This window comes from Lonchura striata, chromosome 5 (assembly GCF_050655825.1).
Source record: "Lonchura striata isolate lonStrDom1 chromosome 5, ASM5065582v1, whole genome shotgun sequence".
In the NCBI taxonomy this organism is placed as follows: domain Eukaryota; kingdom Metazoa; phylum Chordata; class Aves; order Passeriformes; family Estrildidae; genus Lonchura; species Lonchura striata.
The window spans coordinates 11,838,604-11,982,122 of NC_140707.1; the positions used below are offsets into that span (position 1 = coordinate 11,838,604).

General features: G+C 41.3%; 3 protein-coding genes and 1 long non-coding RNA gene across 41 annotated transcripts; 2 read left to right on the forward strand and 2 right to left on the reverse strand.

Moving 5' to 3' along the window:
- Window positions 1-9,678: 9,678 nt before the first annotated feature.
- LOC144246511 (uncharacterized) lies at window positions 9,679-29,045 on the reverse strand. Of its 6 annotated transcripts, none has more exons than XR_014955333.1 (4): window positions 28,091-29,045; window positions 19,962-20,057; window positions 18,510-19,054; window positions 9,679-17,478 (listed from the first exon to the last, which is right to left on the reverse strand). It is a non-coding gene; the product is annotated as an uncharacterized LOC144246511 (long non-coding RNA). The 6 variants fall into 6 exon arrangements; XR_014955335.1 differs by having other exon boundaries at window positions 18,510-18,617; window positions 28,091-29,041; XR_014955334.1 differs by having other exon boundaries at window positions 9,679-18,617; window positions 28,091-29,040.
- On the forward strand, window positions 20,431-28,101 carry PTH (parathyroid hormone). 2 transcript variants are annotated; one of them, XM_085579709.1, is made up of 3 exons: window positions 20,431-22,977; window positions 24,135-24,225; window positions 24,963-28,101. In XM_085579709.1, the coding sequence occupies exons 2-3, from the start codon at window positions 24,140-24,142 to the stop codon at window positions 25,222-25,224; spliced, it is 348 nt and encodes a 115-aa protein (XP_085435835.1). In that variant the 5' UTR covers window positions 20,431-22,977; window positions 24,135-24,139; the 3' UTR covers window positions 25,225-28,101. The 2 variants fall into 2 exon arrangements, with proteins under 2 accessions (XP_085435835.1, XP_021383285.1); XM_021527610.4 differs by lacking the exon at window positions 20,431-22,977 and having other exon boundaries at window positions 23,395-24,225.
- Window positions 29,046-29,737: 692 nt separating the features above from the next.
- BTBD10 (BTB domain containing 10) lies at window positions 29,738-59,332 on the forward strand. 19 transcript variants are annotated; one of them, XM_085579723.1, is made up of 11 exons: window positions 29,738-29,794; window positions 30,432-30,466; window positions 36,381-36,482; window positions 37,149-37,307; window positions 50,756-50,949; window positions 51,638-51,923; window positions 53,531-53,633; window positions 54,354-54,474; window positions 55,455-55,652; window positions 56,227-56,337; window positions 58,275-59,332. In XM_085579723.1, exons 4-11 carry the CDS (start codon window positions 37,207-37,209, stop codon window positions 58,583-58,585), a joined length of 1,425 nt encoding a protein of 474 aa, XP_085435849.1. In that variant the 5' UTR covers window positions 29,738-29,794; window positions 30,432-30,466; window positions 36,381-36,482; window positions 37,149-37,206; the 3' UTR covers window positions 58,586-59,332. The 19 variants fall into 19 exon arrangements, with proteins under 19 accessions (XP_085435849.1, XP_085435847.1, XP_085435855.1 ...); XM_085579721.1 differs by lacking the exon at window positions 36,381-36,482 and having other exon boundaries at window positions 29,738-29,944; XM_085579729.1 differs by lacking the exon at window positions 36,381-36,482 and having other exon boundaries at window positions 29,738-29,944; window positions 37,178-37,307.
- A 284-nt stretch (window positions 59,333-59,616) lies between these two features.
- Window positions 59,617-107,593, reverse strand: BMAL1 (basic helix-loop-helix ARNT like 1). Of its 14 annotated transcripts, none has more exons than XM_085579715.1 (20): window positions 107,412-107,446; window positions 84,453-84,517; window positions 82,731-82,854; window positions 81,887-82,034; window positions 79,143-79,163; window positions 78,227-78,265; window positions 77,840-77,881; window positions 77,177-77,334; window positions 75,662-75,741; window positions 74,571-74,663; window positions 73,468-73,585; window positions 70,781-70,930; window positions 68,810-69,053; window positions 65,612-65,718; window positions 65,118-65,268; window positions 64,462-64,550; window positions 63,491-63,599; window positions 61,680-61,773; window positions 60,653-60,755; window positions 59,617-60,315 (listed from the first exon to the last, which is right to left on the reverse strand). In XM_085579715.1, the coding sequence occupies exons 4-20, from the start codon at window positions 82,024-82,026 to the stop codon at window positions 60,155-60,157; spliced, it is 1,899 nt and encodes a 632-aa protein (XP_085435841.1). In that variant the 5' UTR covers window positions 82,027-82,034; window positions 82,731-82,854; window positions 84,453-84,517; window positions 107,412-107,446; the 3' UTR covers window positions 59,617-60,154. The 14 variants fall into 14 exon arrangements, with proteins under 14 accessions (XP_085435841.1, XP_085435840.1, XP_085435836.1 ...); XM_085579714.1 differs by having other exon boundaries at window positions 68,810-69,056; XM_085579710.1 differs by lacking the exon at window positions 107,412-107,446 and adding an exon at window positions 107,296-107,339 and having other exon boundaries at window positions 68,810-69,056.
- Between the last annotated feature and the right edge of the window lie 35,926 nt (window positions 107,594-143,519).

Here is a 143,519-nt window from a genome sequence, read left to right on the forward strand (position 1 = left end):
AGATGGATGGTCTGGGAATGCCTTTGGGCTCACCAGGACAGATGTGAGGCTGCAGCACTCCTCAGCTTCCCTGTCTGTGCAGTCAGTGGGCAGGAACTCTGAGCTCCACCACAGAGCTGCACATCTTCAAGACTTCTGAAACAGTCTCCTTGGCTTTTCCCTCATGTGGTTTTTTTTTACATTTTCATTCCTATGTGTCAGTTCTTTCTAAAATTTTTGACTAATTTTGTTGTCCAGAACAGTTATGAAACCCTGTTTCTAGTCTCATGTACCCAAGATTGTACAAAGATATAAAGAGAAAGCCAGTGTTTATTCTTCTTCCCTCATTTAAACATGTGAGACCATCTTTTCAACATGATGGAACTTATTTTTAATCCTGCTCTAATGCAAAAGACTTTGAGATTCTGTTAGATGACTTCAGCTTCATGAGGCTGAAAAATGTGTGTTGGTTAGGGTTTTTTCATTTTAGCTTTCACCTATCATATGCAACATACAGTTTTTCCCATCTTCTCTTTCATGGAGCTCTTTAATCTCCTTTTGGGACAACGTGAAGTTGCTGTTTATCCCGGCCATCACAGTAATTCTTGAGTGCTCCATGTTGCCATTCAGTCAAAGGTGCTATTGCTTGTTGTTATTGTTATGCTATTATTGGGCAGGCTAATCTTGCTTATAATTCATGTTTAGGGCCACAGCTTATTTCTTCATCAAATGCATTTGGTTTTGAAGTTCTGCAAGGGTTTACTGTGTTGTAGGGCATTCATTTTAGAAGGGCTGCCTTGCTGGGTCTGGCTGTAATCACTTTTTTGTCAGTCCTGGTGCATTAGGAGCTTTTATGCAGCAAGCTGCTGGGTTTCATTAGTGCAGCCCTGCTCTTTAGTACTGAGTCAGCCTCACTTGGCAGCATTTCCCAGGTTACCCAAATAACCAACCCTCACAACTTCATTTACTCCAGTCTCTGGAATAATTTCACCACACCCATCAGCATCCTCTGTCCTTTCCTGAGCTGCTATCCTCAGTTCCTCTGGGATGTTATGTTATTTCAGAGCTGTGCCTGTCTGAATTTCGAAGATCCTTACATACTAGAGGCTGATTATTGCAGAGCTTTCTCCACAGTCCTGTGTTGTTTATAACCCTCTTCATTTGCAGGTCCTGAACCCTTTCTGATTGTGGTTTCCTCATGATGGGCAATATGGTGCTTTTGGGATTCAGGGCCTGTCCTTTCTACCCCTTCTTTCTACTGCCTAGGCAGTGGTGGAAGACTTGTTTTTGGATGCAATTTAAAGGTATAAAATCACAGCTGAATACTGAAGAGTTCATATTTCAAGTAATAAAATATTCATTTGTTCCCACTGACTGACATTTTAAAATGCATTAGAGAAGCATTTATACTGATTCCCCCATTTGTTAAAACTTAGGAAACTCCCATCTGGATCATATTTACTCTGATGTCTTCTTTTAAAACTTTGACAGTTATGTCTCACCTGAGTAAAATGAAAATGCTGTGTTTTGAAACGATTGTGATAGTGATAATTTGATTTGAAAGTATAAAAATTGTTGTTGGAATACCCCAGATGGCTGCTGATGTTAGACAAAGCACTACTGTCTTGAGAGAATCTTGTTCTTTGAGTGTGACAGATGCCTCAGAAAGTTGTTACTTGGAACACTTTGGTAAATATTAAAGAGATAATTTTATTGATAGAAATATCTTACAAAACACTGAAGAAAATTCATCACTGCAGAGTGGAGTTCTCTAAAACGAAAATATTTCTTTAGTAATTCTTAAGAAACAAAAGAAAAAGCTCAATAAAATAGCTGATCTAATTTTCTTGTAAAATCCATGAAGACCTTAGGAAAATGTCATGAGTCAGAATGTTTTTTCTTGCTAATGGTTGTGTGATACTCCTGTATTTCTGAGGGAAATACAAAGAAGTTGCTTGTAGGTGTGAGGAAGAAAACTTAGAGAGAAATTCTCAGTTTTGCCAGGTACAGAAGGAAGGTGTTCAAATGTAACTTTGCCACAGAGTGCTCTGGGGAGAACAATTGATACAGGAAGCCCTAAACAATAACAGAGCCCACAGAGTTGCTGGAACTTGTTTTTTAGGTTTTTCTAGTTGTTCTATGAGGATAAGACAGGTTTTGGTTTCCTCTGTGTTCAAGCCCTTCTGTGAGGGAAGAAGTGACAATGTTAGGGAGGACCCAGATCCTTGTTTTCCTGGCAGGCTTGAAATGTTAGAAAATAAGAGTAAGCTGACTACTTTTGCCAGGAAAAAAAAAAGATAAATATCAAAACTGAGTCAGAAAGGATCCTGTATGCCACATCCAAAGCTGTGTTGCAGAGTCTGAACTGAAGGTAACCCAAGATTCAACTGCAGATTTGGAATTTCACTAAGATTTGCTCACAGTGTGCTAGAACTCAGTTCTTTGCTTTCTGATGCCTGCAAGCCCATTTTCTTAATAAGAGCTGCAGACACAATTTCATAACTTGGAGGCTGATGGCATGTGACTTTTTGGTTCCCAAGACACATAAAGTGAAATTAAAAGTGAGCAGTTTTGCTCACAGATCCCTTTCTGCTGTGCCATGGCACTGATGCAAACAAGGCCACAGTCACAGATGTGTGTGTGCTCATGTTTATGTACAATCCCACTTGCCATCTCTGCTCATTAAATAGTAAAGAGTGAATACTCACTAGGAGACAAGTGAAAAAGCATGAAATTCTTCCCTGAGTGTGCTTGTTTGCTCACATTGCAGGAATGGGCTGGACTCCTCTAGGCTGAGAAAAGATCACAGGTTGAGGAGAGTGTACTTCATTGCAATGGCCAGGCACATACCTACTTGCAAATCTTTATCCTTTCTAGTATATTTGATTCCTTGGACTCAACAACATGAGGTTCATCTTTCAGTTTTACTGGTGGTCAAGCTGAGGTAAATTTCAGAAAATTTCATAGCTAAAGGCTAAGCAGCCTGGAAAAAAAAATATTCAGGCAGCTAAACTCACAGTTGCTGCTCTTCTTTCTAAGCCAAACTGAATCTGACTCTGTCCTACATACATATAAAAATATTATAGCATTAGGTTTATCTAAAGACTTCAGCAAATAGCCATTAATTCTGGAAAGCTGAATACATGGAAAGGCTGCAGCTGAAAGTCCTACAGCCTTGGAGAGAAGTTGCATTTAGAAGAAAGAATTTTGTGTAGCATACTTTTTCAAGAGTTATAGTAGTTTAAGGATTCTTTTGTAGAGATAATGGGGAATTTGAGCTGGTTCTGCTCTGTGGATCAAAACTGACCTTGTGTCCTCTCACACAAGAGATGTATTTTTTGTTTGCCTCAGTCTGAAAACATTTACTGTCTCCCAGCAAACAGTGACAGTGCTGGGCAGGTTTTGTTCACAGAGCAGAAAAGTAGCTGGAATGTCAGTTTTCTTTGATTCATTTTGCTCCATCCAATTTATCGTGGACAAGAAGTTATATACTTAATAAAGCCATCCACCATGATCATATTCATGATCAGCTACCCACAAGCAGAGCAAAGTGTACATGTGGGATTGTTACTGATGAAAAGCTCAATGTTTATGACTATCAAAGATGCTCTGGTACTATGTAGTGACACTAGAAAACAGAATCCACCAAAATGGATGCAGGAATATTTGTCAGAAGAATGCTAAACTAAAGTTCTGCTTCTCAGAGAAGCGATGAAGCTCATTCTTAGAAAGGAGGAAAGAAATGTCTTTCAATTCACAAAGCTGACTCAGAAAATGACTATGCATGTCATAAAGCATGTTCATACAACTCCTGACAGGGTTTACAGGCCTCAGCTCCTTCGTTCCCACTGCCTTCAAACCACATCATTATCCTAACAGCAGTTAACCACCAGAAACTGCCCCTGGCAACACGAGCCACGGTGCCCTGACCTAGAGGAAGGTGCACACACTTTGCACAATGTGATACCTCACGGCAAGGAGCTGGAGGAGCAGCTCCAGCTGAGGTTTGCTCATGAAGGCTTTCTGCCCATGTGTGGCAGAGGTGCCCAGACTCCAGGTTTGCTGCAATTTGAACCTGCAAGTCATTCATCCCCCTGTCTGTGTGAGCACTGTGCTTGCTCCACACCCGTGCCACAGGGAGGGGATTGCAGCTCTGTGCCTGCCAGAATGGAAAAAAAGTGCAAGGGCAGTGCACAGCCTTCTCCTGTCATTTCACTCTCACCTCTGCTCCCCTGCTCCCTGCCCTCTCCCTCTGCACAGTGGCTGGGTATAAGTGGTATCTGCCACTTCTTGTCAGCTTTACATGTAGAGAAAGCTATTGAGCCATTTCTGAAAGATGAATAAAATTTCTGTGATGGAGGATACTGCAATACATTGCATGCTAAAGACATTCCTGTTAAAAAAAATGAAAGTCTAATCTGTAATCCTAGTGAAGTTTTATAAAAAAAATACTTCTTAGTTAATTAGATCAGTAATTCTACAGATAAGACCATATGAGGAGTGGAAATGTTTCAATAGACTTGTACCTTCCATTTGATTTTTCTTTTTAAACAAAGAATTCAGATGCTCCAACATCAAAATCAATACTGAATATTAATATTGGAGCATAGATTTTCACAAATTTGTGTGCACCGATTTCCTGATGAGTTTGAATTCTGAAAGATGAAAAAGATTTGGTGTGTTGATTTGTGATGTCTTTTATCTTTGTGAGAAGCATACCTTTTTTTCTTGAACCAGAATTTTGTCTGGGACTTTGCTTGGAATGTTTTTACAATTCTACTATGTTGAGGTGATTTAGTGTTTTGAATTATTGCAGAGAAAACTCTAGAGGTTGAGCTTGATGCTCTTGATCCAGCTCAGGATATCCTACAATGATTCCAAGATTTTCTGTAGAGTGTTGATTGGAAAAGTGGCTAGTGGAGAGATCCTAGAGAACAGAAGCTGAATTATTCTTAATGTCAGGTCAGGCAGGAAAAAAATTCAATCCTAGAGCCATAGGGAACAAATATTCTTGAGCATTCTCTCTGTACAGCTTTAATCACCATCAGTGTCATGTTGAATAAGAAGAGCAGCTCCAGAGCCTGGATTTCTCATAAAGGAAACAACACTTCATACAGTATTTTCTAGAATCTCTCACAACCTCCAAATTTCAGCTTTCTTTTCTTTATTAACCAGGGTTAGCACAGACTGGAGTCTGTGTTGCTTTTGTCCAATGCATCTGTGTGTTAAAGGTAAAGGGCACAGTAAATGCCAGCTTTGTATAATTTACAGCTCTGATCTTGTGCTGCCTGAAAACAAATAGACTCTTTATGTGTGGGAACAGTGACAGCCACATCCTGGTCTTCATCATGAGCAATTGGGTGTTCCATTTTACCTAGGGCTGGAACAGCTGGTACGAACAGCAGCTTAAGCTCAAGGAATAGAAGAAAAGCAACAAAGAATGGTGTGTCTCAATAGGGCTTAGTCTAACATCAGCCTAGAAGGAAAGGAGCCAGATGAAACCTGCATAATTGTCTCTACAGGACTGAGAGGGGAAAAAAAATTAGGATGGATATTAAGTAACTACAAAAAGTAGGCAAAACTACTCACACTGTAAGAGTCAATTTAAATTTCAGACTTATCAGCAACACAGTTGCTCCAAAATCCTCCTGTTTCCTTGTAAAGCAAAATGCCCCTGTGTATGTCACAGCTACACGTGGCAGAGGAATTAGGAAGCAAATGGTGGGACCAGGAAAGTCTCTTTACTGGTGAAGGACACCTGGAAAGGAATGTGCACGAGTAAGGTGACTTGCTTGTTGGAGATAGAAAAGGGTTCAGAAGAATTCACATAATTTACAAATGATGTAAAAACTTGCCTCCTGCTCAAGCACAATGGACATGGTGAGAAATCTCCGAGACACATAAATCACCTCTATTTCTAGCATAATGCTTGCATCATGGGAAGAAGAATGTTGAGTAGAAATATGCACAAATCACACAGGGAATAGTGGGGTTTGTCCTTACAGTAAAATACTGAGCTTCACTGCTAAATCCCTTTACTTTTGTTTTCCAGTTTGTAATGCTGGATCAGACACTTGGAATTATGTTATTTAACCATGGAGATATTATTTGACAAATGCGTTAATTTTTAAAGAATTTTTTACCTTTTTACGAAGTATCGCGTGGCTTTAGTGCTGATTTTCCTAGTATTAAAATCCCTTAAGCCATCTGAGGGACATCAGTTATCTGAAACTCCCATATGGCACACTCATATCCATTCCAGCAAGTTTTTTCCTTGCTCTTTTGAAAATGCTGACAATTTTGACAGTGAGAGAAATGTTTAGCTATTCATTAATTTTGAAAGTTGTGACAAAAAGCTGTTTCATCTCAACCTGAGAGCACCATCTAGAGGTAAATAACATAAACTGTAGCATAAACCCTACTAATCCCTTAGATAATTACGTTTTCCTTCAAAATTCTTGGGGCTTTCAGAATTATCTTCAATATACTTTTAATAAGTTGTCCCATGATGACAAACAGTCTCAAGCAATTACAATGCTGTTTGAGATTTGCAATTAGCCAATTGCCTACAGCTATCCAGCCAGAGAAAGGGTCATTTCAGCGGGGTGGGTTCATCCACACCAGCTAGGATTTATTGGCTCAAGCCATACTGGCATCAATAAGGACATCTGAAAAGAGCTGTTTTTTCTTAGCTGCCAGGCCATGGTGAAGCTCGTGCCACCAGGCCTTCATCATGCTTCTTTTATTAAGCAGCTGGATTATTTAATTAAGCTTTAATTGCTTTTGTAGCTGCACCTAGCTGTGCAGAGATGTCTTAGATATACATTTTATGGCATTACTGCTTTATAAATTCAGTATTCCCACTGCTACTGATGCAGCAATTCTCAGTGGTTTTGAAGTTTCCTGTAAATCAGGGAGATGAATTATTGAGCCTCTGGTTTCCATTCTCTGGGATGTCAATATCCCATTTTTTGCCAGCACAAAGTAATGTAGTAATCCTAAGGTAAGAAAGGTCTTAATTTGATTATTAAGATACTTCTTACGCTTTGTACTTCTAGTGCTGCCTAAGTGTTTGCTAAGGAGGATAAATGGTCATGGATTTCTTTTTCTTTTAGGTTTTATGCCTGGAAATCATGTGACCTGCACACAGCACCTGCAGAGGATTGAAGATGTAGCTCAATACATGGCTAAACTGGATTTAACTTCCTGTGCTAGGAGCAAATGTCACCTGACAAAATGTCACAATGTGAACTTGATCCCACTCCTTGTAATTCTAGGAGAGAACAAAATTACCTTTGAATGTTGAAGGAGATTTGAGCCTTTTTGGGATGGCAGTAGAAATTTACTAGAAGGATAATTCTGGGTTTGAAGGATAATTTCAGGTCTAAGGATACCAAAAGATCACTGAAAGTGATCTCCAGTACAAGACAGATTGGAAGGGACTATTTCAAGAGCATGCAGTGACAGAACAAGGGGAAATGGCATCAGACTGGAAGAGAGTAGATACAGATTAGATATTACAAAGAAATTCCTTACTGGGAGAGTGGTGAGGCACTGGCACAGGCTGCCCAGAGAAGCTGGTGCTGTCTCACCCCTGGAAATGTCCAAGGCCAGGTTGGATGGGGCTCTGAGCAGCCTGGTCTAGTGGAAGGTGTCCCTGCCCATGGCAGACAGGAGAGAACTGGATGATCTTTAAGGTCCATTCCAACCCAGGACATTTTGTGATTTTCTAAGGATCAAATTATATCTTTGAGGATATATGTGTTTCTCCACAGGGAAGTCAAAAGTTTGTCATGGCTTAATCCCAGCTGGCAGCCCAGCCCCACACAGCTCCTTGCTCACTCCCACACCAGTTGGATTGGAGGGGAAAAATCAGAATGGTAAAAGCTACAAAACTCATGAACTGAGATAATGACAGTTTAATGAGGAAAGCAACAGCCGTGCACACAAGCAAAGCAAAATGGAATTAATTCCCTGCTTCCCAAGGGCAGGCAGGAGTTCAGCCTTCTCCAGGAGAGCAGGGCGCCATCACAGATAACGGTGGCTTGGGAAGATGAACACCATCACCCCAAATGTCCCCCTCTTCCTCATTCACTTCACACACTGAGCATGATGCCACATGGCCTGGAATGTCCCTTTGGTCAGCTGGGGTCACCTGTCCTGGCTGTGTCCCCTCCCTCCCTCCCAGGCACCCCCAGCTCCCTCACAGTGGAGCTCACAAAAAGCAGAGAAGCCTTGGCTCTGTGCAGCAGCAACAACAAAAACATCTCTGTGTGATCAGCCCTGTGCTCAGCACAAATCCAAACACAGCCCCACACCAGCCACTGCACAGAAAATGAACTCTACCCCAGCAGAAACCAGCAGAAAGATATGCAACTGAAATTTTATTCTCATTGGGAAACAAAAACTCAGGGTAGCTGTTTTCTGCCTGCCTTGGGGTTTAGAGGATGGTTTTTATACTGGAACTTAGAAGGAACTAAGAAGAAAGTGGGAAGAAATGCTTTAATATAGATCAGTGGCACTCAAGTCTTCTACGTTGGATCAAATTATATAGCTCAAGTCCTAAAAAAGTGGAGGAAAAACATTTTCAAAAGGTTGTCAATTGCATTACTTTAAAAGCATTAAAAGTTATATTTTCACAAAATCCATGTGAGAGTTCTGAATTAGGAATAGTTTGGCACAGTCTGTTTCCAGACTGAACGGATCTTTGGAGATTGCTGATTTCTGAGGTTAAGACTTCATTGCTGCACCAGAATACTGATGTAAGTACTATTACACTTACTGTGTAGAGTAAGGTACCTCTGTGAATCCCAAGCAGCAACATCTTGCTTATTACATCTGATTTATCTCAAATACTTACAAATTTTTTCATATAGTCCCAGTTTCTGCTGGTTTTTTTCTGTCCAGGAATCTGTCAGTCTTTGCTCTGCAGCTGATTAGAAATACTCCTATGCCCGATTCATGCAGCTCAATATTTGTGGTAGTGACCTAGCTGGGAGAAGAAGTCAACAGGAAGGTGGGAACATCCTAAAGCATTCTTTCTAAATCCATAGGAGTTCACCTGTCAACCCTTTCACCTGTCTGCCTTTGTTCAACCATGCTGGAATCTGTGATATTTAAATGATCCTGAGATTGTAGAAAGTCTCTGTCTCTCAGCCCCCCTGCCAAAGCAGAAGCCATAATTGGTCTGTGCTGGTTTCCAGGTTGTTTATTCTGTTTATCTCTCACATGTTCTGCTGCCCTGCCCAGCTCTGTCCTGCAGGGCAGCGTGTGGGGCTCTGCCCTCAGTGGGATGTGACAAACATTAAATACCAGAAACTCCCTGGGCTGCATTTACAATAACGTGCCAATATCTGTCATCTACGTTGGACAGTGTGTCCCCAGCCTGAACCAACAGAAAAATGCCAACACCACAGTGAAACATGGAGGGCATGAAGAAGGGGAAAAAGGACAAGGCACACCCAATTTCCTCCATCTTGTCCCCTTTGGACCCCTAATCTAGAATCCTAAAATTTTACTTTTGCACCCATGCCACACTTAATTATTACTTCTATCAAACACTCAGAGCTGGTAATTCATCCTGTAAGATTTAAAACTCTTTTCCATGGACAGAGATCACAGCCAGTGTCTCTGGGGGCTCTGTCCAGGGGGGTTCCTGACCCCTGCCAGGGTCCCAGACCCTCCAGGGCAGCCAGAAGGAAGCCCTGGATTCCCACACAACCACAGCTTGCTCACTTCATCAGAATTCCTGCAGGGTGAACTTGGTTTCTCTTTGTTATCACAGTGACTGTGGAAAGGTTCTGTCACACCTGGGCTGCACCAAAAGCAGTGTGGGCAGCAGGCTGAGAGAGGTGACCCCACCTGCAGGGCTGCATCCAGCCCTGGGGTCCCAGCACTGCAGGGACATGGAGCTGTTGGAGCCAGCCCAAAGAGCTCCAATATCACCGGCCAGGGGCTATGTACAAATCACAGATGGGACAGAACTGCTGAGGAACGCGTCTCGAGCTGTTTTATTTCCCAGCATCACTCTCATTACATGGCTATGACAATGGGAAGATGCCAGCAGCTCACATCCAGGTAGCAGACCAAGAACTTACTGTTACAACTCACTTAACAAGCTTTTTGACCAGTCACACAAAGCAAAAGCATATAGTAGTTGTATCCAATCACTGTAAGCACACGTACCTTTGGTTAAAACAATGCTTGCTTATTTCGAATACAATACTTGCTTGTAAGCCTCAAGATACAATGCGCAGAGCTCCATTATTAAGCTTAGACCTTCCTAATATCTCACCAGAGATACTTTTCTGCAACTTAGGAAGTTATTCTACCCAAGCGTTAATACACAGACCAGTGTTCTATTTGTCCTTTCTTTCTACTTCTTGTATAATTTTTCTGCTGACAAATCTTACAGCTACTGCTCAGCTCTAATCACCATCCTGCTGTCTCTGAGGCCTGCCTTTTGCAACGTGCCCAAAACCCTCTGATTTTAAGGAATTCCACATCCAAGGCTAGCAGAGAGATGGAGCATCTCTCCTATGAGGAAAGGCTGAGAGAATTGGGATTGTTCAGTCTAGAGAAGAGAAGGCTTTGGGGTGATCTCCTTACAGCCTGCCAGTACCTGAAGGCAGCCTGCAAGAAAGATGGGGAAAGAGTATCTACAGGACATAGGGGAATGGCTTCAAACTGAAAAAGGCCAGGTTTTGATTGGATATTAGGAAGAAATTCCTGTGAGGGTGGTGAGGCACTGGCACAGGTTGCCCAGAGAAGCTGGTGCTGCCCCATCCCTGGAAGTGTTCAGGGCCAGGTTGGATGGGGCACAGAGCAACCTGGGATAGTGGGAAGAGTCACTGTCCTTGGCTGGGCTCTTGGATTAGAGACCTTTAAAAGTCCCCTCCAACCCAATCCATCCATTCTATAATTCTATGTTATTTGAACAGCTAATTGTTCAGATTTTTTTTTTTTTTTCCTTAGGAATAGGGTTTTGGCTGTTTTCTTCTCACAAATGTGAGAGATTTGTTTCTCAATGACATTAATAAGGAATCCAATATTACTAGTTTCAGCAGCAGAAGCAAACCCATTTATTGTGCACCTGCTGGTCCCCTGTGCCCAGGAGAGGGGAGCAGTAATAGAAAATAATCACTCTAATATCTTGAGTTTTCAAGAATTGTAGAATATCCATGTAAAGCTGATGAGCAATTTCCTCTCAGGATTCTTACCATTCTTCCTAATTTCCCCAGCAAGTAAATCCTTATATTTGCTGGTAGCACATGGGACTCCTGTATGTTTTATTGTGGATGTCAGCAAAAGAAACAACCATAGAAAAGAAGATACCTAGGTCAAACACCAGTTAAACCCTAGGTTCCAGAACTTATAAGAGTTAGAGGGAGTCTCTTAGAAACCCATGGTCTCCCTAAAATGCCACCAGCTCCTCAGGGACACAATTTATAGACCTTTTATTAAATTTAAACTTGTGTGGTTTGGAACACAGTGAGTCCATTGATGTTGTCAATACACTCACATCAAATATCAGGATTTAATAAAAAACTTTCTTTGCCAAGGCTGAGCTTCCTGCTGTGCATCCCTGCCTCTACAGCATTAACAGAACTATCTTTACTAGGGAATGCCTGCTTGCCTCTCAAAACAGAAAGCTGGGAGCTGTGGCATTTGATCTGTAGGCCAGATCCTCCTTCTGAGATCACTGTCACAGAGAACATTTTCCAGCAAGAACGTTTGGCTTGTGGGAGCAGTGCTCTCAGAGAAACCTCACCTGAGAGTCTGTTTGAAACTGTACCAGTAAAAAACCCCAACAACCTGGCAGCCTTGTTTCAAGAACCACCCAGGAAAATTTGGTCCATTGAATTTACACTGGAGGCAGCCACTGCCACTGAACTCTTGGAAGAGTTGTCACAGTTGTTTTGGGTCAGCAAACTTAATTATTCAACATTTAAGGCACAGTGTGCATACACTGAGCAAAGAGAGAAGCATTGCAAAAGGCTGCTTCTCCTTGTTGCGTGTGAGATTTGCTGTGATAAATTCAAACTACACCTCCTCCCGCATGATCTTTTGTCTTTTGCTTTGTTTTTCTGGTTCTGAAACAGATATCTAGAAAAATCAATTAGATGTACAGATGTAATGATAAGATGAGGCAAGAAAAGTGCGTGGTAGGCAAAAAGTGACCTCTGTGATATCTCCACCTCAGCAGATCCACCCTTGATTGCAAATATTCATGGCTAATGGCATCATTTTAATTATAACGGAACACTTGTTTTTGAGATGCTGCAAATGCATCAGACTTTCAAAAGCTTTTGTATTTGAATGTTTTACCAGTGCTTGCTGAAACTCCTTGAGCTGCAATAATTTTCTATGAAACTTACTGAAGCCACCTTGCAGCCAAAGTAATATATGATAAAAATTCTGAATGAGGGAAACCACATTGATGAAAAAACTGTTTAAATGCACAAGTGTTCTTTACATAAATACTTTCACATAAATATTTTTCCATGTCTGGATTCCTTTTCTGATGAAAACAGAAAGTGAGGGGACAAAATCCTTTTGGGAAACTCATGCACTGGTGGATAACATCTCTTGACGTGATATTCATAGGAATACAGACATTTCTAAATCAGGTCATAATAAAGATCCATCTTCTCTATCTACCACTTATTAGCATGTTCAAATAATTCTGAGAGATGAGTGGTGCAGGAACTTCTTTGTTTATGTTGGTTATTCTTGCATTTTAATTACTCAGGCAACCAACATACTTAAATAAATCTTAGTGTTGTATAATACACCAGATCACCCAAAGATCCTTTTTCAAAGAGAGGTACAACCTGCTCACTGTCCCCTGGAACAGAGGCCATTTCTATTCAATATTTTGGTAGTGTAAACAAAACTAAATACTGAAGATCTTCTACCTACCTTACATAACTTTTTTCTTCCCCTAGTTAATGCATCACTTGGCTTATAATTAGGTGGGATTTGAAATGCCTAGTTCAGTTTCCTTTGTACAGCTAAAACTTTATTATTTTCAGTCAACGTCACTCTATGTATCTTTAAACATGGTATTTGCTTTATTTTCCCCCTTGCTTTTTTACTTTTCATTGGAAGCTGCTATGTAACTACCTCAGCCGAGAATCCTTTAAAAACAACAGTTGCTTCAGAGACATGGTGCAAACTGTGATCTGAGTTGTTTTCATGTCTTTCACACATTTTTTCCCTTTGCTTCAAGAAGGATAAGCCCAGAAACTGCAGGTCAAACATTTTCATTGCTTCTGTGCAATCACAGCTTGGGCTGGACTAGTGCAAGATATTCACCTTGCCATAGTAATGGCTGGGCAAGTACTGGCAGTAAAGAGCACTGCTGCTTGAGGTATGGGAGATTCTGACTAAGGAAAAAAGTGTTTCCCTCAAAGATAATTAACCAGGTTGCCCAGAGAGCTTCCAGAATTTATTTCTTTGCAGATTTTCAAGACCCAACTGAATAAAATATGCTGGGTCTGAATTAATTGTCAGCCCTGCTTTGAGCAGGCACTTGTGCTATAAGACATCTGAGTATTTAAGTGTTTCTGGAAACATGACATAGTTGAAAGACTCCTCTTTTAAAGATGTTACATGGACTGTGGTCTCCCCTAAACACTGATAAATCTGAAATGCCCTTTGCATTTTTTCATGGTCCGTACTCAAAAAAATAGAAATGTGAGATATTTCTGTGGAAATGCAAAATATTGACGTGATATCATCACCTAGTTAATCTAATGCTATTTACAATACAGAAGCTGAGCTAACACCTGTGTCTCACCATCACTGGAGAGCTAAGATGCAAGTAAATGCCTGTGACAAAGTATTTATCATACTTGTGCAGTGAGCTAATACAGAGAAGCGTTTTATTACATGGAGGTGGGATTGGCACCAGAAATAACAGCTGTCAGTGTGAGACTCTCCAGAAATCCCAAAAATTACAATCATTCCAATCAGTGTTCATAGTTTTGCGAAGTGCTTTTACATCATGCTTCAAAAGAGCAGAGTTACAAACTAAGCAGAACAGTATCTATTCATATTTCTTCAGAAATATGGTATGTAGTATGCCAGAGGGCTGATTATAAATTAGGAATAAAAATCCCAGAGAGAACCCCAACAGAGACAGATAAAATAGTGAAAGCTAATGGAGTGAAAATAAGTGTGTCTGGAGAGCACAAAGCATAGACACATATAAAGTGAAAACCTAGTAACACCAAGAAGCTTAAAAATCCATGCTGGCAAATTTTGTGTAACTCCTCTGTGAAGATCAATACAGGGAAGATAAGGTTGCAGCCCTGGCAGAGTGGGAAATCTGTGCCTCCTGCAGGTGCCAGATCCCTTGTGCCAAAGCTGGTGCATGTTACATAACAGAGCAGCAATAGGCTGGCAGCCCCGTGGCTGGAATGACACTTCTTACACCAAACCAGGTCAGCTTTTGGTCTCCACAACTTTCCATGATGCCATGGGAAGGTATCTCCACCCACAGGAGCGATGCAGGGACTCTTGGGTGGTATTTCCTATTATTGCAGGTAGATTTCAGCTTTGAGATTTGTGCACTAAGCTTTTCCTGCTTTTGTTTGATGAGAATTATCCCCAGCAAGAGACCTGTTGTGGCATTAGTGACAACACAGCTGTAGGACACCCTTTCCAGAAGGATTCTGCTCTCTGAGTACATCCTCGGTGTGATTAGGTCATATTTGAGCATGTCCACAGGTCTGTCATTGCAATGCACTGTCCTCTCCTTACATTAATCAGGGTGCTGGGCCACACTGATGGCTCAGCCTGAGGAGACAGGGACTGGACACACCTTTGTGAGCATTAAGGATTCCTGGGGTGTTCTCTTTGCAAGTACTTCCAACACACAGCTCCACTGTAGAAGGCCACAAGAGTTTTTAGAGAATTAGGATTTGATCCAAGAACAGCTTTTTCACTTGGCATATTCTAGGTCCAGTGGCTCCTTTAAGGACAGATTTCAAAGCTTCTGAATGAAATTTTCTTTTTAAATATATGATGCTTGTTAAATATTTATGATTTCCAGAGGAAAAAAAACACTTCCCTGGCTTCTCATGCAACCTTTAGTTCAAGGTCAGCCTTGCAAAAGTGCACCTTTCTTCTTGGATATTGCTCCCCCTCATATAACTCATATAACCATGTGCATTCAGCCTAATGCATCAAAAACATGCCTTTTTGACCCTACCCAGCTGCACTTTGGAGTCATAGTCTGACATTTCAGACCTGCTGCTCTTTTTAAATGTTCTTTCATAAATATCTGCAACCAATGCCCAAATCCTCAGACGCTGAAAATTAGCATTTGCTCCTCTGAGTTGATGTCAACCTAACAGCTGCTCCAGCAAGTGCTGAGTGTAAACCAGAGGGATGCACTAATTTTAAAGTGGTGTGCAAAGAACCCAATGTGCAGAGTGAATGAGGATGTTTAGAGAACAGAGTTATGTAATTCATCTATTTTGGGGATCAGCCATCCCCCAAGTTCTGGAAAAGGTAACTGGGTTGGGCTATTTATAGAGCCTGTTCCTGCAGTTACAGCATGGAACAACATTCAGCTCACGCCACCTTCTCTGTGCCCCAGGTGAATTTATACATCACAAATGTCTACAGGTCTCTCAGATACAAAGAGATTCAGGGCTCCAGGATGCACTCCCACCTCAGCATCTGTTGGCACATTAGCATGCCCTATTTCCTATCAGCTTCTGACCATGCCTTGGGTTTTCAGGTCATTTGTATTACAGACACACACAAAAATCCCTTTTAGGTTTCCTGATGTAGGAAAGAGGAGAAGGGACACTAATCTTGGGAAAACAGCAATTGCCTCAATTATTCTGCTCTGCAATTTCACAAGGCTGCTAGGGAAGTTGGCTTAGGATCCTTCCTTCACATGATTCTCTGTTTCTAAGATGCATTTGTAGGATCACTGCAAAAGTATGCAGCCCATTGTTACTGCTGCAGGATGATAATTGTTCAGAATTAATGAAAAACTACAATCTGTACTCAGAGTTCTCAATCTTGAAGTCATACAAAATTGCACAAATTGCAATAAGAGAAGGAACAGTTTATAGAAGGATTGTATAGGCTTGGACTGCTTCTTATGGATTCTGCTTTTTAGATGTAAATATTTGTGTATATATAGTAATTGTTTTCTTTAATGTTGAGAATGAGCCATTTGTTTAGGTAGTGGGCAGTGAGAAGAGGGCAGAGGAGACAACAGGAGGAAAGTTATCTGGGTAATGGTGAAAAGCCTGCTCCTAAGAGGGGTTTTCCCAGAAAAAAAATAATTCAAGGACTGGGTTCTATAGGAAAATGAAGTGATTGCTTGGGCAGAATTGGTAAATTCTTGCCCGCACTAGTCTATCCCATGAGACAGGAGGTCACAGAGTAAAAAAAGGAATAACAGAAAATGAGGGCAGAAATTCAGGGTTAGGTCCTCAATTGCTGATCATTCTAGTTTGTCAATTGTGCTCAAGCTACGCAAATTTTGATTTTTTTACCTAGTCCAAACTGCAACAATTAAAATGACAATGTGCAGTGCATGGAAGTAGTGATTTAGGCCCCTTATAAAAAGCAGAGAAAATTAGGATGAAGAGCCTAAATGTCATATGGAAGGAGACACAAACATATGAACAGATTTCTATGGAGGCTAAGCAAAGAAAAAAACAGTTAATGAAAAGCATTAAATTGAGATAGTCTGTATAGCATTCACATAAGGTGCTATATTTCTTGGTGAACTGGACTGTGAGAATTACTGTTAGATTTTTTCATGTTAGTACTGATATTTCAGGAGATGCTAGGGAAAAAAATAGATTTGAGAAAATTTCTGATCAGCATAGGAAGACTTAAAAAATATATAATGAAAATAATATGCATGGATTTTAAATGAGAAAAATATTAGTTCAGGAATTTGATTTTGACAAATATTAATAGTCCAGCCAATAATTTAGTGAAAAGGCTGTATTAGATAAAGCAGGAAAAATACAGAAAATGTGTTTTCCCTCTAGCAAATAATATAAATATATGTAAAAGTACATTAAGAGATTATCATGAAGAAACTTCAGGTGAACAAATATATCTATGGAGTTAATATATGATAAGAAGTTATCATTTAAAGGAGTTAATTTCTGGGACAAGGTCCTTAATATATAACCTAAAGCATTTTATTTGCTGTAATTTATAGCTCATATTTTTCACTCTTAGTATCACCATTATTAGATGGAATGCATCTCCTTGCATGTTTACACAGCACTTAGCATAGTATTTTCTTTCAAAACCCAAATGATGATTTATGCCAGTTCTGTATATTTATGAGTTTTTCAGCAAACTGTGGACTGAGATTTTTCAGGATAGTCACTGGATTGCAGGAAGGGTCTGAAATGTCATCCTTCTTTTGCAAATTGCATTTGTCATTCCCATGAGATTTCATCAGGCTCCAGACTACTTGCTTGGGTGCTATCTGCTCATCTGCAGTGGCTGCAAAAATAGGGGAATATGAACTTGAGCTATCTTTTCAGGAGAAAGGATAGAAAAATACATGGCTACCTGCATAAAACCTGCAGTCCTTCTCTGGTTTATCCTGTATCATCCTGAGTCTTTTATGCAGAGCTGGCACAATCATTCTTACACTGGTTTTGGTAGGTCAAATCTGACACTTGCAGTTACCTGCTGTTCGTAATATTTAACTATTCAAATCTTTTTTAGTAGATGTCCTAAATGTTTTTAAAAAGCTGATTTTATAGAATGTGCATGTATGTGATTGTGTGTGGAGATTTTTACTTAAGAATTGTTACAGATTTTTTACTTCCTGAATCCCAAAGTCTTGAGTGAAGTGCTTGAGACTGGCCAAGGAATGGGAGTGGATTTTAGGCTCATCCCTGTTCCAATATTAGATGCATTTCCCTCTGGGATTACTTGTGCTCCAAGAAGTGCTGTCCTTGTGTGGTTTGCCAGGGGTGCCATGGTGGTTTCAGGGATGACACAGAAGAACCTGAGCCCTCATTAGAGCTCCGAGTGCCCTGCATGGCACTGGAAGGGAACTCAGGCCTGCACAAAGCCCTCAGAGCCAGCAAGGGCCTCGAAATATTCTGGGCTATATTTGACTAAAGATGTGTGTGAGTATGCACGTGCATAATCCAGTTTGGTATTATCCCTAAAATCCAATGATCCAACAGCAGTTTTGAGTATTGTACCAGCTTCCTGTCTACTGGAAAAGGTCACAAAGTACTGTATTGTTCATTATAGCATTGAATTCAGCAGAGCGTTGGCAGCAGTGTTACAGTTTCATGAGGGCTAATATTTATTGATTACTGACTGTAAAATAACTTACCAGAACTCTAAAATCCAAATCAAAACCTAGACTTTCATCAACAATTCTATAAATGCTTACATATTTAGTGTGCAATTCACTAAGTGTAATTAAAAAATGTGCAAATATGTACTTGTTGAAGCTAACTAATTTTTTTTTTTTATTGTTCAGGATGCACAACAGCATCTTTGTTACTGACCAGTGAAATATGTAGAGACTCAAAGGTAGCTGTCCTTCATGGCTTCTCTTGACAACCATTTCAGCATTCCTCCAGGCTGCTCTGGGCTGCTTCACCAAGCTTCAGATTCTTCTCATGAGAGAGAGATGAGGTCAGCAGGAGCCTCCATCTGGTCTTCAAAAGAGCCATGTAATGCTATGTGACATTCTAGGCAGCCATCCTCCAGGGTGGCATGCAGAGAGCGAGCACTCGTGCATTCCTGATCCCACCAGCGAAGCCTGCCATGCCCATGAGAGGTCAATAGGGAAATTCTGTCATAGACTGGACATGGCTGAGTTACACTAAGGGCAAAAGGAAGTGTCCATTCATTGTATGTGTTCCATTTAAGTATTTAACTCTAGAAATAATCTGGGTCACAATTATCATGACAGTGTTCAGTCTATCTCCCCAGGTAAGCAAGTGAATTTAAAGTCAGGTGAGTGAGACTAGAATCTAATCTGTTCTCTCTCTGATCTTTCTCTCAGTGATGTTTCCATTTAATCCATCTTTGTCTAAATGTCCATAGCCTAGGAAAAAGGCATCATCAGGATATACTTTCATCAGAAAGTAAACAGGGATATTTGGGAATACTCTGATTTTCAAGTGAAAGATTTTATGTAATTGGAGAAAAGATATACTGGTAAGCAATTATATCCAAATGCACAGTTGCCAGTAGCTGCTAAAACCAAATTGCATGAAGACTGGACACAAACTAGAACTGTGATAGGTGATGTTTTGAGAAATCCTTGTGCTATTTTTTATCCAGTTGGAAACTGTCATGGGCTTGAAGCTTCATCTGGCTGCATGAACCCAAAACCCACCTGAAGATGCCCAACATTGCTTACATAAATTACCAGACGTGCTGCTGTGGTATTTGAAAAGCCACAAATCTTGTCAATCAAATAAAGTCCTAAGGAGTTTACTGACTGCCAGTTTGGCTTTTCATTGTGTCAAGACTCAAACATTCTTGGACACATTTAGAAAGTTGCCTCACCAATCATCCAGTGTGTCATCAATTACTTTTCTTCCCTGCTCGATGACCTACTAATATTCTTTAAGCTATAGTTGCAGTTATAAAGTATTTTATCTGGAAATACCCTCTGGAACAAACAGTATGGGAAAAGCCTGCTATTAGAAATAGCACTACAGGAATCTCACTGCAGCTCTGAAGCCTTAAATCTACAGAATGGAGAATTATGTAGGAATATTAATACACCAGATTACATAATTAATTTTTGAAAATGTGCTTTAGTCACTAAACAGTACAATTCTAGAAAGTTTTGTGTCCTTTAACCATATTGCAGTGATGTACCTCAGGATGGGTTTAATTTCAAGATGTGGTATAATATTTTCCTATGACAAAATGAATAGAATATGCAAAAAAAAGTTTTAAAATAATTCAGAATTTTTGCAATATCGTTGTTGTTCACCTACCTGGCTGTAAAATCTGTCTCATTGCTTTCCCCTTGTTTTCAGCCCTGAAGTCTGATTACATCCAATGGCACAAATTCAACGTCAGTGGCACAGCAGCTGCAAACAAAGCAACAGAGATTTCTTCATGCCCAATTGGTTCAGGTATCTGTACCATCTATAAGGGAAGGTCAGGGAAGGGTAGGTTGCTGGCTGATTAAGAAAATCTCTTGTTAGAGGAAAAGGCTGTGGTCAGCTCTTCCCTCCCACACTGTGGCTCCAGCACCTTTGGTTTTTTAGGCCTCTCCCTCATCCTTAGAAATGTCATGCCCCTGCCTGATGTCTGTAATGCCTTCTCCAAAGGCATTTGGAGAAGCCTTTCCTGTAATAAACTTTTGAGAATGTATTATTATATTGTCTCATTCCCATATAGCATTCTGTGAGTTTATCTGAAGGTAGAAGAGAACACCCTACTCAAGCTTAGGTCTAGCCTGAGAAAGTTTGCTGCTGCGCATGAAGAAATTGTTACACATGTGAACTAAAATCTTTTAAATATCTTTGTATTTCAGGCTAAAAAGGTGCTCATGCTCCCTTTGGAAACTCAGAATCTACTGTGTTTTTCCTCTTCTTACTCCAAGAGGAGCAAAAATTGTCTTCTATAGGTCAGGTCTCGTTTGTAGGCAAAAAGAATTCCTAAGAACCTGCAGATTTTTCATCCATCCTTTGCCTTTGTATTTATGTGCACAGTCCTATACATACAAAATATCATTAAATACCTTTCAATTGAAGAGATAATATCTTGATTTCCTATCTGTTGTTTCTTTTTTTGTGGTAATGCCTATAAATTTGAATAGTCTTGAGCCTCTTACTGAACAGCAGCTCAGCAGTTGTTAGCCCTGGTTTCCTGGGATCAGTTCAGTAGTGCTCTGAATTTTTAAAAGGATCCTTAAGATGGGGAAAAATTTGAATCTGAACATGAATCATCCTCTGACTGAAACATTAAAAGAGCTCAATACTATTTTCAGCTCCTCATTAAACACTGGATACACTGTGTCCAAACAAAAGTGCAAACAATTACAGTATGTGGTAAAAAAAGTACATTCATTTGGTCCATTATCTGTCATTCCCACTTTTGATATGCCAAGTTTGGCAAACAGGGATGACATTGGATAATTTATTAGCAGCTGTATTTTCAAATAATGTAATTTTTGGATATGAGAGAGAATAATCCAAATCAAGTAAGTTATTTTTTTCTGCATGTAAACCAATGCCCATTTTGAGCTGGCACGCAAAATTTCTTTAATTACCATCATAGGCTCTATTTGTTTACAAATAACGGGCACATACTGAATATTTTTATTTTTGTGTCTTCTCTCTCCTGAAATAAGCTGTATCTTTTTCAAGGCATCAAGGTATTAAGCCATCTTTGTTTGAAATTTCAGGTACGACCCATCACAACCATTGAATAAAAATGACACTTAATTTTCTAACACTTGTCCTTTACTTCAGCCTTTGCTGTCACATGCTAAAGGTTCTATATGAATGCCAGGCTTCTGTAAAAAAATTACCTTGAGAGATTCATTAAAGGTTTTGAATACATTACACTAAAATCTAAAAAAAGGGAGCTTTCCATTATCAACTGCATGGGGACTAAAATCCTTGCCTGTTATGCCATTCCACTGTACATTTAGTCACATCATACCTAGGAATATCCTTTTGTAATAGTTTAGTCATGTTTTAGCCTTCATGTTAATATCCTGGTGTTTCCAGGAGATCCAAATCTCCCAATAAAACATATTCCCATGAGCCCCTGTATGCTGCATATAAGGAAAGGATATTGCCAGCTGACAATAAAATGCTGTAAGTTGTCTTTACTCTGTTTTCCTGAACTTGTTCAAGTGAATTGCTTCATTAATTCTCAGTTTACTCACTAACCTATAGACTGAGGGAACCATGAGATCTCTAGAGCTTTTTGGAGTTTTTGGTTCTCCCCTCCCTTTCCCCACGTAATTCTACAACTCTTTATGAGATACAACAGAACTATAACATAAGCAAAAAGCATTCATGTAAAAGCAATAATGTCTTAAAAATTCTGGGTTACAATGTGCAGGTGCAAAATGTTTTTCATTTGTGGATGCTTGCTTGGGTTTTGGGGGAGAAATACACTGGAAGTCAGAAGAAGCATCTAACACAGGAAAAAATATCTTGCAGCAAAAATAATCTTTCTTCATGTATATGGGAAAATACTGCTGATTTACACATTTCACATCTTAGAAAGCAGGCAGAATTCTATATTTCTTTCACCAAATTTATAAAGTAATAGTTTTTATCTCAGCTGCTTCAAATGCCTTCATTCTGCTTAGTACATTTGGTATACTCAGTGCTATTCACAGATATAGGTAAAGCAGAGCAGTGAAGGTCTAACACCATTTCAGCAACTTTTCAGTGGCACCAACTTCTCATTAAAAACTTTATCATTCTTGGGGCCTCTGCTCCTTACTAGTAAATAAACTTTATATCTGATCTGGAGAGACTATTCTTATTTCCCACAAGTATTATAAGTATTATCTTTTTAGTAGTTTGTAAAAATATTTAGTTGCAATCTTTCACTTGTAGATCACTAACCTTACTGTCTCATTTAAGTTTTACCTGCCTGCATTTAACAACTCAAAGTTTTCTTTGCAAATCCTTCCAACAACTTCTGAGCTCACGTTATCTTGGGCAAAATTCTGAATTTAAAAGTCAAACTTCCTCACAGCTTCCCAGGACTGACTTTCTGTTGAGGCCTCTTTACCCTGTAAGTGAAATGTCAAATCAACGAAAGCATCTGAGGGTGGGTACATGAGGGTCAGGAGGGTGTGTGTGACAGTGACATCAACTGAGACAATAAAAGGGCTTCCAAGTTACTTAGAAGCTCTATTTTAAAGTTACATTTAAGGGGTCCACTAAACCAATTCAGTGGTCTTTAAATATACTTGACATCAAGAGACAGTCATCTGCTGACATACCCAAGCCAGAAATCTCTTAAACATTCTATCTGGTAAGTATACTCTTCTTTTTTCCAAGTTCTCTGGAAGACTTACTAGAATATTTTATCATTGATTCTTTACCCATTTTTGTGTTAGTTTCTTTTCAGACTATTAAAAAGTGAGTATTAGTAAGATCAAACTGTTCTGCTATCTAAACTAAATTTGTGACATTAAAAAGTCAGAGACAGTGAACGGGAAATATCTTAAAGTGAATTCAAGTCCTGAATTTATAATCTTGTGTTGGATGGACTGCCAGGACCTCACTGATATGGTCATGTAAGAGACCATGTTATAAATGCTTTTCTGACCTAGAGCAAAGCTGCAGAAACTATTGCAAAAAATGGCATTGTGGAGTTTTATATCTCTTTAGGTTTCAGTTACACTGTATCAAATTTCTTAAGTGGTAACAAAAAGATGCCTTTTTTGCCTGCCGATACTGAAAATCCAGACTAGAAACTGGTATTGGAACTGTGCTGTTTTGCCTGTTGTAGCATCATCAGTGGTAAATATTTTCTAAATATATTCCAAATGGCAGTTCTGCCAATGATGTAAAACTCAGAGGGGAAATGCAGGATTATCCCTGATAAAATGAGGGGCTTAATTCTGATTTTTCTTCTGCAACTCAGCAGGGACTGGGGTAACTCAGTAGAGTTATGCCTTTATGCAAAATTTTCAGGGAAAGTGTCACCCTCTTCATTCTAAAGAATACACGGAAGAAATAGAGAAATAGAGAAAGTTTTATTCTATAAAATTTTTCATTTGAATAGCTATACATAAGTATTTCACTGGACTTGAAGGCTCCAAATTCATAATGATGATGGTGATGACTATAACAATAATATTGGAAGACTGTGGTGCTTTTCACCCAATTATGCAAGAGATAGGTACCTAGATGATGATGATGATGATAATGATAATGATAATGCAGGGCAGATAAAGCTGACCAAAATTAATGGAGTTGCCCAGGAAGTACAATAAGTTGCTCACAAAATGAGTATTAGAAGTAAATCCTTCATTTGCATTCCTTGCTCTAACTTGTTTCACAAAAAAGATTTTTCAAAAACTCTTGTCTGAGTTTTTCAACTTTTTTCCTAATTTCAATTTGTTTGGAACAAACAGAAATAACTTGAATTACAGAGTTTACATGTATTCATTTCTATCTTTGTAGACAAAATGACTTCTATAAGAAACCTGGCCCAGGCTGCAATCATTTTATGTGCCATGTGCTTTTTTACAACCTCTGATGGAAGACCAATGGTGTAAGTATATTGTCTCACACTAAATGGCTTTTGCTGCTCCTGAGAATGTGGTGGTTTGTCTTTGCATATGTGTGTGAGTTCTGTCCCTCCTTTTGAACCCTTCGGCCAAGCTGGCCAAACTCTGTTCTCTGGAAATAGCTGTGGAGATCTCAGGCACTCTGTATATATATTTTTTGAAAATAGGCAGCTGAGTAGAGGGATATACATCATGTAAGTCTTCTCTTATTATTTAAGTTGGATAAGCTCCATGTCTTGGGGGTCTACACAAGTGAACATCTTTCGTGCTGAGAGAATCCAGCTGAAACTCACACTTAGGCACTAACATCTACCAGCTGAGACACAAATCCACAGGGAATCATGCTTCCTTAGCTTTAGTGATCACAGAAAACTACCACTGAATAAATGCTATGGATTCATTGATCACATATCTAACATTGTAAAAGTCCTAAGCTCCTCTACAATAGCTGAACTAAATTATAGAAGCAATATTGTCACAAAACTGAACTACTTCCCACTTGCGATGCCTTCTCACTGATACATCCATTACCAATAACAAATCACCACCCACCCTCCCTCTCTTCTCCAGATGTCATTCTATGCCCTACAGATCAGCCAGGCAGCTCCTACAGCTATGTACTGTGATTCCTTACAAAAGTTCCCAAAGCTGGGCCTTTGAGGCAAGGTCTGGAACCCAAGAAGGGCTCCCACGGGCCTGTCTTTGCTTTGCTTTGCTGCAGGAGAAGGTCGGTGAGCGAGATGCAGTTGATGCACAACCTGGGCGAGCACCGGCACGCGGTGGAGAGGCAGGACTGGCTGCAGATGAAGCTGCAGGACGTGCACAGCGCCCTGGAGGACGCTCGCACCCAGAGGCCTCGGAGCAAGGACGACGTCGTGCTGGGCCGGAGGCTGCTCCCGGAGCGCCTGCGGGCAGCAGGGCAGAAGAAATCCGTGGATCTGGACAAGGCTTACATGGATGTCCTCTTTAAAACAAAGCCCTAGGGAGAGCAGCCAGAGCGCTGTGTCTGTCCACGTGAGCACTGTCCGTGTAGCGTTGATCAAGTAGGGCATTTCATTCATATTTATTCCAGCTGCAGTAAGGATTAAAGGCTTTGTTCAAGGCTGTAGTCCCTCTGAGTGAGATATTTTACAAGCAAATTATAGAATGTATTTACAGTCTACCCAGGACCACTGCTGGGGGCATTTTGGCTGATGTATCTTATAAATTGCCAGCATGAAAGGAAAAAGAAACCCAGATCAGTAAGAAAGCTGGAAAACCATTTAAGGCCAGTTCTACAACTCTTACATGGGCAGTATTTGTGTGTAATCACCAGGCCTGCTTGTACTGTTAACCAGGAAGGAATAAATGCAGGGGAGACTGTCTCCAAAAAATGGCTTAGGGTTAAACTTTGTTTAACTTTGTACTAATGGAAATACATGAATTAAACCCACATCTATTTTCAGAAGAAGGCCTAAAATCAGATTAACATTAATTACACAGCAAAAGCTGCATGATAATAATTTAGGATTAAAGACTGCAAACAGAAAAAAAAATAGGATAGGAAAGCAAAGTTTAAGATTAAAGTACAAAGGGATAAAATTAAAACAAATTCTGAAGAATTTAACAAAAATACAGAAATGAAGGGAAGGTTTGATTGCCTTCCCCTCCTCCAAAAGATGAAACCCTGTAATTAACTGCAGAAACAGTGGGAGCAGAGATGGTAGAACATATGTAAGCATGGCCCTAACTATAGAGCTGGGAAATTATTCTACACCAGACAATTACAACTGAAACAAAAATCTTGTGATACATACTTTTTGTCCCTCATTTTTTCTATAAATTATTTGTCTTTGAACTTCTGTATGTTGTGCTAGGCCTCATGTGTAATTTATTTGTGAGACCAGTGGCTCTCATGAATAAAATTACTCATTTCCATACGCAATTTATTGTAGGATTGGCATCTTAGTTTTCCAGACCTCCAGAAGGAGAACCATTAACATGCAGAAATCAACCTGGGAGAGGATCCATTAACTGGAAGACATTCAATCTCCAAGCAGGACTCAGAAAGAATTGTATAGGGAAAAATTCAATTATAGCAATGATTTTAAAAAGCAGCAAATAGAAAATTACTTTGCGTGGTCTATGCACATATGTGCTCAGGAGCCTCAGTGCTTTCTGAGGATCAGAAGGTGTTCCCAGCAGGAATACTGGTGGGTGCCTCCACATTTGCCCCTGGCAGAGCTCCGACCCAGACGAATCGCTGCTCTAAGCCCAAGTGGCTGCATGGATGTGCTCATGCTGGCTCTTATTTGTTTGTTTGCTATCTGGCACGCCTTGGGGAGCCTCACAAACCCCTCCTGACTCACCACAAATAGAGATGCAACCTGCTGAGGGCTAGAGATGTGTTTGTAAGCAGAGACCTGCAGCCCATCCTCTCGGCCATCCTTGCAGCAATGCAAAGGGCCTGATGCTGGGAGCAGACGGCACAAGGGTTCTGTGCCAACTCTCTGGTTGTAGGATCGAGGCCTTAAGGTGCACTTTCTATTTATTCTTTAATCTGGCATCTGTGCTAACTTCAATAAATAAAACTGCATTTTTGTACCTTTGTCTCACTTATATATTACCAAATAAAGTGGACCAAAAGCTCTTGGACATTATGTTAAAGCATAAGAACTGACTGGCCTGTGACTGTTTGGATATAATTTAGCATTTGGGGTAAGCCTATTAAGCTATTTAATTTTATGACAGCAAAATAAGCCCAAAAGTAAAGATGAGAGTAATTTTTATTTTCCTTTCCATTCTTCCTGCATAGAAAATCACAATGGTGGGTAAACAAAAGGTATGTACCAAGAACAAACCTATTTATGTCCCCTTACAATAATGACACATGCAAAAACTGTATAATCTTCAAGTGCCAAAATCATAACTGTTTCATTTTGATCTAAACAAAAAATTCTATTCTCCAAACAACAATTCCTAATGTTCAGTTATTCAATAGATGAATTACGATTACACAAATATTTAAAATTTCAGTACACTTACAGTATGACTTTTCAGGACTAAAGACAACACAGTGGCAGATTAATTAGTGCTAGGTAATAGCCATTAAAAATAAGATGCAATATTAATATAATTACTAATTATCACTAATTATCCAGAAAGTAGATTTGTTATGGCTTTTCAGTTTAAACCCCTGATCAGTGTAGCAGCAGTTAAAACAGCAAAAGGTTTGGTGTGGGACAGAGGATGTTATCAAAAACATTTTAATACCAAAAAATGCAAAGACTTATCTTCAGCTGGACAAATGAGCAATTTTGGTCATCTCTCTTTCATAGATTGAGGGGACCAGAAAGAGCATGGTGAAAAATTATAGGGCCACTGAAACACTTACATATGATAATAAATCTCATCACAATAAACTGCAAAAACAGCAGTCAGAAAATAAACACAAGAGGCACAATAAAGGCATATCAAACAACCAGTCCAGATGTGGCCTCACTAGGGTCGAGGAGAGGGGAAGGAACACCTTGCTTTATAATCTGACAAAGGGATTTTTTGGCCTATCCTGTGCAGGTTCATATTGACTGTACACACCTTTTATAGAGTTCTCAGTGAAAATCAATCGTGTCTCTCACTGGTGACTTATTGAAAAAAAAAAAAAAACACCAATATCAATATTGATCCTCAGGGGAAGCTAAAAAATAGCATGAGAAAAAAAAAAAAACCACAAACTCAACAAGCTTGTGAAAATTTAGCAAAGCCAAAATCACAAGAAATCAAACAGAAACAAGACAGATTGTGAGCTCTGTAGGTAAAACCTGCTGGCTATTTGACTGATTTGGCTTTCCAAGATGCTCCTGACCTCACCTGGGGTAAATGCTGGTGTTTGGTGTTGCTTGGTTCTCCACTGGGCGTGTGGCATCTGACTCCTTGCCTTCTTTGCACATTCTGACAGCTTTTGTGCCAGCTGCTTGCCCCTCATTGTTCGGCTGCTGGCTTTCTAGAACTGTGTGGTTTGTCTCTCTGGCCATTGATAAAGGATAGAAAAGAGAATTCATTTAACAGATTTGTGGTTTGCTGTCTGTTGTAGCAAAGCTGCCAACCATTATGGGGTATTTGGACATAGCAAAGGCACAAGTCCTCGCTCTCTTGCCCCCTCTTCCCCTCCTGTCCCCAGTGTGCACAAGGATTTCTAAAGTCCTTTCACCTGGAATGGAAGTCAAACCCTGCTTGTATTTAATAATGATGCACGAGAGAATATTTTGGAAAAAAGACAAATGTTTTCTTTATATGTGAATCTATCTGGGGCTCACTATTGGGTTATTCTCCCTCCTCTGTGCCACGAGAGTGGGAAAGGTTTAGTGGCACCTTGTGACACTTCAGTTCACTGAGGGCGCCTGAGTTGCAGGACAGGATAGTTCTGCTGCGGTATTATGGAACGACAGCCACATCTACTAATTGTATTCCTAAACAGACTGCAGATTGCACAGACTCTGGATTTCCTCTAGGGCTCTACAGAGTTGTAATTCAAATCAGGAGTCAGTTTTAGGATGAAAACTGAGATACAAGAGACGTCACCTAAAATTTATCATATAGCAGCCGGCCCGTTATCATCCCCTCAGCGCAGCTCTTCAGGAGATCCCGGCTCCACGGAGATCTCCGCTTTTCAGGAGAAGCCCGGCTCTACAAGGGAGATCCCGGCTCCTGAAGGGAGATCCCAGATCACCAGAAAAAATCCCGGCTCTCCGGAGCGGATCCCGGCTCCACAGAGGAGATCCCGGCTCCCCGGGGCGGATCCCGGCTCCTCAGGCGGGATCCCGGCTCCTCAGGCGGGATCCCGGCTCCCCGGAGCGGATCCCGGCTCCTCAGGCGGGATCCCGGCTCCCCGGAGCGGATCCCGGCTCCTCAGGCGGGATCCCGGCTCCTCAGGCGGGATCCCGGCTCCTCAGGCGGGATCCCGGCTCCCCGGAGCGGATCCCGGCTCCCCGGAGCGGATCCCGGCTCCTCAGGCGGGATCCCGGCTCCTCAGGCGGGATCCCGGCTCCTCAGGCGGGATCCCGGCTCCCCGGAGCGGATCCCGGCTCTCCGGAGCGGATCCCGGCTCCTCAGGCGGGATCCCGGCTCCCCGGAGCGGATCCCGGCTCCCCCGTTCCCCGCGGCCGTCGGGCGGCGCTCGCTCTCCAGCACCGCCCGGACCCTCAGACCGGCCGGCCCCGCTCTCGGCGGGGGTTGCGCGGGCACGCCTCTCGTCTCCCGGTGCCTTGCCGCGCTCTCGGCTCCGCTAACTCCCTCCTCCCGCCGCGGTGCCTCCCCGCCGAGCTTCCACCCGCACGCTGCCGCTTCCCCGCCGAGCTTCCACCCGCCCGCTGCCGCTTCCCCGCCGAGCTTCCACCCGCCCGCCGCCCTCAGGGAGCCCGCGGCCGCTCCCAGGCAACGGCGTCCGCCCCGCCCCGCCAGTCTCGCGAGACGCGGGCGCTGCCGCCGCCTCCTCCGCGGCGCGGGGGCGGCTCTCGCGAGAGGCGGAGCCGGCCGGGCCTGCGGAGCGGCGGCGGAGCGGCCGCGCCGGAGCCGGTGAGCGCGGGCGGCCGCGGGCGGCGGGCGGGCCTCTGGCACCCTTCACCCGGCATCCCGGCGCTGCTCCCCCTGCTGCGGAGCCGCTGGGGTCGGACGGGGTCGCCGGAGATCCGCCGGGCGGAGCGGGTGGCAGCGGAGCGCGCCCAGGTGGGTCGGGAATGGCTCCGGGGCTCCCGCCGGCTGCCCGCGGTGTTCGCAGCCCAGAGCCCCGCAGACTGCTGTGTCCGTGCCTCGGAGCTCTGTGTGAGAGCAGGCTGGAGATCCTGGAGAGTCAGGCTGCCATTCCTGCTTTTCCTCTCGCGTCGTTTGTTGGGAGCACCTGCAGCCGCCGTGAGGCCTGTACAGAAACACTGGTGTTTCTGTCAATTCCTCAGAGTCACTTACCCACTCAAATGCTTTCATAATGAGTTCAGTGTCTCTCTAATTATTTTCCCCCCATGTTGCCGTATTTCATTTGTGGAAAATATCAGCTGTTTATATGATAAATCTGTCATAGTACAATTACTTGTTGCAGTAGGCTGTCGTTAGATTTTTTCTTTATGTTCGCTTCTGTCTGTAGCTGCCGTGTCTGCATCTTCTTCCTCTTGATCTCTGGTCCCATTCAGTGTGTCACTTTAGAACCCTTTTCTTTCAGAATTTGGATCGAGCTCCATCACAGACCTCTCCCAGGTTTGTTCCTGTCACTTGTCCGGCTTCTTTGTCCAAAGGAGTGGTTGAGCCTTGTGGCTTTTTGTTCTTTATTGTTGGCTGCCTCTTACAAATTCAAATACATGGTTAAAATCTGGCTTCTCAGTAGCCTTTTGACTGTTGACGCTGTTCTCATTACTTCTGTTTTCCTATATTCTTCATGGATCACCTTCAGTGTTTCATTTAAAGAGTACTTAGCTCTGTTGTTTTCAGCTTTGTTGATCATTTTCCTGGAAGATGCTTTATTTTCTTTTTAGATTTGCCAGAGAAACCCAGTGTCCCAGAGAAACAATTCAGATTATCAACCTCACTATTCAGAGGTCATAACCTGATGATGCACACTTGTTATCTTTTTTCTGAGCTGAAACACGTGTCTCTGCATCATCTGGAGTCGGATACCTGGGATTTCTATAGCATGAGCACAAGTACAGTCAAAAGGAACTGGATCATTTTTCCATTTTTTTTTATCCATTGCCCTGTAGCTAAGGAAGACTGTTGCACTGAATTTGGCAGGTCTGCCAGTGTGTCTTGGACTGAGTCTCTTGCAAAACATCAGATATTTTATTTTCTTTTCCTATTAAGACCCAGATTGCCAAAAGCCTTGAGTATTACCTCTGGATTTGTACCATTTCTGTCTCCAAACCTCACCATGCATCCTGCTTGTGCTTGTCGTTGCCCCCTGTGCAGATGGTTGCTGTTTGCTCTGGGAAGTGTTTTCAGCATGTTTGTGTGTTAATGCCAGGGAACCTGGAGGTTAAGAAAGACAGCAAGCTAAACAGCTTTCACGTCCCACATTAAATTCCTTCTTGAAGCCCACTTTTCCTTTTAGGCACAATTGCATTTGAAAACGGTGAACAGCTGATGTGTGGATGACATTGTATGTTAAATTAGTAACAGATGTCATCACTGTTGGGTTTTCTGTCACTATGTTATAAACTCTGTGTTTTTGCAGCTTGTGTGCTTCAGGCTGGGGCTGCATTGTCCTGTGTTCATACACAAAAATCAGAACCTCATTCTGTGTCAATTCCTTTCAGCACAGCTTTCCTTTAGCAATGTTGCTTAAACCTTGGCCTGGTGCTGTTGCTTGTCAATGAAAGCATGTACCTCTTTAAAATATGTATAAAAGCTAATTTAGACTTAATTTCAGGCGTGAAAAACTGTGTGTATGAATTGTCTTCTTCACTGAGATGTGTTGTCACTGTTGGGTACAGTCATGGGTGCAGACCTTGCTTGTTCCTTCAGGAAATCCTTGCTGCTCTGTCATCCCTGGTGTGCTGGAGCCCTGTGCCTGCCTCTCTCTGTGTGTTGGAGGCCACCAGGGCTGGGGCCAGTGGCAGTGGCAAGGAGTTGGGCTCTGCTCCCTCTTCCTGCACTGAGAGCCACGATTCTGCTTTTGGAGGGAGAAGTTGCTCCATTCACTGGCTTTTTACAGGTGGAGCTGGACAGGTTTCACACAATGAGCCCTAACTGAGGGGGAGTTGGGAGTCACCTGCCTCTTGTTTTTTAGGCTTCCAATGTCAAATAGCTCTTCTATGATTGTGTTCCCTTTAGGAATTAAAAAGTTAAAGCTTGCAGGCTAGTCACTAGATATCTGTTGTTTGTGCTGCTGTAGATAGGAATACCATCAGCTTCCTGTGACTGCTCAGGTTTTTTTTTTCCTGTTTTTTCCCCACCTGCTCATTAAGAAGAGCTTCAATCCTGACCTGCTGTGTTAATGTTGAGCCTGTATTGCAGAGGATGTCTCTGAGCTGTGCTTTAATCAGTGTCAGTTTGATAACATTTCGGTGATGATGATTTATAAAGCTATTTTATGTGGCTGAATTGTGACTGATGTCTGCGCTAGTTTGCAAGAAACTCACTTGACAGGTATGGATTTCCATGGTATGTGGTGTTTGCATTATGAGCATGTGTCCTTTGAACTGTATTTCTTAATTAGGATGTAATGTCACCATGCTTGCATTCCTGGTAAATCTGACTTGGATGTTGCTTTCTCTTGCTGCTGCTTTTGTGCTTTGACGACTAGAGGCAGTGAAGCAGACTGTCACCCCTTACAGAAAGTCTAAATATTCAATCTGACTCTTGAGGTTTCTTTGTCTCAGCTAATGCCAGGTTTTGTCCTTGCTGGCGACTTGTGTGTTGGAGCTTCCCAATTATCCTGGGTTGCCTTTCCAGTGCACTCTGCTGAGGGAGCAGGTTAGAGCAGAGGAACTTCTGAAACCTGTCCTGCTTTTGGAAATGCTTCTGACCAAAGCTCAGAGCTGAGTTGAAGCCTGAAGTGTTACATGCTATTTGAATGTTGTCCTCAGTACTGACAGCAGGAGCCATCAGATCTTTGTTCTACCTGATGAACTGGTGGCCAGAAGATATATTGGCCCTCTGCCTCAAAATTACAGGGTATGGTAATCATCATTTTTAGTAAGACTCCAGATTTTTGCAGCCTGCAGGTATTCTCAGCAATTAAAGTGTGACTAGCTGGCTTGAAATGCATTGATGTTGGTTTTGATTAGCTTTACTTCTTTGCTGAAAGATATCCAGAGAGCATTTTATAACCCCTGCTGGCCTGCAGTGCCTTGAAAAATGCAAGTCCTGCATCTCATGGAACTGGTTGTCCACTTCTGTCCAGCACTTGATGTTGTCTGAATCTTGCTTGATCTGTTCAGCAACCTTTATGCATTCCATGTGGTCATGGCACAGAACTGAATATGCTTTAAGTATTATTTAAAATAATCTGTCCAACATCTATCACAAATTGGTGTTTGATGCATCCTTTCATGAGCTCCTTAAGTAGTCTGTAAACACATTAATTACTGTGTTTTGCAATGTCTGGGGTGGCTCTACCACATTGACTTTTAACTTCTCAAACCCACTGGGTCTTTACAATTCCTTTGTATTGCAGTTGCCTACAACTTTCATAAATTAGTGATGATTCTGGCTTCAAGTTGATGTTAGCAAATCTGAAGTGTTGTAGCTGTCTCTGATGAAAGCTTTGAAAATTAAGGTCTGCTTCCTGATTTCCTGTTATTCCCTGTGTTAATTCTCTGGAGTATTTGCTTTCTGCAGAAGGGTATGAAATCATGCTTTACACCTGGAAAATTACTAATTAGCTAATCAGAATGTCAACCACTTTGGCCAATATGCCAGTGTTGTGTATTCTGCTGAGGGTATTTGGATTTGATTCTTTATTTCATGTGCTCCCAGTGCCTTTTCACCTTCAGCAGCATTTCAGATGTGGTTCCTTATTTTCATGGAAGGCTTAGAATAGTATTTGGGGCCAGGTACACTTGCAGGAATGTATTTTTTTGTTTTGTTTGTTTGTTTTTTGTTTTTTTCTAGTACACAAGGTCAGAATGTTCCTCAAAACGTGCTTTGTTTATTGCCTGCACTGTGAATCCATGCAAAAAAAAAAAAAAAAAAAAACCAAAACCAAACCACAACTGAAACATTATTTTCTGCTGCAGGAAAAAGTGGGTTTGCAGAAGTGCTTAAAAATTAATCAGGATGACTGGTTAGTTACTTCACAGAGTTTATGCAACATTTTCTAATTGAAAAAATAAACTCTTTTTGACAGAGCAAAACAAAAGAGTTCTTTGTTTATAGTCTTTAGTCTAAAGGTATGTTAAAACTTAAAACTGAGAAGTAAATTTATTTATAATCTGCACAAAAGCACTATCAGTGGTGGTCAAGGAGAAAAATTTGGCTGTGTTACAGCAAATTGTTTTTTAGAGTAGTGGTAATTGTTAAGATCCAGTGGAGTGGAGAATGGAGGGAAGGCTGTCCATAGTGAGACATGCTTGGAACTAAACAAGAAGTTTCACAAGATGTAGCTTTGGACACTTGGGATTGTTTCCCTTCTTTTCATAGCTGTGCCCTGGTTCTGAGTTGAGTGCCAGGCTGGCACTTCATCAGTGACACTGCTGGGGTTTCCTATGAGCTGGGAGAAGGGAATGCTGTTGTTCATGGGAAGCAGTTCCATTTGTTTGTTTCTGTCCTTCTGTGGCATCCCTTGTTTTTGAGGGCTTCAGCGTGGAGCTGTAGAGCAAAGCACACGGAGGAGTTGATCCTGCTCTGAACAGGCTTTTTCCTTGAAGTGTGTGTGGACTGCATCTTCCTATTCAATTTTCATTATGAGAAAGATGGGGAGGAGGCAGAGAGTGTGAGACAATTCAAGGAAGTAGCTTTCAATTGGCATTTCAGCTGCAGTTCTCAGAAAAACAGCTGCTTTTGCACATCTTTTGAGTACAAAGGCTAAATTCAAATATTGGCCTCTATGCAAAGAATCAGAACTAGGTGCTGAGTGCCTCTTTGTCCTAAGGCATCTGCTTTGGTGTGTACCTGAGAGGTGAGGTGTCTATAAAGCTCTTAGGTGGTTTTAAAGGGAAGAGAGGGTTTGTGGGAAGAAAGGAAAGCTTGTAAAGAAAGTTGCGGTGCTCCATGAGCCCCGAGCTGCTGTGGTGCTTTGGCAAAGCCAGGAGTGGATGGAAGCAGGCCCCAGCAGGGGAGGGAGCTGGGGGTGGCACGGTGGGAGCTGTGGTGTCCCTGGGACACGCAGAGGTGGGAGCTGTGGTGTCCCTGGGACATTGGCAGAGGTGGGAGCTGTGGTGTCCCTGGGATATTGGCAGAGGTGGGAGCTGTGGTGTCCCTGGGACATTGGCAGAGGTGGGAGCTGTGGTGTCCCTGGGACACGCAGAGGTGGGAGCTGTGGTGTCCCTGGGACACTGGCAGAGGTGGGAGCTGTGGTGTCCCTGGGACACGCAGAGGTGGGAGCTGTGGTGTCCCTGGGACACTGGCAGAGGTGGGAGCTGTGGTGTCCCTGGGATATTGGCAGAGGTGGGAGCTGTGGTGTCCCTGGGATATTGGCAGAGGTGGGAGCTGTGGTGTCCCTGGGACACTGGCAGAGGTGGGAGCTGTGGTGTCCCTCGGACATTGCTGCTCCCACCTCTGTGTTCAGACGCTGGTGTTGCCACGAGCAGCAAGGCTCACTGTGTGCCTGGCTGGGGAGGAGAGGCTCAATCTAAAGTACACAGTTTGTTTCAACTCAGGATACAGAGTGTCTTTATTCTTGTATGGCTTGTGTGCCTGCTATTGCACCTCAGTTGGGAAGGACTGCTTCTGGATTTAGAAACCAGCCTTCCTTCTCCTAGTCTCCTTAATAATACTTTTTCTGTTCTAACACAAAAGGTTGTAGGGTTCTCCTTGTTTCTGAAAAATGTGTATAGATCCTACAGCCTTCTCTGTGTAATGTCCTCACACATTGACTGTGGTTTGCCAACCTGACTATCCAGGTAATACACAATGAAATGCTTATCAGGACTTTTTTTTTTTTTTTTTTTTTTTTAATGAGAAAGCTGAGTATTTCCTGTAATTTTAAATAAAATGTTTTTTTCTTTTTTCTGACTCTATGTGGACACCTGACCATAAGACTCTTCCAATCAAAGTGCATTTCATTATAGAAACTATAACAGGAAAAAGACCCAACCCTGTGGTGGAGACTGTATACTTGTATTAAACCTGTTTGCCTGGGTAAAACTGAACATGAAAGCAAAACTTGGATGCAACCAACATTTTTAAGAAGCTTGTTCTCTTCTTCCCCTGTAATAAGAACTTTTGGGTCTAAATTTAGCTAGGAGAATCTAAATTTGCCAGGAGAGCTATTCCATTTTCCATGACTTAAAGGACAGTTTATTTGAGAAGTAACTATGTTTTAAAGCGGTCTCAGTTGCTTTGGGACTCACTTCCACATAGGGTAAGTTTGACTGAATGTAATACAAGTCTATTAAGAGCAGGTTGAGGTAGAGAGACAATGTTTCTACAATATGTAGCTTAGAGTTGCAAAGAAGCATAATAGACTTCCCATTACTTGGAAGGTTTATCTGTCTGTAATTCAAATTTTTTCCAGATGTTGTGCAGTCATCAGCTGCTCACTTGTGGCTGCTTTATGGTTTTTGTAACCAGATCATGCTGAATTGTCCAACCCTGTTGCTACAAGTGTCACTTAGAGGTATGATTGACCACCAGTCTTTGGAGATTGGCTGTCTGTTGACAGTCCCACAGGGGTTTGAGCTGTGAGAGAATTCTAAAGGGAGTTCAACATGGCATCAGACCCTATGTAAGGAAGGGTAGTTATTGTATCTATTTTTATTATGGTTTTGTGACTTCTCTGCAAAAGTCATTGAAACTGGACCACATTGAGTGTTTCTAAGGATTGCTGTTGATTCCATGTTGTAGTGAGGACTCAGATATAAATGTTAATTCTGTTTTCCTCTTGGTCAGCCATTCAATTTGTAAAACTGTTGGTCTCTGTTCTTCACTTGGGATCCTCCTTTTAATTAACTTTATACATTTGAAAGAAAATCATGATATGTTTGTCTTGTGTTTTATAACCAGTGACTTTTCTGTTTGGACACAGTGAATTTAACTGTTGCAAAATTTAATTTGCCTGCCAGCATTTATGGAACTATATTTTTTATAACAAAATACTCTTTTTAGTGCAGGTATCGGGAAAATGTGTAAAATACTATTGTCATGCAATTTCTGCTTCAGCATATCCTGTTTTTCTGTAATCTGCATTTAAAAAATCAAAACCTAACAACACTAAATTCTGCATGTCTGACTTTTTTTTCCTGTGTGGCATTACTTAAAGGTAAACACTGCTCTCTTAATGTAGGTTGTGAGTGCTGCATGTGTGCTTTTCAGAGCAGTAGTGTGAGGAAGCTGGCAGTGGAATGGCAGGACGGCCTCATCCTTATGACAGTAACTCCAGTGATCCAGAGAATTGGGATCGGAAATTGCATAATAGACCTCGTAAACTTTGTAAACATTCAAGGTAGGTGCTGTGTCCCATCTATTGCATCTCAAAAACTACACTCAAAGTCCATCCTAAAGGCTACTGTATCTGGTTGTGGCAAGTCCTGTCATAAACGTTGTAATTCTTCTTCAAAGGAATGCTTCTTAATTATTTTAAAAGATGTTTTCTGACCTGATTTGTCAGCTTCCCCTATCTGTGCTTAGATTTGTTTTGCCATGGGTTGCATTTTAGTCCTTTTTTAAAAAAGGAAAAAAAAAAGCCAACAAAAAAACCAAACCTGACTGCCTTGTGTGCATATCAAAACACCAACTGAGTGATTAAATATAGGATTTTTTGGGGATGCTTGCTAGGAGTTACATCCCTAAGATATGTGCAGCTAGTCCATGGTGAGAACTAATAGTTGCTTGCATGCCAGTATCACTCTCTGTCGCACTTTCTTTGTTAAGCTGTGTGTCATATCTTGCTTTTGCTTGCGTCCCTCACAGTAAGAATGTTTTTTTAAAATGCTTCTTGATTTGACAAAATGATGAAATTAATTCGTGTTTTTCAAGTGTACAGTGTTCAAAAATGAACTAAGCAAAGCACTTAGTCACCTTGCAAATGTATGAGAAGAAACATATTGCTGGAAAGATATTTAAGCATCCAAATAAGTGTGTATCTTTCTAGTACTTTGCCCTTTTAGAAGTGCTAAATATAACTGAAACATCTCTGTAAATGAACTAAAATTGTTAGTTATTCAAGCTACTGGCAAGATGATAGGGAAAGAGCTAAGGAGCATATTCAATACCAGCAACTCACTTCACATTTTACTTATATAGGTGCAAAACTGGACTCAAGTGTTGTCCAAAGTATTCTCTAGGCAATTAATACAGTGGGTTATTTTCCTGCCATGAATTCTTGAATGATTGTGAGAAATTCAAGAGGGCAGGACAAAAGAATGCAGCAGTAATTAAAAGGTTCATGGGGAGGCCCATGTAATTAGAGGCCTGTGATGTAAATAATGGAGTGGTTAAGGCAGACCCGAGGAGGGTGGCTGGTGCTGCAGGTCAGGGTAGGTTTGAGGGTGTAGCTTTATGCAGCTGATGTTTTTATTCAGGATAGGTTTGTGGGGTGTAGCTTTATGCAGCTGATGTTTTTATTCAGGATAGGTTTGGGGGTGTAGCTTTATGCAGCTGATGTTTTTATTCAGGATAGGTTTGGGGGTGTAGCTTTATGCAGCTGATGTTTTTATTCAGGATAGGTTTGTGGGGTGTAGCTTTATGCAGCTGATGTTTTTATTCAGGATAGGTTTGGGGGTGTAGCTTTATGCAGCTGATGTTTTTATTCAGGATAGGTTTGTGGGGTGTAGCTTTATGCAGCTGATGTTTTTATTCAGGATAGGTTTGGGGGTGTAGCTTTATGCAGCTGATGCTTTTATTCAGGGTCGGTTTGTAGGGTGTATATTTATGCAGCTGATGCTTTTATTCGGGGTAGGTTTGGGGGTGTAGCTTTATGCAGCTGATGTTTTTATTCAGGGTAGGTTTGGGGGTGTAGCTTTATGCAGCTGATGTTTTTATTCAGGTGCTGGTGTCTGGGGGGCAGCTGATGCTGCTCTGTTTTTAGGATTCCAGTGTGGCACAGTGGGTAGGACAGGGCTTTGTGTGGGAGTGAGGGCTGGGCAGTTCCTGCTGAGCCCAGTCCAGGTGGTTCAGCTCTGAACCTCCCATGACCAGGGGTCTGGAATAGAACCTAAAACTGATAGGGGTGATGGGGCTGTTAGGAACTGAAAAGGGCTCGTTAGCAGCTGTGGTCTGAGGGGTCTGACACCTGCAAACACCCGAATTCAGCAGGGAGCCAAGGACACAGGCCTGGTTTGTCTCCTGCCAAGGACACAGCCGTGTTTGTCAGCTGTCAAGGACATGGCACTGCCACCACAGGGAGAGTGAGGAGCACAAGTCTCCAGCAATGTCATGTGGTTGGGAGGGCTCTTGGGTGGGCAGTGGAGTTACTGCAAGTCTGGTGTCAGCAGTTCAGAATTGCCTCTAATCAACATCTGCCCTGAAGGTCCAGAAGCTTACCGAGTATCTCCTGAGACAGGGAGAACCCAAAGGTTGAAGAATGACTTCTGGATTAGTCACAGAAATTATTGTGATGAGCTGTAGTCAGCAGGCAAGTTTGAAATAAAGTATGTTAGCTGGAAGCTGGAGCTGGGTAAGTCCAACCCAGAGGAACAGGACACATGTCTGACCGTGTGTTGTCTGGGGTGGATTATCTATGCTGGGGAAATGTTTCAATAAAAAGCTGTGCAGCTTTCTGCAAAGATTATTTGATGCAGAGAGGAGTTAGCTCAAGGAAATCCATGGCCTGTGCTTTTCAGAAAAGCTGCTGTTGATAATTTCATGCAATCTGAATTCAAGGGTCACACGTCAAAAGGTAGGAAATCTATGCCTCAAAGATAATTGCAGCTATTGGACATATTTCTGGCAAAACACAATTTGTTTCCAATGCTGAACAGCATTTTTATGGAAACTGTATGCTAGCAATATAGTACTCAAGTTAACATCAGATCATTTAAATTCTTTTCCCCCAAATAAAGTGTTTTTGGAAATTTTTGAGAATGAGATTCTAAATAATAGTTTGCTGTTGTAATGGAATAAGGGATAAATAAGGATAAATATTTTGTTACCTTATTCCTTTGAGATACTGGATTACTTCAGAGAATCTAATTACTGGAAAATGGGGTACTTTATTCAAAAGCCTGAACAAAATAATTGGATTTTGTGTGGCTGAATATGGACATATTAATATTGTTTCTAACTTGACACTTTTTCCTCCAGACAAGTGCAAGTCTATGTGAAAAATACAGTATGAGGGGAAAAATGCATTTGGAAGCATAAGTTGTAATAATATAACTAGAATTTTTATGTTAAAAGGTTTGAGTACTCCAGTCTTGTCTTACCCAAAATACACCTTGTTATAATTGAGAAAGAGAATATTTCTGGTTTGGAAAGCATGATGGTGAAATAAGAGCTTTGTAACAAATAATCTCAACAAAGGAGTAATGCAGGAGATAGATTCTTAGCTTGTCATTTCTTGGTGCTTTGGAGTATTTAATCCTCCGGCCTTAACATTCTTAAAATAGCTTAGATAATTTTCTTGACTCATAGAAAACATAATCTAGGGCTTTGAGCAGCCCTGTGTGTAGGGCTTGTACGGCAGCAAGGAAAGCCATGGGTCTGTTTGGGGCTGAGGACATGGGGCAGAACTGGCCAGAGGGGAATAGATTGAATCCTTGTACAGATTAGCATTATATCCTGTTCTTTCTGGTTTAGGGAGTGTCCAGTTTTATAAATCTGCCAAGTTGTACTGTTTTCTCTTCTCCTTTTTCTTACTTGTACCAAGATGGGCAATGGAAGGGAAAACTCAGAAGGGAGAGATGTGGAAAATAAGGACTAAAAATATAATGTGTATGACCCCTGGTATAAATCTGCAGAGCCTGTCAGGATTAATTTATATGGTGTTAAAGATGACTAAATAATCATACAAACAGTCTTGTTAGTCTAAGCTATTACAGAAAATTCTTGCAGATGCTTTTTATTTAAGTACCTGAATAAGAGGAAGAACATGTTCAGGAACCATATGTTCAGTGGTGAAGGTTTAAATAAATGGTTTCTGCATTCATATTTTCATTATTAGGTGTTGCTGTTCTGTACTTTTTATTCAATTTTTCATCAGTTATTAGGTTTTTAAACTAGTTTCCTTAGTTATTAGTTTTAAATTACGTATCATTTCTCCATAGTGTTGGAATTTTGGTTGTTATTGGAAAACGTTAATTCTCTTGCACTGAGTGCTTTTTCTAGAGTTGTGGTGAAAAACCTTTGGCTTAAATTTGCCTCTTCAAGATTTGTCTTGGATTTTTCTAAGTCTGCTTCTGTTTTAGTCCCTTTTGACAGTTTCTTATTTGTTCATTCTGTTTAGATATTATTAGATCCAAAGTCTTGCCTGCACTACTGCATTTATGAACAAAATGCGACTCTGCTTTGATTCTGTTGCCATGACTCTTGGATCTTTGAAAATCTTCAGTTGCTTTTTAAATCTCATCCATAGATGAGAAGTTGTTGTGCAGATGCTAAATGCTGGGATTTTTTTCCCCCCAGTATTGTTTCTGCCTGCTGGGAGGATGCATTCATGGGTAGTGAGTGGAAGGACCACACATCTCAGTATTTTGTAAAGTACATGAAACATACATGAACAGAAGAGTTCCTTTCTCATCTGTGGAAGAATATAAAATTGTATATTCTCTTTTCCACTGTGGGGCAGGTCTTATATCTCTTCCTGTGATTTCTGCAGTTGAACATTTTGCAGCATGGGGCAGCCCTGCACAAGGCACGGCATGAAAATAATGAGCCCCTGATTTACCAGGGGCTCAGGTCATACTGTGCATCCCCTGCTTTCAGTCACTGCAAACATGCCTAATTGCAGCCTGGCACTGCCAGATCAAAATCTCCTCATCTAGGCTTTGTAGGCACCAGGTTGGAAAGCCCTCAGGAGAAACTGAGGAAGAGCTGGTGGTGGAATCCAGAAAAATGGGCTGCACTCAGTGATAACTTCCAAAAACAGCAGTTTGTTACTCTTCTGCAAGATACCCGGTGTATAGTGAGTGATCTTAGAGTTGTGAGGACTGAGGTTTTGATTTCCTTTTTGACATCCTTCATGTCTGCAATGACAGCTTATTGACACTGCTGAGAAGGGAAACATAGCAACTTCCAGGGCAAAAGCACACGCCACATCCTCCTGAACCTCTTCAGCACCCAAATTGCCTTTCCCAAATGTTACTGGATACTATTTGTGGTGCACTTTGGCACATTTAATTGGAACACAAAGCACTGTAGAAGTGAGTATACTCAAAACTAGAATTTTTATGGACAACTCTTGTTTGTACTTCTGAGAATGGAAACTGTAATGGCTACATAGTTTGTGTTTGGTCTTAGTTCTTTTGAATTTGAACTTCTAAAACTATTTTTTAATAAATGGAGACCCTTTCCAATTCTAAGGAGGATAATATTACTGTGAGTTTTAGTTTGATTTTTATTCAACATCCATGTTGAAAATGCAGCAGAAATTGGTATATAAATAAAGGCAACCAACGTTCTTTTATGAAAGTCTTGTGTTTGGGAGCTTGGTAGAAGTCATAAGGTGTGAATGTGTTCCCTCCTAAAGGTTAAGTCCTTGCTGCTTTAAGAAATCCCTTTGGCAACTGAACACTCTACTCATGAGATCCTTTCCTGAAATGGAACTGCATTACTAAGAAGTACATTACTCACGGCTGAGAGAACCCACTGAATACCAGAATTATGTGAATATTAAAGAATTTTGAGGGTGGAAAGTGTTGACAGAGTTTCTGCTTTGAGCTGAAGGAAGGTCCTGTGGCAGCCCCCAAATTAAGCCATGAGAATTCTTTCTGAGGGCTTCCTCACATGGAGCCCCAAGTCAAGGGTGGCTTTTGGATTGTGTCTCTGTAAGATTTTGATGGGTGCGTGTCCTGTCCTGAGAGATGGTTTCCTGGGATTCGGGATCCAATGCATCCATGGCATGTTTTTTCTACCTGATGTAGGAGTAAAGAAGAAAACACATCCTAATTCTGCTGTGGAAAAGAGACTCCATTTAGGGAATCAGGGTACTTTCTCTTGCTGCTGAGGGGCTGTTCTATTAGAGGCAAAAGGTGCCTGAGAGAGGTTTTTCCAGCATGCTTTTCATGCAGCTTATTATAGCTATGTCTTCTTTGGCTTATATTGAAGGGAAGAAAGGGCTTACAAGGTTGATGGTTATTCTTCCCCTGCAGCATGGGGAGGGTGCTTGTGTGAACCATCACAAGATCCTAAAACCAGGAGAAAATTCACTGGTTTGGGTAATTGAAATTGTACGAGCAGAAATTTTCCTTCCCTGTGTAAAGAGCTGACTCTTCAGCCTGGAGTGCCGGTGTTCTCCTGCCTTTCTGATCACAAGTCTCTTGTTTTTCCTACTGACTTCCCTCTTTATTACAGTAGTCATTTGCTGAACAATCCTCCTCATTTCTTCAGCTTGCATCATGTTTGCATTTTCACCCTGCAACATCTTGATTGTTATTTATTATAGGACTTACTTTTAAGCTATTCCTCCAGTGTATTGTGACTCTTTAAAACAGTCTGCAGACATTCTAAAAAGAATCATTTAAAGAAAGCTGTCTCAGAGTGCCTAGTAATCCTCCCACCAAAAAACCTTTAGAAAATGTTACCGACTCAATTTGCTTTGTTTCTTCCGCTTGGTGGGCTCGCCTTGATGATCTATTGATGTGAAAATGCACTGATTAATGTAATTATAAACTAACAATGTTTAAGTTATTACAAAGAAAAGTAATTTTTCCCTAGCTTAAACTTGATGGAAAAGGGGTGCGTGTAGTTAAAAAATAGAGGCTTTGCTGTCTTGTTCTGAAAAGGCTCTTGCTGTACCTGCTTATGAAATCAGTGTCAGGTGCATTCATTTTAAATTAATCCAGGCAGACGTCATGGGAGCTAGTCAGACCATGCCCTTGTGAAAAATGCCAATCACTTGGTTTTTAAAATTTTAAAAGTTTAATAATAATAAAATGGTTATAAAAATAGTAATACAATTAGAGTAATATAATTTAGAGTTAGGACAATTGCAAGACAATAAAAAGCAAAGAATTACGGATGTCCGGATGCTCTTGGACACTAGGTCACGAAAAGCATCCCTTGTGAACAAAGGAATAACCTTAAAAGCAATAGCCTGTTGCATATTCATATATCTCATATATGATGCATAAATTCCTTGCAAATTAAGAACTTTTCTGTTTTTTGTCAACTTATCCCCCTTAATCCTGGTTCCTCCATAAAGACAGAGAAGGTGGAAGAATGTTTGTCTTTTCTGATAAGGAGGCAGTAGCTCTTTATGGGCCCCAAATCACTGTCATCTCTGTGTGAAGAGTTTCTTGATTATCTCATCTCTTGCTTGAGCTAGTAAAAAATTCTACATTGCAGAGTTGTTATGTTGTGACCTAAAACTGCATTTAACACACTACTTAAGAGAATTACTACCGCATAACTTTCTAACATTACACATATAATACTCACTGTAACATTTGCGAAAAGCTAATCATAAAATCCGCATTTTTCACAATCTGAAACTCGCTTGGCTTTGCTGGCGGGGCTGATCGCGAGGGCAGCGGCGGTAACGTTGTCCCGGCGGTGCCGCAGCCGGAGCCGGGCGGTAACGTTAACGTTGTCCCGGCGGTGCCGCAGCCCGGCGGTAACGGTAACGTTGTCCCGGCGGAGCCGCAGCCGGAGCCGGGTGGTAACGTTGTCCCGGCGGAGCCGCAGCCCGGCGGCGGTAACGGTAACGTTGTCCCGGCGGTGCCGGAGCCGCAGCCGGGCGGTAACGGTAACGTTGTCCCGGCGGAGCCGGAGCCGGAGCCGCAGCCGGGCGGTAACGGTAACGTTGTCCCGGCGGAGCCGGAGCCGGGCGGGGCCCAATGGCGGCGGCCCGCGGAGCTGCGGGGTCACACTGCCCGGCAGCCGCGCAGCGCGCTCGGCTGAGTCAGGCTCCGCCAGCAGCCGCCGCGCTCCGCGCACTGCAGAGCCGCGGGCGCGTATCCTGAACGGGGAGGATGATGGAGGGAAAGGTAAAGCTCGCTGACGGTGCCGTGAACTACTGAAGAAACGATGGAAATATCAAATATGCTGAACTTAAGTAATGCCCGAGGATGCTGATCTGGGTTTCAAAGCTGCCTTTTTGGAAGGAACGGAATTCCTTTGTGCTCTGATTCCGAAATTGTTCCCGTGCTTCTGTGTTTCCTCCCTGATAGACACGAGAGGAAGGTGCGTATTTGTTAACGGGAATAACGTTTCGGCATTATTCAGGAGAAGAATGAGGAAAAGGCGAAGAACTGTCCTTTGTGTGCACAGGTCAATTGAAATGTCTGCTGCTGACAAAGAACAGGCTTCAGGGGGAGGAAGAGGGACATAAGCGCTGTCGTTGTATAAGTCCTGGCAGGATGAGCAGAAGGGATTTCTTCTAAAGCCTCGGAGCGTGGCAGCTGTAACTTAGTGCATAGATAAAGCTCTATAGCTTGATTCTACAAGTGTTGATGATGGGAATCACCCTAGGAAAGGGTGGATCTAAGTTTATATTTTAAGGTCAGTTAATATAAGTTTTAGAAGATAGATGAGGGAGGAAGGGTAAAAATCTTGGTTAATTTTCCACTGCTGTGTTATTTTCATTTATTTAAGGTTTCAGGGTGGGTTTGGGAGCAATAAGTATATTGGTTAAGCACTATAATTCTGTGTAGACATGAGCTGGTTGTATAAAACAAGTATATTTATTGGCAGTATTCGGTAGGATGCCCATGGAGTTTTTATGTTGGAATACATGCTAATTGTTTTGGCAGTAGGATTAATTCAGTCTAATGACTTCTTCTAATAATTAGTAATATATTCAAAGCAATCTGTTGTTATGTATAAAGACAAACTGAAGCTCTCCTTCCACAGATGACTCCAAAGCATCATTAAGTTGAAGAGCATTTACATTTTTTAAAAACAGCTCTTCCCTTAACTACAAAAATAGGAAGCATTACCAGTATGACAAGTTGCCATTTTGATGGTACTTTTTTCCCTCCTTCACATCATATTAAATAGATTTTCTTAAATAAAACCTTGAGCTTATTTGGTTTTCTTTATGAGGCAACTGCTTTTAAAGAAAATGCCTCATTCTCTTACAAAGACAGAGCTTCCTTGATCCCTGTCTGAGGGGGAAAATAATTTCTATGTCTGACTTAAAGTTCTTGAATGGGTGTAGTGCACATGTTCCAGTGTTTCTTTGAAACCAGGGAAAAATGAGTATTGAATTTGTGAATATTGCCAAAATACATGAATATTCATGCTTGTTTGGTTGTTTTGGTTTGGGTTTATTGGGGGGAGTGGGGGGGGGGGGGGGGGGTGGGAAGATGTTTCTTTTTTTCCCCTGTAGGAAAGTAATTGATAAAGCAAGATGTTCTTCCCTTTCATAAACTTCGGGTACTAGGTGGCCTTGCATATATGGGGTGTTTTCCAGCTTTAGTGAATGAAGGGACGAGGATTTAAATGGCGTTTTCTTGGTTCTTTTTCCTCTCTTACACTTTTAAATTAAATGCAATGTGTCCTTCAGCACACAGGAGAAAATTCTGCCTGGTGATGTGCCTTTTGGCTTCCACAGCCCAGAATGCAGCTGGTGGTCATCAGCTGAGGAATCCATTGAAAGCTGACTTTGCAAACACTTTTTTTCAGGGTGAGATGGTCCTTGTAGCTTCAGATCTCTTTCTTGGAGGCTTGAAGTAAGGCTCTGTGGAGGCTCCACTGGGTGCTGTGGCTGAGATTTCAGTGAATACAGCATGGCAGCCATGGCTTCCTGGCACTTGCAACTTGCAGCGCTCCACTTCTGCTGAAGGAATCCTGGTGGTGTATCTGGTCTGCTTGGTGCTTCTGTGGAATTCCTGTTTGCCTGTTCTTCAAGTGGGGCAGCTCTGCTTTGGTCAATCCCATGTCCACTGGTGTAGATTGGTAGGAAGCTGCAACAGCATGGCTGTGGAACTCCCAGTGAATGCCAGTGTGTCTTGCTTTCCTAACTGGGGCCATGTTTGTACTTTGTCCCTCACATTGCTGGTGAGCAGCGAAGGCTTTGTGTGCTCCCTGCAGAAACAACCTCCTGGCCCCTCTGGCTTTATGTTACCAGGGGAGAAGAGGACGTGACCAAGTCTTTCTATCAAATAAATCAAAATTACTTGGTAGCTCTGATGTCTTCCTTTTTCTTTGAACACTTGCAACTTCTTCTAAAGCCTCTTTACAAGAAAATAAAAGTCACGGGTCTTCTTTTGTATGTACTGGCCACAAATGAGTTCCTTTTTCAGCAGCTCAGGGACACAACTTTCCTAGTCAGGTGTCACAGGGTAAAGCTGATGCCTGTCTCTTCTGACATGCTGAGCTCCACCTCTGTATTTTCTCTTTGTTCAGATTTAAGCTCCTGTTAGTTTTCTTATTCACTGTAGAGCAAAGTTGTACTTAAGGAGTAGCATTGATATGAGTGCTCATACTGTTGAACACATGGAACTTCAAGTTTGTCAGCTACACATCCAACAGATCAAAGAACTATTTTTGTGAATTGTGACTCAACAGTGATGAGATTTAAGACTGACGTTTTAGATGGCTGTTACTAAGATGAATGAAGATTCATGATTCAGCCAGTTGCTTTCTCAAACCATACTGCTTGAATTCTCAAAAATCTTGCAATTTTGGCTTACGTCTTGTGACTAATAGATGATGCGTTGGTCTCACAGTTATCATCAATCTGTACATTAAAGGAGGAAAGTACAACATAGGAGTAAGCAAATGAGTGCTGTGGCCAGCTGCAATTTGAACAGCCCTTTGAAATTATTTACTAATCTGTCTGTTTCAGAAATAGTTGATTTACTATTCAAGGATCGTGTCCTCCTCCAGCTGGCAGGCTCTGCCTCTCTCCAGTGTGGTGTGCTGAGCTGAATGGATGACCCCAGCTCGGCAGGGATGGCTGTGGCTGGCAGCAGGAGCAGGATGGATAATGGCTGAGCACTGCCCCTCTCCTCCAGGCTTGCTGGCTGCTGGCAGCAAAGCAGAAGTGCCCCAGTTGCCATTCAGAGAGGGGCAGCTGTGCCTGCCCTGGCCCTTCCTTGGGACACGGCTCAGGAGGAAGCGTGGTGCCAGCTGAGTCAGTGTTGCTTCCTGTAGCACCTGTTCTTATCAGCTCCTGGAAGAGATTATTAACCAGGCTTTGCCCTGCTTCACTGGGAACTCTGAATCACTGCTTGGAGGGTAATGGGGCTTTTAAATGGTTTTCTGGATTAAGAATCACATTTTAATTGCCTTCTCTGTTAAAGAGGAATTCGTGTTTGCTCTGCCAAAATGTGTGATAAGCCTGCATCCCATTACAGTGGTTCAGTTTAATTTTCTAGCGTGTTTCCCTTATTTAAAGCAAATAGAGCTCTTTAGCTCCTGAGAAACAGTGAGTCATGCATTTTGATACTATAAAATGTGACACCTGCAAAACTCTGTTTTCTCTCAGCATGGCTGGAAATGTTATCAGGTCTAGGATCAAAGCTGTGCTTCAACAGAGGCCTGGTCACATGAGGCTTTATTGGGATTTGCAGAGATGTTTTGTCACCAGACTGCTATGTAGGTGTTTGAGTACTCCACACATACACACCCCCTTTTGTGGCACTCTTGATTACACCATAGCATGTAAATATAAATGCACAGATAAGATACAGAGGTTATTTAAAAAAAAAAAATCATAGCTTTTTGGAAGTTTAGTTGTAGTAGTAATGAATATTGTCATGTTTAAACTTGGGCTAGACTTTGGTTTTGAATTTGAGACTGTAATCCATATGTCTAATAATTTATGGTTGTATTTTTTATCTATTAAAGTTGTTACATCATGTAACCATGTAAACATGTAACATGGGATGTGTATATCTGTCTCAAAGGAAAGATGCAAAGGTTTTCCTAAATTGTTGATATTGTTTTCAGCTTTTTTGGAGGTTTGCAGATCTCACTCTTGCAAACTTTTGCACATTTCACTTTCAAAGTAAGGAATTTGCCTTTCTCTATTAAAGAGGTAAAACAAGTAAGGAGACTTGTTAGCTGTGCTGAAATGTTATAAATTTTAATACCTTCAGAACTGCATTGGAAGTCCTCAGGAAATTTCCTTTTAATGGAAGTGCTTCGATCATTATTTTTGGAGTGTATATCTGAGCATTTTCAGCCAGAAGCAAGGCTTGCAGTTCTTTTTCCCTTATTCAATAGACCTTTGGCTGACTCCACATCCCAAAGATGCAGTTCTTACTGCAGCATATTTTAAGCTTGGCAGGAAACAGGATTGCAGTAGATTCCCTCTGCACCAAACTTGTGCTTTGTCAACAGGAGATCCTGCCCTCATTCTGGCAGGGCAGGGAGAAGCTCGTGTGCTGTGGTGAGAGGTACATTTCTGATTCCTTGCCTTGTGCTAAACTCATCTCTCACAGCCTCTTTGTTCTCAGCTGAGCTCCTCTTATGAATCTCTGAAACCTGAAATTGCAACATCTCATGCTAGTAGAAAGCCTTGATTTTTTTTTTTTTTAATCATTACTTCTAAGCAACCTAAAAAGAGGATACTACTCAATCTGCTTGTCCAGTGAATGCTTTTCTGTTTGTTGTGCTTGTCTTAGTCAGGCCATCATTCTTACCTCTCTGTGTTCTCCTACATCACTCCTGCAGTCATTATTTCTGGTCTCTTGGTGGGAGTTATGGGATCTGCAGGTTGCAAGCAAGAGGGGCATTGATGTTCCTCTGGGAAATCATGACTCTACTTGGTTGGCAGACCTTGCAGCTGTGCAGGAGTCTGTCTGGGTAATCTCCTACCTGAGGCTTTGGGAATTTCCTCAGTTAAACCCATAAATAAGGAGTGTTCTCATACCCACACTTCAAAGGTAAACAGCAAAAAACTGCTTTAGGAATTCTGGTGGGGTGCAAGGGCACAGACATGTCTGTGCTGTCCAGACATAAATTTGTCTCTTTTAAAGAGTATAAATAGAAGATATAAGGATTTTTGGCAAATTCAACAATAGCTGTTCCACTTTGGTTTTTAATTTTTAGATAATTTCAGGGTGTTGTGAGATCTCAAAACTGACGAGTTTTGTTAGTTGGTTTAATAATTGCAAGATGTAATTGATATCTTGAGTTCAGTAATGTAACTTAATCACAGTCTAAAGCATCTTAAACTATTATATTAAATTTGCTGGTTTAGAACAAATATCCTACTTGTTATTGACAGTCTGGTAGGTCGTGGCTTTGATAGTATAGTCCATGTCTGGTTGTAGTGGCTTACTATTGTTCTTTTTAAGAATAAGTGAAAATTTAAAACAGAACGTGCAGAAACAAACTCTTGGCTGATGTGTCTTGATGTGTCCCCTCATTTAAGACTGACTACCTTTGCAAAGGGCAAATTGCAGGAAAAGTGTAGTCAGCCTGTGGCCTGAGGAGGTTTTGCCAAACTAGGTTGCATTGGGGAAAAAATAGATCCCTAACTTCTAATTTCATTCTTTGATGAGAACATTTAATTTAACAGTAAGAATTTAAAAAAAAAAAAAAAAAGCTTGTTTGTATCTGACCTACCCGTTCTGAAAGAGATTTGTATGAATGCATCTTCACAGGCAGGCTCAGCTGATCAGGTGCTCTCTGTAAATCACACAGCATCAAACAGGTAACTCCTGCTGCCTACTTAATGTTCCAAGTAATTGTAAATACAAACATGAGTGCAGCAAAGAAAATGGAGTTGGATAATCCTAATCTTGGGAACATCTCCAGGGAGTGTGAATGCCTTGAAAATGTAGATGTGTAATGTCTCTGAAACTTTGAAATGCTGAAGATGTCACTTATTTCTGCTTTCAGCACCTCATCCCGTGTTGCTAAAGGAATAGACTACACCAAAATGAGCCTCCATGGTGCCAGTGGTGGACACGAGAGATCGAGGGACAGGCGCAGATCCAGTGACAGATCTCGTGACTCATCCCACGAAAGAGCAGAATCTCAGCTCACTCCATGCATCAGGAATGTCACTTCACCAACAAGACAGTATCATTCTGGTGTGTGCAGATCTCTGCCATTTCAGGATTAAAATTGTCCGAATTTGAGTACTATTTTTTTAAAGGATATACAATAAAAAGTGTTATGTGTTGATGGCACAACATGCAGATCTCTTACATATTCCCTGGGCTAGGAATACCCTTCTTTGATAGGCTGCAACTTTTTTTTCCAGTCTGCAGTGTGTATTCCTATATGATGCTCTTATTTAGTTCAAATCACAAGAGCAATCTTAATTTTCATAAGATAATTGACTGAATACATTCGCTTTACTCAGTAGGGTCTAGGTATTTGGAAATTGAGGAAATGGGGATTTTTTTAAGTGACAAAATATGGTTTGTTTCTTTGAGCTGTAGCACCAACTGTGATGTTATGGCTCCTGTGCTGAATTCCTTTTTCAGTACTAGAGTAGTAAATTTTCTTTGTAAAGATTTTTGGGGAAGGTGAGGTGGATTTGATGTTTAGGTGATACAGACTTAGGTGTTTAGGTGATACAGACTTTGGAATCTTATAAATGGGCAATTACTTTTGAAGGTTTTTTCAACCAGAATAGATTTAACCAAAATAATTTGTACTTAACTTCTCAAATGGATGTGTTTTGTGCCCGGAAAGACACAAACTCCATAGGGCTCCTGTAAATCTCTAATTTCATTTCCTGTTTTTTCTCCCTCCACCTCGTCACCACCAAAGATCGCGAGAAGGATCACAGTTCATCCCGGCCCAGCAGCCCCCGGCCCCAGAAAACGTCCCCCAATGGTTCTGTGGTCAGCATGGGCACCAGCAGCAGGAACAGCAGCCAGTCCAGCTCAGATGGCAGCTGCAAGGCTGGTGGGGAAATGGTGTTTGTGTATGAAAATGGCAAAGAGGGAGCTCGGAATGTCAGAACTTCCGAGCGAGTAACGCTCATCGTGGACAACACCAGATTTGTTGTAGATCCTTCCATCTTCACTGCACAACCTAACACAATGTTGGGCAGGTCTGTATCTTTTTTGGTTTTGGTTTGTTTTCCTTAGCCCCCAACTGTTCCAGAGAGCCAATAATCCTTTGTGGATATTTAAACTGTTTGAATACCTGTTGGTCTCATATTGCTGCAGTTGATCTTGCTAATGTTAAATATTACCAGTCACAAATGTCCTTAAAAATCAAATGCAAGTTCTCTGGTTTTGCAGGGAAGCCAAGAGATGTCTCTTACCTAGATATGAGAGCTGATAAATAAATGATATTCCCATTTCTTTCTGTCTTCCTGGGCATTGCTTCTATGTTCAGTCTGCCTCACTCTTGCTCATTTTTAAAGCTAGGTGCTTCATATAACAAAGTGGCATAGTGAGTGTAGACAGTCCATTGCAAAACAAGGAGGAAAATCTTGGAAGAATTTATTTTGCTTAGTGGGCCTACCCTGACAATGTTCAAGGTCAGCCCATTTATCTTCTGAAATGTCAAATAATCAGTATAGCAGCCCTGAGCCACTCAGCAGGGAGGCTGAATGCTCAAAATGATCAACACTTGAATGCAAGTGCACAGTACGTGTGTAATGTTTTCTGTAGAAACCTATAATGAGCAACATATTTAACATGTTTGCTTGGTGGGAAGAGATTCAATACTTGACTTGCTCAAATTCTGGTTGGCTTTGCATTGTCCAAATGCAGAGGGCACCACTTAAAATCTTGCATCAAGAAAGAAAAGAAAGGTTTGCCTGTGTCACTTTGGATTTGACTTTTTCATTAAAATACAGCGATTTCTCAGCACACAAGGATATAATAATATTTCAAATACATGTATATAAATCTCTTCGCCACAGGACAGGTAATAAATGTGATTAAACTATTTCTGCTCTGTTTAAATCACTGCAGTGTGGGATAAATAGTACCTTGGATCCCTGTTTTGTGGAAAGCTGGGTGAGTCACAGAGAAGGCAAGAAATGCTTCTCTGTCTAAACTGTCAAAAGAAATCAGTGGAAGTAAGAATCAATAGAATTAAATAATAGATTTAAAGCACTTGCATATTATACAATACATGCATACATGTAAATATCCAGACAGACTGAAAGTGTGTATCAGCTGAAAAAAAGCAATGAAGGTTTCCTTTTCCATGCCCAGCCTTAGAGTAACTGATGCTGCCTAATGCACTGGATTTTTCGTGCATGTGTGATGCTGAGTTATTCTCCCTTTGGGATTGGTTCAAGGAACAAGCTTATTTTATCCTCTGCTAATTGAAAAGTAGGTTAATAAAGATATGGAAACACTGCTCTAACACGCAGGTTATTTATAAACCTACTTTCCCTCAATGTCAGCCCTCAGGACAGTAAGCAGGAGCAGCTTGGGAGGTAAAAGTAACTATAATAAGAATGTGTTATTTGCCTTAAGCCTGTATCCTGTTAGGCTGCGTTTTTCTAAATATTATTTCTTGTAGCGTGTCAGAAAAGGCACGTCAGGTCATGAAGTAAAAAGCATAATCCCAACTGAACAGAATGCACTGCTTTTCCCTGCAGTTTCTGTACAATTTATTGCATTTTATTTTTCTTATTTACAAACAAGAAAACCATAGTGAGGAATTCTAACCCAAATTACTTTCATTCTTGAGCAGGATGTTTGGATCAGGCAGAGAACACAACTTTACACGGCCCAATGAGAAAGGAGAGTATGAAGTTGCTGAAGGAATTGGTTCCACTGTGTTTCGTGCTATTCTGGTGAGTTTTTAGGGGCAAATACTGTTAGGACAAGCACTATCAAGAAGTAAAAGCTCTTGGTTTAATCCATCTTGCATATCTAGATTTTGAGGATGGCACAGATACTGTTCTTCATACTGTTAAGTAGAGGGAAGAAGATGCTTTTCCTAAACCCCCTTTTCCTAGACATGAACATGTGACAGTCAGGGAGAGAGAAAGTACTCACGAAAGAAACCAAAAATTACTGCTGCCAGCAATCAGGTCACCTTTTCCTATGCATTTAGTTCACCAAATTCAAGTATATTCTGCCCTTCTAGAGCTGAAATTAGGTGAGACAGAATACCGGAAGTGAACTTCACGCAGCTAACAGGAGTAAAGCAAACTTCAGTCTGAGATGGAAATGGCTCCTTATTTAATATCCACACAAGGAAGTAGAAGTGCTGGACTGCTTTGTCAGCAGCCTTGGAATGGGAAGAGCTCAGTGAAGTACAGATAAAAGACAGCAAAATTATCAGTATTAATAGTTGTTACTTAAATTACAATTTTAACCAGAACTCACTGCCCTGAATGCAGCTCTGAAAACTGATAAATTTGAGGACAGGAAGATTCACAAAGTTTAACATTTGTTGCTGTCTCCCATTTTGCAAGCTTTCTTTGTGGAAAAGGTATCATGAATGAAATTATGAAATGTTCCTGTTGGTGAAGGTTGTGCATTGTGTTTTTTCTTGGTGCATCCTGCAGGATTACTACAAGACTGGGGTGATACGCTGTCCTGATGGGATATCTATTCCTGAACTGAGGGAAGCATGTGACTATCTCTGTATCTCCTTTGAGTATAGTACTATAAAATGCAGAGATCTGAGTAAGTACAGAGTTTATTAAAATAATTTGAATTATAGAAATTGACTTAAGTGCATGTGTGTTAATTCTAAATCATGTCCTTTATTGAGATAAAGAAGATGGCTGGCACTACATGAATAAAATCCATCCCTTTTTATCTCTTATGTAATAAAGCCCTAAAACCAATGGATTTATGTTCTTTGCAAAATGTCTGATATTTCAGCATCTAATTCTGTGCTGTGGTTGCCCTGTGGAATACTTAGCTCTGTGGTTGCATTTCCAGAACAGATACAGTTACATTCAGTGGTACCTTTTTCTGCAGAGGACAGAGAGGATAATTTTTCATCTCCTTGCTTAGGAGAATGGGGCTGTCTCCCTGGTGGCAGTAGCACAGCTTTCCTGGTGGAGTGGGCTGCTCCAGAGTTCCCAGCACATGCTGTTCTCTGCAGCTCCCTCACTCCTGAGCACAGCCCAAGCCTTGGCCTGTGCCCTCTCCCTGTGTAGGGCCAGCCCATGGCATTCCTGCTGGGAATGCTGTGCAGCACCCCAGTGCCTTCCCTGGCAGGGCCACCCACCCTGCCCCATGCCCCAGCTCTCTGTCCTTCCAGGAATTTAGCAGCTCCTGCCCTCAGGGCTCTGAGAAGCTTTGGTTTTAAGCTGCTGCTTATGAAACATGGGTTGTGTGCTCTGCTCTCCCAGAAACTGGCTTCAATTATGCTTCTTTTAGGAAAATCAAGAGCAGCCTTGCACAGTTACCAAATATTTAGAAGTAGTAAAATGCAAAGGAGATCTCAAAGTCTGCCTAACATCCTGCAGTTAGTATCTGCAGGACAGGCTGGTAAATATTCAGACAAGGTCTGAATTTACATAAGCTCATAGACTAAGTGTCTTTACACCTGTCTGCAGTAATACTACCAGATAAACAGATCTACTCTTTCTTATTGCTGCCTTCATCTCTTTACCAAGCTCTCCAATGTGCCTATGCTTAAAATTTTCTTCTAGGTGCTCTCATGCATGAATTGTCAAATGATGGTGCTCGCAAGCAATTTGAGTTTTACCTGGAAGAAATGATTCTCCCATTGATGGTAGCCAGTGCCCAAAGTGGGGAGAGGGAGTGCCACATTGTTGTGCTGACAGATGATGATGTTGTTGACTGGGATGAAGAGTATCCCCCCCAAATGGGAGAGGAGTATTCACAAAGTAAGTTTATCCTCACTGTTCTTACCAAACCGTGGTATAGGTAGCAGTGAATGTGCTGATTTAAAGTTGTTGTACAGAAATAAATCTCTTAGTTTGAGTAGTTCTGCTTCATAATATTTTGTTTCACAGAAGCGTATGTTGCTTGTTATGCTCAAATGTAATTAAAAAGAGAAGCTAATTTTTATTATTAAGGTATTGTCAGCCAGTGAGGGGGAAGAAAATGCTAATAGAGCCTGAGGAGGGAAATGGGTAGGAGTCATATTTACCGTGGGAGAACAACTAGAGGTTTTTTTGGGGAAAAAAACAAGTGTTACTATTTTCGGAATATTATAGTTGTGTGGATTATGAGTTTCAGTACCTGTAAATGGATTGTACTTCCCTGCAAGATGTACACCCAACCCATTCCCCAGTGTCTTCAGCTGTTTTTCTCTAGATTTCTTGAGTTTCTCCTGCTCTTCTGAAATAAAAATACCAGAGTAAATCAAAACAGTGGAAAAGATAAACTTTGGCATTTTAAGGCTAGAAGGTTAATATTTCATACAGGGATTTTTTTCTCATTAAAATGTATTTTTAGTTATTTACAGCACAAAGTTGTATAGATTCTTCAAATACATTGAAAATAGAGACGTGGCCAAATCAGTTCTGAAGGAGAGGGGGCTCAAGAAGATCCGACTGGGCATCGAAGGTAAGGGAAGCATTGCTTGTGCTCTCCCTCTTTGGCCTCCAGGGTCTGCTGCACTGCTCTGCTGTATGGCTTTCTCTCTAGGTGGAAAAGCAAGGGGTCAGTGTTGTCTTTCCTGCTGAGGCTGGGTGACAGAATGGCCAGAGGGGGAATGGTACCCAGCTAGAAAACCTGACTATGGGCTCCAGATGGTGTCCAAGCTGTGTCTGGCTGCTGGGCTCTGTGCAGACAACTTAGGTGCTTTCTCCTGCCTTCATGACTTGCATCTCATGCCCTGTGCCCTTTAGTTTCCACACAAAATCTTCTCTGTGCTTTGTTTGAAGTAACAAGGCATTTGTACAGCTTTGGATATTGTGTTCTTGGGCTGTTATCCTTTCCAGGGTGTAAAATGAAAAATGTCATGTTAAGTGGCAGGCAGACGTTTTCTTTCAGGAAGTACAAAACTGTCCAGTGGACCAGTGAAGTGCAAAGAAATACTGATCTGAAATAAACATCATGTAAGTTAGGAAGCTGCTCTGTAATACCTCACTGAGTAACCTGATTTTTATCATGAATGTAAGAACTGGGTTTCATTGCATTACAGTTTTCTTGTGATTGCTGACCCAGATATTTTAGAATCCAGCCTTTATAATTAGCAGGATTTCTATCATTCACTCACCGAGTTGTCATAGTTACGCTTGTAATTTGCCAAGATAAAGCAAATGCTTTTAAGTGGTGAGCTCTAAAATAACTAATTTCAGCTGAACAAGGTGGCAGCCTTCTAGCTAAACAAGAACTGGCGCTGCCTGTAATGCTGGCTAATAGCAGTTTATTTCTGCTGGCATTTCTTGGTTTAACAAGGAACAGCTGTGGCACCGAACTGTGATGCTGCTGCCCTGCAGTAATGTGTAAAATGGACATCATTGTTGGGGCACAGGGAGAGGTGACTCGACTCCAGCACAACCATCTGCACTGGCAGTGCCAGGGGGAGCTGTGCTCTGTGTCCCAGCAGGGCTGATGTTGTGTGCTCTGTGCAGTCAGTGCTGATGTTGTGTGCTCCGTACAGTCAGTGCTGATGTTGCTGTACAGTCAGGGCTGATGTTGCTGTGCTCTGTACAGTCAGGGCTGATGTTGCTGTGCTCTGTAGGGCAGTGCTGATGTTGCTGTGCTCTGCAGTCAGGGCTGATGTTGCTGTGCTCTGTAGGGCAGTGCTGATGTTGCTGTGCTGTACAGTCAGGGCTGATGTTGCTGTGCTCTGCAGTCAGTGCTGATGTTGCTGTGCTCTCTGCAGTCAGGGCTGATGTTGCTGTGCTCTGTACAGTCAGGGCTGATGTTGCTGTACAGTCAGTGCTGATGTTGCTGTACAGTCAGGGCTGATGTTGCTGTGCTCTGTAGGGCAGTGCTGATGTTGCTGTGCTCTGTGCAGTCAGGGCTGATGTTGCTGTACAGTCAGGGCTGATGTTGCTGTGCTCTGTACAGTCAGGGCTGATGTTGCTGTGCTCTCTGCAGTCAGGGCTGATGTTGCTGTGCTCTGTAGGGCAGTGCTGATGTTGCTGTGCTCTCTGCAGTCAGGGCTGATGTTGCTGTGCTCTGTACAGTCAGTGCTGATGTTGCTGTGCTCTGTACAGTCAGTGCTGATGTTGTGTGCTCTGTACAGTCAGGGCTGATGTTGCTGTGCTCTCTGCAGTCAGGGCTGATGTTGCTGTGCTCTGTACAGTCAGGGCTGATGTTGCTGTGCTCTCTGCAGTCAGGGCTGATGTTGCTGTGCTCTGTACAGTCAGTGCTGATGTTGCTGTGCTCTGTACAGTCAGGGCTGATGTTGCTGTGCTCTCTGCAGTCAGGGCTGATGTTGCTGTGCTCTGTACAGTCAGTGCTGATGTTGCTGTGCTCTGCAGTCAGGGCTGATGTTGCTGTGCTCTCTGCAGTCAGTGCTGATGTTGCTGTGCTCCCGCCTCTGCCAGGTTACCCCACGTACAAGGAGAAGGTGAAGAAGCGGCCGGGCGGGAGGCCGGAGGTGATCTACAACTACGTGCAGCGGCCGTTCATCCGCATGTCGTGGGAGAAGGAGGAGGGGAAGAGCCGGCACGTCGACTTCCAGTGCGTGAAGAGCAAGTCCATCACCAACCTGGCGGCGGCAGCAGCAGACATCCCGCAGGACCAGCTGGTGGTGATGCACCCCACGCCGCAGGTGGACGAGCTGGACATCCTGCCCATGCACCCCGCCCCCAGCAGCAGCGAGCTGGAGGCCGAGGGCCAGAACCCCCCGCTCTGATGGCGCTGCCCCAGCACAAGCATGCTCCCAGTGACTGCTCCCAGCTCATACACACTGCAACGCCAGTCTCTCCATTGTGTTCCCGTGGTAGGATATTGCAGCAGGGACCTGGCACGGCCCCCGGGGATGCCTGGCTGCTCTGGGAGGAGTGCAGCTCGGGCTGCCGGGCTCGGTGACGTTCGTGTCTGTGTTTACCAGTAGGTTTGTGACGTGGGTGACTCGTGAGCTGGCCTGGCCCCGCTCCGCGGCCCCGCGGTGGCACGGGGTTAGGAAGCAGAGTGGGAATTGATAGTAGCACTTTACAAATGGTTGAGAAATGGAATTTGAAGCCATTTTTTATAAATGTATTGCACAATACTAACAAAGTGCTTCTATCAAAGGTATTAACTGTACATAGTTTTGCTCTGAATAGATTGACCCTTTTAAAGTTATTGTATATGGTTGAGCACAAAACTACTTACTCTTGGGTTTTTGGATTGAGGATGTGATTCAATGACCCATGTAACATCTTGTTCGAGTTCTTTAGTGAATTTTTTCACTTGTTTGCAGCGTGAGCCATGTTCAAAAATTGTGAACAACGGACAGGGGCTTTATCTTAAATTCTGCCTTACCTTAAGCTGTTCACAAATATTTATTTAATACATTTTTCTTAAGTGTCATGAAATAGGAAAATGCAAATGGTTCATTCTTCATTTATTAATGATTGTAAACAAGTTTTTCATGCAAATAAACTTTCCATTATTTTAATGGGCTTGAATTATCTGCAAATTATGAATTTTGCAATAAGTTGCTTTTCTTTCCTCAGGGGAAGAATGGTTAATATTAAGTGAAAAACAAGTATTTCTTTAAGATAATCAGCCTATTTCAACGCACCTACCTGTTGTGCTTTTCTTAGGCTAAACCTGGATCTAGGAGTAAATAACAGGAGCTTCTCTGGGAATACTGTCGTGACAAAATCGTGTAAGTGTAGGTAAGGCACTGGCTTTCCTCCCTTTTCCCCCAGGGCTAAAGAAATGATAAATACCAAGTGCTTCTAGCATGCACCTTCAGCAGGGTTTTATCAAATTTATTTATCAAAGTAAATGCTCCATCTTAGAACAAGGGAAACATTTATTTTAAAAATATTTAACTGTCTAATACATTACACTTTAACAATATTTATAGTAAAGGATTCTTACAAGAAAGAATAAACAGCTTTATGGTACAATTAGTATAAGAAATATCCACATGGGGACCGTTTTGCAGTGTAAAAACACACCATACATCTGAAATGGTCATTTGCATATAAAAGCTACCACTGATGCCAGTGAGTTGCACAGTGATTTAAAAAAAAATTCAAACAACAGAATCCAAAATATACAAGTATTGCAAGCTATACACAGCTAACCAAATCAACACAGAACACTGTAGCAGGTTATTCCACTTTGTCTGAAGTTACACACGGTAGGATGAGTTGCATTCTGACGCAGCTTTTATGAAGTTCCCACATAAAAGCCTCTCAGTCCCACGAGTTCCACAGACCGCAGAGCTCCAGCAGTAAATGCACTTGGCTGTTGGGGGCTGGGTGGTTTACAGGGGCCAGGGCAGGTCGCTGAAGTCCACGGGGCCGCCGAGCCCCGCGTCGGCCTCCAGCAGGCTCATGATGACGGCCATGGCCGCCTCGTCGTTGCTGGGGCTGCTGGAGCCCTGCTCCGTGTCGATCATGTCCATGCCGATGTGGGAGTTCTCCCCTGCAGGAACACAGCACGGCCAGCGCCTCAGGGGCTGCTCCTGCCACCCTGCTGCAGTGCCTCGCCTGGGGCACCCCTGCAGCTGGGTGGCAGAGGAGGGACACAACCCGAGGGCCAGAGTGCGCACACAGCACCCGGGAAAAGAGGCTTCCAGGCACTACCTAAGGACATTCCAGCATTAAGTTTATAAAATAGGCTGCCAGGTGCCTCTTTGGGCACACAGAGTGCCTTGTGCCTCAGATGGTGAAAGCAAATTACTGCTGAAACCAACCCTCTTGTTGCAGTGTGCATGTGTGTTCAGCTGGTACTGAGGGTGTTCACGTGCGAGTTCACTTACCCAGGATAGAGGAGTTGTCGGAATACGGGTATCCAGAATTATCCTGGATTTGCCCAGACAGCAGCCCAGCTGAAGAAATGTCTGGAGTGCCACCATTCAAGATCTTGAAAGACAAAACAGAAGCTCTAAAGCATGGTGCATTAAGTCTTAAACTGTCCTATACGGGAATTTTTAATATAGGGTAGATATATAACCCTGTGGTTTATAACAAATAATCTTCTAAATAAGGAGAAATATCAAGGGGGTGCTGAAAACACTCAATCCTCCACCTGCATTTTCCTTTATACCATGCCAGCAGCCCCTATTCTGTGGACATGTTGAATACTGTAGGGCAGAAGAAGAAAGAATAACTATTACCAGAATTGTAACTCTGTTCCAACCTGGAGTTTTATTTCAAGAACAAAGAGAGCTGAGAACAGACAGAAATATTTACTGTCTGTTCCAGGACAAGCAATTCTTACAAGCAAATTGTCATTTCTGAGAAAAAAAGGTTAAGAGTCTGAAGCAGTGCATAAGGATCTGGGTAAGTGTTCTTGCTTTGGATAAAACTTCCATAAGCATTTAGAGATTGCTGGAAGCAGCCAGGACAAGAGTTCAGGTAATGGCACCTGAGTGCTACTCAAGCAATCTCAGAGCAAGGCAGGTGCACAGTGTTGACTTGAAAACAACCTCTGAGCCCAGGCAAGCACCAGTTGTGCTGGCTTGTGCTCAGGAACACTGCTGGGATTCACTCAGGCACCGCCTGTGCTCAGTGCCAGCACTGCCAGCGTTCACCAGCACGGGCTGTCAGAGAGTTTTTGGAGGGTGGAGAGCCATGAGGAGAGCTGCTCCTTGCAGCTCTGCTGAAAACATCCAACCTAAAGGGCAGGTGAGTGTCAAACACTGCTGGAGTTTGGGACCTGCTGCTGGCTGCCCTTCAGGCACCACCTCAGTGCTTTGGCTCAGCCCCTTTTCCAATCCAGCAGCAGGAGCTGTTCCCTGAGCAGTCCCACATCCCCTGCCCCACCGTGGGGAAGCTTGTTCTTACCTTCTTCCCTCCTGGCGAGGATGTGTCGGGTGGGGGGGTGCTGGTGATGTTCAGGGGACTTGAGCCACAGCTGGAAGGTGATGATCCCCTTATCCTAAAACAGGCATTAAACAGGGCATACATTTACAAGCAACTCAGATACTTGGAGTTTTAAATGCTGACTTCAATATCAAGTCCCATAAGGTGCTAAAAGCATGAGGCTTCATTTTTGTAATCTCTCTTTTTCAGTGTTCCCTCACACCAGCAGGAGCAGCAATGCTGTTATTTGCAGCCAGACCATCAGTCCTGTGTAAATCCAGCCTGCTTGATCTGCAAGCTTTACCTTCTCCCTGTTTTTTTCCTGGACAGCCTTCACAGAGTCAGAAGGAAAAGGTCCTAAGGGGTCCCTAAGGGCTGCCAAGGAAAGCCTCATTTTTGAGTATTTTACTTCAATTTCCATCAGCTAAGAGTTCCAGCTGCCTCAGTCACAGTAACCCAGACTCCTCCAGTGAGCTCCTGCTGCAGAAGTCCACTGGACACTGGATTGTTTGTAACTGCTCAAAGCCACATTGTTCACTTCCATTTTCCACAGCTTGATCAAACATCATTAATAATGAATAATGTATTGACTACAGGACCAATGAATCTCCAGACTAATGGGAGGAGGGGTAGTTACAGAGAAAAGCAATGGAAATGGGATTCTTCTCCTTGGCAGAGTTCCCCTGGGAAAGCTGAACAGAAGGCAGCTTTGGAAAATAGTAACAGCTGCTGAAAAAGGACTGGAACTAACCCAGGGTCCGAACTGAAATGCAAACATGGGTGGCAACTGCACTACTACACTCACTTGGGCTAATTAAATGTTTTACAGCTACTAAAAGGGATGGTTAAGCTTAAAAGTAATGATTCAACCATGTTTTTCTTCTTCCCTCTTTCCCTTTTTTCCTATTCCTACAGAGAGGAATGAAGCCATTCCTGCTTCAGGCTGCAGCTGCCTGAAGTGAGGACAGAGGGAGTCTCTTGCCTGTAGCAGGAACAAAACTATGGGAAACAGACTGATTGTGTTCCTGGGCTGCAGCTCAGTCTGGTTAAATTGCTACCACCAAACATCTGCTGGGTGAGACCCCTTTTTTATAGGAAAAGGGAACACAGTTCCCAAGAGGAAATCAGTGGGGAACAGGGATTTTTAGCAAACAGAAATGAAGTGGTACCCATGGAAAGCAGCTGCTCACACAGGTGAGAGCACAAGAAGCAGCTGTGGATCCCCACAGTCCCTCAGTGACCCTGTGCTTGACCCAGCCCCACATCCTGACTGCCATGGGAAGGCCCCAGCATTGTGTCCTTGCTCCAGGTGCTGCAGGGGAACTGCAAAGCTCATCATGCACATCTAACAGTTCCTAAAGCATCTGAGCTTTAGGACTGCACAAAAACAAACATTGCTGTTTTGGCACACAGTCAATAGCTTCGGCATTTGGAGGTTGTGCCACTCACAGCCTCAAGGCACTGGGAAAAGAACAGTCTGGAATGGATTTGTTTCTAGGCAGCTGCTCTTTTAAACTCCTGTTTCTGGTAAAAAGGCCATCATCATCATCACCACTGCAAGGAAATGCCAGTATCAGTCTTTTGCAGCAGGAACCTGGAAGGCTGAACTTCCTGCCTTCCCTGTGGGGGCTGACTGCCTCAGGGATGCTGAACAGGAATCTGCAGCTGTCTCAGAAGTACAGTGGGATCATTCCTTATTCAGCTTGAATTAATTGCTCTTTCAGAGGAAATTAAGGAAGTCTAACTCCTCTTGAAGAACAGTAATAAAACAACTTCACACCATTTTCTCTCACCTGTGAATCTCCATGATTTCTTCAGCAATCATCCTCCCTATTTTACCTGCCCCAGCTCTCGTTCCACCTGGAATTCCAGGCACAGTGGGATGGCTCCTTTTGGGGCCACCTGAAATGAGCAGAAATGTTAAGTTCAGAGAAAAGCTTACAAACTTTCTCCACAGGGCAGCTGTGTTTAGGCTGTGAGTGGCTGCAGGATCTTCTGAACAGGATTTATTGACAGTTCCACCAACAGGTGAGTGACTTCAAATGGATGAAAACTCTGACTTGCACTGAGCTGTGCTGGGTTTCAGATGTCCCTCTGTGCTAGCAGGGACAGGACAGACCCCAGCTCTTAGAATCTGGCTGTTCTCTTTCAGAACTGAGCATCTGGTGCTACCTCTTGTCCAGAGCTGGTACAGCATGGCCTTGTCAGACCTGCCCTACTCTGTGCCCAAACAGGGTCTTCTCCAAACATGTTTGTTCTCTGCTTTGTGTGAAGAACTTGCCAGTGCATATTCCTTTCAATAAGTGATAAACCCAAGGTACCTAATGCCTGCAAATAAAACCCCTGCAGGTAACTGCAGGAATCTAAAAGTGAAGGGAAAGTGAGGTCTGACCAGTTAGGAGCTGTTACTGTAATGTGATTTCACACTTGCACAGCACTTGGGAGGTTGGAAAGAACACCTCCACTTGCACTCCCAAAGCACTCCACCTGGGAGGGGCACTTGGAAAGAGCCTGATATACTCCAAGCAGAGGCAGGAAAGAGGGCAGGAAAGGCCTTAGCATTGCTTATCCAGAATGGATAATGCTTCTGGAAATGCATTTTTAACAACAGCAACCCTTGGCAGGTGAGGCTCAGCCCCAAAGCTAAACCTCATTTTCCTTAGGATATTAACAAATCTCAGTGCAGAAGGGCAGCAAATGTGTGCAGGCAGGATGAGCTGCTCTCAGGGCAGGAGAGGCAGAGATTCCTGAGCACAGGAGTTACCTTCTCCAGCCTGGAGCACGCTGTCCATGCTGTGTGGGGACGCTGCCAGCTGGGGAAAGGTCGCATCCCCGCTGTCCAGGACCGTGGTGCTGTGGAGAGCAAGGATGAGAAAAATCAGGGACAGAAAACCCTACAGGTAGAAAACCCTAGCAGTGTTTAAAACCCAAGTTATGCTGCCAGAGTTTCAGCATGGAAGGCTTCAGGGTTTCAGCAGTGTCACCCCAGGGCTGGATAAACAACAGAAATCAACCACCCTGTTCCACCTCAAAGCGTGCAGTGCAGGACTCAACAACTTCTCAGCACAGAACTCCTCAACAGCAGCTATTCTGCTGAGAAGTCACCTCAAGAGAAAGGAAAAGGGGGGCAGGGGGGGGAAATGCCTGCCAAAGCAAAGAAATGCACATCCCTTAAGTTCCTACAAAGACCAAATCCCAGCTTTTCCCAAAGAAATAAAATATTTCCATTTTCTGCCAGCTTTAACAACCAGAAATTAAATTACTGCAATTTTTAAAATAAACCCCTTCTCCCTGGGGTGTTGTCTGGAGAAGACACCTGCTGTCAAACAGAAGGTGAGCTCATATGTAGGTCAAATCTCACATGAGAAAAGGGCAAAGCAATGGGCATTCCCAGGTGCCTGCTGAGGGAAAAGCACTTACGAAACGACTGTGTTTGTGGAGACAATGTATTCTACTTCTTTGGTCCAAGGGTTCATGAAACTGAACCAGCGACTCCGCAACGTAATAAAAGAGCCATCTTTTATTTTAAACTTGTAGCAGTTAGTTGTAATTTTTTCTCTTGTCTGCAAAACTGAAGACAGAGAGAAAGAAAGTAATTTGTGTTAAGCAGGCACCACAAGATAAGGAGAGCCCTTATTAGGGAAAACCCACTTAATTCCTCCCCACATCCCTCAGAAAAAATGCTAGTCCTCCCTCATCTCCCTCACCCATCCTGAACCTCAAATATTCCCTAGAAATCAATGCAAGTCTAAGATAATCACAATGTTTGGCACATACAGCACAATGCTCTTGACTACAGCATTTGCAAACAGCAAGACCCAAATCTTTTCAAGTCTGTTTGGTTTCCTTCATACACAACAACTGTTCCCAATATTTTGAACAAAATTTCTTTCCTGTATTATTAAGAGCCGTACCTTGTCTGTGACATTCTGCAAGATGTGCTATATCATCTTGATGAAAATATTCATAACACGAAGTACCTAGAAGTTCCTGGGGTAAGTATGCCAGGATGGCTGTTGCCCTGGGGAAGGAAGGGAGAGGAAGAAAATAAAGGAAAAAAAAAAATTAAATCTTTTCAAGCTGAAGTATCAGAGATTCTTAAAGCTCACACTAAGGCTGGATAAGGCTCAAGTAATGCAGAAAGGAATTTTCAGCTTAGAAGGTAAAAAAAATCCTTAAGAATACTATTTTTAATTCTCAGGTAATTAAAAAGGTACCTAACACCCAGAGCCCCCAGGTATTACATTTGACCTACCATCACTGAGGGGATGTAGGACTTTCTAAATAGCTTTGAAGATTTACTGTAATTTTGGGAATTTAAGCTACCTTGTAGCAGCCACAAAATAACATGAAATTTTCTTTCACAAAGTGTCGCTGCACAACAGACACCAAAGGATTGGAGAACTCAAGAGTGGGACAGAACAACACCACAGCAAAATCAACTCAGATTTTTACTTAGAAGAAAATTCTTAGAATTCTTAGAAGAATTTTCTTAGAAGAAAATTCTGTGTTTCTTAGAAGAAAATTACTGAGGGAGAAGTGAGGGTTCCTTGAAGAATCTGAAATAAGTGTCACAATTCCAAACCATTCCAATTCAAATTAAACATGAAGGGCAATAAAAAACAAACCCAAGTAGATCAACACCTTTAATCTCAAAAAAAATCCCAAATTAAAGATTATAAAATGTATAAATTAGTAAATATTAATAATTATGAATAAGAACAGAAGGAAAAAAGCTGAAGCACAAAATCTGTAGCATTTCAATGCGGGCCATTTTTGTATGTTCCCAAACACAAGAGAATTCAGCACCAGTTGAGGACACCTCAGATCCTCCTTGACAGGGAGATCAACACCCTTAGCCTTGAAGAAGAAAACAAGAATTCAAACTGACTTTTGTTAGGGTGAGCCTTATGCCAGGACACTCAAAACTCCAAGAAAACTCAAAGCAATCTCTAAAAGAACCACAAAGCAGTAAAACCTAGCCGGTCTTTAAAATGGAAGAGCTGGGAACCCAGTCAAGCTTATTCCAGTATTTTTCCAAGCACTGCTGTGGTGGGAATACCCCACACAGATGGGGAACCACCAGCATGAGCAGCTACAGGGAATTTGTCAACCCTTTTCTTTTCACAGCAGGATGAACAGGCGCTGTGGAAAGGAGAATCTGCACCAGATTACAGAGATCAACAGACTGAGTGCATTCAATATCTGACCATGTTCTATTATGCAAGGAAATTGTTTGTGTCCCTCTAGAATTTCATCCTGTATTTACTTCTTTCCTCAGCTTGCTTCTCCCACTTAACAAGACAGCTCTGAATCCTGAAGCTGTATCTGATGACATCTGTATAGATAATAAACTTAATTTTACTCTCAAATTCAGCATGCCGACCAATTAAAAGTCCTGAACAAGTAAGAGCAGAGATGATTCTCTTTAAAACTCTGCTCAGTGTAGCTGCCATTCCAACAGAGAACATTGTTAGGCAGTTCCCTGGCTGTGGCAGCCCAGCTAATTGCTACCTAATCCATAGCTGTGCTTCTCCAGGGACCATGAAATCCATGAAGACAGAGAGGGTCACAGAGTTTAGGAAGGTTTCCTTCCCGAGTTCCTTGGGCAAATGATGAATGAACAGTGCAAGTCTATATGAACAACACAAACTGACTTGGAAATAAATTGTTTTCAACTTTTACAGCTGCCTACATATTCTCTAGGAAAACCAAGGATCACTGGATGTCAGCTTCAGGCCTACAGATGAGGCTTTCTTCTAAATAATTCCCTTTCAAAGAGTCTTTTCAAGTAGCATAGGTATCCCAAGGACTGTAAACAACAGCTGGAAAGCAATTCAATAAAAGCATATGTGTTTAAATCCAATGGGTCAACACTTTCTGAGTCTCATTATTTTAGAAATGCCTTCAAACTACATCAGGGGAATAAGTCTGATCTTTTGAAAATAAAGATCAGACTTACTTGTCTATAAAGAAGGCAGAATGGCATTTTCTGAGCAACAGAAAGCTACGAATGCTCCCAGAGCGAGCACCAGCTCTGAGCACTCGGGAGTTGGAATTTTCAAAAGCTTTCTATCAAATTGAAACCAAAAACACCCAACCTAACCAAAAACCACAAACCCAACCACTCCACAACAGATAAGTAACATAAAAAAACCCATATTTTCTGCACTTCACTTCCTCCCATGACTATCCTCTACTTCCTCTCAAAGGCACTAAGGATCAGGTGAGTCTCCCCTGAAAGCAATTCCAGCAGACAGATGCTGTCAGAGTTTGGAGCTTGGGCTTTTCTGTGTCTCAAGCAGCTGAGCCAAAGCCACAGAGAAACTGGAACAGCCTCATCTGGGCAGTCTCAATGCCCCCTGACAAGGAAGGGAAGAAAACAACCCCTCTCCAACCAACCAACCAACCCAGGATAACCTCTCCATTAACATCCTTCAACCTCCTACTTTACCCTTGATGATCAGTAATTTTCAAAGAAGATTCAGGTCATATGTGCCTGCTACTGAAGAAACTCAAGCCCTTTCTTTTGGAAAAGGAAAGAATTAGCCTTTTAGATAATAAATTGACATTTGAAAGCAGATACCACATGGGCATAAGTTCTCAAACCGTTTCCAAGAGATAACCCTTATGAAAAGCTTTCCTTCTTACAGACACAAAGGGTCATAGAGAGAAGCATTAATCCAGCAGAACGTGTCCTAGTAAACAGTTATGTAAGTGTACATGCTAGCAAAGCCTGGCCCAGCCTCTGCAGTCTCTTAACTGCCTGCTGTTTGCAAGAGGTTTCAAGTAACAGAGGGAGCAGTTGGGGTCCAATTTCAAAACATTTTCTTCTGAAGATGACACACATACATAACCCCCTTAATGAATCGGCAGAAAGGATCCTGGTGTTATTCTGCCACCTCTTTGGAAGTTTGGAGGATTTTTTAAAAATTTAATCAGTCCCACTGAATTAATGCGTGGGACTGATGGTTGGCTTTGAGCTCCACCTCAAAAGCCAACTCAGTAAAAAAAGCTAAAAAGGGCAGCGATTTCTTTTTGCACTGCTGCAAGGCAAGCTGTTGGTGAGCTGGACAGTGACCTGGGGTGGGAGCTGCCAGGGGAATCCTCACCTCTGATCTACAAAGACGAACTTGCCGTCGATGGCGTGCCGGGACACGTATTCCGTGGGCTTCACGCGGATCTCGCCGTTGGCCGGCTGCGGGACCACGTGGGGATGGAGCCTCCCGATGGCAACCAGGCAGCTCAAATTGCAGCCCTCGTTATCTGGCTCGTTATCTTCATCCAGGCCCATCTTTGTTGGAGGCCAGCTTTTTAAGTAGCCTGTGCTATGAATAGTGCAAAAGCTTTTGCGGTCTGCTGTGAAAAGAAAACAAAAACAAAACAAAAACAAACCAAAAAAAAACAAACCAACAAAACCCAAGAAAGCAGTTAGGTCGTGGGTACAGCTTTGGAAAACTTAGCTCTGCCAATAATGCACATCCTCTCTCTCTTATGAAGGAAGTTTAGGATACTCTTCACTAAGGAGGGGCTGGGGGTGTTCAGCCTGGAGAAAAAAGGTTCAGGGGAGACCTGACCCCTCTCTGAGCTGCCTGACAGGAGGCTGGGGCGAGGTGGGGATTGACCTCTCCTCCCAGGCTACCGGTGACAGGATGAGAGGACACAGCCTGAAGCTGCATCAGGGGATGTTCGGGTTGGACATCAGGAGGAATTGCTTCACAGAAAGGATTGTTAAGCATTGGAAAGAGCTGCCCAGGGAGGGTGGAGTCTCTGGAGGTGTTCAAGAAGTGACACAACACCCAGTGCCACAGTATGGCTGGCCAGGGGGATGTTTGGTCAAAGGCTGGGACTCAATCTTGGAAACTTTTTCCACCCTTAATGACTCTGTGATTCTAAAGGATTTTTCAGCACTCCTGCTGTAATGCAGTTAATCTGAGATAATCCAATAAACAATTTATCTTGGCAAAACCACTGTTTATGCTGAAACATCACATGGCTCAGACCAATGTTGCTTACAGATAATTTTGAGCAGAAATTGCATCACATTGTATTATTTCAGCAAAAGATGCAAATAATACAAAGGAAGAAATTAGTAGATTAATAAATAAGCTGCCTCTTTCATCTTAACCTGAGGCTCCTACAAAACCCATGTTTGGCAGAACATACTCTGGGGTGTACAGGGGACAGCTGTACACAGGGGTGATGAAGATTTGCAGTGGCCAGTAAAAGTCAGTACCCAAAAGAATTTCCATTTCTCAGCACTGAGCAGGCCTGAAAACTCCAAGAAGATGACTTTCTTAGGCAGGTGGAGTAAAAGGCTTATGCCAGCTACACAAACTGGCTTCCTCAGCAGTGAGCACAAAAACAGGATCCAAGGCTGAAGCTGAGCCCGAACCTCACAGGGAGCTGGAGCAGCTGCCAGAGCCAAAGAATCCACCAAAATTATTCTGCTCTCTTGCCGTTCATCTTTTCACTTTAACTAACACCAAATATATCATTCACAGTACTCAAAGAAGAAGTCTTCACAAATTCTTTGAGAAGAAATCTTCTCAAAGAAGAAATCTGAGCTAAATACATATTCCAACACATCTACAATAATAGCCTGCAAAGGAGAAAATATTACCAGGACTGCTAAGGCTACAGGCAAACATTCCAGGTGTAGAAATGCCATGTTTCCAGTACTCAGAATGTACCAAACTCACAGATGAACTTAGAATTACACTCAATTTTTGAGGTGGAGATCCAGCCACACATCACTGGGCAGATGACAAGGAACAGCTCCCCTTTACTGGAGACATTGGCCAGGTGGTCAAGACTGAAATTGATCTGACCAATGTCTGAAGATGATGCAATAACCCCTCAGAGGTGTGGCACAAACTGCCTGAAAAAATTTCAAGAAAGCAGAGTGGAGTATTTGACTTTAAATGCTAATACAGGTGTGTAAGAGGTACTGGAGGAGGGGTGAGAGGGAGTTTGAAGAAGTAACAGACCTAGACACAGCTCAGAATATTAATAAAAAATTCATCCACTGCGAACGAGCGGCATTAAAAAATTATTCTTGGCAATAAAGGCATGATGGTTACCTTTCTTCTTGGAGCAGGTTGAAGGGAAATCCTTGTCCTCCACCTTGACAGAGGGCCTGTTGCACTTCATCCTGCAGAAGAAGGAGCGGCGCGCTCCGGAGCAGAGGCGCGAGGGCCCGGGCGTGATGTCCGTCTTCACTGGGAGCCCAGCTGGCAACAGCAGGGAGGGAGGGTCAGGAGCAGAGGGAACCACCCCACAGACCCCACCCCACACTGCTCCAACCTCACCAGGCCTTGCATCTCCTGCCTCTGAGCTTTTGGTGTGTATGACTGTGCAGGACCCAGCTGACCACACTGACACCTTGGGGTTTAGCTTTTTCTTTTTTCTTTTTTTTTGTTTTTCCATTTTGTGCTGCTTTGGTGTGTGGGTCTGGGTTTCATATAAGGGGATAGTAAGGTGTGGGTTTTCATATAAGGGGATAGTAAGGTGTGGGTTTCATATGAGGGGATGGTGAACTCTCTTCACAGAGCAGGGAGACACAATTCCTTCTCTAGCCAGGGACCCAAGCACAGCCAATCCAGATCTCAGGCCCAAGAGCACAGACAATGTGGACTGAAGAGAGAAAAAACAAGGGTGGGATTTCATGGGCTGGGGCTGTAATTGGACAGTGAACTCCAAAAATGTGAGATCTTGCGACCAAGCCCTCTTTTGCTTCCATTTTGGAGTCATCCGGGCAGAGCCATGACTGTGGCTGTGGTAACTGCCAGGGTATGGCTTTTGAAGGCTCTTCAATAAATATCCTTTTTATTCCCCTTAAGTCTGTCTAGCCTCTGTTCCAGCTGCTTAAGGCATCAATACCAACACTGCAACTTCTGACTCTGCTTTCTGCTGTTAGAACACTGAGGCCAGCTTGAGAACACGGGGTTCAGAGTGCAAAGATCAGCAAGAGATTGGACAAATCCACACAAGCCCTGTGATCAGCACTGCAATTTCTCTGAACTGATTAAAATTAGAGACATTACTTTTCCATAACCAGAGCAGAATTCCTTTAAAAGTCACTCAGGAGGCTCCTGACCCTTCAGACTGGCACTTTTCTATCACAACACCCTCCCAGAAAACACGTGTGCATGGAGAGCAGAAGAGCAGTGACAATCCAGGGAAGAGATGGAGAAAAAAAGGTAGCAGGGACCCACTCAGGAACTGCAAATCCCCAAGAATTCCAGTTATGACTCAGAAGTCTCTCCTGCCTTGCAGAAAGAAGTGTACATGAACATGCCCTAACAATAAATTCTGACCTTTATCATATTCTCATGGGGGATTCTTTTCTGTGGGAAAACCAACCAAAACACATCACTCTGAGCCACCAGCGGAGTGCTGGTTCCACCAGGGCTCTGGGAAGATATGAAATGCTCCCACAGCATGCAGCAGAAGCACAGGTATCAGCAAGGCCAATGCTCCAAGGGCTGGTGGAGGATTTAAATCACACAGCAACTTTTCCACAGCCTGCCATCCACTCCAACCATGTCTGCATGGGGATATGTAAAATCAAGCAGCTGTCAACATGAACAAAAACTTCTCAGGCCTTGTGGGCTTTTAGCATAAGGAGGAATTCCAGCAATTCCAGTATTTTAGTGAAAAGTGTGCCTCCCTTACAATTCCACTGGAGTGAGGTGATCTCCAGGAGGTCAGGCTGCCCTGCACCACATGCCCTCCAAACTGCTGCACCGTGGTGTGAGTACAAGCTGTGCTGAGTTACTCATGCCAAGACAAAAATAAATACGTGCATACATCCTCATACTCTTCACCAGTATGAGTTCTTGAAATTCTACCAATCCGTCTATCATAGCAGATGGGAAGACTGTAATTCATAGTATTTATTTTTGCCCTAACTTTATCAGAGCCATACAAAAAAAAAACCACCAAAAACCCAACAAAAAAAAACAGGAGGCAGCACTGGATATTCATGCTTGACAACCAATGAAGCCAGGAGCCAGAAAAAACTTCAGCTGATTCTGCTGAAGCCTCCAGGCTCCCTGCCCTCAAATGATCTCTTTCAACTTCAGTTTCTGAAGTTGAGCTGGTGGCTTCTGTGAGCTGAGATCCAGGAGATTTCTGCTCCTGACAAGCATGAGACTTAATGACCTGGAAATCTGCAGTTGTAGGATACCACCTTCCACTTAAGCAGTGCAGACTCCTCTTATAAGAGGGAATTAAACACCCACTCACCCCAAAAGCAGCAGACATTCAGAACTACTTTAAAATACCAAAGTAGAACAGAGCTAAGAGATGTGGCAAGAAATGATTGCAAAGTTAAAAACCTGCTGAGAGAAAGGCTGGGTCATTGATGGCAGAAAGCAATAAATAAGCAGATAAATAAAATGAATCCTCTATCTTGGCTGACAGCTAATGACTACCAAGATAACGAGTGTATTCTGACCATTTAGAATGATGGATTAGATCAAATGCTTCACATGTTCTAATGGAAAAAGTTTTGATGCCTGGAAGAGAGAGGGCAACTCACAGGTGAAGCCAGTTCCAGTAATGCCTCTGTGCCACAGTGCATGCCAAAACCAACCCGGAACACATTTTTTTTTTTCTCTTTTGTTTCTTACTGCCTTTAAGCTACAACTTCCTTGGCATGAGACAATCCAGACAGCATGCCCCCACACCCCCACCTGTGACATGAGGCAAAGCCCCAGCAGCAGTGACTCTAGGTGGCATTTTTCCCAAAGCTGGTAACACTCACTTTTTGCATCTATAAGTCTTTCTCGTGGCGCGGTGTCAGAAGAAGAGAGCTGCTCCTTCACTTTGGCAATGTCTTTAGGATGGAGATAATCAAATAAACTTTGACCAATCAAATCATTCTGTAGAGATTGAACATTCAGTCAAAAAGTAAAATAATGGCTCAGTATGATTTTTTTGTTTTAGCATGCAGTATGAACAATCCTTTTACACATAGGTGTAACCAAGGAATACCAAATATCCAGATCCAGCCACACTGCAGGGGGTTTGGACTGGATGACCTTTAAAGTGTCCCTTCCAAACAAACTATTTTATAATTCTATGATTTGATGGAAAGTTCTCTGTTCATTGAAGTTACGACTACATTATACAGTAATGTCTGTCACCATTTTCAATAAGAGTTTTGCAGAATTGGCATGCTCAATTTCCCCCCACCAAATATTCTGGTTTTTACTCAGTCTTACTTCTTCTACCACACATTTGAATGAAAAAACATCCTAATTGCAAATGTTCTCTTTCATTCTTTACATATGAATTTAGTATATACCTAACTAAAGGCTGGCTGAGGAAAACTTTTGAAGCTAATATAGGTTTAAATTTTACCAGGAGTGCAGATTACAGAAAGAATGAAGATTATTTACATGGTCCAAGTTAAGCTTTATGTTGAGCATATGTTAAAAACCTGGCTTTGGCATAGCTGCTTTCCAGTTTCCATCAGTAAGCATGCAAGCAAAACCAGAACAGGTTGACTGCTCAAAACTAAGTTGAAAAATCCATGTGATGCTACTGGAAGAACCCCAGACTGATGTTTCAATATTTGCTTGCACTCCCAATTAGGTAATGCTTTTGCAAGCCTTGAGGGTAAATCCTTGAGCAGAATGCATCAATCAGTGAATTAAATTTAGTTCCTTTTCACCTCCTTGCTTTGAATGGAAACCAGAAACAATATTCTCTAATGACATGGCAGAGAAAAGCTCTCTCTCTTTGCAACACCTCTCAACTTTCAGGACAGACTCTTCTCATAACCACCCCCTAGTTAAAGGCATAACCATCAAAAAAGCTCTTAAATCTTTTAAGACCTAATGTACTTAAAATGGAAAAGAGTACCTGACTGTAGTTGAGGATCTTGAAGACAGATTCTGAAACAAACAGTATCTTTCCTCTGTCACAGCCCACAACGAAAAGGAATCCATCTGCTGCCTAATCGGGGTGGGGGGAGGAAAGTCAAATCCCAAGTTATACATCCACATTGCATCATTATAACCTTTAAAAGCATTTTGTGTACAGTAGAATTTCTACACTAGGAGAGCTGTCTTAACATTTAGAGGTAACTGAGTCAACAGGAAAAAATGTGAAATTACAATGAAGAGGTTTTTTTGCATCTGCAAACATTTTTGGCATGATTCTGGGCATTGTGCCCAGAATGTAAAATAACTTTTATGAGAAGAAAGAATCCATGTCTTGTCCAATAATATTATGATTATGTTTAATAATGCCTTCAAATTAAAATGTTATTTTAACTGTACTTAAAAAAGCTCCTCTTTTAGAAACCAACCATAACCTGGATATTTATTTCTGTGCCTGGAGGCAACTAATTCCTATTTGCAAAGCCCTGTCTTTTAGTCACACACAAGCATGCAGGCATAGGCCCCAATTATGTATCTTCAGAGTTACAATGCTGCAGAAATTAAATTCTGCATATGCTGCATCTGGACACTGCAGTGCTTCAACAATTACACAGCCCTAGAAGAGCTTAACTACTGACTGATGAGAGAAGCTCTCCACACTATAAAAGCAGTATAACAGCAGGCAGCCAAACACACTAAGTCATGTTACATCAATGACCTCAATAAAAATGTGTTCATTGTATCACTGGACACTGAAAATCATGGCAGGGTAACCCAGAGCAGCATGTCTGCAAGAAAACAATTCATGTGATTTTGGTTTGTACATGTAATAACTGAAGATTCTGATAGTTCCCATCTAAATCCCCCTCTTCAATCTTTCTGCTTAAATTAAGAAATGCCAGTCGTCATTAAACTCACTGACTCTGTGAAGCAGGCTCCAGATTTATTAACTATCCTCCATAATCAAAACATTTATAAGCTGATACACAAGGTAGAAAAATACCAGTGGTGGGCTTTGGGAAGGCTACAGTCACAGATATTAATATCTCTTAATTAAAAGTTGGAACATACCCTGAGAATAAGATGTTTTAGTTCATCATCTGATAGAAAAGCAGGCTTGTAGTTTGCTTCTGTATATGGGTTTGTAGCACCTAAAGAAAACAAACAAACAAACAATTCCCATATCATTAACATTACACACTTAAATGAGCAATTTTCCTTTGGCGCCTTCTTAGACTGTTGTTCATTGCAGGAGTTCTTTAAACTGAACTTTTTTGGTTTTGTTTTACTATCGACATGAGCTCTGTTGGTATTAACTTAAAAAAGGATGAAGCTTTTTTTGCTAAGACACAAGTGCTGCATGAGGTAGAAATGCAAATTAAATGCCTCTAAGATATAAAAGTATCCCTTGACATATTATTGAACCCAAAGGCTGTCCTTGATTTATAGCCAAGTCTCAGAATTAGAAATTATAAAAATAAGATTTTAAAGAATAAAAACATTCAAGCTATTTCTTCTCCTTATAACTCAGTAAAACACGACAAGCTCATGTAAACAAATCATCACTTAGGAATTTACAAATCAATTCTCTCACTCCAAGCCAAAGATAAAACCCAGCATTACAATGACATCATCTTACAAAGCCAAAACCCCAAAACTGGCAACAAATGTGGCAGCTATTTACTAAGGAGTAACTCTTCTCATTCTATTCATAAAGGCAGAGGAGAATCAAATTAGTAACCACTGAAGTGTTATGAAGTATTAACCTCATCAAATTACAGTGGCAGGAAAGATAAGACTTCCCAAATGTAAGGCTAAATATGACTGAAGGCGTATTTATAATATTATTATTATCATATTATATTATCATATCTCCTAGAAATCATCAGAATCTTTTTTACTCTTAGCTGCATCCTTTTTTTTTTTTTTTTCGCAGTAGTGCATTTCTTGAAGGCTTAAAGCTTTTAACATCAGCACCAATTGTGCCCAAGCACTGATTCACTCCTGTGAAGCTTTAGGAACACACAGCAATTTTTCACAACCACAACCTCAACTCTTCCAAAGCTGTGTGTTTCCTTTCAAATGCTTGCAACAGAAACTCATCAAAAAGACCAAAAGTAAGTTTTCAAAGTACTCTCTAGTTTTTCCATGCAGAGCTAAAGGCACAAACACAAAACCTTAGAAGTCCTGTGGGAATATCATACCTAAAATCTAACCTCTCTAGCTAACAACTTGGTACATTGCCTGCTTAGAGCAGTGCTCAGTGCTGCACCAGAATTAACTGTGCACTGCCCTTAAGCCCTTTGTTCCCTCTCTCCAGCTGCCTTGGTGCTGTGGAGTCTGGCAGTAGTGACCAATAGGTCAGATGATGAAAAGTTATTATTTTCTCATCCCCAGACTCCCCCAGTAATGTCAGGGTATTTAGTGGACCATGGACTAGCAAGCTGTGAATGAACACCAAGCATCAGATGCTAAGAGAAGGGAGGAGTCCTCCTAGAATGAATTAACTTACTTCTTTTTGTCAAAAAAGGGAGAGGAAAGACATGGCTTTGGGGATATGCCACTTGGAATGGCCAGGCAACTCACCTCGAAGTGTTTTCATGTGCTGGACAGCCATCCTGAGCACGGTGAGCTTGTCCAGCTTGCGGGACATGGCGTTGCACGTGGGCACCAGCGAGGCCAGCTCGTCGATGAAACTGTTCATCTTGTCCCTGCGCCGCTTCTCGATCTGGCTGTGAGCCTCCCTGCACACACACACACAGAACAATGCCCAAAAACAACCTCCTCAGGGTGAGTGAGCTGCCCTGCCATCCTTCAGACACCCTTCAGGCATTTGATGGGAATTATTTGGGTTATAAGCAACAGGAAAAGTTGCAGCGCAAGCTTCTGGTTTGTCAGGAAAAACACCCAGTGTTGGTCAGGTTTATATTTTCCCATATTAAGATTCACTGCTAATGCTTTCACAACCCACTATTGAGTCTGAAAGAAGAAAGGTGAAGAATGTAACATTACCAGAAACATACTTGGCTTCAATTTCAACAGCAATGAGGTGACTAAAAGCAAGTTACTTATCAAATCAGCTGTTTCACTCTATGCAAACGTAATGAAAAATGTGAACAGTGCAAAGATATGGAACAATCAGAGGTCAAAGCTAGAAAAATATATTTTCAGAAGAAACACGCACAAATAATTCATACATGGCAAAAAGCAGGAGACACATCTTTTAAATATATTTGTTTAGAGCATTACCTTGCATTTTTTATCCTGCCTTGTTGGTCTGCATACTCCAATCTGTTGAGAAATGACATCACAAAGTTACAGTGTTGAAAGCACTCAGCCCAACTCTTTAACTGCATCTCACATCCTACTGATCCTCATTAAGATCAGTTTTTTAGAATTTGAATGTTTATATAACCGTTCTACAGCAAAGGTCAGTATTTGTAACATTGTGCCTCAGACTTGGGGGTGTTTTAGCTTGTCTGTTCTGTGTTGTTTAAACTAAGATTGTTTAGATTATTGCATCATCCCAGCAGAGCAATGAGTTGGGACCACAGTGGCACTGAGAACAGGCATCCACAGTCAGGATCCTGTGTAAGAACTGTGGAACTGAGATTTCAGTGACTGTATCAACAGTACCTTCCATGTTGGTCATCTTTATCTGTATCCATACCTTCCCTGCAGAAACAGAACAAAGCAACACATCACAAATTCAGCAGGACTGGCAGAACTGTTATCCCACTACATAAAGTCAGAATATTCCTGCCATCTCTAAATCACAAATACAAAAATGGGAGTATAAAACCAACAACCTGGAAGGATTAAGGAAGCTGTGTGGTTTTTGTAACATTAAGACATTTTCTTAAATTAGTTGTGTCTCCTCCAGAACTCACTAAATGGCACAGTTTGATGTGTTTGACAGTAAAACATGCTGCAGTTCAAAGATATCATCTGTTACAAAAATGTTTTTCAGTTAACTACAGAAGAGGGAAAAAACCCAGCCTTGTGCAAATGCCTGTATGTTCTATAGCTCAGTTTGCCTTATAGTAGTTGATTTTGGGGTAGAAAATGGTAATAACCTAAATTAACACACCACTGGAGATGGCCAATTGCAAGGAGAGAAAAGTCTGTGTGAAACACACCAGGCACACTGGAAATTAGTCCAACTTTCAGTGTAGATACATGGCTTGTTTTTGTTTCAACATGAAGAAAAGAAGGAGAGAGACATGAAGAATCGAAATAAACCCCCTCATTACATTTACTATTGTAGCCACATGTGCACAACTAAACAGGAGAGTGTAAGTTTTCATAGGTGTACTTGGTAAAAAAAGCTAAATGCTCATGACTACACATCTATTTTTAGACAAAATAATTAGGAAGAGAATGTTTTGGTTTATATAAATCTGTACAACTGTGCTCACATGGACATTCCTAGGCCGACTCATTCTGGTTTAATTTCTACCTGTGAATTTTAAGTCTATGGTAGAAAAAGACAGGGAAAAAACGCTGGGCATCTTTTTCAAGTGAAACCAATTACTAAAATATTTATACTTACTCAAAAGGAAAGCCATCGAGTCTGAAAAGAAAGAAAAATAAAGTACACCATATATAGGAAATAAGAACAATGTATTAGATTTTCTGCTGAAATTCTCAAGCTAATTCATATTCTATTTGAAATGAAAAGCACAATGAAAACAGGACAATAGCAGTGAGCATTTTCTAAAGAAACAAGCTTGTTCAAATTAATCTACTTTCTGAAAGAATAATTCTGCTTTTTAAGAAAAGAGAGCATAGTTCATTACACTTAATGTGAAAAACTAATAAAATAACTAACCTAAATTATGTTATGCAAATCATTGAGATATTGTTTCATCTTCAGAAAGGAAAGATCTGTGCTTTATGCATGTTGTCCTTGTGGTTAGATAAATGGGATTTCAGAGGACTCTAAGGCCAGAAATAAAACATAAAAATAAAGTATCCCAAGTTTCTCAGTTTTTGATTCTTGACCAGAAGGATAGATGCACATTTTGCTTTAGACTAAATCCCGAGCTGAACTTTATACAGACTTTATCATATCACAAGGAAATTAAACAGAATTCTACATGCAAACTAACTGCTGGCATCACTTCAATTCTGTAAAGTGACCTGAAATACCACAGAAATACCTCTTACCATGATAAGAGGCTATGTTTTATAAAAGTCTTATGAAAAAGCCTTCTCATCTCAGCCAATAACATACCAGTTATTCCTGTTCAACACTGGACACGAGCCTTCTTAAAAATAAACATGGTAGCCTTTCATCTAGGGTTCACTGCACTCTTAGATCAATTATCTTTGCAATTAGTTTTCCAATAATAGCATAATAATGCTAAATGTTTTCTCATCTCTTCTTCAGTCTGCACACCTGAGTTACTGTCTTCGCTCACAATTTAACAGCCCTTGTGACACCTTTAGCTCTGGGATGTTTGTGTTAAAAATCCCCCAGAAAGCCAAATCTAAAAGAGGTACAAGGTAAGTTATTAATGCAATAGGGTAGTTTGTTTTCTCATCATGTAATATTTCAATTGAAAGCATGACTCCCAAGAAAAGAAATTTACTGTTCATAGCCCTGTGCACGAAGCCTTGGACAACAGCACTTGACCAGCCCTTGCTGAAGTGACAGCAATAAGTTGGGCAGGGATTTTCCTGAAGGAGTTGCAGCACAAAGAACTAAAAAGCTGTTGTGGAGAGCTGAAATTGCAGCTGATGACTCCTCTTGCTTGTACTCAAGAGGTGATCAAAGAACCACCCTAAAATACTGGTTCTGCCTCCCTTACTCCCTGGTACAGGAAGCATCAAACTGGGCACTTGGATGATTTATGCAATAACATCATTAACAGGTAGCAGAAGTTGAGCAGTAGCACTTCTGAACATTTTCCCATACATACACATATAAGGAGGGATCAAAGTAGTCTCCCTTAAGTTCTGCTTTCCAAGAGGAACATTTAGTAGCCACCATTTACTTTGCAACACAAAATGAACTATGGTTTGACTACACTATATGTAGTGGTATGTAGTGTATGACTACAAAATAAACAAACTTATTTGACTAAGAATTCAAGGAAACAGAGTTTTCACACATTTTAAAAAATGCACACAAAATCTAAAGGGCAGAATTATACCCTACAAGAACAAGCTGTCTTTTGGAAAAGAGGCCTTGAGTAATGCTTCCTATCCAGAGGAATAAAAATGGAGAAATCCTTTCTAGAGAAGAGGAAGTTGGTAGGATTGAGGCTGTTCACTCAGTTTTGTAGCAATCAATTCAACTAGAGGGACACATGTGCTTTTCAGGGAGACGAAAGGAATTCAGAGAGGTATTTAAAGTTTCATGCCTAAGCTCTCCTAAAAAGAATCTAATTCTTAATCGTGATGCTCAGCATGGATTAAAAATTTTCCTCCTCGTAAAAAGAGCTGCCAACAATCCAAAGGCCCTCAGCAATAAAATCTGTGCTAAGTTACATAAAAATGGACTCTGTGGCTGGATGAATAATGGATGTGGCCACTCACAAGCTCCCCTGCAGCCACACTTTGTAAAGTTACAATGCAGAGGAGGCTTGCACAGGCACTTGCAGTAAGTAGGTGGCTCTTGCTGTTCCCAGTGCAGGAGACATTACAGGTCTGGGAGTTTGGCAAACTCTGCTGTTCCTTTCACTGCTCTAAAGCAGAGGTGGTGGGTTTCCTTCTACAGTTCAGAACCACTACAAGATTAAACCAGCTGATTAAAAGAAATACAGCTCTAATACCTCAAACCAGAGACTATTTAGGTTCATATTCAAATTAGAGACCAAAATAGCTTCATCAGATAAAGGTTGGCAGCACATTGATAGGAAGTGACTAAATAGGAAAAAATAGGTGAAGAAATTTGCTTCCACTTTTCAATAAATTTATTATCTTCCCCTTCTGTTAGTCAGTCATTATATTTCCTGTGTAAATGGTCAATACAACTAACCTTCACACAGTACACTTCATCAGTACTAATTCCATTCTCCCATCAGCCAGAAGTTTTTCTCCTCAGACTTACCCCATTTGACAGCCCTAAATTCTAGCTGCACTGAGATGACAGTTTTATTATTATTACTATTAAATAATGAACTTGGCTCTTAGTACATAGTAGCTCTCTTCTTTATTAAAACTTTTAAAGCAGGTTGTAAAAAAGAGGTTATTTAAAAACTGCTATAAATATTTCTATAGTCTTCCCCACTGTATTGTTGTGTTACCACCTCCTTTTAGCAGTGCTAAATCAAAAGAAATCCAACTTACTGATAATCAGTTGAGCTTCCCTTTCTTTTCCTATTACAGTCCATTCCTGAAGTGCTAAGGGAACTGGAGATCAAGTCAGCAGGGTCTGGTGACATAAAGTCACTAATTGTAGAAGATATGTCCATCCTTTGGTCTGCCATTGGACTGTCTAACATAAGGGAACACATAAAAAACAACCCCCAACCAGAAAAACACTGCATTAATATAAGCAGACACTTACATATTTTTAACCAAAACAGTTATCTCAAACTTAGCATTCTTAAAAAACTGCAACAATGCAACAATCAGTTTCTGGTTTTTCCTATTGCTATAAAAATAACAGGTAATTTCTCCCTTTCCAGTTACTGCTGTATGGAGTATTGCACACAAACCATGACCATTCTCAAAACACATTATGTAACACAATTGTTTTTAAAGATTTGTCAGAATGATCTTGAACTAAACCAGGCTTACTCTTATGTTACCTGACCAGCCAATTGTTTTTTCCTAACAGGAATAATTCTGACAGGGAACACTTGTTTTAGTGTGTCTCTGCATTTGAAGATAATACAAGAGCTCACAAGCTTTTAAAGTTCTATTTCCACTGAATTCAGAACATTTCCATAGAAATAAACACCTCTGCACAGAAGACTCCACAAAAAAAAATAATATAACCCAATGGTGGTCAAAGAAGTCTAGTTAAAGATATAAATTAATCTAATTGGCTTTTTAATCCTCTAGACTGCAAGTAATTCAAATCTTCACTATTTAATCCTCTAGACTGCAAATAAGTACACTGTTGGAAGAAAGTCTGTGAAAAGTTCCCTGCTAAATAGCATCAACTGTGAAAGAGAAGAGGTTTTACCTGAAGGCCTGTCTTGGAAGCCTAAATCCACCTGGGCAAAGATGATGATGCTCAGCCCAAAGCAGCTGAAAACCTTAGAACTCTTCCATGCCTCATGTTCTGTTGGTCAAATACTTTCAAAAACCTGAAAGGGAGGGAAATCCAGCAAGCTTACAAAACACTTTAAAAGCAATTGGTTTAGACACAGTTTACAAAAGCAATAGATGTCTCCAACTCAGGGATCAAATATCATTTCCTTGCAAAGTGTAGAAACTTCATCCATCCATCCAAAGGGTTAGCTGCTGGGATGTGCATCTCCAATAGACTAAGCTTTGGGCAGAAGCAACCTCTGGCACCACCTCCTTTTGGGCCCTTTTTACCATCCTCTGGTCTGCACAAACCCCCTCTGCTCACAATGATCACAAAATAACAATCACGAGCACATTTGCTGCCAGATGCTGCCAGAATGAGTTAAATTGCTGCCACAGAGCAAAGGACAGACTCACCCTTCAGTCCTGACTGCCTCAATCTAAGGGTGGTCCTTGGCTTACTGTTTTGTTTTCCACTGTAGCAGCAGTTGGCATCTTTGAAGGACAGGGGTTTAACATGGTTCTATTCTGCAGGCTTCAAGTTTTATACAAAATGCACATGCCATACTACAATTCAAGCCCTCAAATGTCTCTCCCAACTATACTACAAACATGTGGATGCCCTTCCCTTCCACACTGTTGTCACAAAACAAGTTTTTCAGCAAAACCTACTGGAATATTTAGAAACTGTTTGACATTTTCCTCCTGCAAGGAAACTTCCAAAATCCATTGGACACACAGTTTTCTGGTTGATCCACCTGTGAGCATCCTGCCTGCCTTCCCAACCTGTGACAGCAGTAGAACTTCCCAAGTACACAGAACAAGCAGCTCCCATGACACCCTCTGAAGTTTATGAGCCAAACATTCTGTCAACATGATCAGGCTGTTTTGTTCCTAACAACACTGTAACCAGTTCTGCTGAAGCATGTATGTAGACATGGGTTATTACCCCAAAAAAATCTACAGTTGCTTGTTATTATTTTCTTCAGCTCTGCCAGAACATCAAAATCAGAATTTCCAAAACTTAAATTATCTAAATTTGTGGTCCTGGCACTGTAAGGTCAGGCAAGTCATTGTCTTGGTACCACAAACTACTGAAGAAAGGAGCACCATTTGTTCCATCAGCAGAGCATCCAAATTGTTGCTGAGAGCTCACTGTCCATCTCACCCAACAACTTCTCTGTGTTCCTTTCCCAATAACCCAACTCCTTTTCCATTTTTGAGAATGTGTGGGCATACTGGTAGAGGCACATTAAGAGGCCAGCTGGCACCAGAACTGACCAGAGCTAAATCAGTACAAATTTTAGTCAAATTATGAAATGCTATTGAATTCATAACCACATTTGTTTTGCAGGGCTTTCATTCACACCCATAGCTATTTGTAGGTCAGACCCTACTGTCTCCCTATTTTCCCAGTTGTCTGCTTTGTCTCTCTTAGCCCCAGCAGCCCAACAGCTACAGACTCAATGGTGTTACTGTGGTGGATGAGGTTGCTGCATCTCAGTTCACCAGTAAAACCAGTCACTGGCCATTTCTCTGTGCTTGGTTCAGACCCAAACCCATTATCTTCAGTCTCAGTTGATGTGCAGAAATTAGTTATAGCTAAACTTAGTTTCTGAACACCTCTCTATGAGAGGGTGCTGGCTGAACTCACATTTTACTGCATTAGGTAACTCCATGGACCACCTATGATGACCTCAGACAGATGGCTGGGATGAGCTGGAATGAACAAAGAAAAAAGGGAGTGGAGGAAAAAGGGTTTGTAAGCTTACCACAGTCCTCTCTCAATCTTTAAGAATGCCTGCAACAGTCAGCATTTTAGCTTCAGAACCAGAACACCACACAAGTCACCATGCACTAATGCAAAAACTAAATTGTTGTTCATCTCAAACAAAAAATTCATATCAATTTTATAGAAAAGAATTAAATCAAGTATCCATTCAGCTCTGCTATTTTATACCTGTCTATATTTATAGTCTCAAAGCAGTTAAGTGTCTTGACCACTTGAGCAGAAAAAAAACTACATAAAGAGCAGAATTCTCAATTTAATTTTCAGTCAGCCCTTTCTCTACCATGTCCCAAATGCTCACCCAGTCCTAACAATCACAGTCCTACATTTTAGCATTACAGGAGTCAAGAACTATGCATGTCTCTTGAAATGAGTTTTAAAGTTAAGAAGATGTCAACTCAATGATCAGAGCAAAAATCAGCATGCCCCACTAAATAGTGAACAGTTTGGAGAAATGTTTTTTCACAAGGCTTTCTTAAAATTCTAGGAAATTGAGTATTTTCCATCTTTTCAGCCTCCATCTGCTGGATGTTCAATGCCTAACAAAAATCCTGAGGGAGAACACAAATGTTACCCATGTACGTAAGCCAAGTTTAAATCTTCCATATATGATGCCAAACTTGTTGCCAAAGTACTCTAAGGACCTCCTTGAAAAAAAATGCCATAGAGTCCACTTCCTGATTGAATTTTCCTGCAGAGGAGAATCAAATTACATTTTGTCACTGTATCCATGACAGTTTGTCTCTACAGCCTGTTTGGGACTACTTCCTTGGGATTTCCTTGAATTTCCTCTTCCTCTGATCCCCTGAAACAAGGCTAATGAGACAGCAAAAATAAATCTTACTGTTCATCCCTTAAAAAAAAGCGAGATGACACGTGAGCAGCTTAATCATGCAGCAAAGCTGATCACGAGTACACAAACACCTCTAAGCAAATCAAGGTCACAGCTAAAGTAGGTCACCTCCATGAGCCAAGCACCCACCCAGAGCCAGGACCTCTTTACACAAGCCCCATCAGCTCTGGTTCCCCCAGGCAAGAGGCAGCCACGTCCAAGGCACGCATGGATTTATTCTGAAAGAAATGCAATTCACAACTTTATGAATCACAAGTGTCTTGTATCTCCAAAGCACAATTTCGCAATGACGGAGGAAAACCGTGGTGTGGTTTCCTCAAGAAGTCATTGAAAAGATACTCATTGTCCCTATGGGTAATGACTGAACCAAAAACAACCCCAGAAAGGAAACCATCTACTTCCCTCCACAGCATTGCTGGAGTTAAGTGTCACAGCAGAAGCTGGTACAAAGCAGAAGAAGAGGTTCTTCATCTTCCCTAGCAGCAGTTTGCTGCTGCTGGAGGCTCCCAACACTCTTGCACTTGATGGGGGGGGGGGGGAGATTTCAGCTCAGCAGCACGAGGATGATTTCAAGATACAGACCAGTATCCATGGGCTCAATGCTGCAAATAACAAGCAGCCCTACATCAGAGCCTTTATTATGGAATACTCCACAGGAAACACAGGAAGATCTTTGAAGTAAAGCAGGGTGGCTTCCTTTGCCCTCAGTACTTAAGGAATACCTAAATCAGAATACTTCCTATCTTCCCAGTATATTGATACTGTTTGGTTTTAATGGCTCCCTAAAACCATTTGCAAGTACTCTACACTTCCAGAAGACAAAAGCCCTGTGGCTTCCTCTCACATGCAGGTGTATCTCACCACACTCTCTGGTGCAAAGAAGGGATTTTACCCTGATTTGTTTGTTGAGGTCACCCTTTTACTACCGAGTCCTCAGCATGCTCACCAGCCCTGGCTGCCTGTGATTCACATCTGAGTTTTGGAACTCCTCCTGACATCAGCAGCTCATGTTTGGACCCTGACCACACACCCAGAGCTGCTCCAGCCTCCTGTAGCCCCTCACAACGGGTAGGGTGATGTCCTGCTCTGTGGAGGGCAGAGGCACAGCCCTCAGCTGCCCAAGAGACCCCCTCTTCCAAAAGCTGCTCCCCATCTTTCCTAAGCAAAAAGCAGCAGGCTGGAGGGAAGCAGCCCATGAAGTTTTACCATCCACAAAGCTACAAGATAAGCAATTTTAACACGGAGGGGAAAATGCCTCCAATAAAAAGAAGAAAAACCCCACATGCAGTTTCTCAGTAGACCAATCTGTTCAGTTACACTCCCACACCAAAAGCATCTGATCATCAGCAGAGTTTCTGAGAAAAGGCAGAACAGGTCACATCATGGCATCTCCTCACAGCTTTCCAGACTCTCACAGTGGTGATGGAGACACACAACAATGCATTTTAGCTTGCTCACAAAACACTGAGACTTCCAGATCAAGAGGGATCTTGGGTTCCTGTCTCTCCTTGTTTATGAGGGAAAGTACCTACAATCTTTACTTCCAGCTACTTTAACAAAGGCTGTCTCATTGCCTCAAAACCAAGAATAAGTGCTAACTAAAATAACTTCCTCTTGCATGGGGGAGCTCAAAACTAGACCCAGAACACAGAAGTGTCTGAGCAGCACTCAGTAAATGGGAAGGATCACTTCCCCCAGCCTGCTGGCAGCACAACTCCTGATGCAATCCTGGAGGCTCTCGGCCTTCTTTGCTGCAAGGGCACCCTTGGTGGCTCATGAACCATCAATATCTTTTCTGCCAAGCTCTTTTCCAGCTGTTCAGTCCCTAATCTACTGAGACATGGGTTTTTTCCTCTCCAGGCTTTTCTATTTCTCTTTGCTAACTTCCTAAGCTTCTTTCTAAGATTTTTGGTGACCCTTTTCTCTGGTCTGTAGAGATCTCCCTGCTTGGTAGCACACTCATGTGATGTCTCAGACACTCCTCCCAGGTTTGCATTTGTCTGCAGCTCCAAGTATAAAGTTTCAGACAGTATGGAAAGGAAAACAGACTGGCTCTGGAAAGAGAACCCAATAGAATTAAACAACCTCCAAAAATCCTAGCTCATGCTCTTTCCTCAGTGAAGCAGACAAATATGTGTTTCGAGGTGGTGTAGTCACATGTAGCCTTGTGGATAGAAGGATCAACTTCAAAGCAGAAAAGGAAAAATGGATCAAAAGCAAAGCCAAGCCACGTCACCTCCAGGAATCAAACCTGTTTAGACCAGCTGTGCTATGCATGAAGTATTTCCCTCCTTAACAGGGGACTGGGATATACCTGCTCAAGGTCTAGCTTAAAATTCTACAGAACAGCCACTGGAGACACATCAGAACCAACATCTTGATTATCCAGCTGACCCTCAGCCACAGGAGATTCAATTTCTCCTCACATCTCATGAGTGTGTGCCTCTCTTCTCTACCTACCCACTGAATCCCAGCTGCAAAAGGGTTTCAACAAAGCTTGCCAGTTTGCAGCCATTACTGAAAGCTTGGTCTAGTATAAGCTCCTCGTTGGCCAAGATTAGACTCTCTGAGCTCTCATTCTTTGAAGCGAGCTTACGCTGCCCTGTTTGCATATTTCATTCTGGGCATTCTGGGCAGCCATCAAAAGGAAACATCACAAGGGAACTAATCAAGCCCTTGTGAAAAGGTGGTGATGCACACTCTTGGAAGTCAGTAGGAACACGCTGCTGTTACCAAAGGAATTTGGCCTGCTTCAATAATCAATCTGCCAGCACATGCACTCCTCAGGTTCCAAGAAACTGCTTCCACAGGGAAAACAGAAAGGGACCTGCCTTTCTTGGAAGGCCAGGCTTGAAGGGATTTACGAAACCTCTACACATGAAACAAACTGTAGCCTCTCTAAGGGCTGCTGAAACCAAGAAGTACTGGTCTTCACATCAGCAGATAGTGGGTATGCTTCCAGAGCTGCAGAATTCCTAAACTCAGCCCCAGCACACGGAATGAGACTGAACCAGCACTTCAGGTGTCTCCACTGAGAGCAGGAACCACTGAATTCTGCCTGAGAGCTCTGCACACTCTGGGTGTTACTGGGTGCCTCGTGACATTTCATGGACACACTGAGATCACCACAGATATTCTAGGAACACATGTTCATATTTCACCTCAAATGTCAACAGGGATACATTCAGAAGGGTTTTACCAGGAAAGTGTAGCTGCCTCACAACACCTGTAAGCTAACAGCTGATCTCCTACAAAGAGAAAAGAAAGTTAAATTCAGAATTACACCCAGGTCTATCTGTCAGTGAAAGATCCTCTCTCAATCAGCACACTCCTTTGGATGTCTCAGGATTTCAACAGGTCCTGTTGTTCTAAAACATCCAGATTGATTTCACTGGAAAGGGATACAACCATTATTCCATAAAATGGAATGAAAATCAGTTGTCCTGAGAAAGCCAGCTGCTTGTAGAAAAAGGACTGAGCCCAACGTCATAAGTGTTTTAATTATTTAAACTCAAGACATCCAAGCCAACATACTTTAAAACAATGCTTCAGAAATGTTGTTCAGCACAGCAACCCAGAATTTCTGTAATATAAGTTATGGAACAAAGTAACATTAAAAATAGGGGTCACTAATGTTAAATGTTGGTAAAGTAGGTTCACAAAGTCTATGTTAGGATGTGATATTTAATATTTATTTATTCCAATTCTTCAGAAATTTTGTATATGTGTGAGAAGAAACAGGGTATTGTATTTTCAAGACTGGGGAGAATGAGAATATTTAAATTAAAAGACAACAGAAACTTTAAGTTTTTGGGCCCGTTATTTCAATCTGCTCATTTGACATCAGAATCAATTGTTCTTTTAGTAATGATAGAGTTAAAAGAAACAGATGCAGGCTCAACAAAGGAAATCTACCCCCTCAATTACTACAATCTAAACTTAGCTGAAGTCCTGACTTTCCAAGCCAGGTCCAGCCTCTGATGTGTGAGGGACCTACTGTTCCACATCCAGTGGATGCAGTCCTTGCTCACTAACTCCAAGCAAGCCAAGGGATTTGGAGAGGATGGGAGGCAGAGCAGGGTGTGTGAAAGACAGGAAAATCCATCCTACCATGTGGGTAAATCAATTATCCAACATTAATGGGCTTCAAGGAAAAACCTGATCCAAGTTGATATCTTTAATAGTTTATGCACTTTCAGCATGCTTTGATCAGAAACACACATCCAAACCCACAAAACAACAAAAACCTGCTCAGCTGAGGAGGCAGTGGTTCTGTGAAGTCTCCCAAGTTGTACACATTACTTCTGATCTGTCAACAACAGAAGATGCACTGTAGAGTTGACTTCAAAGCCAAAATTTTTAGAAGATTAGAAATTTCTCTGTAAGAGGACTGTACACAACCTGGACTGACGTTTCTGGAGCAGGAGCAGCATACAAGATAACAAGTAGGTAAGCTACTTAACTCACTTCCCATGTTATACAAACAGTGGGAATTTACAATCAGTGCCTCTGTAACTCATGGCTGGGAATGGCTCTTTTTTGCACTTGCAGTGCAAAAGATGCAGCTTTTTGTTTCAAGATTTCATCCATCTTCTAAATTATGAGCACCAGTTTACAGCAGACAGATGTTTTAGATAGCTGTCTTAAAGACTTCAATTAGCCAAACAGAACAAGTATGTTTCATATTGTTTAAATGCACATCTTCTAATCTAGAGATGATGAATAAAGCCCAACTGTACACTTTAAGTACATGACTATATGACTGTGATATGATCTGGGCAAATTTAATTTCCTTATTGCAGCTCAGTGAAGCTCGTGGATCCTCACAACCCAGCAGATATTCTTCCTGTAGTTCATAATCTCAGAAGTTGTCTTTCAGTGGCAGGAAGGCAAAATCCTTTTGGAAGTTCAAAGATATGGGTCTTTAAAATGAAGCAGCAGCCTAGCAAAACACTTCCCCATTTATGCCAAAAGTAGAGTTTTACCCTGTGATCACTGGCTTGGCACACCATGGAACCCCTTCCAGGCTTCTTGCTCAAGCTCAGAACTACTGCGTGTACTTTAATACCTCGTGTTATAGGATCACTTGACTTCAACATTTCAAGTGAGCACAAGCTTTAACTCAAGTCACTCCTCTCACTGGTACAGCACTATCTTAGTCCTACAGCTTCCAGCCACCAAGTCCTTCTGGGCTTTTGTCAGGTCCTCGTTTTCTTCCCTCCTCTTACTGCAGCAATGTAGGCATCCAAACAAGACAATACATTCAAGCCATGGCATGAATAATACTACCCAAGTAATATTTTCTTTTTATGCATTATGGGAAGTTAGCCATTTTTCAGCTGAATAGATTGAACGACTACTCACTTCTTTTGGCCTCTGAAGTGCATCTATGAAGGTGAAAATCCTAGTTTTGAGTAGAACCACTTGGTCCAAATACTTTTAAAGATATTGCACAGAGCTGTTTTCCAGTCATATTAATACTACAACAAACCCAAACACATTTGGCATGTGCAAGACCTTTCATTCAGAGATCCATTGCCAAACTGCAGCTAAATACTTTATATCTTCAGGGAACAAAGCATTGGAACAAGAGGGCAAAAATATCACCAGAAGGAGAAAAGACAGGTGGTTCTATTTATAGCTGATACTTTCATTTCCAGTTTTTGCATATTCCCTCTGGTCCTGCTGGATTTCATTTCTGGCTAGAAGAAGCCACCCCTGCTCTCAGCACTCTGCCAGCCTGACAAAGCAAAGCCAAGAGGCTGTCACTTTCCCTTCCATCCTAAAGTAAGCCCTGGGAAAATGAAGAAGCTCTCACCCTGCCTGGAACTAAGCCTGGGGTATTCCTCGTTCTAGCTGCCTCTCCACCATTTCCTCTAGCTCACATATCCTCAACAGGATCATTTTTCTCCATTGGTTTGTTACAAGCTCTTTTTGGCATCACACAAAATCTGCTGTCAAATGCAAATGCATCACATCCATGTGAATGTCCACATTTCTTCCTTCACACTATCTTAGAGGCTCAACTTCATTTTTGTTCTCCCGCACTACCAGTGCTTTTTGGATAAGAGGCCATCACAGCTTTTTGTTAAGTGTACAAGTCAGAATCTGGTAAAAAAATCCAGAGAATGTACAATGATGGCATAGCTACTGTATACATTAAAGTTTGTGTGGAAACAGAAATTTGCAACTATAAAATTATTGACATATTTTCAGTTTTAAGAAAATCTCTCACCGTACATGCACCTGCAACTGGAGTCCCTCTGTTGATGGAACAATAAACACTGACATAAAAAACCTCAGCAGCTCCCTTCCCTGAAGTCACACTATTTGCCAGTTAAATCCAAATCAAACTAGTGAAACCCTGACACTGCAACAATTTAGCATTTTGTAAAGTGTTTTATGGAGTACACATAAAGAAACACACATCAGAAAAAGCTACACATGTCATTTTCAAGACTCAGTTAATGCTCCAGTGTGGGATATAGATTTGTAAGTAAACTGGCAAAAAGCTGATATGCCAAGAAACACTTATAATGTATTGTAATTAGGAAACAGTTGGCTTCTGATTGCAATGGTGTGAATTATAACATCTGTATTGTCTCACCCTTCACATGAGACTAAAAATGGAACAGAAGTTTTTAAAACACCTCTCAGTTTTCCCATCTCTGGGTCAGAAAAGTACATAATCCAACATTCCACAGGTAACACCACCACCCATACCTGAAATCCAGGTTTTTGAAGGAGGGATTTGCTGCTAAGGCTGAGAAAGGCAGCCTTTCCAAGCCATGACAGCTCATACTGGGGCATTATCCCATTCTGCCCTTCTCAGAGAGCCACATAAAGCACTTGGAAGCGCAGCCACAGAAAACACTGAGCAGGGCAAGCTCCCAAGGCCCCCCGGGCCAGCACTAATATTGACACAGCACATTAGGAGCAGAATTCCTGTAGCTGACAACTCCCTGTCCAGCCAGAGCAGTGCTTGGGACTGCTACAGATCAAGGCAAGGGGTGGCAGGACAGGGAAACCACAATGCCAACTCAAAGAGGTCCTTCAGCAGGACATTAAAGGTAAAGTTAGATGTCTCATTGCACCATACACTGAACATTTCAGTGAATGCTCTTGGCTTCTACTGCAGCATTAGCTACTTTTAATGCTTCCTTCTCTCTTCCTTGGATAAAATGGAATGTCTCTGCAATGTGACACATGTTCAAGGTGAGCCCCAAACACCCTACAACATGGACCTCGCTAAAGCCAGCATTTTGAGTGGTTTTGGTTTTGAGGCTTAGTAATTACAGCATTCAAAGTAAGACTTGATGGAGTAAATAGTGACAGTTTAGGGAAAAACCATCAGAATATGGCTTGGAAAAAGTTGTATTTGTCTAGCTCAGGATAAGCACAAGATACTGCTGTAAACCTCACAGCAAAGTGTCACAGGACAGCTGGTAGAACACCTTAGTGCCAAAGGGATGGCTTTACTTCCTTTTTTTAGTCTCTTGTCACTCTTCCCCCAGATTTCCCCTCCAGTACTTCAGCAGAGACTTTTATGAAGTCCTCAGAGCCTGCCTGCACAGTGTGTTGAATTCATTAGGCTGAACAATAACTTGAGAGAAAGCACAATCTTCTGGGGGCTCAGAAATCTCAAGTGCCTTGCTGAAAGGGCAGATGATACCCAGAAGCAGCTCAAAGCAAGGGGAGGAGATGTGCCAGAGAAGGGGAAGGGAAGAAATGTCCCATCCAACTACAGTAAGCAGTTTAAAATATCCCTGTTACAGCCTTTCTGCACTTTCAAGATATTTTCAGCACTCCCACAGGACTTGTTTTCAACACACAAATCCCTCCTTGGTTTGAGCAAGACAAGGTGTGCTGAAACCTTTCCACTGATCCACATTTGCACTGTGACATTTTCTCTGCTCTTTTGTGAATGGCAAGTTATTAATACACAGACACAGCAGAGGAGTATTCCCATCCACTCTGCAGTCACTACTGCAGTGGGAGTATAAGCTTTATTTTCTTGAGAAAGGCCTACAGCAATAGGACAGCCCTTTAGAGAAATGCCTGATACTACATATTCCTTTTTTGTGCCTCTGTACATTCACGCTGATGTTGAGAACCACCAAATTTCCAAACCTGTGACATTCAGCAGCCTGAGATACAGCTGGATACAAGCCTCAGACTTGTATTTTCCAGACAGGCTTTTAAATCCATGATTTCTAATTTAAATCAACAGTCTTTTACATTACAACTGAAACTGAAGAAATTTTAAAATTTCTGCTGTATTTGGAACAAAGACGCAAGTTCCCAAATCTAAATGGGATCCTTATTGCTATGCAGACATCTCAACCGTTACAAAAATTAAAAATAATAGAAATGCAAGTTGGGAAGAACAGTGTGTAATAGACAGACATATGCAAAAAAAAAAAAGCCAAGGGATAAAAATTCCTGCCAAGACCAAACATGGGCAACTGAGGAAGAAAACCTGTTCAGAAAAAAACCAACACAACAAACCACAGCCACCCAACCCCAAAAAAGGACTCTTCATAAAACAGAAGGCTGCATGCTTGATTTTTTTTTTAAACTATTTCTCATCCTTGACTCAAAGATCCATCTACACAACAACCTCCTTCCCCACCTAATCAAGAAGGGATGCAACACAGACCAAAAGGACATCTGACTAACAGTTTCTCCAACCCATTGTTTTAATTCCAAAAGAGAACATTCCACGACCTACGCAGTCTGATCCCAGTGGACCTAGGAAGGATCACTAGACAGTTCACATTCCTCCTCAAAAAAGCTTAAGTAGGTTTAGATGATTTTATTTCTGCAAGTAGCAGACTTGTGCCAAATATTAATAATGTAGTCCCTTAGTTACCACTTACAAATGCTCGTAATTATTTACAGCTTCTGAACAGAGGATGGCTTGGATATCATCCAACAAAGCCCCAGCAATTAAATTTATTAGAAAATGGAAAACTTTCTACTTTCACTCAGTAGAACAATAGAGGCAATGAGTTCTGCTTAAGGAACAATGAAATAAAGTGGTCCTCTTCAGCTTAGAAAACTGGCAGGACCAAGATCTACAAACTCATCCAGCATCATGGGAACATCAAACAAAGCTTGGTTGAAAGGCTCAAAACAACACAGCCCTTCACATGAGGTGGAAAGGCTGTGGAAACTCTCTGCCAGGTAACAGGAGGCCTAGAAACTCATGTAGTTTGCACAGAGAGGTAGGACCAGCTCATGGAAAGGAATTCTGCTGTGGGTTACCACCACATGTGGCCTGTGCAGCCCCTGAGCTCAAAATAACTCTAATCCTACTCTTCATCAGGAACAACTCACAGCCCTGCTGGAGACACGACTCTACAGCAACTTTACAACAGTCTCTCTTGCCTTCATTTGTTATCAGTACAAGAACATTATCTCCATTTTTAAGTATCCAGAGAAACTTCCATTTACAAGTACAATATACATGGCACCCTCACAGGGAAGTGTAAAATATACAACATCCTCAAAAAACCCTTCCAGGTCAACTCTGTTTCAACTCACCTGCAATTATCACCCTACCACCACTCAGCACCAGGTGGAACATTTGAACAGAATCAGTAGACATTACAAGTTTAGCAAAGCAGTTTATAAAAGCTTAGCTTATATAAAAAAAAAAAATCAAAACCAAAACAGTCTAACACAGGAAGCCAGGTTTATATGCTTGGTGTCTGCTTTCCTAAGTGGAATTTTAAATCCAGCTGAACTCCTCTGCAGCACCCAAAACCAACAGCACTGAGCAAGGAACCCCATAAAAGTCAGCAGGCACAAACCACCCAAAACAAACACCAGCATGGCAGAACTAAGCCTCACCTGCCCAGCGCTTCAGTCCATACACACTGCCCCACTCACCTCAAACCTCTCCTACCATGCCAGATCTTTCCTATCATTAAATAAAACTCTCAGTTACCTTTTTAAAAGAGGCCAAAGAGCCACTGAAGTGGGTGAACTGCTACGGATCATAGAATCATTAAGGTCGGAAAAGACCTCCGAGATCATCAAGCCCAACCTTTGACCTTTGATTACACACAGGGAAAAACCCAACCAGACAAACTTGCTTAGAACAGAAAAGAATCACATATTTCAAAGGAGCATGGACTAAACAATAGACACAAAGAGTTCTAGCTTTTTTTAAGAGTCCTACTTTTCTGAAATGCTCACTTCAATCTCATGTACTATTGTGCCCTGACTTTAATAGAGAAATACATACATCTTTTGTATTTATGTTTTCTTCAGTCACTCATCTGGTGCTCAGCTGAAATGCTTTTTAACCTGTTAAAGCCCCTTCAGCTCTCTTCAAAGGTTCTGTTTTCTCTTCTACATGCATTGAACTTATTTGTTGTCCCTAAATGTACAAACTTAAATTTATATTCTCTAAATTCTGAAGGAACTGACTAAACAATAAATATTTACCCTGAGCAACTAAACTGACAAATGTAAAGGCATCTTAATTATCTTCATGTTAAATCACTCTATCTTTGTTTTCCTGAATATGAGTATCAGCTCCTCAGGTTTCTGTCACACTTTTGTCTCCCTCCAGTATCATTGCTCAAAATTTCACCTTACAGCAAATCACTGGTATTAACATTCTGTCACTGGTACTGATGTTCTTATTCCAAAATAAAAAAGTGTTATATTTTCATCAATTTAATTATTTTAAGATTACAGACCAAAAGTAGTGTTTGCTTTGCATTTTAGTTCTACTGAACAAAACTCATGAGTATTACATTTTGTGTATGCTTTAGAGAATAACAACACGAGAACCCCCTGCAGTATTTTTAACATTTTGACTTGTTTTGCTGCAAGAGTCTCTGTAGTCCCCCTCTCTCTGCTCCAGGTCTCTCTGGCCCTCCCTGTGCTGCTCAGCCTGGTAAAAGCTGTATGTCCTTGCACTTCCTTCTACTCAAACACAGAGTACAGATAAGCAGGCAAGTTTTATCTCAACACTGATACCAGATTCATTCATATCTGTTCCCTTGTACAATCCTGCATTCTGCTCTTCTCTGCTGCAACAGGAGGCAATCTCATCTACTATTTTACAGGACACACTGATATGCTGTAATTCAGGTCAAAGTTTACTTTACAAAGATATCCTGGAAGAACTGATATGTTTTAAGAATGAATCCCTTACCACATTTTCTGTTCTGAAGCTTAGTTCTTCTTGCTCCTAACTTCCAACTTTTCTAGCCTGAATTTCACTAAGTCACCTATCTGCTATTAAACCTCATTTCATTTTCTCCTACCAAATAACATTTTCAACTCATTGCCTGAAGGATTAATTCAGTGAATTGCTTTTTCTTCCTTTAAGTGAGTTTGTGTTCCTTTCATCTGACACTTTATGTTTGCAAAACAGTTAATTCCTTGAACTCCTTTCAGTTTTCTATTCACACGTTACCAAGTCTGAGAAACCACTGAAGTCATGACATAATTAACATCCTACATAGATCAACCTACCTTTGAGTCCAGCTTGATAGCCTTGTTTACCAAGGCACAGATTCTTTTGTGCACCTCTCTAATGTTGCCCTGGGAACTGCCAGTCAATAAAGTCCTTCTACCCTCAGTCACTTCCTCTTGGAAGTGTGACGTACAGAACAGGACTCAGCTGCTAGTTAGAAAGGGCACATGTATTTCTCAAGCAAGCCAAGTGGAAATTGCCAGAATCAACGCTACTGACTAATCCTTACTCAGCTCACACACAGTAACTATGAATCAGATGGATAGTTTATTTAATACAGGGCTAGGTGGATTTTTACAGTGCAGCATACACTCCTCTTTGGGAGATCCAGAAGACAGAACTCACACTGTGTCATTAGTTGAGAAGTTGAAAATCTAACCTTTGAACCCTTTCTAACTGCAAGAGCTTTTAACCTCCTGGCTTCAGCATTCAGCTGGGTACTCCCATATAGCACTGGTGCTTACCTAACCCCACAGTGAACTGATCAGAGATACAAAATAGATGAAACCTAATCCTTTTAAGAAGTTGTTTTGTTTTTTTTTTTAAAGCTGCAAGTCTGAGTAATGACATTAAGGTGATTCAGAAGTCAGACTGTACCGGGGAGGGAAGAGATGATGAGCTCACCAGTGAGTGTCCATTCAACTTCCCTTGCAAACACACACCTCAATGTGGGAGCACACATGACAACTCTCAAAAGCAGATTACAGCACAAGTACCCACAAAGCCTCCAGGGTAATAGAAGCATTCAAGAAATACTCTGAAATGCATTTATTTTGTTTGTGAGCTGCTTTGGATAAATTTGCTCCTTTTATAGAAGGCTGTTTAATCATCACCCAAGTGAAATCCATCTCCCACCAACAGCAGCACAGTCAAAAGAACATGGATGAGTATTAGTCCAGTTAGGGTTAATAAACATTGCTCTGCATTTGGATGGCACATGGAACATCAAATCTAACTGCACTGAGATGACCGATGCCTACAGCCTGAACAGTGGGAATGTGAAAACGATGAAGATAAAAGCAGAGCACAACAGAAGGAGCCACCAGGAACAAAGTGACCAGCCCTTTGAAGGGTGGAAAACAAGGAAAAGCTCACATGTGGAAATGATTGGGATGAGTACACTTCTGGAAGGTTGTGTGGAAAATACAGAACTACACTATGAGGAATGATTGAAGAGAAACTCACCAGCTGCTGCCAAACAAAGGCTCGGCCAAATTCCGTCATAGGGAGGAGTTAAAGGGGATATACTGAGTTGTATTTGGAGGTGAAAATCTAACCCTTCACTGAAACATGCCAGCAGGTTTGCTAGAAAGGGCAATCAAAATTAGCTGTACCTATCCCTAATGCACCAAGGGTCTTCAAGGTGTTGAAAGGGCAGGGAAGTTTCTTTTTCTGCTTCCTGAAAGTCTTTGAAATTCACTTGCCAGCCACTCCTCCAGGCAAACCTGAGAACCTGCACCAATATTATTCTGTGACCTGGTTGCCAACACAGCATCACTCCAAAACATCGTCACCGCCACGAAACGCGCACGCACGCACCAAAGAGCAAACAAAGCGCTCACAGAACTGAGAGAAGGACAGAAAAGGACAGAAAGCCACACACAGGCAATTCCAAGGGTGAATTCTCGAGTGTTTGTGCCTGCAAATAAGGTCAGAGGCCAGCTAAGACACCAATTACCAGGCTTTCCAAAGTCACCAAACAAAATTCAACAGAAAAATGGAAAAATAGGTTTCATTGACAAATAACAGAAAGCAGTACTTTTCCAGACTTGTCAAGGGACACCACCATTCCAGTATGTTTGGGGCTACAGGAAAATAGCAAGCCACAGAAATATCCTAAAAGTAGAGGACGAGTCAGACGAGTGACCAAATATTTGTTTTAAAAAATAAGAAGTATGCACCCGAAATGTGTGCCAAAGTAGATTACACAAGTGTTACAGCACACCATGAATGAATCCATGGAGGCTTAAGCACTTGCCTGAGCAAATCCTGTTCTAAAAGGCACGTTCATTTTGTCTAAAAAGCAGTAAGAACTCTGCCACACTAATTTAAGCACTTAAAGAAACTTGAAGAATCTTAAAATGTTGAACAATGATCATCATATGCTAAACACTACCTAGGTCTCTAATGAGATACCAATAGGGCACTTTTTGCTCACTTTTTTATTACATGGAAGATTTTTTTTTGGTTCTGCTTCTTTCCAAGGTGTGCAACTATTTAGTCTCTATTAGTGTTCATATGTTCTAGGGAAAAAATAAGTCAATTCACTTTAAGTAGAAGGCATTAATTCTCCTGTTATCTGCTGAGTTAAACTTTGTCTCATGTTCCATTTATACTCCAAATAAAGTTCAAAATTTTTAGTAAATCTCTTTAATAAGGGCACATTACAGTCTTAAGAAAGTTTTTCATGCCACTGAAGATAAGAACAATTCTCCTGAACAGCTATTTGATAAGAACATCAAGAACAAACTATGGTGCCAATATTTCTCTGAATGGAAGCCTGGGTAGGCTTTCAAAAGCTTTGCTTCTTGAAAACAGAATATTTAAACCAACTGGCAGAAAGATGAGATCTATGCCAAGTTTGAAAATAATTCTTGAACAGCAATTCAGGGTTTTTTTTGTTTTGTTTTTTTGCTTTATTTTTTTAAAGGATCATGTCCCCTCCTCAAAGGCAGCAGAGGTATGCACACTTAATGGGGTTCAAACCATCTATTGTCTTGGAAAAAAAATCTCCTCCCCTCAGTCTCTTTCCTATACTCCATTTCCTCCAGACTTCCTGGCAAGTTTAACTGGAGCCATTGCTGAGTCTCTGCCAATTTTACATAAATTATCAGTTTGACAACAACTTGGCCACGTAAGTGTTCATCTCTAGCAAAGTCAGGTGACAGTGGTGAATGAGCTCCTGAGAGATTTGCATATCTGAAACACTTCTATATTTGTCCATCTGGAAACCCAGAGGCACATGGGCCAGCAAGGGGAAAGGGAAAAGAGTCAGAGGTCTGCCTGAGTTACTCTTCTTTGTTATAAAAGAGAATTTTTACAAAATGGCACAATAAATACTGAAAAGCTCTACTGTATAGCTCCAGAGATGAAAGTAAAAAGTTGCTTATTTTCTGGCTTCTGGGTTTCAGTGCCAAAGCCAGATTTTTTTAATCAAATTTTTATGCAGATTTATGAAAGAAATGACCCAACAGAGCTTAATCCAAAAATACTCTGTCACAAAGACTCTTCTTCCACATGAAGGTTGCAGTGTAACACATTTAAAACAGCACTCTTCACACTTCCTGCCTCTCCCACCTCTCCTTCAGGAATACTCACTTTGTGAGCTGTTTCCTAACCCACAAAAGCAGAAATGTTTATGAAGCCACAAGTTGCATGGCATCAGCAATCTCAAATCACTCTTTTGGGGCAAATACTCTGCTTTGAGAGCCAGCAGATTCCCAAACATAAGCAGGCCCAAACATAAATGCCACCATGGAGCAGAGGGACAGGATATACAGATGGAAATTCTCAGCCAGGAAGGGCTTGGAGCACTGATGGAGGCTACACTGTCCATGGCAACCCAGTTGCAATGATCATCAAAACTGCTGTCCAAACTCGTCCAGATGTCCTCAGATGATGCAAAGGACTCATGTCATTATAAACCAAACTGCTGGGCACTCAAAATAGGATTTTGTCCCGTCAAGGTACCAGAGCAGAGCCCTGATGATCCTGCCATGAACAGCGGCATGTTTCCCACATGTTCCTTGAAAATCTGCAAAAATCCATCTGTCAGACCAGAATTCTTGGGAGGAACACACAGAGAAAGGACAGTCAGAAAAACTGCATAATGGCATCAGCTGTATCCAATTGTTAAAATTTTCTCTGAAATGGGGAGTTGATAATCCCCACCAGGAATGGGAATTTTAGAAAGAGTTTCTCCAATAGTTGACTGCAGTAATCTTCTCCTCTGTTGGGCTTTTTCCCCCTCATCATCTTATTCTTGATAATGACAAAAACAGAGTAAGACAAATGAAGAGCCACTCCAGCTATGGAAATAAAGCAGGCATTTGCTATGGAAGAGTCTCATGGTCAAGTCAGATAAATGAGGACAGGAATTACCTCATTCAACAAATAATGCCAAGTACAGTCATTGAGATCGCATTATTGCCAGCTGAGATATCTTCAACAGACTGAACTAGATTTTAAAACGCTGTAATAGGGAAATACCCATCTTTCTTCAGACTGCCTCCTGGCCAGACAAGCTGACCAAGTTGCACATGTCTCAGATGGAGAAAAATGTATTTACATAAACGCCCTAAAATTTCTAACAGAAGTGAAACAGAAAATCCAACACGAACACAAACTAGCATAAACTCTTTATTTTTCTATTTAAAATAGGAATATCCAATTGCTGGCCTTGTATTTCTAAACTACAAATAACTTCCAGTACTTCTAGAATTTGGACCCAAACTGCATAGAGAGCACTTGAAAACATTTTTAAAAGATTGTTCTTTAATTACAGCACATTTCCAGCAATTCAAATGTTTTATGTGACAAGCTCGTCTAAGAAGTCACTGAACCTGACTTGACAGGTTTCTAAAATAAACTACAATATTGAGAGGCTGGTTTGGTCATTGCAGTGAAAATAAATTTTAAAATAAGAAAAAAATAAGAAACTCTATAAAAACAAGAAGAAAACAACACTATTTGTAATAGAAATTTCCAAGCCATATTAAATTTGGTATAGATTAAAACCACAGTAAAATGTTACTCTAAGACAGTAAATTTGCCTAATATTTTGGGGCTTTATCAGACTGATAAGGAAAAAAAGCTGTTCCAGGTATCAGAGCCTTGTAAGATCACAAACATATGTTAAGTTTCTGGATTTATGAAACTTGGGCCATGTCCTGACTGTAACACAAAAATATTATAAAGTATGTTGAGGGCACAGTGTTGATACTGACTTTTTTTTCCATTAGCTCATTGCATTAATTTCATCAATAAAAAAGCCAATTTGCAAATGCCAAGATTACATGAAATGCCTTGGCAAAAAAGCACATTGGGAAAGGGAACAGAGGAATAAATGGGCCTCCTGTTTCTTAGTCAACAATTCTAGAACTTCAAACTGGAAACTGCAACGTGGTCAAGACCAGGTTAAAAAAATATAAACCTCCAAAACAAACACCTGAATTTTTTGCAATCTATTCAAGACCACTCACTGATTCTATCCCTGAAAAATGACCAGGCCATTCAAGTCTATGGGCAAAATAAATATTATTTTCCAAGATTATATGAAAACTAATAAGCCAGTAGCGAAAGTACAGCAGAAAGCCCAAAACTCAAGGAGATTTAAAACACAATTATCAGAGGTCCTTGAGTGAAAGATAAAAATATCAGTGGCACTCAAACCAAAGCCAACTTGCTGCCACTCTCAATGACTACAATGCATATGCACAATATCAAAGTTTTGATATTTTAATAGATCATTTTGCTTCAAATTGGAACTGAAGTCTTAAATTTTGTAATGCTCCAAGAAAATCCACAGACAACAAAGAAATCCATTCATAACAAGTTAAGGAAAAGAAAACCCAACCAAACCAGTTCAAGGAAACTATAAAATAACTGTTTTGTCAGTTGAAACAGTTTTTTTTGTTGAAAAAACATTCTTACAAAAGAAAGAGGAAAGAAAGAGGAAAGAAAGAAGGAGAAAAAGAGTTAAAATAAAAGTTTATTAGCTTTATTTTCTCCTGTTTTTTCTAGGAAGTAACTTTTCCTTCTCACTTCACCTGATAAATATTCTGCAGTACAGCATTATTTAACAATTTCTACCAGTCTTTTTGATTTTGTCCATTTTGGTCAGGCAAATTATAAAAGGTAAAGGCACTTTAAGGAAGTTTCCAAGATAAAAACAACTTGAGATCAAGAATAATAGTAATTTCTCAGTTCTCTGGTGGTCTTTTTCATTCACCCTTGAAATCCTACATCAATCCCAAATGGATAAAAAAATGTTAGGGTTTTCTGAGTAGTCCTGTATCAAGAATACATCCAATCTTTAAAATACATGGATTCCATTCACTTATTTTTTAGCTGACACAGGAAGGAATTAAGGCAAAAGGCTGCAATTGAATGAGCACCTAAGAATTGCTATAAAGTACCTCCCTAGAAAAGTGATTTCAGAGACGTGGTGCCAAAAGATGCTGCCTAGGAATCACCAAACGTCCACTGCCCATGGGAAGATGGCTTTCCATCCCAGCCACACAGGGAACAACTGTTCAGCAATGTGTCTGCTGCCCTTCCCAGGTGCCACTGAACTGCCTTGCATCTGTGGAAAACAGAGCCCACCAACACCTGCAAGGAAAACCCAGCCAAAACCACCTCAAAACTACAACCATCTGCCTCAGCTGCTCGGACTCATGAATGGGCCCTTGAAAGTCAGCAGAAAACGTCAACACCTTGGGCCCCAAGAGACTGGCAGAGTTCTCCCCTCCAAACTGCTGCCAAGGAGATCTCCTGCTCTCTGAGTAGCCTACTGGCACCATTCCTGCACAAGGCCAACCTAGTAAACTCCAGCATAGCTCCAGCACAGGGCCACAAGCTGCTCTGACATCAGCAGCTGACCCAGAAGTGCGTCTGACACAGCAGACATTGAATAACAGCTTCTCAAATGGCAGCAGACTGAAAAGGTTACAAATTCTCCATGTGCTGCCTAAGAAATACCTTTTTGCAGCTGCAAAGGAGAAAGTGTGACCTGAACAGAGAGAGAGGAAAGATAAATCCTTGCAGGAATGGGTCCTCAAACAATCCTGTACTTTACTCATGAAGAACCCGTTATCAGGCAGTTCTTGAATCAAATCAAACTATAAACCAAGAATCTGAGCACAAGCTAAAATAAATTTTAAATAATACCAAACACAACAGAAACTATCAATCTTCTCTGGGGCAGAGACTGAAATGTCAGACTATTTTTTTAGGTAATTAATATTCCAAACTAACAAAGCCTGAAGATGCTGTTTTGATCTGCATTCTTCTGCAGAATGGATTAAAAAAGAAATTACATTTTCCAACATCTGGTGAAAGATCAGGTTTCCAAGGAGATGAAGTCTGGGCCTTGGATAAGTAGCCTTACTGCATATTTCCAACAAATTGAGATAAAAAAGGCAGGTGCCATAAGCAGTTAGTGGCAGTGAGTTACCTCAATACCCACCCTGTTCAATGTGAAACTCAATTTAATGCATCACAGGTTATCTGACAATGTTCAGAGCTATTAAATACAAATAAAACCAATTGGATAGTCACAACTGAGATTTCTTCCCCACACAAAAAAAAAAAATCCTCAAAACTTAAATAGGCTTTCTAAATAACCCAATACACCAACTCTTAGGGAGAAAAGCCTTCTGATTTTTAAAGTGCATAATTTTTCTGCTTCAATGTCTTCAGTTTCAACTATTTAACACCTGAGCATCAGTCTGGATTAGATCTGACTAAAGCTGGAACATATTTCCTACTGCGGTGCAAGACCACCACACCCATACGGATAGATACACACACCCCACAGGCAGGTCCTTTGCTTTGCTTCATCCATCATCAATCCACTGCCCAAAATCTACCTACAGTGTCTTAGAGACACTGAAAGCTCTTTCACCAGGTTTGAAAATGCCATCAACCACCTCATTTTCATCTTCAAGCACCTTCAAAACACAGACAGTCATTGCTGTGGGTTGATCAAGCAGAATGTTCAATAACCAAATCTCAAAAGTTGGTAACTGAGTTCCCAGTCAGCATCATCCAGTCAGCGACTGCCTTTATAAAAATCAATTATTTCAGGCTGAAGCTCTCAAAATATGATGACAGCCAAAAATTAAAGTTTCAAAACATGTTTACTGTATCAAAGTAAATAGAGAAAGCTTAAATATTGCATTCTGTAAACTTAGTGAGAACCAAAAAGCTACACAAGATTAAAAAGATGTATTTATTTTGGGCTTCTCTTTGCAGTCATTTGCTTATGATATGCCTTTATACAGTTTTTATTGAAGACAACTAACTTCCTAACACTTGGGGATACAAGCAGCTGCCTTTTATTACTTTTCTGCCCTTTTTTAGAAACAGAACTATAGATAAAACTGACGGTAAAGGTTAAGAATGAAAAGCTTGCAGGTTACAGAACTGAAAGTCGCTACAGGATGCACCAAATTTACTTTGTTTCACTTAACAATAACGTATTCCTTCAGGTTTCCCTGTAACTCCGGTCAAAGTATAACAACACAGGCAATAGGCCCCATGCTGAAAACAGCTTAAAATGTTACATTTGAGCACGGAAACAGCACTTCTGTACTCATGTAAACTAAATAACCTGCACATCTCCTGGTATTTCCAGCATCCTTGATATCCATTCCCTTGGAAAATCTGCCTTCCTCACCTGCAGCTCAAGGGCTGCAGCTCTCACAGGTCTCAGCTTTGCCATCAGTCCTGCACAGCTTCAAAGGACTGTGTGCAACCCCAAGCTCCACCAAATAAACCCAATAAATGCTCTCTCTTCTTACTCCTGGGTGCCCGAAACAATCTTTGAGAGCAGGTATCTGAAGGAGAAAAACAAATCTCCTTTAAAGTCCCCCTACAAACATCACTAATACATCATTCCTAATACATCCCTAGCAAGGGCCTCCAAACACAGTGAGTCTCTTGGGAGCACATGGTGACAGGAACGTGGCAGCAGCCCCTAATTCCAGCTCTGGCATTGTGGAATGCCAGCTCCAGCCACCTTAGCTTCCCCACACCCAAACCAGGCAGCTTCACGTTCTCTGTGGTGCTTCTCTCTTGTCTGCTCCCCCACAGAACTTCTTTTACAGAGCTTGATCCTTCACAGCCCCACACACCACAGCTGGTCTCCAAAGAGACAATAGAAATGCACAGCATGCAAGAGAATTTGGGATAAAACAGCATAAAACCCCAATGAAATGCTGTGGCTGTAGATTATTTTACACACTCAATTTCTACAAGCAGGGGTAAAAATCCAGGAATGGTCATGAGAAGCACAAACCCACAGAGGTCAGGAGGAGTAAAGCCTTTTTCCTTAATAAGCAGCTGTGGTTTAGAGTAACCAGAGAGAGGTCTGTAGTTCCTGATGCTTCAAAGAGCTATTTACATATTCCTGGAGGATACAAAACATACATTATGAAGAGGGCAGAGTTTAACCTCATCCTCCTGCAAGACCGTTTACAGAGACAGTTAGCTGGAATTAATACTTAATTGGAACAAAACTCTTTATTTCTTCCCTTACAGACTCAGCTGCAGCCTGTGTACTATCAGTCGCTCACATTTAATGAGCCCTTTTAATAAAAGAAAAGGTACTTTTAATATGAGCGTGTTAAAAAAAAGAAACATAATATTTTGAATGCTGAAGTTCCAGAATTTAAAAAAAAAAAAAATACACTTAAAGGCTGAATTTTGAAAAGAGATTAGAACACACTCTGCAGCTGACCCTTTCTACCTCACACACTAAGGAAATGCTATGAAATTCCAGCAAGCAAATTTACTTCCAAGGCAAGAAAACACACCCACTTGTTCCTTCACCGTTGTTTTTCAGGCACAAAAATCTTCCCAAAACTGTTATAATCGAGACACCGGAGTGACAGCAACCTCAGCAATTAAAAATGCAAAGAGATTCCCTTGCCTCCCCAAGCGCAAAATCCCCGATCTCGGGAAGGCGCCTCGGTGTTCCCGGTGTGTTCCGTTCCTCCCTTCCCCTCGCACACAGGTGTCGGCCAGGGCAGCGGAGGGGGATCGGGATGCGGGGATCCCGGGGCGAACAGCCCCGGCACGTCCCGGGACGCTCCGTGCGGCGCCAGCAGCCGCCGGCCGCGGGGCTGGCACCTGCCCGCGGGCGGGACCGAGCGGGGAATTCCCCAGCACCGCCATCCTCCTGGCGCTCACAGGGGCCGCCCCCATCCCGGAGCGGCCGGCCGAGACCCCGCTCGGGCAGGGGAAGCGCCACCGTCCCCTCCGTGAGGGCCGCCCGAGCCTCGCCACCCCTGAGGGCGACTCGCACCGGGCAGAGGGCACAGCCCGGCACGCCCCCGCCGCCGCGCCTGCCCTCCGCGGGACCCCGGCCCGGCTCTGACAGGGCTCCGGGCCCGCCCGCCCCGTCCCCGCGGTGCCGCCACACCGCCGGGCCAGCCCGCCCCGGGGCCGCTCCGTAACGGGGCCCCCGCCTCGCTCCCGGCTCCCGGCTCCGCAGCCCGGCACCGCCGCCGGGGGGTCCCGCCGCCGCCATCGCCCGGCCCGGGCCCCTCCCGGGACTCCCGCGGCCCCCGGGGGCGGCGGCTCCGCCGGGGCCGCGCTGCCCCTCACGCCCCCCGCCCGCCGCCCCTGGCGCTCACCGCGGCTCCGCGCGCCCCTCGCCGCGCCGCGCCCGGCCGAAGGGAGCGCGGGCGGGGGTCGCGGCCCCCCGGCAGCGCCGCACGCCCGGCGCAGGCAGCCCCCGTCCCTGACCTACTTTCCGCCTGGCTTGCCACCCGACGGCGCACCACTAACCTACTTTCCAGCCAATGGCACCCTCCCCCGGCCCCGCACCGGACGCGCCCGCCCGCCAACGGCAGAGCGGCTCCGCGCCCGCCTCGCCCAATGGGCGGCCGCCGAGCGGGCAACGCCCGCCCCCCCGAGCGCCGGCAAATCCCCGCGCGGCCCCGCGGCACCGGCCAATCGGAAGCGCGGCTCCGGGCTCTGGTCCCGCCCCCCGGCGGGGGGCGCCGCCGGGACCCGGATGTGGCGGTGGCGGCGGGGTCGGCGGGGTTCTCGGGGCGGGTGCGGCCGGGGCGGCGGGGAGGGCTCGGCTCGGCATCGCCCGCGCTGCTGCCCCCGCCGGCGCCGCCCGCGGTACCGCCCGCTGCCCGCCCCTCCGCCGGGGCTCGCCCGGGCCGCTGCGTCACCGCCGCGTGACGTCAGCCGCGGCCGTGACGTCACGCGCCGAGGTGTGAAGGTCATGGCGGCGCTGCCCCGGCGTGGCCGCCCTGCCCGCGCCTCGTCTCCTTCCGTCCCTCGGCGGCGGGGCCCGGGCGCAGCCCCGCACACCGCCCCGGGGCCTCGGGGAGCCCGTGCGGTGCTGGCATCTCCCGTCCGCTGAGAGTCCGCTTCTCTGCGCCGCGCTCACCGCCCCTTGGCCCGCCACCCGCCCTGCCAGAGGGCCGCTACCGTGTCCCTCAGCCCCCGTGTCCTTCAGCCCCCGTGTCCTTCAGTCCCCTGTCCTTCAGCCCCCTGTCCTTCAGCCTCCTGTCCTTCAGCCCCTGTCCTTCAGCCCCCCTGTCCCTCAGCCCCCGTGTCCTTCAGCTCCCCTGTCCCTCAGCCCCCTGTCCCTCAGCTCCCGTGTTCATCAGCCCCCGTGTTCATCGGCCCCCGTGTTCATCAGCCCCCGTGCCCTCAGCCCCCGTGTCCCTCAGCCCCCGTGTCCTTCAGCCCCCGTGTCCCTCAGCCCCCGTATCCCTCAGCCCCCGTGTTCATCGGCCCCCGTGTTCATCAGCCCCCGTGTCCTTCAGCCCCCTGTCCTTCAGCCTTCCTGTACATCAGCCACTGTGTCCTTCAGCCCCCGTGTCCCTCAGCCCCGTGTCCTTCAGCCTTGGTGTACATCAGCCACTGTGTCCTTCAGCCACTGTGTCCTTCAGCCGTGTCCCTCAGACACCGTGTCCTCTAGTCACTGTGTCCCTCAGCCACCCACCACAGTGTCCTTCAGCCACCATGTCCCTCAGCCACCATGTCCTCCAGCTGCCGAGTGCCATGCCTGTCCCTGCCACTGATGCTCCGGGTGCGATGTATGTCCTGGTCACTGATGCTGCGTCGCCTCCGGAGCTGCTCACAGCCTGTTCCATTCTGCGTGTGCACCAGGCCAGAGGTGCAATGTGGTAGAGCCATCCACTGCGCCATGTTCTGGTCTAAATTTAGACAGTCCACGCAGCAGCGTAGAGGGGATGTGTTGCAAGAACATAATCACAGCGGAGCTGCTTTCAAATGCATACATTTGCTAAATGGGATTGCGTGAGCGCTGCATCAGATTATCATTGCCACATCCTAATTGTGTTAACATTTCCTGTCCTGTGATGCCACGTCCCAGAGGTTTGGTTTACGTTTCCCAGGGTAACATCACCGGGGAAGTGTGGGTTGCAGCGGGGTTGGGGCACGGCGTGGGTTTGGTTGTCCCAATCCTCCATCGCTCAGCCCGGGACAGCATTAACAGCTCCTTTACTCCTAATTGAGTGGGGACTAAACACTGGCAGCAAGTGGCCCCTGCTGGATGCAAACTCTCTGTTCACATCAGGGTACTCCTATTCGGCAGAAACCCTCCAGAAGAGCGAGTTAAATGAAACACTACATCAGTAGGACGGAAATGTATACTGTGAACAGAGAGGAGAAGATGCATCCTCTTATTTCCAGCAAAATGGTGCTGTTTTGCTTTGTTTTAGTGCACAGAAGTTATGGAGGTGGAGAAGTCTCCTTGACTACTTCTTTCAACTCGGCCTTTGTAGTTTTGCTCATTGTTTCTACCCATCTGTAGAAATAATCTTCCTTATGGAGTCAATCGCGTAGTGTCTGTTTTAATGAGCCCAGTGCCTGCTGTAGGGAATGATGCCAAGAGTAATGATCTTTTGCTATTTCTGTAGGAGAGCAGCTTAGCAGGCCATATGTCAGATTTCCCAGTGAGAGATTGTTTGGAGTTGTTTTTACACCGTAGTTTCTATTCATGAGATATTAAAGAAAATAATAGCATCTGGTTAATCAAATTCCGAATTTCACCATATGATGATGTATATCAGTCTAGTTCTGTGACTTTCTTTGAAATAGATTGTCAGGTCAGTGCAGGCATTCTATCTGTAGGTGAATCAGGCATCTTATACCTTGAAATTCTAAAAATGAGGAGCTAAGAATTTGAAAATTGACAAGACCTGAGTTCAGCTCCTGACACCAAAAAAGTTTGCACCACTCTTCTACCACACGTTTCAGGAGACAAAAGGCAAACAGGAGAGGTGAGGCTTGACCAAAGGTGGAGCATTTTCTCCTTGCAAGGTACTTGAGGGAGCACATGAAGTAGAGCACCCCACAAATCGTGGGAGCTGCTGGGCAGACCAGCTCAGCTGTGTGCTCAGCTCAGGGCACTGTACACTGGTGTGTCTGATACAAGATCAGAAGCATTTCCTCATCTAGACAACTCTCACATGATTAATTTTCAGATTTTATGCTTTTTCTTTCTAAGAATGCAGTAAATTAGATCTTAGGCAGAACGTTAACTGCCTCCTTAGCTATGTTAATATGTTAATGGTTACATCATGTTTAAACACCAACATTTACACTCATGATTGGCTTACAATGACAATTTAAAAGCAGAAAGAGGGTGTGCTATGTGGCAATTGTACTGAAAATTGTTGTTTATTAATAGAATAGTGGAAAAAGTAGCTCATGTTCCAACTGATTACTGTATTCACATTTGAATGCTACAATAAAACTTTGCAGGTCTTAGGATTTTGACTTTGTGTCAAGAAGAGTGGCAGATACGATCGCCATTAAATGCAGCCTACCTAAGGTATGATAAGGCCATATCAGCAGTTTCACTTTAGAATCTGCAAGTGTTTAAATCTATAACTATTTCCCTGCAGAAAAAGGAATCTGGTTTCTCAACTGATAACCCAAAAACCGATAGTTTCTTTTCTGTTTGGATTTATTTTTTGGGGCAGGGGTTACCTTCAAGCAGTCTTGATATATCTCTGGAACACCTACAGATGTTCAGAAGTAACCAGCCAAATTAGTTCTTTGATGTATTAACTTTGTATTCTCTCAACCATGCTTCATGACCCCAGTACATGACACAGAGGACACAGATCTCTGAGTCTTTGGAGGGTGAAATTTTGTGAAATGGTTTGGAGATAGAAGAATTATATGTGTTTATTTTTTTAATGTTTTCCAAAACATGTGCAAGATAGGATATCTATTTTAGCACCTAGCTATGGATCCCACTGCTTTAGAGCATTTTAAGCAGATGCTGTTTGTTCATAGGTTTCCAGCCATGGAAATACTGATTAATACTGATTAATACTGATTAATTAACCTGTCCTACTCTTTTATCCAACCTTTCTCCATTTCTCTCTAGACATATAAGCTATGATCTTACCTACAGCAGGGCAAGTCAAAGCTCAGAGAAAATTATGGAGACTGAATTTGAATCTCTGGATTTCTTGTTCTGTCTGTACATTAAAAACCCCAGAGATTACTGAGCCCTATTTCTCACCCTGTTACACAGAGTTGGTGCCTTGCTTCAACCCAATTATGAGGGCAGAAAAAACTGCAAACAGTGGCTTGGATTGTTTGCAAACTGATGCAAAAAATCACACAGTGGTGACCTGTTGACTGTAGTCTGTCACAGCTCTTGTGTGGCTGGCTCAGACCTCTTCAAAATAAAGGTTTTATCAAAATAAGCTGTTGCAGACTCATTCTTTTCCCAGTTCATCAAAATGTTGAGTTAATACAAAATCTAAGCCAGGGGAAAATTGGGTTTTCCTGCTTTTGTTTGTATAAACACTTGCTGCTTTAAAGGGTGTCCCTCCTACCACAATGTTTCCACATTTGAGCATTAATTTCTTAAATATACAGCAATAAATGTTGACTTTTTAATGTGCCTGCTTCCTTCTGAGGTTTTTAAAATCCATTCTTCTTCCTCCTGGCCTTTATCATAATTTAAAGGACTAAAAGCTTGTTTCAGGCAAAAGGAGAAGATTCTAATCCAGCCCATTGATTTCAGCCCTGTGGTCTCTGAGAACACAAATTAATATTCAAAGACTCAGTGGGAATTCCCAGGAATTGGCAATGCACTGCCTGGAGCATAGCAGGAACAGGAAGAAGAATCTGAGGAGGTAAATCAGGCTAAAGCCAGGGAATTAAGAAATTCTAAGTACTTCTTTGCAATATATTTTTGATCTCTACAGAAGGTTCAGGACAAAGAATTTCTATCTCTACCTGGATTTGACCTCAATGAAGGTTAAAGCACTTCAGAGTTTTTACTTAATTAAAAATATATGGAATTGAGTGTGTATTTCAGGGTCTGGAAGTCTGAACTCGAACAAGACATGGTAAGCTGTAAATATCTTAAGAAAATTTTAGTGAATATAATATTTTAATTTGAAAATTCTGAAAGGCCACAGTCTTTTCAAATTACAGCTTTTTTGTTTTGGTTTGTGTGGTTTTTTTTTGGGTTTTTTTTTGTGTTTTTTTTTTTTTTCCCTGGGATTCTGTTAAAATGTTTCCTAGAATTTTATTTATCATTTTTGTTGATAAGAAATCAGTATTCATTCTTGGTGTAATTTTGAGTCAACACCATATTTATTGCTTGCATTTTTTAAATGCATCGTATACAAACCTAGAGTTAGCTGGTGTGAGATTCTTCCCTCCCTTCACAAAAAATAATGAAGAATTCCAGAAGCCATTTTGTTAGAAGGGGATTGGGCCAAAGACACACCTAAAAATTGCTGACAATGTTTCTTCAGGATTTACTAAGATTCAGGGTAGAGTTTTGCTGCCTTTTCTTTGTAGATGTCTTAAAATTTTCTAAGTCCCATTAAACACCAAAACTTTTGCTTTTGGTACTGGAATGTACAGAGAATGGATTTCAACCAGCTTTGATTTTCTTGTTCTAAAGGGTAAATAAGAAGCAGAAACAGTTGAACAGAAAAGTATAGCTGGGATTGTAAATGTCATTCAAAGAGTATTTTTTAAACTAAACAGTCACACATTGTATTAATTAAATAAGTATAGTATCCTCCCTTTTGCAGGTTGGAAAAACAGGCCTGGAGATTAATGAGTTGGTCAGGATTACACCCACATATTAAACCACAATTAGAACTGGAGCAACTCATGGCAGCCTTCTAAAGAGTTTAGGAGTCACTCAGCACCTCCACTTGGTTTTCCATACCAGTTACACAAAAAAATTTACTTTCACAAGGAAATTGTGAGGCTTAGGGCATATTTTGAAAAGAAGCTTTGCAAAGTATAAAGTTAGGGGCTTGATTCTCTTTTTTTTTGTTAGTGGTGGTAACTGTAATAGGAGCTTAACAAGTGGGAGGATGGATTTCCAGGTTGACAGTCTATAATAGGACAATGGGAAAGTGACTTGATTTTTTTCGGCATTTCATCTTGTAAATATACTAGACCTTATTCTGGAGTTTTTACTTTATTCTTACACAGTCAAAATTCAGCATTGGTTTCATGCTTGCAGTGAGCCTGCAAGCTCTCAGGGTTAAACACATGACACAGGTTGTTCTTCCTCTCAGCATTACCTCTTTCTGTCCAGGGTTCTAAGATTACAATTATTTCAAAGCCACAAGTGGCTGTAGACAGGAAAGAGGGAAAAAGCAATGAATCTTTCATGTTTGATGCTAAGCTACGACTTCTCCGTTGTCTATTAATTAAGCAATCTATTAATACTGCTTTGGTACATACTAATGTTAGACAAAAACCCATTTTGTTGCTAGAGAAAAAGCTGCTATTTAAAAACCAGAGCAAAAGCAAACTAATTCTGAGACTTATGAGTATATCAACCAGTAGGTGTGCCTGGAGTGTTGTAAATGGGAAAGGTGGGAGGACTCTGTCTTGTTATTAGTACATGTAAAAAGACAGGAAGTACTTAGGGAAGGTTTCCCTCTTGTTCTGAGTTCCAGGAAAGTTATTCAGCCAAACACATGAATCACAAAGCAGACTAGAAGGGAGTTTCTGTGTGGCATGAAAATAACAATCCTGGAGCCTGAGAAGTGAAACAGTTTGATGCTTTTGTTCCACTGCAGATTTTTCATGGAAAATAGCAACCCCACGAATATCTGACAATGAAATGCCTTAGTGCATGAAATGTGAGGTTTATATAAGAGAGAGTGTCTTACTCATCAGCTGCTCTATTTTAAGCCCTGCTCAGCATGAGGACTTTCATTCTGTGATCTATTTGGACGGCAGCTGGTACATTAGAGTTTTACGTTAGCTGACATCTTTAAAATCTAAAGAATACTTAACATAATTCTGTAAAACCTATTGTCATATTTGTTCTCAGTCACTCATATTTCGTCTTACTGTCTTGGTTTTCCCCATGGACATTTTCTGTCCATTTCACATTAAAAAATAGTCAATGTATCAACAGCATTAAAGGGGTGTTTTGTGGTGATGTGATAAAAAAAATATATACAGCATATGTCATAAAATGGATGTGCCATTTTGATGACTGCAAAAGGCAATGAAAAGGAATCCATAGTAACATATGTTTCAGATAAATTACAGCAACTAGCACAAATAACAGAAAAGATGGTATGTATTAATAATTATATTCAAAGATGAGCTACATGCATGATTTAAATTCACGTGGAAATATTTACAATGTGGAAGGATGAAGCGAATGCCAAGTTCCAACCTAATTCCAAAATCCAACAATTATCAAGTAGTTTGCCTCTTTCCGTAAAGTCCTAGGACTTTGTCTGTCTGTTCATGCAAAAAGATAAGTCTTTTCCAGCTTTGTGGATTTTAAGTCCCAGTCAGCTCTAAGCAAATGACAAAATAGTCCTGTGAGAAGCTAAAGAAATGCTTGGGGAAAAGACTGATGAGGAGAAAGGACAAAATAAGGCTCTGTTGTGGGGTGGCAGGCACTGGACCCTCGAGCACAGCATGCAGTGGGGCTCCCTTGTGATGTTTGTCCCTGAATCCCCGACCTGTGCACCCTCCCTTGGCTCCACCAGCCCCTGGACCCCGCTGCCATCACCTGCTCTGGAGGTGTGAACTGCAAACTGCACCTGGGATGCAATTTCCAGTTCACACTGGAATGTGAATGTCCCATGGATGTCCCATGGATGACTTCAGGTGCTGGAAGGGTGATTTGACTCTTCTCAGCAGAGAAAAACTTGCCTAGGAAAGGTGGAAAGCTGCTTTTCTTTGCACATTTTGTTTCCCACATGAGCAGCCTGGCATCCAGTGGGTTTTGTGTGTTTAGCCACTGAGAGATTTCCATTGCTTCTTGAAATCTTAAGCACCAATGTCACACTAAATGTATTCTCAACCAGACTGCTGCTACAATCCCTTGGGTTTGAAGGGAGGGATTTAACAAAGGAAAATAAGGGGACTTAACCTCCCCTTGTTCCCTACGAGTGGTGGCCAGGAGGTTCTGCACCATGGGAGTCCTTCAGCTCTTCTTTCAGCTGGACTTCATCCACCACTCGTTTCTCCTGCAGTTGCCCAAACAGTCTGAGTTTGAAGCAAAGCTACAAAGCTCGCTCCCACATCTGACACAGGCCCCACCCTCTCCACACCCACCCCATGGCTTCAGGAATCTGCTTATTAATTACGTGCACGTCACTGGGCGTGGCGTAAGTGGGAACTATTCTTGCACTACTTTGATATCAACGTGATGCTTATATTTCCATATGTAACCACAAAAATTAAAATTAGGGCCTTTACAGAACGATTTTGACTCATATAATGTACTATTCTATGCTTTGTGGGAAATTATTTTTTTTTAAAACTTCTGAAAAAAAACCCAGTAGTTCTCAGTGTGGTGAGCAAAAAGATGATCATCAAAGCGACCTCTTACATTGTTTATCTTAAATATGACACAGACCTATCCCCTCACCATGAACATGTGCTTGGAGACAAGAAGGGCATGAGAGGACTAGTCTGGACCACAGTCAGACTGTTCTTAAGTCAGTCCTGCTGATGTTTCTTGACAGTTTGATGCAGCAGCTTGATCATGGAGTCAGAGGGAGTGGAGGGAGCATGACTAAAACATTCATTGTTGCCAGATATATGAGGGGCTGCAAGGTGGTACAGTCCAAGCAGATGATTATACCTGGCTCTGAGTGCTACAGATTTCTGTAGGATATGTTAATCAGAACATTTTAATGACCAAAACAATGCAGTTTTTAAAATAAGAAATGCTGGTGGGCAGTTGTGCTTCTTGTCCAGTATTACTTCAGTGATTTTCACATAATACCAATGATAATTAAGATACTCTGCGCATGTACTTACCATGTTTATTTCCCTGTCCATTTTGTTGCTTCCTTGGATGTGCTTCCAGGTAGTTGTGTATTTAAAGGCTTTATGTCCTATGACCTGATGTTTGAAACAGAGATGGAGAAACGATGCATGAGATTACAGGGGAGTCTTAACAACTTAATGACAGAGAAACGTGCAACACCCAACAAAATAAAACCCTCTTCTGAGCTTTCTCACATTCTCCTCCAGCAGGCTCCTCGGCCAGAGAGCCCAGCCTTGGTGTGATACCTACAGTTCTCTTCCTTCTGGGGAAAGAAAATCCATTTTAAAATTCTTTCCTGCCTTCTCAGAAGGGCAATCCTTTTTGGTATGTGGTTTTCTACTGTTGTTTTACATTTGATCTTTTAATTAATTCAAACCCCAAGGCGGAAGTAGCAGCTTGGGGTAGACAATTATTTTAGGTTTCCTTCCATAATCGTTATGCTGTGTCATACTTAATTATGTCAATGGCATAAAACAAAGTAAAGCATTTGTTTTAATATTTTTAAAGCCTCTCAATATTCTCCACTGAAATACAAGATAAAAATGAAAATGATTGCTCTTTTTGCTGGTTCTGTTGTGGTACACCTAATTCTTTTTTCACATTATGTTTTTGTTTCTGATTTTAGGTACTAGCTTGATGTTCAGAGGGTAAAAGGCCAAAACACCACAAATAAAAATGTAAGTTAATCCGTAATTCTATTTATTGGCCAGTATGGAGATTTTGCATTAATAAAAAAACCATAGACTTCCATTACTTGGCCTGTATTCAGACATTTCTACCTATTGCATGTGGTATTTCTCATGAGTATTGAGTTCCCAAATATGACTAAAAAAAGAAATCAGACACTTATTGGAAATATAAAGGGTAGCCAAAATTCTCTTGGCACACTGGAAATGCATTCTGTGTATCTCATGTAACCTTGTGGAATCCATTTGGATTTTAATAATCTGTGGGTTTGTGTAATTAATGTGCCCTAACTCAGCATATCTGAAAAGGTATGCAAGGTAGCTCTGAAACTACAAATAAAATGACAAAGAAATTGCAAGAAAATATTGTCCAGATGGTATCTTATTTTTTTCATGGCATGAACCTGAACCTGAAAATTAAAATTTGCTTTAAAAATTAAATTTAAAACTTAGTGGGGACCTGAAAAACAATTGTGGCAAATGGGGAAAATAGATGGTGGCATGATGGGCAAATCATAGCTGTGAGAGACAGTAAGTTTGTATTTTGTTTGGCTACCAGTGACCCAGAATGTGTCACTTTTTGACCTACAATTAGTCCTGGAAGGCAGTCCTGGTTCTGCAGTTATCAGTGGGCTAAAGAAAAGGAAGTGGTCATGCAGTGAGGTCTGAGCAGTTTGTCCAATGGTGCCAAAGCCACAGGAGTGAGAAAGCTCCTGTTTGATTGTGCTGGCAAACTTTGGCTCTTTGGGTCACCCTGCACCCAGGTAATGTACATAGTGTACACATAGATTGTAGGGTTTCTTCCTATTATATTCATTATTATATCTTCCAAGTAGATGCATTTTGCTGAGACAAACTATTGAAGAGATTTTTTTTTTCTATTGTTGGTCATGTCTTGCTTATTAGTGCAAGGAATGCATGTGTTTTCCTTTTCATCCAAAGGTGTCTGGTTCTGAGCATGGTTGTGTTTGAGGTCTGGAGCTGTGGTTGGTTAAACAGAGTTTTGTGGCTTGGGCTGTCACAGGGAAGGTAGTTAAATATGCACACGGCTCATTGGTTTCATGAGCAAACACTGCTGATGGTTCTGGGTGCAGACTAACTCGGATGTCACTGGCCATGGGTTGCATAATCTCCATAACTGCAATCCATGAAAACCCTGCTTCTTCAAAGAGGCCTTTTTCAGTCTTTTCATGCATATTGTTACTCTTGCTATTCACATCGGAACCATTTTTACCTGGTACTTGTCTCTGCTTTTAAACTAGTTCAGAGCACTCAGTGCTTTAAAAACAAACCTTTAAAGGCATTTCCCTTCATTCCCCATGAGAAGCCATGCTAAATGCCATATGCTTTTAAGCAATTAAAAGGCTTTGTGATTCTGGTTTTTATGTTGTTAATGCAGGTGGTACAGATTCAATGGGCTTTCATGTGCAGCAAATTCATCATATATCTATTTTCTGTCTCTCAGCACCTCTGTGAGTTTGATGTTGGGTTCTGAGTAGCTCTTCATATTTCCATGGTTACAAGTAGTCACAAGGGTTCTGTTAACCCCCAAAGGTAGAGTGATTATGTCTCTTTTTTGTCATAAGAAGCATAAAATGAACAAATTAGACTATAGCTATGAAAAGATTGGTTAAAACTCTTAAATAAAAACTTAATTTTTCACTCACTCAAGAAGCGTTGGAGCCTTTTGCCACAATTATGGATAGGTTGAAACAGATTTTTGGAGTTCGCTTAAGTTAACAAAATGAATTAAGCATTCATATTCTAGCTTGTAGAGTTATGTGTTAAATTTCAACTTTTTACTTAAGAAATCCGTGCCAGAAATACAAAAGGGCATATGAAAATGCAAATTTCTGAGGCTTATTGTACAAAGAACAATGCCTCAGAATGCAAAGAACCCAGATAAAGAAGCTTTCCTGTCTTCAAGCCTATCAAGACTGACAGACACACACAGATAAGCACTGAAGGACCTAAAGGGCACGCACAGAGAGGAAGAGTTCAGAAGTTCAGCCATGAGGAAGACCATGATCTTCATCCTCAAGAGACCACCCTGTAGGACCACCATAACAAACCACGAATGCCTAGAAGGGTGTGGACCTATTTAGCATGAGAGGAGAGGGTAGGTAGAGCCAGGGGTTGAATATGCACAGAAAAGTTGTGTAATGTATTGCATATAGAACACCTTTGTGTTGCATGCAATAAAGTTCAGACTGAGGATAGGGGCACAAGTTTTTGGAGAGATATCCCACTTGTGTTGACAATACTTACTTACTGCATAACTACCCCAGGTTGTGGAATCTAGTTATTTATTCCACATATCCCTTCGATGTCACACCTTTTGCAAAAATGAGTTTTTACCTGAAAATCTGAAGGATCTTTTTTCTTTCCCTTTTAATTCTGGTTGGATTTACAACCCATTTTGAAGGCAGTGGGTTAGAGCGAACAATGCAGCTTCAGAGCTATGCTGTGATTAAATAATCAGCAATGACCATGAACCATCACTATGTGTGCTGCTGCTTATTGTTAAAAACAGAACAAGTGGAGGTAAGAAGCACTTCAGCTTGCTGAAGAGCACAGATGTAGTCACATCCACATCAGAATTTCAGATCTCAACTTGCTGCATTTCCTTCTGACAAAAGACTGACAGAAAGTCCCTTCTGACTTTCAGATCTCACCTCTTGTTAAAGCCTAGATTCTTCCCAGGAAATCAAGTGCAGAGAGCTGCACCTTCTGTGAGTGGAAAAGAGCTGCTAGAGACCCTTAATAGGAGAAGACAGCTGGAAGGAGCAGTGTTCTTTCTGAGGCTTTCCCAGACTGAAGCAGTAGCAGGGTTTTTTTCTGTGGAATAGACTCAGGTAGCTGTGTTTTGTTATGGTATCCTGTGCTGAAGAGCTCTAAATCTAAAGGAGGTTTCTGGATCTTCCCTGGACAGAACAGTTAGTGAGCTGCTGAGGGCAGGGAAGTGAGAGGGAGTGATAAAAGAACTGGAGAAAAGTCTCTAATAGGAAAAGAATATCTTGTCTACTGAAAAGGTTTTGTACAGTGATAGAAGCATTGTCTGGAACTGGAGAAAGGGTGACAGAAAGTTCTGCTAGGGAGAGAGACTGAGACTGTTACCACCTGTACAGTTATTGCTTCCATGCATACAGCAAAAGAATCTTCCTAATTGAAGAGGAGAAAATGCCTCCTTTTTCCTTTCTTTTTGGCAGGTTTCTTTTTAGCTGGTGGTACTACATTTGCCAAGTCTCCAAGCCAGTAGAGGTATAAGTTGATTTATGGTAAAGTAGCAGGTAACACAGTAAAATGATGTCTTAATAGTACAGCTGTAGGAGAAAGAAGCATATTATTGGGGGAAATGGACCAAAAAATACCTATTACATTCTATCTAGTCACTTGGAAGACAGAGAATAGTAAAACAGAACAGTCTTTATCCTCAAAGTGAATTCTGAATGTTAATGAATGTTCAGAATGGCAGAGGAGTGCATTGGAACACAAGTTATATTCAGACATAATGTGTCAGAGATGCTGAATGTTTTATTATACAGCAGACCTAAGCACTTCCAAGCAGAAACATGGTCCATGTATGAGTTACTGGGAAATGGAACAGAAAAGCCTCTGGAGTGGTGTTTGAGCTGGCTACTCCCCGTTGGTAGCTCACTGCTGTAGTTTTTAGGGTAGATGGTCAGGCCACGTGTGTGTCTTGGATGTTTTGGGTGCCAATGACTATCGCCCTGATTCTTCAGTTTTTCTAAAGCCTTCTGAGTTTACATTCTGTTAGAAAACTTTCCCACACAATTTCTATAAACAACCTATTGTTTTGCATTCCTTCATGGGGGTGGAGAAACTTAATGTACTAGTAGTTTGTCCAATGTCTTTGGAAAGTGGCCCATTCACTCTCCAATTCAATGTCACCTTTAGAAAAGTATAAAAGTTGGAGTCAGAAAATAAACCTTTTTCTTTACCTTGCAACTAGCAGGTGGCTTGTGTCGTTCTTTCCCGTGTCCTAGAGACAGATGACCACTTCACACATGTGTGAACCAGCAATTATGCAGAGCAAACACCAAGATCCTGCTTCCAGCCTGCCAGCCAGGCCAGCTGGGAGCCCATGGAGCAGGGTTTGTGGATCTGAACCTGCCTGGCAGGCTTGTGGCAGGAGGCCACAAGTGCCACCAAGCATCTAGAAAGGAGCATGGCAGCACAAAGAACAGGGTTTGCTGCTGAGAATTTTGACAGCACGTTTCAGATCCACCTGTGACTTTACCAGGTGAATCAGGCGCCAGGAGATGGCAGCTCTTGGATTTCAGGTTTTTCTTTCTGCCACATTTAAAGTTCTTAGGAGCTTGCTTGCTCCCAAAATATGTTTGTGCCTTTTTCAAGTAAGGGTTACATGTTTTAAAGTTGGTGGCTGCTGCTCCCTTCATCACAGAGTTTCCTCCTAGCAGTGCAGTCACAAAGAGATGAGAGTGTCCTCTCACTTTTTCTGTGCCTGTATTTGAAGTGAAACAGAGTGGTTTGGTTCAAACTCTTTGGGAGTGCATCTGTAAGAACATCAGTTCAGGATACTCAGAGTGTTCCAGGTAGTAATTGCCAAAGTAACAAAGTTAGAAAAGGAAGATATTAGGTAGATGCATAATTAGTGTGGAATCATTCTGGAATCCTGTTAATTGGCATGATAAATGCAAATTATATGTCAAACCAATTCTTCTGTCTCCAGAATAAGAAAATCACCCTTTTTGGAATTTCAATGGGAACTGAAGTAATTATAAACTTACTATCAGGAAACTAGAATATCCTAATATTTGGTTACAATATTCTAGTATTTTATAACACATTGTTATATCAGTGCTTCTAAAACTATTACTGACTGCAGTAGAACTTGTGTGTAGCTTGTGAATGTACATGTATAAATATACATTTTCCTCTCAGAGCAGTAGTTTTGCTATTTGCCTGGGAAAGATCCTTGACCCCTCTACTTGACAATTTCTTTTTAAGAAAAATTTTCCTTTCTAGACTATGCTGATCCTTTCCTGGGTTCTACAGACTTGGAGCTTTTGATTCTACCAGCACTTTGGGCTAAGCCTCTCTTAGGGACTGAAGAGCTGTTTTGTTGTTTATAAGCCTTTTAATAGAGTACTTGCATTACAAATGGAAGAAATTTTTTGTTTGGTGCCCAAAGAATATTTGTTTCTTCTAATCTCTCTTCACTTTTCCAGCTATTATTGTTTGGAAAGCAAACTTTTTAGTGGGCATCAGATGTTTATTTTATTGCAAAATCATGTTAAGGTTGTAAATTCAGCTGCAATCTTTGGATCACTGTATCACAAAAATGATCCCTTTGTAGGGTTACTTTCAGGGAATCAGGAGCAGAAAATAAGGAATTCTTTACTTCCAGAAAAAAAAATTTAAAATAAGAGCTTTCTTGTTATTCTGCAATGTTTTGTCAAGTTTCTTTTACTGTTGTTCACTCTGCAGAAATGTCCCAAAGATGCCTGAAGTGCTTATCCAAGACTTTCTTGTAGTTTGTTAAAGCAGATTCTGAGCTTCCCAGGACCCAACTGTGCAAAACAAGCTGCACACTCTGGTTCTGGTGGTGAAGGTGGAAAAGCTATCACAGAAGCCACAAGGGATGGTTTTGGCAAATTTTCTGAAGATTTTTGACTCATGAGGAGCATTTTCATATTTGCATGTTTGTACTTTTGGGTAGAAAGCCTAGAGTTTGTCAAATGTGTGCAAGAAGTATGTTAAAAGAAAGAACATGACAAGGCAGTATCATAGTGCTGGGATACAAGAAAACATCAAATTATATGAAACTTCAGATTTTTAACTCACCTAATCAGGAGATACCACTCAGATCTGAGCATGTCTCTCAAAACTATCTTACTATCTAGATATTTATAGCTGTTGCATTTAGTTTGGATTAAGAAAAAAAAATATTTAGCAATTATAAAGTAAAGCATTGATTAAGATCTTTCTACCAATGAAGTGAGAACAAAACCAAATTTGCATTTTATTTTATTGTGTAAATAAATGGCTTAATTTCTCTTGTGTTTGGAAATATCCTTTTTTATAAACACTTAACAGGTGACAGGTCAGAAAGCAGAGGAGTGATTTTAAGACAGCTCAGTGCATGTAAACGCCTCCTGTGGTCAGTCTGGCTGCTTTGGTGTTGCTGCACAATAATTGATTTTTTTTTTTTCTGGGTGTTTGCAGCATTTGCTGTATGTGCTGGCTGCACCAGGAGAGGGCAGGACTACACAGGTGTAGCCACTAACTCAGGCTCTGCTCTAGCAAAAGGTTTGCTCGCAGTTGTTATTTAATGTTCACCTAAAATCAGTTACTCGGCTACTCAGAAATTATGTCTTTTCTACCTGAGTGTTTCATTGCTGCTCTGCTGCCGAGGAATGTTGCTGAAGGAAAAAAAGTCTGTAAATACAGTTTATTTTACTTCTTTTTCCTCCATTCCCCCCCCCCCCCCCGCCCCCAACTATAGTCTGATTTATCATTTGATTCTATTTTTTCCTTTCTTCAGGTTTAGAATAAAATATCCTAAACCAAAGTGCCTATTTTTAATATCTACTGTAAAATATTAGCTGTATTAGGTGTAGAACAGATTAAAATCAGTGTTTCTCTTGAAAACCTGAATGACAGAATTAATTAAATTTTCTCTAGAGAACGTGGTTTGGAGACCACTCACTCAGAGAGATTTACATCAATCAATGTACTTTGGTTAAAATGGGCTGTTGATAAAGTGTGGTTTTTTCAGGACAAAAGCAAACTTCTTCCTCAGTGGTTTCCAGGTGAGTAAAGAGAAAGGGTGACAGAACCAGAGCAGGACTTGGGGAAGAGGAGAATGAGGGGGTAAAGGACAACTGAGCTGACAGTGACTTCACTATGTTTTTGATACAGTTTTTGCTTTATCATTGTAGGGTCTTTTACTAGCTTTCCTGTGTCTTGGATTTTTTTTTTGTTGTTTTTTGGGGTTTTTTTGGTGTGTTTGTTTGTTTAGGTTTTCGTTTTGTTTTGTTTTCCCACTAGGAATTATATAGAAAGAATCAAAGCATCTTAATATTTATGCTGCAATAAAAAAACTATTCATTCACTATCACTCATGATAAGTAGCTGTAAAAACCTTGTTTTATAATTAATCTATAAGTGTTGGGTTTGAGCCTTCTTTTGTTTATTTAAAAATGGCAGGAGTGTGCTTAAGCAAGTTCTTGAGATTTATGAAGTGTAATTGTCCCAATAGATCATCAAAATGAAATGGTTAAAATGGTGTCATCATAGTCTGGAGGTTAAGTGGGCAGAAGGATTTGGGGGGATGTTTAAATCACTCACAGTAAAAGCAAAACAATTTTTGCAGGCAGAAAATACCAATATTATTGCAGAAGTGCTGTTTTAGGAGCTGTAATCCATATTTACCTCTGTCTGAACTAAGAGAGGGTTGGTGTTTGTTTCAAGCTGTGGCTCTGGAATGCAATCTTTGCCATGAAGCACACTTTGTAGATCACACAGGACTCTCTCAGCCCAAGAGCTGTCTCTGCATCAAGCTGGCAGGCAGTTTGATCTCCCAGAATCTCTGTCCTCCAAGTGTTCTCAATTCAGACCCTGTCATCTGGGCTGTTGGACCAGTATTGTGTCATCTGCATGAGCAATTCTGACTGCCTTGCTGTTTTATTAGATACCATCTAATAATTTGGAGTTAGAGGTGTGCCATAATTCTCACGTATAAAATTATTGCTAGCATTGTGACTTACATCCTCCTAATATAAATTGATTTTTTTATGAGCTATGTGACCTCTGTTGTTGAAATTCACGTGATAAACTCATATAGCTATGCAGTATTTTTATACAAACCCCATTATAGAACATGTGTGGCTATGAAACACAAACCCACCACTTGTCTGATGGGAAATAATTCAGATATTTCATATATTGCAGGCACAGAATGCCCATTTTCCTGTAGAACTGTGCCTCAGGATCCAGCTCCTCATTCCAACAGTGTTATTATGTTGGAGACAAATCTTGAAAACCTGAACCAAGTGTGAACTGATGCAATTTCTGTTTGTGCATCTGCAAGCCAAACATTTTGAAAGGACATCCTCCCCTGGTTCTCAGCAGGAGAACTTGGCAACCCAAACCTCACTATTCCTATGCCCACATTCATTTTCACTTAACTCACTTGAACAAAAGCATCGAGCTGAAGTTGAAAAGTGCTTCTAATATTAACTCTGTTCCTTGGCAAATTCATCTGACAGAACTTCCAACTTCCTGTGTAACATTTTCAACAGGGAGTTGTGTTCTGAAGGCCAAAATAGCCCTGTACTAAAATCTGTATGTAAGGATCCAAATACATAGAGCATCTTGAGCTAATTTTTAGATGTTTGAAATGCAAATAAATACAAGCTTTACTTGTCAGTATGAACTTGCTGGATGATTTGGATCAACAGAGGAAGCCAAGGCTGTAGTTGCCTAAAAATATTGTTTTGAGAATTGAATCTGATGAATTTTTTAGTGTCTTATTGTCTACATACCACTTCACTTTTCTTAGTAAAAAAGCATAAGATTCAAGCTTCTCTTGGTTTTTAGTCTTCTTCAGTCATACTATAATTTTAGTAGCATAAAAGTAAATATTTTCATTCATGACTTCTCATATAAAATGCTTTTCTAATATAAATGGTTAGTGAATGGATAATTCTTGAAGCCATGAAGAATTATGGTAAATTTATTCAATTTACTCTCACCTGTAATCTGGAATATTCTACATTACCTGTTTGGAATTTTACCATTTTATGAACTGCCTTAAGCATTTCTTCTCATGTTCTCCTTTGTCAGGTAAATTGCCATGTAAACTGATAAAGTTTAGAGAAATTAACTTGCTGAGACCCTGTTTCTTTCAGAATTCTCAAGATTTGTACCATCATGAATTATAAAACTCATTGGTCTCTCCACTAGGGTAAAAACTTCATTACTAGACACTATTGGTTCCCTGGCCAATTTCCAGTCACTTCTTCCAAAATAGCCTGGAAATGTTTCTTGACTGAGTGGAAATTGCAGGGTTTATTCTCAAATACAGTGTTCATATTGAATGCTGCTTCGAACCTGATGTAGATTATATTTGGAGTGGATTTTTCTTTCTGAATCAGCACTCTCAAGAGCTGATTCAAATAAGTAGACAATAGACAGTAGCAGGGGTTGTCCATTATCACGTGAAAATGTCCATTATTTTCTTCTTTGGGAAGATAAGAGATTACATTGGTTCTGAAAATCCCATGAACCAGTATTTGAAGAATTAATTTGCTTTCAAGTTGTTCTTGTCTGAATTTTTGGGTAACTTCCTTGAGTCAGTTCTTCATCTTTGAAAGTACAGGCATTCAAACTAAGGGTAAAATAATAGAACCAAGTTGTGTTGTCATCTGATTGGGGTTGGCCAAACCCTAGAAATAATTATGCAATATTTTTTAGTTATTTAGATAATAGGAGTCTTTATTCCTGTATCTTGAAAACAAATAGATATCCTATTGCTAGTGGTCAATATGTTTGCATCTCCCTGTTTATGAACTTCTAGCATGTTTAAAATCAGAATTCTACCTACAAATTTCTGCTAATCTAATGCTATGAAGTATCTGTGTTACTCTGTAGCTAAACAAAGAATCTGTATCTACCCTATCTAGAAATGTTTCCTCTGAGACCTTCTTTTTATTTTTCTTTTTTTTTTCTTTTTTTTTTTTTTCCTTTCTGGCTTATTGAGTTTTACTTGAGTTGAATTTCTGAAGCTTTGGGTTAGATATAACTTGTTATATTGCTTCTTGAAGTGTTACATTTTTGATACGAGGTGGGAAATTATTTTTATTTTAATTTTGTGAACAGTTCTTAGCCTTGCATTTTCAAACAAGATGCCCTCTTCGGCTCCCAACTCCTTACGTGTTGCAAGGATAAAAAAGTTTAAATTAATTTTTTTTAAATTGAGTTTAAATTAGCTCAAAACTCCTTGGGTGCTGCACCTTCTGTCATCATCTGCTCATGACTATCTGTAATTCTGCCTACTGCACTTCACCTCTCACCATTTATGCTCAACCACAACATCTCTCCAGTTGGGATCAGATGTTCTGATCTCCAAGCTGGCATTGTTTCCATCCTGAGCTTGTATTCATGGCATGCATTTTTGAGGAGCAAGCTGCTTAGAGGTTTGCTGGTTTAAAACAGCTCTGGTTTCGTGGGTTTTAAAGTCAAAATTTAAAGTTTTTTGTAAGGAATGCTGATCCTATGGTGTTTGTTACAAAACAAAAGGAAATGATTGTGCCCAACTGGTAATGCCTTACCAGTTACAAAAAAAATAATTATCCAAGAGGTTATTTTGGAGTTGCCAGGTTAATGTGCATGGAGGAGGTGAAGCCCATGATGGAGAATTCTGTTGGTCTGCCATGGCAGAGGAAAGCAGTTAATTCTGTTTCCTTCTTCATTTAGCTTTTGTTTGCACTTTCTTCCACCTTGTCGAGTCCCCCTGTCTCATTGTTTGTGTCTTCATACTCCTCTGTTCTGCAGTGTTTCTCCATTTTTGGGCAGATCCATCAGCTTCTGCTGATGGATGGGATGAGACATCAACCAAAAATGGACCAATTCAGTTAAGCTGTACTTTCCATTTTTGTTGGAAAACAAGGTGAAACTTAGGTGGGCCAATTCTTTGACACTCTTTCTTCTGCTGCTGCTCCATCCAGAGCACTGCATGAAGCCAGTTAACACAACAGATAATAAAAACCAAAATGAACCTGGCAGGAGAGAAATGAGAGATTATAAGGAAGGTAGGGCCTTGTGATATTCCTGTTTTAGAGGAAAGGATTGGCAGCTTGACTAATTCCATTGTTTATTCATTGGAGAAGTAATTTACGACTGCAATCTGATTGATGTGCTCAATTTAGAACTGTATGCAAGTACTTGTAAATGAAATTTTGATTTCAATTTTTTAAAGCCATGAACTGTTGCTCTTTTTTGTAAGCAACAGACAGATCCTAAATCTTTTTTTATTTTAATCTAGTTGTTCCTGTGATTAAGATTTATGTTAGCTACTTACCAGCAGCATGTCTTATTTTGACCTCTGCCTACCTGAATGCTGGGGAGTTACTTTTGTATTCAAGCACTGAGTGGAAATAATGAAATTTATCTGGAATTGATACTGCATATTAATTTCTCAAGTGCTGAATGATTTTACACTGTCTTTACTGGGAAAAAATGGTAATACTCATAAATTTGTTCAGCTTCACTGTCTTAATGGTCCATTTTCAGAGTCATAAAATGAAATAAAATCTGATCTTTCTATTTTACACAGAGACAGCAGGTTCGAATTTAACTTCCCTCTAAGCTGTATAAAATGCTATTTTGGAGTTGAATGAAATTGTATAGAAAGTTTCTACCTTTCAAATCTAACTTACCTCATTAATTGTGGAGAGTTTTGCTCCTAAGTCACTGAATTTGTTCTGCAAATCCCATGAACCAGTATTTGAAGAATTAATAGTTTTATAAAACTGCTTTCAAGTTATTCTTGTCTGAATTTTGGGGTAACTCCCTTGAGTCAGTTCTTAATCTTTGAAAGTACAGGCATTCAGAAAATAATAGAACCAAGTTGTGTTGTCATCTGATTGGGGATGGCCAAACCCTAGAAATAGTTATGAAATATTTTTTAGTTATTCAGATAATTCCCTATGAATCATGCAGTTTGTATTTACTGTAATATTGAAGCATATTTTTGAAGGCTATGAATAAAATAAGAACTGAATGTCAGTTATATAGTATGTACACTATTTAATATATAAACCGTTTATCCTATCAAGAGTAAACAGCTTTTCTGAGTTTAATATTTTTTGAAAGATAAATAATTCCATTACTTTTTTATCATTAAATTTTCATCTGGATTCTGTAGCATTTTTATACCAAGTGTTATCTACTTTTAAAAAAGCCAAATGTAATAATTGCTGTAAGTATGGATTGTGTATTTTATGGATGTTGGATTCCAAACTGCAGAAGATGTTCCCTTGTCTCTGCTTTTCAGACTTATTCAAATATGATTTAAAAATTAATGACTTGCTTTTGTTTTTTGATGATTTTTATTTTAAAAGTTGATTAAGTAATATTTACGTTGTAATTTTTAAAGATTCTGTTTGTGATAATCAGAACAATGTGAATTCTTTTAACTCTTCAGGAATGTTCAATCTTTTCTAGTGTAGTGATTGGAGGCAAGTATTAAATTGCTTTAAATACTTTGTGAATGTAAGCATTTTATATGAAACTTTGTTATGCTGAAGGCTCTATGTTTACATTTCTTTTTAATATCTGATTTTATCTTAAGAAATATGGACAGCAGCTTCCTCATTGGATTTGTGAAATCAGAAGTTTCGTAGTCAGCCTCTACATCTGATTTTACTGCCAGATGCAGATCTTGAATATTGGCACACATATTCCTGATTAGTAATATTTACTGAAAAACAGTTCTATGGCACTATTTTAAAACATTGCACTAAAAGGGTATTATGCCAGCTTTTTAAAATGTAAATTTAAAAATATGAATAATAATAAAATTATTTAAGTTTTGCCATAATAGGTCTTGTGCTTGAAATCTGTTCATATCCTATGTTCCTTGGTTGCCTATTTTCAGTATTTCCAAATTGATTCCCTTCTCATCTAGATATATTTATCAGTGACTAATATGGTCACTACCAATGGGTACAGCTGGCATCACACGTACATGTCAGGAACTGTGGGAACAGGACAAGGTGAAATAACTTCAAACTGAAAGAAATGGGTTTAGATGAGACATTAGGAAGAATTTCTGCCCGTGAGGGTGGGCAGGCCCTGGCACAGGGTGCCCAGAGCAGCTGGGGCTGCCCCTGGATCCCTGGAAGTGCCCAAGGCCAGGTTGGACATTGGGGTTTGGAGCAACCTGGGACAGTGGAAAGTGTCCCTCTTCCTTTTCCTCTTCCTGCAAGCCTAGAAAAGTCACCAAGGTTTTCCAGGTACCAGGCATGGCTCAGTGCCACACATCATTATGCAAATCTAGGGCTTAGAGCAACCTTTATAAATGGGGTGTTAGGTACAAATAAATAGTTAACATTTCTGCTTCCTCTTTCTGTTTTTAGAGAGCTCCCCTTGAGTGCCCCAGAAATGGCACCAATACCTTCGAGCAACACTTTGTCTCCAGTTAATTGTATCCTATTGTAAATGCAGGCAAACCCAATGGGCAGAAATGACGATGTCTGAGTCAATTCAGAAGGCTGAATTATTTCTTTATTATAACAAGGCTAAAATACATTAATATGCTATATAAAAGGAGGATACTAAAACTACATACTACTTTCTCTGACTCTAACACAACCCATGACCCTCTCTGAGAGCCCAGCCCCAGGTGGGTTGGATTGGCCATCAGGCTCAAACAATCCTCACCAGAATCCAACCAAGCACTCACCCCAGGTAAACAATTCTCCAAACACATTCCACATGGGAAAAACAAGGAGCAGAACTAGAAATTGTTTTCTCTTTCTTCTCTCTGTGCACCTCTATGAAAATCCTGAGAGGGAGAGAAATGTGCTTGCCACAGAGTCCCTAATTTAATGGCTTCTGACAATAAAGTATTTTGGACCCCTTTTCTCAATGGGTGGAAATCCATGCTGGTTTTAAAAGTGTTAGGCTATGGGCCGTGCCAAGAAATTCCCTGGCAAACAACTAATTATGTCCACAGACAAAAGTCTGACAAAGAAATCGCTTCAAGCCACAAGTCAGAGGCTTAACCATTGTTTGTGTGAGGTTATTTCCAGCTGGGGATTGGGGTGTGTTGGGAGGGGATGTGGCTGGGAATCAGAGCCCTTTGTTGGGGACACAGCCCCCAGCTTATGGAGCCAGCCATAAAATGTCCTCTTGGCTTTCACTGGACAGGATGCTGCTCACCTTTCTGCTCTGCTGAGCACCACTTTGTGACTTCACAGCCCAGGAATTAAACCCCACTGCACAAAAGCAGCTTTAGCAGTAATTGTCAGCAGATTAAATTCAATGCCTGACCTGTACGGTGGAGCTGAATTGTATCAGACCTGCTCCTGGCTTGACACGCTCATTCCTGTCAGGAGGAGGAGGCTGCTGCAAAATGTTGCAGTCCTTGGAGCCTGTCCCTCCAAATGCTGGGCATTTTGTGTGTTCAACATGATGTCCATTCCATTGTGTTTCATTGTGAAAAAAACAGCTCAGTCTGCTAGTAAAGCACCAAAGTGTCTCAGTGGTGGCGGCAGCTACTGTCAGCAGCTCAGTTTTATGCTGTGACTTCTAAATTACCTTTGTCATAGTGTTTGGCAGGTTGAAATTTTGCTTTTATTATTTTTCAAAATTTTGAACAATCAACAAAACTCTGATTTTTTTTAAAAATTAGATGCATTTGTGTAAAATAATCCTGGCTAGTTTAGGCTATGCCTTTTTCCTTTCACTTTTGCACATTGTATTTTTATAAGTGGGGAGTATGACACTATAAATTTCAGGAAGAAAACATTCAAACAGAACAAAATTAAAGAGCCACTCAGTTTCTGCTGGAGTGGATTTATGTATTTCTTTCTTCTATTTTTATTTTCTGTTGACTGTTTACTGTATAACCAAATTGTGCAACTGCACCATAAATTCTTGACTCAGCATGTGCTGCAACCTGCTTTTTGCCTAAACAATTTCTCTCACAACTGCCTGTCCAGCTGGTTGGCTGATGAATAACAATTTGGGGCTCACCATCCCTTTTAAAATTTCACAGTCTCTAATTCCTCATTAACAGCAAGCTTTATGATTGCCAAACTTATCCCAATAATCTTTCAAAGACCAGGATACCGTCACATAAATCAATATAATCCTTGCAGTTTCTGTAGGAATGTTATGTGTGAAAGTCATCTCCAAACATGAGTTTAGGGTCACCAGCAGTAAAGATGCAAATAAAACAGGGATGTACCTTCACATTCCTTAATTCCAGGAGAATCTGGGGAAAAGTTGATGCTAACATGTTCAGCCTCAGTCAGATTTTACAAATGACCCTGGTCTGATTTTATATTTGGGGTTTTTTGATGAAAAATGTCAAAGATCTCTCAGAGGAATGGTGTTGTCTTTAATGATGTATTGCTTTTGGAGTGACTGTTTTTTAACATGAAGGTTTTCATTTTTCCAAGTTTTAACATGTTCTTATGAATCCATGGGACAACACTGAGTCATTTGAGAGTGGGTCAAGAATTGTTTTGAACTGCACACAGTTTACTAGTCGGAAAAAAGGAAAGAATAGACTTCTGAAAATTTAATGCAGAATAATTGCCTTCTGTAAATAATTTACTTTAAAAAATAAAATTATTAAGCTTTGTTTAGTTGTATAAAATATGAAATTATTTGCCAAAGGAAAAAATAAAACACCTCAAAAATATATATTATTTAAAACTGATTGAAAAGATTTAATGCACATCATAGCAGGAATGGTCTAGAGGAAGATTGCAATAAAGCACTGGAACTCTCCATCCCATAGTGGTGGATGTACTTTAGTCAGCAATACAGGAAGGAATTACAGAAAGAAAAGGGAAATATGAATAGTATATTTCTAGCAGGACTGTGGCATCAAGGATTTTCTTGGGAAATAAATGCTTGAGGAGACATTTTGTGCTGCAGCCTCCTTCCAGCACCTCCTCTTTATTCTGGGTATTTGCTTAGGAAGCTGAAGCTACCAGTCCAATGAGAACTGGATCAGAAATGTTGTTACACCACGGTCTCAGAGCAGTGCATACGTGATCATACACGTTATTCCACACCAGACTTCACTGCCTGCTCATTTTTCTTTCTTTTTCTCCTTTCTGCTCAGTCTCAGTCTGATTCAGCCTTTGTTTTCCATTCACATGAGCAGAGCTCTCACTCAGGCCCTTATCATTTCGTGTCTTGACAGCTCCAGTCATCTTCCTTCTAGTCTCAACAAATACTGCCTTGCAACATGGGTATCATTGAAAATGTTTTCCCTCTTGTTATGCTGATGTTCCATTGTTCCCTCTCTTGTGCTGTGGGATTATTTTCTTTAACTTTCTAAACCGCACCTTATTTGCTTATTTGCTTGCACTGCTGACTATCTGGCATCTGCAGTGCCAATCTTTATTGCCCTTTTATGTGTCTCCAGCAAGCAGCTTTAAATTTCCCCCTGTGGTATTTAATGTGTGGTATTAACTGAAAATCCCCAGTGCTGTTTCATTCTCCTCTCATTGCTCCTTAACTGGGACCGCTGAATTCTTCTGTAGTTTGACTATGTATAATAATAATAATAATAATAATAATAATAATAATAATAATAATAATAATAACAGTGCTAGCCTGACATAATACTTCACAAAGCATGGATGAATTCCTAGCTGCTACCAAACAGCACTAAATGCAACCAACACTGAGCTCAAACATGGCTTTATTAAATACACTGCAGTCATGTGCCTTAAGAAAAACTTATCCATTGCAGTATTGTGGATTAAAACTCACCAGGAGAGTGCTGCTGAGAGTGTCTCATCCATAGCAGTCCATTTAATGCAATTTCCTCTGTCTCAGAGTGCTGATTTCCATTCAAATCAGCATTGGATGGAACAATACTGAAGCCCTTTAGAGGGTTCTGGATAAATCTCATCTGAGGAAGAGAATTAGGGTTATATTTTCAAGGGTCTAGTGTCCAATGATTAAGATAGGCAGCTAATAGTATTTCCAAAGAAGTATAAGCAGCCTGTATAGTTTTTACATAATGTGCAGATTTCACTCATTTCTAGGTCCCTCTCCTCATTTTCTGCTTGCCTGTGAAATCACACGATTTTGTAAGATGCAAAATATTTGGGTGATGAGCAAGTGGAAGGGAAACTGATCTAATTATCTACTTATGTATCACAGGGGCTTTGGGCTACTTCGTTAGGTGTTCATTAGTTCATGTTACAGTTGATACCCAGTTAATCCTATTAGAATTTAGTATGTTACACAGCTTTGGAAGTGATAATGTGGGAGGCTTCTGGAAGGAATCGTTTATAGCCCTAGATTGCTGTGAAAGATTTCTTATTCTCTTTGTGTCAAGCTGGGAGAAGGAGACCATGTTGTCCTAGGGATCATAAGTAAATCACATTATTAAGAAAATAGCAGTATTTTTGTTAGAAGCACATATACCACCACAAAATAGCAATGTATTTAAGTAAATTTCCCCAATAGGGTAAAGGCAACTTCCTAGACTCTGTTTGGTTTAGATTTTGCCCTGCTTGAGCAGGGAGATTGGACCAGATGCCCCATAGTGGTTCCTTCCAACCTTACCCATCTTGTGATTCTGTGATTCCCAAGTACATATTTATTTTTCCAGCCAATGACAGCATAATCCAAGAAATTTATTCCCAGATGCAGTAAACCTAACCTTTCCCTTCTGATTTAATTTTGGAGAGGGAATTGCATTGAAATTCTCTTAAGCAATTTAGTTGAGATTTCTGTTAATCTGGACAAAATTATCATAGAAACTGATTTTGTTTAATCAGTAATATGGCAAAGCAAATTTTGATGCATTTAATTTGCAAGTGTATAACTACTACATGTCAGTGATTTGTGCTAATTTGTGAAAAAGCCTAGAGAAAAATTAATTTGAAACTTAAATGTGCAGGTAAGTACTCGATGTAGAGTTAGTATGAAAAGTAAAAATTAAGGAAACCACTGCAATACAAATGGTGGGATAAAGGCTGTCTGTAAATGTTCCCAGGTGTTTAATCACTAACAAATGCAGTCTTTTAATAATCTGCAAAGATTTAATTGTATTCTGAGAGTATGCACAACTGCATTAGAAAGTGTTTGGATATAAATTTAGAATATTGAAAGAAACATTTCAGAAAGAATATTTGGGATTGAAAACAAAATTTGTAGACAATGTGGTAACAGTAAGAAGGATGTCTTGTGAAATGGACCATTATTAAGCTTGATCACCACAAAATAAAGATCCAATTAAGGCATTGAGAAGATAAAGAAAGACCATCTGTGAGGGAATTTGCTACAGATCTAATGATAAGCTAATTTTTCAGATAAAGTGAGTATTGCTCCAGGAGGTGGAGTAGAGAAGTTAGAAATCATTTTAGATTGCCTTTTTTCCCCAGGAACATGAGCAAGCTGGATAAAAGCAGCTGAAACAGTGCTTGTGGGTCAGTTAAACAGTTTGTGGGTTATAAACACATTCTTTCTTTCTAGACAGTGACACTGCATTGCTCCTTGTTTCTGACAGTGCCTGAAGGGATGTTGTGGGAAATACCCTGAGGCTTTTTACCTGATTTCTTACAGCCAGAAGTGACCATATGCACTAAACCATTTTGTCCCAGAGATTATATTAGTGAGCAAGGCATAAAGTTTTGCGTGGTGGAGCACAGGTACCTCTGGCAGTGCTTAACTGGAGGCTGCTTGCCACTGAAAAACCCTCTGGGTTAATTTTTCACTAGCAGAGGAAGACATTTCATTAATTTTTATTTTCATTTCATTAATTTTTGTTTTACAGGGATGTTTTCAGATTCTTGTTAACAATCCCTTAAGCATGAAAAGCAGGTTGTGTGTGTATGATTTCAGAGAGAACTAATTAAGAAAGTTGAGTGGTGGTTAGGGGGGTTCAGGTGGCCTGGCCAAGGTCAGCATCCCAGGATATCCTCGTGGCCCACCCTGTTTCTGTGGCTAACAAATGAGGCTGCTGACAAAACCAAAGACATTTGTTCAGAACTCAGCCCAGGTCAGGTGAAGGTAACAACATGGTGTTGTAGTGCTTTCTTAACTGCTGAGCTTTGCTGTGCAGATTGGCAAATGTGTAAAGAAATCTTTGATTTTTAGAGGAAAAGGTTCCAAAATTGCCCCATTAGTAAAGGTGTGAGATTTTCTCATCACAGAAATCTTTGATCCTGTGTCTTTTACATGAGCAGCTGTGTCCAGTATGATCAGGACCAGTGACTCTCCTGAATGTTATTTAGATCTTGTCTGTCTGAAGCTGATCAGGAAAATTAAAGTTATTAGGACTATGTGTGTCATTGAAGAATTTTAAATCCTACCTCTTGCCTTATAAATCCTTCTCTTCGGTGAGCTTTACTAAAGAACTTTAACTGCTTTAACCTTCATTAAAATTGTGTATTTCAGGAGCAAAGAACTTGCTGTGTGGTTCTGTATTCTGTAATCAAGATAAAAGGACTTCAAAAGCACAAACAGAAGAACCTTGCTATGGGACAAAGGATGATAAACTATATCCTAAAAAGAACTTATGTTTAATAATAAACATTAAGATATTTCCCCTCTTTATATGATATCAATAGCTTTCTGATCAAATAATTCTAATTTTTAATGTTAAGCCTACATGCATGCCATTTTTTTTTAACTTCTGTAGTTAAAGGTGGCTCTAAATATGTCCCAGCCTTTGTAAGTGACTTTTTTATTTTACCTAAGCTTTTCACATATAGTTAAATGTTTTCTATGCTAATCAAAACTGTAGGTGCCACCTGCCATGGCAGGACTCATAACTAATCCAGTATTTGCTCATCAAGTGAAAAAATTTAGTATTACTGTAACATAAGCTGCTTAAATACTTTGTTTCATCCATCTGCTCTTTTTTTTTCTTTTTCAAAATGCAAGCATATCCTACTCAGATCACAGCTACTTTTGATCCTGCCAGCTACTGAACCCCATTTAACACAGAGAGAGGTATGTCCATGAATAATTCTCGACCCTTGATTTCTTTGCCTAAAGTGTATCTCTTTGTTTTAGTATGTTTTGTTTTGCTTTCCTGTTACCTTCTCGATATGATGGGAGTATCTTTAGGAAAACCTATTGCTGAGTGTCAAGCTGGTGAAATCAAGAGGCAGTGCAAGAGCCATTCATTCAGATAAAGCTTGCAGAACCTGTCTCTAAAACTTCCCACCCCCAAAAAAATGTTTTGCTTGCAGCTGTTTTCAGGTATAAAGCCTCAGTTCTGACCTTTGTGAGGAAACAATGAATGCTAGACAGTTAGAGGACAAATGCCAACCATATTTGTTACCTTTTGCAATAGTACTTAAGTAAATTAAGGCTGTGAGAGCCCTAAACCAGTGCTGAATCCAGAGGTGGCTGCAGACAGGAATTGCACCATCCTTCACGGCAGTTTTGGTTTGTGGTTGGCCAATCAGTGAGCCACAGGAGTCAAACTAAGCCCAAAAATGTTGTTGTGGATTGGGTTAATGTCACCTGGGGCAGAGGCTGGGCCTAAAGCCTGTGCATGTATGTGTTGCTGATCTTTTGCCTGTTTTCTATATAAAAATCAGTGCTAATGTGTCCCCTGTTTTCTGCCTCGTCCAGTCCTCAGTGATGATAACAGCCCTGCAGCCCTAAAATCACACCATGCAATGCACACATTGTTCTGTTCTTAACAAACCTGGTTGATTTTTACCAATCTACTGACCTCTAGCTACCAAAGCACTTACACCTTGCTGGTCTTTAATTAGTGTCAGTATTGGATCTTTGTAAAATCAAACCTGCGAGAAAAAACCCGTATTTTGTACTGCGGCCACATAGTTTTGATAGTCAAGTAAATGCTTCTTTTTTAAGGAACAATTGCCTTACACACAACAAATGAGATCTATTTTCCAGTTTGGACACGAGCCCTTAGTCATTGAAGAGAAAATGGAAGGTTTTTTTGGTGATAAATGATCCTATCAAAAGACAACTCAAAATATAGGATTTCTATTTCTGCCCTAGAAGAAGTTGGTATGAGGTCTGGTTTGGTTTATTGTAGAAGCCACTGAGGCTTTTTGTGCTGCTCTCCAAGATGCCTTACTCAAAATTTGCTGTCAGTAAAGCAACTGGCATTTTACAAGCAAAGATGATCCCTACCAATTTCGGATAATGCTCTTAAACCTATAGTCCCAAAGAAAGACTTGTGTTTTAATAGTAGTAATCCTTTAATTGACTGGGTGTGGAAACACCACAGGGCCTCTTCTGGGTTCCCTGGTGAGAGGCTTTCTTTATAATCTGACTTATTTAAAAAAAAAAAAAAAAGCCCTGTTATAAAGCCCAGTAAGGTTTTTAATATATTCTTTGAATATTTGTAAAGCTACTGTGCTCAACCCATGTAATGATACAAATGCACTTTATGCAGTGGATATTGAGAGTAGGTATTGGACAAAATAAGAGTTAAACAGAAGCCAATAGAAAATTTTGTCCATTCAGGGAAAAAACGTGTTTTAGAACTGCATATAAAGAAAAAAAATAATTGTTTTGGAAAGGGGAATAGAAGATAGGAGTATAGGTGTCTTCATTTTTATCCACATTTGTCAGCTAAGAAATTTAAGAAAGCATAAAGCTCCATAGATTTTGTGTCCTTTAGCCCCAGCAGCTTGTCCATTTCTTGGGCTCCAAGGTAATCCAAGTGTTCTGCAAATAAGTGTGACATATTTGTCATATTAATATATATTTGTAATATTAATGTATATTAATGATACTGTTTGCAATTCTGCCTTTCTGAGCACCTGAGATCACAGCAGCATTTTTTGACACACCACACGTTGAACCAACAGAATAATGAAATTATCTCGGCTATCAGGAGCTGGAAACATTGCTTTAACTTAGGAAATCTTATGCCATATCTGCCAAATGTGTGATCATATTACAGCACATGAAAGTGCATTGAATTGTACCTTATTTGGAATAAAGTACATTAATACCTGCCTTGATTTTTTTTTGCAATGTAAGGTGTTTACAGGTAATGAAATAGTTCTTTCTTCATACTCCTGCTGTTCTAAAGCTAATTTCACTTAATGATTGTTTATTTCAACTAAAACTTCTATGGCAAGTTTGTAGTAGGAGGGACTTTAAATACAGAAATGATTCTTGGTGAAATAGTGCAAACATTTGAGAAAAGCTACAATCAAAATTTTAATTTTGGCTGCTTTTTCTAACTAAATTTCTAAGGTTTTAGCTAATTATGGCTTTGTTGAGAACTTAAAGAAAAATGTTGGTATTTCTTTCTGTTGACCTTTTGAAATATATTTTAATTAAATAAAATATGGTAATTTCTCCCAATGTAAATCAAGACAGCGTATATATATTCAAAATAATCAAACATTTGATGCACTTTACCTATTCTCTCTTCATTGATATTCACTCAGGAATGTTTTCTTCTCGGCCTCATAATTTGGGATATAAATCTACTTTTTATTCTTAGTTTTTTCATTTGTCCCATTATGAAGATTTTTATTAAATTCCCTAAATTTAACAACTGTAATCTTTAACAAAAAGAAACATTTTTAACTAATTTTGCTTTTTTACTGTTATTTTATGTTCTTTCTGTCAAATGCATATGTCATTTTGCTCTAGCACGTTTTCTGGAATTAGAGATTAATTCACTGTTTACCATTCTATATCTGTTCAAATTACTTTCTGCCAAGGTGAGGTATTTGAAGAGAAATGAGAATATAATTTGATCCTCTTCTAATCATGCAGGAAGAGACATCCTGGTCTTCTGCATTGTTGAAGGAAAATGACAAATATACAAATAGTAAATGAGCCTGGATCATTTGGTAATTTAGGTAAAAGCCCATGAGAAATGCACACAGACATAGGAAAGAAAAGCATTAAGTTCAAGGTATGTTCTACCATAAGTTATGAGGAAAAAAATTAAGTTTGATGTAGTCAGTAGCCATTCCCTTTCTGTGTAATGATATCAGAAGTCTAAGTGAACAGGAACTACTACTTTGGATGTTTTTCATTCCTATCAACTAATTTGGGGGAAATCCCATATGAATCAGCATTTTAATTAAATTTTTAAGGTAAATCTTTCTAATAGAAGCATAGTTGATTTAATACAGGTATATATCTTGTGCATGTATTCTCAGATTAATCATAAATTTGTTTTCTGAAAGTTGGAATTCTACATGTTGAAACACAAACTTTTTGCATGCCAGAAAGGTGAATTTTTGAACTGTGCTGTTGTTTGTAGCTGTAGAGAAGCACAGAAACTATGCAGACACATGCCTGCTTATGAATGTACACATTGCTTGGAGGAAATACCTCAATTTGTATTAATTTGAAATTGTTTGTGAAACATGCCTGCAATTGATGCTGTTGTCCTACCCTAAAGTACTAAATTGTGGTCATCTTTTATGATTCAATACTGGAACCTGCAATAATTAGCAATGTTTCATCTGTCTCTATGTCCATCTGTCTTCCCATCATCAGGAACATATTCTTGCTGCTGGCTCCCCATCCATTGCCCACCAATCTCCCCCATTTCTTCCCCAACTAAATAATTTCTGGTCAAAATGCCTCCTTTCTTTCCTTGTTTCACTGACCACACTGACTTCTGCTTCATCTTAAATTGTTGAGTTAGAAGTTGAGAAATTTGAGGCCAATATGAAACCTTGTATTTAATGACAATAAATCATCTGGTTTTCTGCACAGGAGCAGCTGTATGTTGTGTTTTACCCCAAAACCACTTCTTAGCTCTGTGTTAGACACAGGAAAGCAGAAGAGATCTCATTTGCAGTCACACTTCTTTGAGAAGGACACATCTGCTCTGGTGTTTAATAACTTCCAACTCATAGAGTTTACAGTCTGTAAATGTTTTCCAAGACATGCATCAATTATCTTTACAAGGAGATATGAATGGATTAGGATAGGTGTTGCTGTGCATTCTTGACATTCTGAAAAAGCATGTGCACTCAGTAAAACTGCTGTGTGCACCTCTAAATCTTAAGGCAAAATTTCTAAATCCGGTCATAAGTTTGCATTCTGTTTGAAATACGCCAGAAGAGATAGCAAATCAAGTAGTTCCATGAACACCTGCAAAACCTCCCCCCTTGGGTGTAATTATTTTTATGTTGCCCATGCAGTAGAAGCAGCAGATATGTTGTGGCTTACTTGTGTGCATAAACTTTTTTCAGTATTTCTGTGAGCCAGGGTCTTGTTCCTGGAGAAGTTCCCACTGAAGCATTCCTTTCCACTATGAATATGTGTGATAGGCTAGATTCCATGTTAGAAAAGTGACTTTTTAAAAGGCTCTCTGTCAATGCAGGGTGTTGCTTTCAGATTACAATTTTCACATAAAAGCTCTTTATCTACCAGCTTTGCAAACTTGTTCTGGTTGCTTGGAGTCAAGGCTGGGCAACCTTCAGTAGCAAAGAGACATCAGACAGGATGTAGGTACCAGTCACAAAAATTGCTCCACACTGCTTGCAGACCTGGCCACTAATTAACAGCTCTGTTAATGATACATGAGACAAAGCAGCCAGGTAAATAGATGAGACTAAATGCACAGAGAGCAGAAGGTTATGGTAGGAATGCTCTGCTTCCATAGAAACACTTCTCTGACTGCATTTCCGTTTTAGTCTCAGCATTTTAATTAGGAATGACAGTTTTTCCATTTCAAAATCTGCCTGGCAGAACACAACTAGGGGTGGGAAGAAGCTCCCAGGAGAGGGCAGAATAAAGGCAGAGCAAGCTGGTGGTTGGATTTTTGTACACACAGCATCAGTCAAAGCCATCAGAGGCCCTGAGTGACCTGAATCCCTTCACTCCTGCTAATCCCACTCCTTAAGTGTGTGGGCAGCAGCAAGGAAGGAGACAATTTGCTGCTGAAGAAGAGGGAAAATCTGCTGGGCTTTACTCAGAGCCACATGGAAATGAGGACAGCCAGCTCCTTGGTGATGTTACATGTCACTGTCCCAGCACGTTATCCTGTGTCAGCGTGGGAAATAACATGAAAACTGGCATTACAGTCTTAATGTATGAGGAGTCTTTCTAACTATTAGCTGAACTGGCACAGATTTCTTCTTCTGGCAGAGGTCATCAGTCCATGGACTAAAAGCAATTAGGGAAAACCAGGATCATAGTTTATTTTTCTCACAGGTTGTAATAGGTGCTGGAGCCTGTCTGCTGGTGGTACATTAGATCAGGGTGTTTTGGCAGAAGCTTTTGTGTCTTACAAAGGCTGTGCCATATGGGATCCCAGTTACTCTGGCTTAGGAAAATGCCCCCAAGACAGACACAGCAGTAGACTATTGACACGTTGCATTTTATACCTGCCAGTGTGCTCAGAAATCCAGTCTGTTTTCCCAAACAATTATGGGCTGTTGAAGAAGTATAATGCCTGCTTGAAGCAACATTGAAGATATTTCAAATAGACCTCCTGTTTGCATCACAGCTGGTTAGAGAAGGGTCCCTCTACATCTGCCATCTGCCAAAGAGGATAATGTGTTCTGTAAGTGGCATTTCTTATTAATATTGTAGGCAGCAAACTTTGCAGATAAAGCAGGAAGCAGAAATAGGTCTCATGGTCTGATCCTGACTGCTGGTGTTTTGTGCAGCCCTGGGAAATTGAATTAAGCTGTCTGGCCTACTGACTTTTTACATTGTGTAATCAGAATAATTTTGTACTGTTTTGTCATCTTCTAGTGGGGGAAAAAAAAGTGCTGTATGTCTGTGTAAAACATGCTGTGATGAAAAGCTGCCTGTGAACATATTAATATAAATAATTATTGCCCTTGTAGAAAAATTCAATTGCATCTTCAAAACTTGAAACTAAAGTGAGCCTCACTTATAAGGCAAAGGGGGTCTTCAGGAAATTCCTGCTTGTCCTTTAACTCCAATCATCATAATCAGCAAATCAGAATTAGATTTCATTCTAAGCATTGCTGAAACTTTCTTGTCAAATTAACAGTGTTCTGCCTCTTTTCTGTGTTTTGTATTTAATAAGTAATCAGTACAAGGGGATACTGTTATTTGAAAATAACTATGATTTGATTTATATTGTTTATTTATTTGAAAAATATTTGTGTCTGTTTTGCCCTGTTTTAAATTCCAATAATAAATAACAAATATAAACAGAAATAACAAATATAAACAAAAAATAACAAATATAAACAAAATAACTAAGGAAGTTTTCTTCAGTATAAAATCCTGCCAGTACCTAAGACCTGCCTTATTTACTTTCCAACAACCAATAATTTTACTGCCACTAATTATGAACCTTTTTTTTGGTTAGAAAACCTGGTGTAAGAGATATTCATTATTCACAGTAATTGTAGTTTTGGCAGTGCTGCCAATACATTTTCATGGCTTTATCATGCATTAAAGCTTTGATAGCTGCCTTTGATAATTCTGGCACAGGCTAGTGGTCAAGAGGGGCGAGAATGCCTGGAGCACGGAGGATGCAGAGGAAGTGGAATCCCTGCCTAGAACAGGCATCTCACTCTGTGCAAGCTTTAACACTGCCATTACCAAAAGCTCTTTATTGCAAGCAGTAGCCAGAGAACTCAACAGCCCCATTTCCACTGTTCTGCCCAGCCCTGGACCCTTCTGACTCCCCAGCAGAGGCCAGGTAAAATCCCTGTCTTTCTCCTACTGCTGGCCCCAAGAATTACAGCTGCTACACCATGGAAAGGTGGGCAGCCAGAGGGAACTTTTCCTTCATTCAGGTGGGAATTTGGGCTGGTGTCTGTGGGTGCAGTGGCCACACAGCTGTTAGAAAGACAGAGTTGTATTGCACTTTGCAGAGACAGCATCACAGCAGAGCTCTTCAGTTTGTATTCTTGCCCTTTTGTGTGTTTAGTCCATTAAGAAGAGAGCTAGAAACAACTAAAAGCAGTAGGATTTTCCTTTTTCTGTGTATGAGTTGCTAAGCAGATACCTGTGGCATCTTTATTTATTCAATCCCTCAGATCTGTCTCATGCTGTCAGTGCTGGAGAAGACCTGGAGGTGTTTGAGATCTCTGGGGGTGCTGAGGTGTTTCAGAGCCAGCCCTTAGTAACTGTGGTGGTGCATTTCCCTTTGCTCCATGGAAATCCATGGCCTTCCCAGTGCTACACGCTGGGGTAGCTCAGGTGCAAGCATAGACATGTTCCTGTG

Bases quoted from the DNA above. Each gene is read 5' to 3' on its own strand.
- BMAL1 (XM_021527552.3), bottom strand. From the start codon at position 82,026: ATGGCAGACCAAAGGATGGACATATCTTCTACAATTAGTGACTTTATG. The intron at 73,586-74,570 runs GTACTCTTTTCC...CAATCTCTACAG, and splicing joins AGATCCTCAACTACAGTCAG to AATGATTTGATTGGTCAAAG. The intron at 60,316-60,652 runs GTAAGTGAACTC...GTGTTCCTGCAG, and splicing joins CGACAACTCCTCTATCCTGG to GGGAGAACTCCCACATCGGC.
- PTH (XM_085579709.1), top strand. From the start codon at position 24,140: ATGACTTCTATAAGAAACCTGGCCCAGGCTGCAATCATTTTATGTGCC. The intron at 24,226-24,962 runs GTAAGTATATTG...GCTTTGCTGCAG, and splicing joins TCTGATGGAAGACCAATGGT to GAGAAGGTCGGTGAGCGAGA.
- BTBD10 (XM_077784377.2), top strand. From the start codon at position 45,018: ATGCCCGAGGATGCTGATCTGGGTTTCAAAGCTGCCTTTTTGGAAGGA. The intron at 50,950-51,637 runs GTGTGTGCAGAT...TCACCACCAAAG, and splicing joins AACAAGACAGTATCATTCTG to ATCGCGAGAAGGATCACAGT. The intron at 53,634-54,353 runs GTGAGTTTTTAG...TGCATCCTGCAG, and splicing joins CTGTGTTTCGTGCTATTCTG to GATTACTACAAGACTGGGGT.